This window comes from Urtica dioica, chromosome 6 (genome assembly GCF_054948205.1).
Source record: "Urtica dioica subsp. dioica isolate 48M chromosome 6, U.dioica_male_clone48M_v1_H2, whole genome shotgun sequence".
In the NCBI taxonomy this organism is placed as follows: domain Eukaryota; kingdom Viridiplantae; phylum Streptophyta; class Magnoliopsida; order Rosales; family Urticaceae; genus Urtica; species Urtica dioica.
The window spans coordinates 33,708,399-33,852,577 of record NC_142761.1 but is presented as its reverse complement, the minus strand read 5'-3'; the positions used below and the strand labels follow the sequence as shown (position 1 = coordinate 33,852,577).

Genomic DNA, 144,179 nt, shown 5'->3' with positions numbered 1-144,179 from the left:
TCTCTCTCTCTCTCTCTCCATTTCATCTCATGACTATACGGCTGAATGAATGTCTTGACTAACATAAATGATTACAAGGTATTTAAAAACTCTCTGATGCAGACGTGTAGCGCAAGCCAATCCTTTTGGCAGTTATAACAGACTTCTGACGTGGATGCTTTAACGTGTTTCTGCTGATGTGCCATACCACCAATCTTCACACACACGTATATATATACTAGTTGAATAAACGCATCATGCGCGCGTCAGCAAAATTATTATTGTTTTCTTAAAAAAAAAGTGGGAAATAAAAATAAAGAAAATAAAATAAGTTGAAGACTTTTAATTTTATTAAATTAAATCTAGGAAAATCGTTGTCAATGATGTTTAAAAAATAAAAATAAAAATTAGAAAAAAAAAACTCTTTTATGATTCAAAAGTTTTTAAAATACTGCATGTTTTCCTATCTGTCAGATTTCTTAGAAGCATTATGGGCAAAAAAAATTTAGGTAGGTAAAAGTTGAAGTTAAATTTTGATAAAAGAAATTAAAATATATATATAAAGAAATAGAAAGAAAACAAATCTTATATTTATATTAATAATAAATATTGTTATGTTAAATTGCAAAAGTGTATTATACATCAAACAATAAAATATAAAATCTACGTGTAATATTAATACCACATAGTTTTTCCAAGAATATATATATATATATATATATATATATATATATAATAATAACATATATTAAAAAATATACTCAAAATAACGTATGTTATTGGTATAGTATAATATAGTATTAGTAATTATGATTATAATATACAAAAAAAAAATTATACAAAATATATTGATAAGAGATGGAGGAAAAAAAATTAACATACATAAAAAAAATTATACAAAATATATTTATGAAAGAGGGGGAAAAATATGACAGCTTAAAAAAAGAAGACGAAGAAGCACAAAATAAAAAAATAAAAGGCCACGTGTCGCTGTCAGGCGGGGCCACGTGACGGCCCTAGAATGCTTGTGGGGGAGGAGTTGCTCCTTATTAAGTATGTTATAGATATATAATAACATATACTCAAAATAACGTATGTAATTGGTATAGTATAATATAGTATTAGTAATTATGATTATAATATACATAAATAAAAACTTATACAAAATATATTAATGAAATAGGGAGAAAAAAATAAATAAAAAAGATATACAAAATATATTGATGAGAGAGTGAAAAAAAAAATTAAAGGTCGTGAAAAAAAAAATAAAGGATAATGTATGTTATTGATATAGTATAATATAACATTAGTAATTATGATTATAATATATGTTGATGTCGATTTTTGGATCGATCAACAATCACAAATATTAAAGTGCTAATATATGATATATATTTTATCGGGGTTTCAGAAGACGTCGTATAAGAAACTATTTAAGGACGAAAGACTATAATAAAAGGAAATTATTAATAAGCTTTATTGATCATGAAAATGAATTACAATAGGACGAAGTGACGAAGTCTCGTAGGCGAACTCGGCACTGAAAGTAATAGTACTGAAATAATAATTCTGGAAGATAAATTATAAGCTCGTGTGTGCAAATTGACATCTGATTCTCTATTTATAGACGAGGTAGGACTCCCTTGTTGAAGACACGTGTTGCTCGATTCGTTTCACATTGTCGGGGTTGAATTCGTCCAAGACCCGATCTTCACGGCACGGTTTCCCTTTGATTGACCGATTCTTCTGGCCAGGATGACGTGGTCGAGCTGGAAGACGTGTTTGGGCTTGGGCCGATCTGGAATGTAGTTGGACTTAGGCAGACCTGTTGAAGTCGAACTGGGCCCAAGACTGATATATGGACCGACCTGCTAAGAGGACAATGGGCTTGGTCTGAATTGAAGCCCAATACAAAATAATATTTTCGAAGGCAGATTTTTAACACCCACAGTTAGCCCCCGAATATTTTGAAAATATTCCGAATTTTTCGAAATATTGGAGCGAAATTGTTTAGGGTTACGGAAAATCAACGATTACTTCGGACGCGTGGCACGCTGTCGTTCGTCCACGCAAGACGCAATCGAAGAGTCGGTAAAGCGGTCTAGAATTTAATCCGCTTTTATATTTAATCATTACTCTTTTCTCGGAGTTAGGTTTAATATAGAAACTTATAAATAAGGGAAATTTGAAAAGACTTCTTTCTTACTTATAACCTTCATCGAACTCGGCATAAAAAGGTAACTTTTCTTTCTCTCTCTTCGCATAAAAGATTATTTTTCTCTCTAAAGTTTTAAACTCTTTTTATGACTTCGGCTTTAAATATCTCAGCTCAACTATCGAACTCTAAAGCCCTCCATATTTTTGTTGACTTCGCTTCGGTTCATTAGACAAACTCAAGGTCTTTTTTTCAGTTCGCTCTGCAATCTTTAACATCTTCCAATTTTTTGAATTTCTTCAAACACCTTTCTCAAAAATTAAAGATGTCATCTTCGGAAATACCTCCATCGGGTTCCAACCCTTCGAACATTGACGATATATGCCTACCATCTTCTGTCAAGAGTTCTGGTCTCGCCCTTTTTCGCCAAAAATATCAGATTTCACCCGAGATAGGGCTTATTCTTCCTCCCCCATATGCGACGGCGAAGACCATTCTTGACGATCGATGTTGTATATATGAAGTTTGGTTGGATCAGTGCGGACTCCGGTTCCCGATCCCCACTCTTCTTTTTTATTACGTCGAGGCCTTGGGACTGACCCTCCCTCAGATGTGTCTGAACTTCGTTCGGATGGTTCTGGGTTTGATGGTCGTGGCCCATGAGCAAGGCGTTGATCTCGACATGATGGACCTAGTCCGTTTATGCGTCGTGAAGACGAACTCGAAGCATGACCCGAAATGTTTCTATCTTCCGAAGGCGGCAGGCAAAGGAGTGATCTCGGCCTTTCCTTCGAAGGACAAGTATTGGGGTCGTCGATATTTTTACTTTACCGTCATTGAGCACTCTCTCGGGGACCGAGCTCCTCGATTCAAGTCGAGATGGGCGAGCTCTTCGAGTAGGCTAATCAATTTCGCAACTGTCTTTATTTGCTTATAGGGGTCGAAGTGGTTAACTTGTTCATAATATTTTATCATAATCGTTTTTCAGGAATAATCATGGCGCCATCGAGTCCTCAGTTCGTCGAAAAGCTCGAGCTTTTGCAAGAAGGACGCGGTGAATGGCTTTCTTTTACTGAAGAGAGATTCACTTCGGCTTGACTTTGGCCGACCTCCTCTGCAACCTTTGAAGGTTGGTGTTCTTAATTTTTGCGCTCATCTTTGTCTTTTATCATCATATTTATTTATCATTATTATTCATATGTATATATCTATATATATATATATATATATATATATATATTTTATTTATTTATATTTTTTTTAAAGTTGTCGGAGACAACATGAACTCCAACGTCTCCGCTCGCGACGCCAGGCGTCAAAAAAAGTATGTTGCCGGGGTCTCTTCCTCGTCCACCACGCCGCCGGTTCCTTCTCAGGAACCCGAAGTCGAGATCATCGGGACTCAAAATCCCAGCAATATACCGGTCGTCGATGTTGAAGACGGCGCGGTCCCGGTGAATGTTGAGGCCGCTAAGGATGATCAAGCCCTTTACTCTACTCCGGCCGCACCGGGTGGAGAGGCGAAGAAATCGGGCGAGCCCTCCAGCGGACCCAGGAAAAGGAAGGACCCGGCTCGTCGAAATGATAGTCGAGAGGAAGAAGGTGAAGGAGAACCTTCTGGAGATGAGGGGAACAAGAAGAAGAGGAAGAAGAAGAAAAAGAACTGTGATGGAGGCGGGGTGTCCGCACCAGCATCCACGGTCGGGGTGACCAAATCAATGCCTCGTCCACAGCAGACAAGGGGAAGTCTTCGTCCACTGCGGCTCGGGCGGCCCAGGAAAGAAGGAGGTCAGTTTTTGGCGAGGGGAGTCTGGTGGAGACTCATTTGAGCGGGGCGACCGCGGTGAAGTCTGTGAACGAGGTGGGTTCCTCTTAGAAACCGAAGAAGAAGTACAACATCCACTTTAGGTATAACCGCGACACCTTGCTCTGCGACAATTTGTACTCGTCCGCTGGGCTCCTTAGGCAGCTTACTGTCGACGTTTTGCCGCTGCCCAAGGTGCCTCTGCTCATCGAGGCGGATTGGTATCATCTCATGGCCTAACAGATCACCTCGGTAAGTCTTAGAATTTTGGTAGGCGGATTGAGAAGCTTAGGGATTTTATTCAGGTTTTGACTTTGTGTCTGTGTTCGCTCACCCACCAGCTCAACCGGGGTGTGTTCCGATATGAGGAACATATCAAGAGAGCTCGGACCGCGGCGGCCAGCTCCAAAGAGGCGAAGAAGAAAACTGATTCCCTCTCAGCCGAGCTCAAAGGGATGGGCGAGAAGGTAACCTTTTTGGCCAAGGACGCCCTTTTGGCGAGGTCGAAGACGCTGCAGGCCGCCTCGGAGGCGAGGATCAAGGAGCTTGAGACCCAGGTTGAGAAGGGTAAGAAGGCCATCGACAAGTGGGGCATTCACTCAAGCGCACTTGCCAAGTAGCTTGCAGGGGCCAAGGCTCGGATAAAAAATAATGACAGGGACCTCGCCAGTGCCAGGGAGGAGATCGCCAAGCTGAAGAGATCGGCCAAGGCCGAGAAAGATAGGGCGGTCTTGGCAGCGAGAAAGGCGTCGTCGATGAAGTACCGGGAGCAGATACTAAAGTATCGCGCTCAGTGGGAAAAAACTGATGAGGCGATCCTGATCATGAAGAAGCTGGAGCAGTGTCGAGGCAACAAGGAGTTGATCATCGAAGTCATCAACAATTCAGCCCCCGAGTGGTCGAGCGAACTGGCGGATACCGAGGCAGATATCGCCGACTACGAGAAGGAGCTCGCCGTCGTCGCCATTCCAGAGGTAGAGGATATCCCTTTTACTCCGTATCATGATAGTTTGCCAACCGGAGCTCCAGCCGACTCTGACGTTCCTACCTTTAATGAGCATGGCTCGATGCTTGGCTCGACCGAAGAGGTTCTCACCACCATCCCAGAGTCTCGGGAGGATCAACCCTTTACTCCGACCCCGAAGCGCGCTGGAGGCGAGGTTCCAAGCTCTGAGCGAACTGAGCAAGACGCTCCTGGCCAGTCCTGAGTTCGACCCCGCCTTCTTTTAGCTCAAGAATTTTATGATTTTGTTATTTTTATTTCGTTGTTTCGTTCTTTGGGCCCGCTTGTTTTGGGCGAAACGTTTTTAGTATTTTGAACAATTATAGAGGGCTTCGGTACCTCTATCTTTATTATGCCTTGTTTTATTCCTATTATTTATTTTTATATTATTTGGTCCAAAATTTGTGCATGTGTGATTCTTCACAAAGTTGCCAAGTCATTCAGATCGTCCAACTGTGCGTTTCAGAATACTCTGAATTGACAGTTGATCGCGGTCCGAGCTGACTTAAGATTCCCCTAAATCCGGTTAAGTCTTTTAGATTGTCGGTGTCTAAAATGTTTCCCTTACAAATTTAGGGCGAGGTCCGATGATCTTGTCGTATCTTTATGATTCACTAAGTCTTTTAGATTGTTCAAATCTAAAATGTTTCCCTTAGTCAGAGCGTTGTGATATTTGCTAAGTCTTTTAGGTCGATTGACGTTTAAAATGTTTCACTTAGGCTTGAGTAGTCACCCTTTCGTAGTCAAGTCTCTTAGATGGCCGAGATCTATAGATGTTTCCCTTGGGACGAAATGGGCGAGGTCGACTATATCAAGGGGGCGACCTCGCGATATGGTGTTACGTGGAATATCGAGGGGAATTTTTTGGACCTTACTAGAGTCGAGATGGAATACACTGCGAGTTCGATCCGGAGTCCGAGGTCTTTGGAGAAGTGCATGTTTTCGTTGTAAGGAGACTGTGCCTTTTCAAGGACTGCCTACGTACCCTTATACAGGGATCAAGTCGGTCGTAGTTCGATTCTTATTGCTTTTAGCAATAGTATTTCTTTAGGTTCGAGACGTTCCATGATCTCAAAGTCGGGACGCCGTCCAGAGTTTCGAGTTCATAGACTCCAGGACGCACAACCTTGGTAACCCTGTATGGACCTTCCCAGTTAGCACCTAATTTCCCGGCGTTAGCCTCAGCGGTGTTTTGGAAGGTCTTTCGGAGTACCAAATCTCCTTCATCAAATCTTCTTTCGTTAACACCTTTATTATAGAATCTAGCAATGGATTGCCTATAGTGAGATAGTCGTATCAGGGCTAAGTCCCGCTTTTTCTTCTACGAGGTCCAAGGCATCGCATAGCGATTCGTTATTTTTGAATTCATCCTCCGGCGCATGCACTACCCTAAGGGTCTGCACTTGGTGCTCGATTGGGATGACTGATTCGACTCCATGGACCAGGGAAAATGGAGTTTCCCCTGTCGGCCTTCGCGGACTAGTTCGGTAAGCCCAGAGCACGCCTGGTAGCTCTTCTGCCCACCGTCCTTTTTTCGTATCGAGCCCTTTCCTTACGGAATCTACTATGGTTTTATTTGTAGCTTCCACGTGTCCATTCCCTTGAGGATATCGTGGTGTTGACATCCTCAATTCGATGTTATTGTGGAAGCAAAAGTTTCTGAATTTTTTTTATATGAACTGTGACCCGTCGTCCGTTATGATCTCGTGGGGAGTTCCGTGTCGACAGATTATATTTTTCCAGATGAATGCTGTGACATCAACGTCTTTTATTAGGATGAAGGCGCCTGCTTCCACCCATTTTGAATAATAATCTGTTAAGATTAGTAGAAATCTTAGTCCGCCAGGGGCGACCGGCATTGGTCCCACGATATCCATTGATCATTTCATAAATGGGTATGGTGCTGAGATAGAAGACAACTCTTCCGCGGGTCTTTTTATGTTAGGGGCATGGCGTTGGCATTGGTTGCAGTGGCGCGAGTGCGCCTCGCAATCTGCCAACATGGTCGGCCAAAAGTAGCCTTGCCTTTTTATTTTTATGGCGAGCGCTCGTCTGCCTGCGTGATTTCCGCATTCTCCTTCGTGCACGTCTTCCAGGATTCGTTTAGACTCCTCCATCCCAACGTACTTGAGGTAGGGTCATGCGAAGCTTCTTTTAAACAGGCTTTCATCTATGATGCAAAATCTCGCACTTCTCAGCACGAGTTTGCGTTTTGCCATCTTATCGGATGGGACCGTATCAGACGTGATGTAATGCAGTATTTCATCCCTCCAATCCCCCCTTCTATTGTTATGACTACGGCGACGGTCGTGGCAATAGAAGGTTGTTTGATTGTTTCGACTGGTATGACCCTTTTGATGCCCGGATCCGAGGTAGATGCCAAGGCAGCCAATGCGTCGGCCGGAGTATTCTCGCCTCGAGGGATCCTTATCAGGGAGAATTCTTCGAAGTGTTTCGTTAGTTCTTTTACGACTTTTAGGTAAGCTTCCATTCGCTCATCCCTAGTCTCGTATTCTCCGGAGTATTGGTTTGCTACGAGTTGAGAGTCGCAGAAAGCTTCCACTTTCTTTGATCCGAATGCAGTGGCCAACCTAAGTCCGCCGATTAGTGCTTCATATTCGGCTTCGTTGTTTGATGCGTCGAAGTCGAGCCTGAATGATTGTTCTATAGTCTCACCGTGAGGGGAGGTCAGGTGAATCCCTACTCCTGCCCCTTGCTTTGACGATGCCCCGTCCACTTTAAGTGTCCAGGTGCCTTCAATTTCGGCTACGGCGGGGCTTTCTTGTGGGAGTTCGATGATGAAATCCGCCAAAACTTGCGATTTTGCGGATGTCTTCATTTGGTACTCAATATCGTATTCGCTCAGTTCAACGGCCCACTTAGTTAACCTTCCCGATTGATTTGGGCTGTGTAGGAAACTTCTGAGCGGGTGCGATGTCATTACTATTATGGTGTGAGATTGGAAGTATGGCCGAAGTTTTCGTGCGGCAGAAACGACGGTCAAGGCCAACTTTTCCATAACAGGATACCGAGTTTCAGCGTCGACCAACGACTTGCTTGTATAGAAGATCGGTCGTTGGTCTCTTTGCTCTTCTCTGACGAGTACTCCACTAACGCCCGCTTGGGATACTACGACGTATAGGTAGAGCGGTTCCCCCGCAACAGGTTTTGCCAAGATCGGGGGCGTCTATAGATATTCTTTCAATCTTTTGAACGCCTCTTTGCACTTATCATCCCATTCGAGCTTTTTGTTTCCTTTGAGTAGCCGGTAGAAGGGGAGACATTTGTCCGTGGACCGAGAGATGAAGCGGTTAAGGGCAGCGATGCGTCCCGTCAACCTCTGAACTTCACGCCTATTACGGGGTGAAGGAATTTCTCGCAAGGCGTGTAATTGATCCGAGTTAGCCTCAATTTCTCGTTGGGTAACTAAATATCCAAGGAATTTACCGGATGAGACTCCGGATGAACATTTGGTGGGATTGAGTTTCATTTGATATTTGTTCAATACCTCGAAACATTCCTCTAAGTATTCTGGTCGATGTGCCTGGGGTTCAGGCTCTTCTTGACCCCGTGGAGGCTGCTGCTCGTTCATTCGCGCAATAAGTTGCGTGATCATCCTGTTCTGCTCTTCTATTTGAGCATCCCTTCGACGTGCATCTTCTGCTTGACGCTCTAGAGCTCTGTTAATCTCAGCCATTTCTTGCGAAAGATCCGTCTGCGTTTGCTTCTTAGGTCCCATTCTTAATCTCTACTTCGCCTATGAGTAGGAATGGGTAAGCATTTGATTATCCTAATATAACCGCTATCTTTCACAAAGACTCAACAAGATATTATAGATAAGGCTATCTTAAACATCAGATGACTTATAAGTAAGTAAGTTAGTGTATGTACGACCACAAGTCTACAGAAACGGCTCAACCTGGGCTCTGATACCAAAAATTCTGTCACGACCCGCGAGCCTTAGCTCGCCCGCGAGCCGCGGCAGAGGACTTCCGTATCTTACTTGACATAAATAAAATTCATAAAAACTTTGGTGGAAGCGCTTCCGGAAAACATTTTCTAGAAAAACTTTTAAAATATTTACTTAAACGTCTCAAAAATATGGGCGAATTTTTCGTTTTTCTTAAAACATACTATTTAAAACTTCACAAACAAAAGACTCGTCTTTTAAAAACAAAACAGACTTATTCGCCCTTGACTTAGCCACAGGTCGGCAGCCGTACATACACACGCCTACTTACTTACCGGCTTTTGCTGATGCTCTGCTTAATCTTCTTTAGCTTTGCCTTTATCTACAATATCAAGATAATAACTGTGAGTCGAAAGACTCAGTAAGCGGATATCTATATAACTAATGCATCGTGCACATAACACATAAGCAATACATAACATGCAATTCATATCTTATCATAACTTGCGGAAGTATCGGCTTAGGTCCCGATAAATCCACATTTCTTAAGAATCAATCGGCCTAGGTCCCGATAGATTCATCTTACTTAGGAATAACTCAGCTTAGGTCCCGAGATATTCCCCTTACTTAAGAATTCACCAGCTTAGGTCCCGGTGATTCACATCATAACATACTTTCATCATAATCTATGGAATTACCAGCTTAGGTCCCGGTAACTCCTCTTACTTGAGAATATGCCAGCTTAGGTCCCGGCAATTCCCATCATACAATACATTTTCTGCTCGGGATCCCTTAATGATATCCGCACGACACATGTCTTATTGGCGCCAGACAGGAGGGTGCACAATCTCCTGCCTAATCCCCGTCTATGGGGTATATGTCGGAGGCGGTACCATTCCATGTTTTCTCTTTAATTAACCTAACATGAGAGACTGTTTAGTTCGGGTTCAATCCCGATCTTACATATATTCTTTTCGCTTATTAATTCGTGACTTATAAGATCTCAGGATGTGACTCCCAAAGATCCTATCATAATATCCTCGCTTTTGAATACGAGTCTTAATAACAGTCTCTCATAACCCAGTTTACTAGGACTGGATCTCTTAGGGGGGGAACTAACTAAACACATAACAAAGGCTCGGGTTCCTAGTTATCTCTAGCCATTTTTGTTAGCCGGACTAATTCCGTTTTCCAATTCGTTAGTGGCTTAAAGCCCTTAATCTTGATAGTGACTTATCTTTTGGCTTATCTTAATCTTGCTTACTAGAAGCACATAAAAATAAATAATGCACGTACAATATATGTATATATATATAGATATATATAATATTTCTTGATATTGTAGGTGCCTAAAATCCACTTACCTGGATAACGATTCTCTCGAATCCTGAAATCTTCTCTTCCAAACAAAAGGGTTCTTCTTAACTTCACGTATAACCCAGTCCACGTAAGCTCTTTCTGCTCGTTGCTAATCCTTATAGCAATCTGGACTTATCTATGGAAGAGAAAGATCGAACGTCGAGCGTACTTAGTATCTCATCCCTCGATACACTAACGTACATACTTCTACTGGAAAGAAAGCTCACAAGGAATGTATTCAAAACGTCCTCCTATTCACGCTACTCAGAGTGTCTCAAACACGAGCAATCAAGAACACACAGGACAAAACAGAGATGCAGAAAAGAATCGACACCTATAAATAAGGCCTTCACATCGCTTTTCTAATCTAAGCTAAGGAACGTTCTACACTATTCGACCACCTATTCTTCTGAGTGGGTAAAGTCCACTGCTTAGAATAGGTTCCCGAGGGTCGAAACTAAGAGAAAAGAACGTATATAGAAGTTAATACTAACAATCTATAGGATATGTAAGTTATATGAAAATAACTCAAAACGATACTTTTCAAATATGTTCTAGAAAATATCTTTGACTTGTCTCTTTTATTGACAAGTTATAACCATTTGAGAAATGAAATACATAACGTAAAAACCTTTCATTTAAAATAAACCAAGTCGTTTATTTTAAATGTCTAACCATATTGCAAATAATTTTGGGTTCGATTTAATAAAATGTTTATGAAATAACCGAACCCTCGATTCATAGTCAAACCTTTCTTTTATTTCTATTTTCTTACGTAAATAAAATATTTCTCGTTGTTATTCATTTTCAAAATTAAAAGAGTCGAGCTTATAGTCGAACTCGATTTTTAATACATAACTTAAATAAGGATATTAAGTAGTTACTTAAATAATCAACGAGTTTATAACGATAACATAATAATTTATTTTCCTTTACGACTTATATTGAAACGAACTTTACCATAAACATAATAACATATTAATTAAATATTCGTAACTAGCACGAGTAACCAGCACGAGTCGAGACTCGGGACAAACCCCGACTCGCCCTAAATAATCGGAGACGTCTCAAGTCCCCGAGCCGAGGCCCGAACCTTCCAAGTCCGCGCTGCCTCGCCATCTAGTGCCGCTGCCCCGAGCCCTGTTCCGCCCACTTAAAACCGAGCCTAACTCTCGACAACAACTCGCACACAAAATAAAGCTTACCGGCCAAATTAACGAATCCAAACAACAATATCAAAACAGCCTTACACGCACACGGCCAACAACAAAATTCAAACCCAACCTTCTCAGATTCTTGGTTTCAATATCACAGCCATATCAACCAAGGAATCATGTCACAAAAATCAATAACAACCCACACCAAGCTCAAACACACGGCTGAAACAATTCCAAATCCAAACTCATCCAAAGAAATCCAAGACAAACAATCTCATAAATCCCGAAATCAAGCAATTATCCTTCAATCCAACACTCAACCAAGAATAATCGGGCATAACACAAGAGATTCAAGCTAATTTCCACAAAAGCCCCAAATCTCCAAACCCTAACTCTATGATTTTCCTCAAATCTGAACCATAAAGGAAGAGAAGTTCAAAATCGAGCTTACCTTCTCCGTCGCCGTCCCTCTCTCCTTCTTCTCCGGTGAGTTTCTCCGCTCCGGTGTCCTCGGCTTGCTCGCGGCGGCACTGGTTCCTTCTCGGCCGCGCGTGGGTGGCGCTCGGGCTCGGTGGCTGTCGGCCGAGCGTCCCCTTCGCGAGCTCACCCTCGTCTCGCTCTCTCGCTCTCTTCCTCTCTCTCACTCTCTCGGCTCTCTCTCTCTCCCGTGCTCTCTTCTTCTTCTTTCTCTTTTCTTTCTCTTTCTTTCTTTTTTTTTCCCGTGTCTTTTCTCTTCCTTGGGCAGGTGGGTTTGATTTTATTCGGCTAAGCGATAAACATCACTTGATATTATCCAAATCTTTGATTGATGACATGGCAATGCTCATCCTTATCCCATTAATTATAAACCAACCTATTTTCTTTGTTTTCTTTCAAATGGGTCCCTTAAAAATTGTTACAACCACGTCCTTTCATTTAATTAAATCCATAACCTAACGGATTATAATTATATGATTCGAACTCGAGAATTTTCTCGTTTGTTCTCGATTAATTAAAATATATTTAAGGTTTCTCGGAATTAATTCTCGTTCTTGAGAATTTATTTCTTAAATTAATTTCCGTAATGTCTCCTCGGAAATAATTTATTAATCGAGTTAAACTCGATAATTCCTTTATTTATTCCGAGATTTCTCCTTACCTTAATATATTTTAAATCAATCCGATAAATCTATTGAAGTATAATTCACTCGGGAATTTAGTTGTAATAACGGAAACTCGTTAATAAATTCCAAATCTCCAAATACGAATGACGCAAAAGCTCGTCCTTACAAAAGGGCATGACCTTGTAGCAATACGTGCCTCGGTCGGTGATGAAAGCTGTCTTTTCTTGGTCGTCTGGATGCATCAGGATTTGGTTGTATCCTGAGAAAGCGTCCATGAATGATAGGATCTTATGTCCCGCGGTTGCTTCGACTAGCTGGTCGATATGAGGCAACGGGAAGCTGTCCTTGGGGCATGCTTTATTCAGATCGGTGAAATCAACGCATACCCGCCATTTCCCATTCTTTTTCTTTACGACGACAGTGTTTGCCAGCCAATCCGAGTATTTTACTTCGCGAATTGAATCTGCACTGAGTAGTCTTTCGACTTCGTCGTTGACAACTCGTGCCCTGTCGGGACCGAGCTTTCGTCTTTTTTGTTTTATAGGTTTAAAACTAGGATCAACGTTAAGCTGGTGAGACGTAACGTCGATGCTAATTCCTGGCATATCTTCGGTCGTCCAGGCGAAGGTGGACTTGTTTTGTTTTAAGAAACAGATCAATTCTCACCTAATACCACCTTTAAGCTTGGTTCCGATTCCGACACACTTGGAAGGATCGGAGCCATCGAGCTGTACTTGGACCGTTATCTTGGTACTCGGCGCATCAAGGGAGTCGGGTTCTTCTAGTGCAGAAACGCTCTCGGCCCACTCCACTTTCATTAATTGCTATTGCTCCTCTTTAATCGCTTTAGCACAATGCTTGTGGCTAGTGAGATAATAACTGCGGGAGGTCGCCTGATTTCCTCGAATATCTTTTATCCCCTCAGGCGTAGGGAAGCGGATACATTGGTGAAAGGTTGAAGGTACAGCCCTCATCCTATGTATCCATGGTCTTCTCAAGATAATATTGTAGGGGGAGAGACGGTGTAAAACTTGGAATTCCACTATTTTATTGATTCCACTTGTTTTTATGGGCAACCTGATCGTTCCTAAGGATGGTGTAGTTGACCCATTGAAACTCGTCAATTGGGTTTGTTCTCTTTCGATCTCATCTTTGCTGACTCCCATCCTAGCCAGGGTATCTTTGAAGATAAGATCTACGGAGCTGCCTCCATCGATTAAGACCCTCGCGACCTCACAGTTAGACACGTCAATCGTGATTACGAGTACGTCGTCGTGCGGATCGGTTGTCCCTATGGCTTCTTTTTCGGAGAACGAGATTTGAATGTCTTATTCTAGTCTGATTCTGGGGGTCTGGTTGTTTAACTTACGTTGATGTGCTTTAATTGAGTTGACCGTTCCGTTGCAAAACTTCGAGCTGCCCATTATGAAGTCAACTCTATGTTCTGCGACGGTCGGTGGGGAACTTGGTTCCCCTTCCTCAACAGGTCTCGATCTCTTAGGGGAGGGGTTGCCCCTTCCTCTGTTGTTGTTGTTGAAGACCTTCTTTTTTGGCGGGGGTCCTAGATCAACGTCTTTTAGTTCCCTTTTTGCGTATTTTTCTGCTAAAGCCTTGCGCATGGTCTCACAATTAACCATGTCGTGGCCGTTAGCTTTATGGAAACTGTAATACGCATTGGGGTCCCGCGTCCATTTTTTTGCCGGGGGACCTCCCTCCTTAATATGTTCATCGACGTTGAAGGCGTAGTTAGGAGGGATGTGTAGCTTTCTATCATGAGATGTAGCGTCTTGGGGGTTGACCCTGTGAGGGTTGCCCCCAGCATTTACAGGTCTTACCCAAGTGTTGGAGGACGGTTTCTTCTCAGCTGCGCGTTGCCTCTCATAGGAAGCGAATTCCTCTTCGGCTTTCGCATAATTTACGGCTTTGTGAATCGCATCTTCCAATGTGAGGGGACGGTTAACAGTCATCTCTAGTTTCAGCTTCGAGTCGTGCCTTAACCCGTTTCTCAAAGAGGTTATGGCAGATTCGTGACATACGTTAGAAATTTTTTAGAGCACGTCCTTGTAACGGATCATGAAATCCTTCAAGGATTCGTTCTCTTTCTGTTGAATTCTCCATAAATCTGCTATGGTCAGATCGTCCTCCACGAACATCGAATAGTGTTTCAGGAATGCAGCCGATAGTTTGTCAAAACTATTGATAGAGTTCAGCTCGAGTTTGGAGAACCACTCTAAAGCGGACCCGGACAAGCTTTCTGCGAATAACTGGCAATAACCTGCCTCTAATTCTCTCTTTGTGAGCATAACCCGTCCCATTGTTACTCTGAAGGACAAGATAAAAGCTTTTGGACTCGAAATGCCACTATACCGCGGAAGGCGAACCTTTCTGGTATCTCCCAGTTGCGCTTCGGTAATATTTCTGGCAAAATGAGCCTTCCTCATTTCCTCAACGAGGCGATCTATTTCGGGGGCCGAGCTAGTTGCAGAATGAAATTCTGAGCGAACAGCTCTCAGCTCGATCGTTATTGACTCCTTAAATTGGTCTAGTTCGGTCATGCTGGGTTCGCCCTCGTGAAAGAGGCGAGGTCCTGTACGTGTAGGTGTGACCGCGGTAGCCTCGACCGGGCTATGACAGGTCCGATTCATCCCACCAAAACGTTGGGGGGTGAACATTTGATAGGTCGCCGAAGGGCGAGATCCCGCATTAGTCGGAAAAGACCCGGATGGCGCTCCCCCCAGAGGAGGCGGAGGGAGACCAGAAGGGTCGATCGTGACTTCTGTCGCGACTTCGCTAGCAGTCCCCCCAAGCTGGAAGCTTGTGCCGGGAGACTGTATGTTCCTTGGGTAACCTAGATCCCAGAGAAATCAAGACGGACTCCGGGAGGAGAGCCCGGCTTGTCTGCGCAGCCGAGGCTGCTTGACGAGCAGATTCCGTGGCGGTCGTATCTCCGGATCCCGCCTGAGGGTCCGGAGTGTGTTGAGGAGTCGAGAGAGCATTCAACCGGTCATTAAGAACCCGGTTGCTCTCTGCTTGCTCATCTATTTTTTTGGTCAACATATCCAGGATTGCCCTGATCCCCGGAGGGATCTCCTGTCCAGATTCGTAGTGAGTCGGAGTGTAAGACATGACAAAAAAAAAATTTTGAACCGTTTCTTTCGAGGTTGGTCTTTCTGAATTTCCCACAGACGGCGCCAAACTGTTGATGTCGATTTTTGGATCGATCAACAATCACAAATATTAAAGTGCTAATATATGATATATATATATATATATATATATATATATATATATTATCGGGGTTTCAGAAGACGTCGTATAAGAAATTATTTAAGGACGAAAGGATATAATAAAAGGAAATTATTAATAAGCTTTATTGATCATGAAAATGAATTACAATAGGATGAAGTGACGAAGTCTCGTAGGCAAACTCGGCACCGAAAGCAATAGTACTGAAATAATAATTATGGAAGATAAATTCTAAGCTCGTGTGTGCAAATCGACATCTAATTCTCTATTTATAGACGATGTAGGACTCTTTTGTTGAAGACACGTGTTGCTCGATCCGTTTCACATTGTCGGGTTGAATTCGTCCTGGACCCGGTCTTCGCGGCGCGGTTTCGCTTTGACTGACCGATTCTTCTGGCCAGGATGACGTGGTCGAGCTGGAAGACGTGTTTGGGCTTGGGCCGATCTGGAATGTAGTTGGACTTGGGCAGACCTGTTGAAGTCGAACTGGGCCCAAGCCTGATATACGGACCAACCTGCTAAGAGGACAATGGGCTTGGTCTGAATTGAAGCCCAATACAAAATAATATTTTCGAAGGTAGATTTTTAACACCCACAATATACATAAAAAAATTATATAAAACATATTGATGAAAGAGGGCGAAAAAAATATAAATAAAAAATATACAAAATATATTGATGAGAGAGGGGACAAAAAAAAAAATTTAAAGTCGCCGCCTGACAGCGCCACGTGATGGAACCAGAATGAAAGTTGAAGAGACATTGTCTCTTATTACTATGTTATGGGTAAATAAAAAGATATAAAAATATATTGATGAGAGAGGGAAAAAAAATTAAAGGCGGAGGGAAAAAAATAAAGGATTATGTATGTTATCGATATAATATAATATTAGCAATTATGATTATAATATACATAAAAAAAATTATACAAAATATATTTATGAAAGAGATAGAAAAAAAAATATAAATAAAAAAAAATACAAAATATATTGATGAGAGGGGAAAAAAAATTTAAAAGCCGAGAAAAAAAATAATAAAGGTCAGGGGAAAGAGAAGAAAAAAAATATATAAAAAAGTTAAAAAAAAAAAAAAAAAAAAAAAAAAAAAAAGTTAAAAGCCGGAAGGCAAAGGAAAAGGCAAAAAAAAAAAAGTTAAAACCCGAAAGGCAAAAAAAGAAAAAAAAACAATGGAAGATGTAAAAAATGGCCGCCGCGTGTCGCATACTGGAGGCGCCACGTGGCGGTCATAGGATAAAAATGGAAGAGGTTTTGTCTCTTCTATCTATGTTAATGGATATAATATATACACGTGTGTATATATATGTATGTACTGCATGAGTTACGGTTATTAGTGTATATATTATATCGGTGTGTACTCTGGTAATTTAAATGTGTGTGTAATATTTTACTTCAATGCTAAGAAATATGTATATATAGTACGTCAGCTATGGTCATTAATGTATGCATATATTATTTATTTCCTTTTCCATTTGATATCGTAAAGCAATTGTTCCTTAATAAGCAAATGAAGAAATTAGGCATTTATTACGATGAGATCGAATGAATACGGTTTTGGAAACGTATTTGGAAAGTTTTTAAATAAAGATAGTTGATCGAATATGTAAGATCATGGAGAACTAGTTTTAGGCAAGTAGATTTATTAGTGTATATAATTAATATATGAAAAGAAAAGAGTCATAATCTCTTGTGCTTTCTTTTGTAGCTGATATCTCCCCACATCTGTCCCTCCATGTCCCTCTCGCGTTCGTAATATTATTCTCCTCCTCCTTATTAGCGTGTATATATATATATATATATATATATATATATATATATATATAGTCATTATTATTATTATTATTATTATTATTGTATGTAGGATTATTTTTCTTTTTTTTCTCTTTTTGTTATATTATAATTATATATACTCAGACTATTCTATTTATTTGCTATGCAATTTATTATTCAGACTTCCTCTTTTTCTCTGAATCCCTAAATCTTCATGGTATCAGAGTTATCTTCTCCATTCATGGCTTTTGTTAATTGATTGAAGAAAGTTAATATACCAAGCACGGTGTTCACGGATGTTCGAGTTACGTTTTTCGTCCGTATCGTTTGTATTTTCGCCTCATTTTTCTTGATTTGTGGATGTCGTAATTTATTGAGTAATTGTCTTGTTCGTCGGTTTAGCGCTGTTTGGATGCGTTGTTGATTTCGTTTTCGGATTTCGATTTGGGGATTTCTCTCTGTTTGTTTGGATTTCGTTTTTTTGAGTGTTTGGATTTGTGTTTTTCGATATGGCGGGTCGTAGAGATGACTCCCTTCAGGCAATTGGTGTTCAACTGGATGGCAAAAATTACTCATATTGGAGTTATATTATGAGGAATTTTTTGCGTGGAAAATCAATGTGGAGTTATGTGACGGCTGTGCGTCGTAAGCCTTCCGATGAGAAGGCTGAATATTTTACAACTTCGATTGATGTTTGGGAGGCTGACAACGCAAAAATTATCACGTGGATTGAAAATTCTATTACCCACTCGATCAGTGCTCAGTTGCCAAACAGTATCAGTTGGAGATGGATATTCGTGCACTTCGGCAAAACGGTTTGAGTATTCAAGAGTTCTATTCTACCATTCCTCATTGTGGGATCAGTTGACATTGACTGAGTCGGCTGAATTGAGGGCAGTGGCGGCTTACATCTCTCGGCGTGAAGAGCAGCGATTGGTTCAGTTCCTGATGACCCTTCGTGACGACTTTGAGGGATTGCATTGTGAGATTCTTCACCGCAGTCCTCTTCCTTCTATTGATTCTGTGGTCAATGAGCTGCTGGCCGAAGAGGTTCGTCTCAAGTCCAAGATTGACAAGGAGACTCCATCACCCGCGGTGCCTGCTGTCCTTGCTGCCCCGTACCGTTCTCCTATCGGTAGTACGCCCAGGTCATCACTCCTTCTGGATAAATGTGCCTTATGTAAAGAGAATGGACATTGGAAGGCTCAGTGTCCGAAGTTAGGTAGGGACAGAGCACAGCAACAGCAACAATGCCCAACCCAGCCTTAGTCTCACTCGACGGCTCCGTGGGCACCCCATCCGACGGCTCCATGGGCACCTCGTGCACCAGCTCCATGGGCACCTCGTCCGACACGTCCGTGGACACCTCCGCCCACCAACGATGTTGCTGCCCCATCTGTGGACCCGTACATGTTTGAGCAGTTCCAGCAGTTCCTTGCCTCTCAGCCTCATGTCATGTCATGTCAACCTCTTCCTCTAAAGGTTTGTCCTCATCGTCAGTCCTAGGTATACTATCATCCATTTGGATACTTGATTTGGGTGCCTCCAACCATATGTCCCCTCATTTTTTGTTTCGTCTTCTCTTGCTCTGGTTGATCTTGTGCATTCTGATGTGTGGGGACCTACTCTCGTGTCTACTAAGGGTGGTTCTAGATACTACGTTTCATTTGTTGATGATTTTACTCGTTACACTTGGGTTTATTTAATGAAGTGTAGATCTAATTTTTTTTAGCATTTATCGTGATTTTAGAGCCCTAGTGAAAACACAACATTCTGCTGTCATTAAATGTTTTCGTTGTGATTTAGGGGGTTAATATACTTCTAACGACTTTTGCCAGTTACTTGCTTCCGATGGGACTATTCGTCAAACCTCATGTACTAACACACCTCAACGAAACGGTGCAGCTGAAAGGAAACACCGTCACCTTGTTGAGACTGCTCGCTCTGTTGGGGAATCAAGCGCGTATCAGACACGAACAATCGCTCTGATACCACTCGTTGAAGATGATTCTCCCATATAACCATATTAATGCGGAAAAATAATTAATTACACTGATCATAAGCTAATTAAATTATGGTTATAATTAACAAGATCTAGTTATGTTTAATTAATTTAATTCACGAGAGCATATTTATCAAGCAACCGATTTGAGCAAAAAAACGAATACTTACATTGATTTTCAGTTCAGTTACAGAACGCTCCTAAACCAATCGCGTACTTCTTGCATCGTCTTGATGAAGGACTCGAGGATGACACCTTAGTCTTCAGAAACGTAATCTCCGAGACGAATAATAAAGATGAGTGGACACAGTCTTTATCTCACTAGATGAGAAACGTGGTGTTTCAAATCTCGCTCTTATTTTACTAAGAATGGAAACGAATTTCCGAGGGGGAGAGGCAGAAAATTTCGCACGGCCAAGAGGGAGAGCCACGAAATTATTAGGTCAAAATCCTTCTCATGAACCCCTATTTATAGTAGTAAAATGAGATATTCATGGAACCTTCCAGAATATATTATTTCCTTTTATTGTGTTCACACTAGAGGATTTAATCTAGGCTCTTGGATCTCAACAAGTGAATCATACTTTTTCTCTCATCCATCAGATCAATATCTATGGGATATTATTCTCTATTTAAATAGAGAATATTTTATTTAGTGAGATAATAAAGGAGAATATATTATTTCCCTTTAAATATATTCTCATATATTCTCCTAAATACTTTCATTTAAATAAGGAGAGAATAAATTATATTATTCTCACTCATTTATTTAAACAACTAAAGAGAAAATATTGGTAAATACCAATATCATAAAAGTCGGATTTTAGGCACACGGCCAAGGCAAATTTGCGCAACTCCCATGCCAAAATTCCCAAATCCGATTTTCATATTTTGTGCAAGGTCCAATTGCTTAAAACCCAATTAATTATTTATTTACTTGGTCCAACAACAAACAAATAATTAATAATTGATTGTTTACTTGATCCAATAATAAATAAACAATTCTACCATAAATATTTATTTAATTCTGCGAATACCCGTTTTCCAGAATTAATGTTGTCAATCACAATTACAACAAGTGAGATTAATAATGATAAACATTATTATACGAAAGTTCTTATCCGCCTTTATCAGAACCGAATCGGGGACTATGGACCTAGTAATATAAGCTTAACAAATCAGATGAAAAAGACGAAATAGTCATTTCCCTTTTTCCATCGATTCGTCTAATCTTGGTCAAATACTCCACTTTGTAAGCCAAGAATGAACTCTCCTTTAATACTAGAATTATATTTACTCATCGTGATGAGTGTCCACTGATATAATCAGTTCGTGATAAAGATTCTCCAGGTTCAACCCGTGTCAAGAGAAGTCAATTTTTCCGTTATACTTCTCTTGATACATATCAGCCTTAAGCATTGTTGTTTCCCCAGCGAAAGATTCTTTCGAACGTTACTTACTTCGAAAGTGCTAGCAATCTATCGGTTCTGGAATCAACCCTTAGGTGAGTGAACATTAACCTTCTTTCAGGAAGGCTGGATTCCGTATCTGTAAATCACTTCACACTCGAATCATGCTCTGAGAGACTCCCAAGACATAAGCTGTGATTAGCATGGATAGCCTTTTAGCGAATGAGTCAAAGAGCTCAGTAACATGACCCAGTGTCCATGATCGCTTCAGGATTCAGATCAAGTCTCACTGTGACCATCATAGCGGCCTCGGTTAGTGTGTCGTAACGGTCCTTAAACGACACATCTACAACCAAGACCTGTCCAAGTCGTACACTTACCACAAGTGTAGAATGCTCCCACATAGTGATCAGCCTTCACCTATGTGTTCCACATATATGCCGTTTAAGGACAGTTACGACACACTAACCGAGGCCACTATGATGGTCACAGTGAGACTTGATCTAAATCCTGAAGTGATCATGGACACTGGGTTATGTTACTGAGCTCTTTGACTCATTCGCTAAAAGGCTATTCATGCTAATCACAGCTTATGTCTTGGGAGGTTTCTCAGAGCATGATTCGAGTGGGAAGTGATTTACAGATACGGAATCCAGCCTTCCTGAAAGAAGGTTAATGTTCACTCACCTAAGGGTTGATTCCAGAACCGATAGATTGCTAGCACTTTCGAAGTAAGTAACGTTCGAAAGAATCTTTCGCTGGGGAAGCAACAATGCTTAGGGCTGATATGTATCAAGAGAAGTATAACGGAAAAATTGACTTCTCTTGACACGGGTTGAACCTGGAGGATCTTGATCACGAACTGACTATATTAGTGGACACTCGTCACGATGAGTAAATATAATTCTAGTATAAAGGAGAGTTGTGTCTTGGCTTACAAGGTGGAGTACTTGACCAAGATTAGACGAATCGATGGAAAAAGAGAAAGGACTATTTCGTCTTTTTCATCGGATTTGTTAAGCTTCTATTACTAGGTCCATAGTCCCCGATTCGGCTATGATAAAGGCGGATAAGAACTTTCTTATAATAATGTTTATCATTATTGATCTCACTTGCTGTAATTGTGATTGACAGCATTAATTCTAGAAAACGGGTATTCGCAGAATTAAATAAATATTTATAGTAGAATTGTTTATTTATTGTTTGATCAAGTAAATAAACAATTATTAATTATTTGTTTATTGTTGGACCAAGTAAATAAATGATTAATTGGGTTTTAAGCAATCGGGCCTTGCACACATGGAAAATTCGAAGTTGGTTATTTGGCACTAGGGTTTGCGCAAATCTCCTTGGCTGTGTGCCATCAAGTTCGAAATTTCAATATTGGTATGTACCAATATTTTCTCTTTAGTTGTTTAAATAAAGGAGAGAGAAAAATATAAGATATTGTCCTATATTTTCTCCTTATTTAAATGAAAGTATTTAGGAGAATATTTAGGAGAATAATATATTCTCCTTTATTATCTCACTAAATAAATTATTCTCTATTTAAATAAAAGAATAATATCCCATAGATATTGATCTGATGGATGAGAGAAAAAGTATGATTCACTTGTTGAGATCCAAGGGCCTAGATTAAATCCTCTAGTGTGAACACAATAAAAGGAAATAAAATATTCTGGAAGATTCCATGAATATCTCCTTTTACTACTATAAATAGGGGTTCATGAGAAGGCAAAAATAAACAATTATTTTGAAACAATTTTTGGTGAAAATTTCGTGCTCCCTAGCCTACCTTGGCCGAGCACTTCTGCCTCTCCCTCCCCCTCGAAAATTCGTTTCCATTCTTAGTAAAATAAGAGAGAGATCTCGAAACACCTAGTTTCGTGATCTAGTGAGATAAAGACTGTGCCCACTCATCTTTCTTATTTGTCTCGGAGATTACGTCTCGGAAGACTAAGGTGTCATCACATCGAGTCCTTGAAGGAGGAATTCCTTATTTGATCGTGTGGAAGCTTGTACGTTCAAGACGAAGACGGATTGTGAAAGCTTTCAGTTCGTGAACCGAAAATCAATGTAAGTACTGGTTTACTCTTATATCGGTTGCTTGACTTATATGCTCTCGTGAATTAAATTAATTAAACATAACTAGATCTTGTTAATTATAACCATAATTTAATTAGCTTATGATCAGCGTAATTAATTATTTTTTCCGCATTAATATGGTTATATGGTGGAGTCATCTCAAAACGAGTCGCATCGGAGCGATCGTTCGTGTCCGATGCGAGCTCGATCCACCGACAAGTGGTATCAGAGCGATTGTTCGTGTCTGATACCCACTTGATTCCCCAACAATGGTGTTGGTCAAAAGGGATATCGTTGTTTCGATCCGGTTAGTCAGAAATTATATGTCTCTCGTCATGTTGTGTTTTTAGAGTATATTATTTTCTTCTCTGTTCCCGCTAGTTCTCATAACATGACTCACAATGATCTTATTCACATTGATCATTTTGATATTGATACCGATGAGGTTGCACACACTGATACTTTGGTTCTTGAGACACACACACCTCCGACCCCTCCTGCTAAGACTGCTCAGCTATCACTTGAGATAGCGGATCACCCTCCTCTGTGTCAGTCCACTGTCCTCGTAAGTCCACTAAACTTCTCGATTTTACCTATTCTTCATACTCTACCTTTTTGTTTCCTTTCTCGTGTCTCTTCACTCTTTGTCAGAGCCTTTGTCCTATAGAGAGGCCGTTGTTGACCCCCTTTGGTAGACTGCTATGGCTGAGGAACTTAGTGCTCTACATCAGACTCACACTTGAGACTTCGTACCGTTGCCGTCAAGGAAGCAGGCCATCGGTTCTCGTTGGGTCTATAAGATCAAGACCAAATCATATGGGTCCGTGGAGCGGTACAAGGTTTGAGAAGTTCTCCACTGTGATCACCTCCCTTGGTTTCATTATTAGTCAGCACGATTCCACTTTGTTCGTCAAGCATACAAGTACAGGTCATATCCTCTTGTCTTTGTATGTTGATGACATGATTATTATCGGTGATGATTATGATGTGATTGAATCGTTGAAGTGTGACTTGGCTCGGTGCTTTGTTATGAAAGATCTGGGTTCGTTGCATTACTTTCTTGGTATAGAGGTGGCTTTTTCTTCGGAGGGCTACCTTTTATCTCAGTCAAAGTATATATCAGATCTCTTTGAGCGCGCTCGTCTCACTAACAACAGGATCATTGATACTCCTCTTGAAACCAATGCACGCTAGTCTCCATCTGACAGGTCTCATCTGCCCGATCCCAGTCTATACCGCACGATGGTTGGAAGCTTGGTTTATCTCACGGTTACTCGTCCTGATATTGCGCATGCTGTTCATATTGTCAGTCAGTTTGTCACTGCTCCTACCACAGTTCATTAGGCTTCCGTTCTACGCATTCTCAAGTATCTTCGTGGCACTCAGTTTCAGAGTCTATTGTTTCCCTCCTCGTCTTCATTAGAGTTACGCGCTTACTATGATGTCGGTTGGGTTGGTGATCTTACGGATCGCAAGTCCACCACTGGATTATGTATTTTCCTTGGAGATTCACTCATCTCTTGGAAAAGCAAGAAGTAAGATGTTATTTCTCGCTCTTCCACTAAAGTTGAGTGTCACGCTATGGCTACGACTACATGTGAGATTGTTTGGTTATGTTGGTTACTTGCTGATCTGGGTGTCACTCTTCATCATCCTACGCTGTTATACTGTGATAATCAGAGTTCCATTCAGATTTCTCGTAACTCGGTTTTTCATGAGCGAACCAAACATATTGAGATTGATTGTCATTACACCCGCCATCATCTATAGCTCGGTACATTCACATTGCCATATGTTTCATTTTCTCTTTAGATTGCCGATTTATTCACGAAGGCTCATTCCATTTCGTGTTTCCGCTTCTTAGTTGACAAACTCTCAATGCTTATTGCTGTAGCATCGTGAGTTTGAGGGGAGATATTAGCGTGTATATATATATATATATATATAATATATATATATATATATATATATTAGCCATTATTATTATTATTATTATTATTATTGTATTTAGGATTATTTCCCTTTTTGTTGTATTAGGGTTATATATACCCAGACTATTCTATTTCTTTGCTATGCAATTCATTATTCAGACTTACTCTTTTTCTCTGAATCCCTAAATCTTCACTTCTCTACTTCATAAAAAATAAAATAATAGTATGGCCATAAAATAGTTCTTTCTTCTAGTTCATGGAGTCTTGAAGAGCATTTATCATCCAAAATTGCACTATTATTAAGGTTTCGAATCGATTGAGCCTTTAAGCCGATCAAATATCGTAATTCCAATTCCAAGTGAGTACAATCTCATTGTAGCACATATTAATTGTAAATAAAATTATAATGAGTTTTGTAATTCTTGATGTGATTTGTTTTATAGCATTGTATGTGATTTTGATGAAAGTTATAAGTTACGTAAAATATGATATGATATGTTTAAGTATAATTATATGCTTTATGTGTTGTTATATATAATGTGATGATATGCTTTATTCATAAACATGTCTACGTTTATGAATCTTAAGTTATGTTATGTTATGATATGATAAGTGATGATGAATGAAGTATTGACGTCTTTTCTTTTTAATTTATATGACATTATGTATGTTGATGTTTGAATGAATTTATATGACATTATGTATGTTGATGTTTGAATGTGTCTTTATGCTAAGTAAATCTACGTATGATGGGGATGTTAGTTAATGTTTTCCATTGAGTTATGTTATGTTTCATATACATTGATAAGCTATGTCATGTTTCAGTTTTGTTTATAACCATGTCACGTATGATGTTATGTATGATGTTTTTTTATGTCACATGTCATATTTGCATCTCACCTAAATAATCAAGTGAAAAGATAATTAAGGGAGTCGTATCGCCTCGAGCTTAGGAAGTCTTATGGAGAAATCTCTCGAGTCGACTTACGGTCCCAAATGGAGAATTTTTTTCATGTGTTATAAGTTTAATACGATGGGGCGGAGTATGAGACCTTGCAAACCCATATCTCATATCTTCGTTTACAAAGTGTACATTGAAGTATGTACGACTACTCTAGGGGAGCCCCGATATGAAATATGATAAGATTATGTAAAGAAAGAAAATGACACTTTGTATAACGAAAATACTAATAATCGGTTCATGCATTGCATTACTCATCTTGTTTTGTGAGTTTTATATTGTTTTCATTGAGCGGTAGCTCATTTCCACGAAAACGTACGTGTTGTAGGTAAATAACTTACTGCTAAGAGTTTAGTATGGGCCAATGGCGTCGATAGCAAGGGGGTTGGGTTATGGTTACCACTACGTAAGAAAGACTTCGCTACGCATAATATAAATTATATTTATTATAATTTATAAATAAAGTTTGTATGTAGATTAAATAGTATGTTATAGTATTGTATTGTTTTATCCATGGCTTGATTAACAAAATTATTATAACTTGTTTTCTATTAAGTTGGTACTAAAGTACAAGTTTTCAAGTAAAGGTCAAAAAGTTTTCATGTCAAATCTTTATCATGATCAAATTTTAAAGGTTTAGTTTTTATTTACTTAATTGTTATATTTTCGATGAAACTTATTTTGATAAGGACTAGTATGATTTAGTTTTACTATGGTATTTAAGAGTATATGTTTTTTTTAATTACATTGCAAATTTATATATTGCGATTTTCTAAGAGTATTATATGATTAAAAATCACTCATCGACCTGGGCTCTATGTTTTTATAAAATTATCGATGGATAATTTTGGTAATGTTAATGTTAAAACAATGGAATGGTCCATTCTTCTATTATGAGACGGAATGAAAATGAAGTATAAATATTATGTGGTATTGTGATTCTTGTCTAAGAAAATGAACCGAACAAAATAATGAGCCTTTTTAGATTCTATTCCATTCCAGTTTATTCCTTCTAACCAAACATTCCCTTAAAGTATATGTGTTAGGAATATTGTCCAGTGAAGATAGCTACTGAATATAATATTAAATTGACCTTATTAGTATAATTGATTAGTGAGTTGTTTTCTAGTTAGAATCAATAACAACTATCATACATAGCCTCCTTATTAAATTGAATTACATGCTAGACATCTAAGATCAGGAAGTACGCTAAAACATGGTCGTGATTGATCTATTCCTAGATAGATGGATCTAAAATCACATATGTGAAACATAAGTGAAAAGTTGATCACTTGGGGGGAGAATTCTACACATTTGGTATGTGTACGACGTGGACAAACTTTGCTTATTGATTTATCGTTTAAGTACCGTTATGACACACTAACCGGAGTTGCTATCATGGTCACATTGAGACTTGGTCTGAATCATGAAGTGATCACGGACTTCTAGGTTGTATTATCGGCTTCTTTGAGTCATTCGTCAATGGCTACTTGAAGATGCCTAAATACTTATGTCTTGGGAATTCGGGATATGATCTGAGTGGAAAGTAATTCACAGATACAGAATCCAACCTTTCTAAAAGAAGTTCAATGTTCACTCACCTAAGTGTTGATTCCAGAACTGATTGATTGCGTGGACTTTCGTAGTGAGTACGTATGAAAGAATCTTTCGTTGGAGAAGTAACGATGCTTAGGGCTCATATGTATCAAGGAATGTATAACAGAATAATTGAGTTTTCTCGATACGATTTGAAACTGGATGAGTGATCTCAATGGACGCTCATAAACATCAAGTAAAATATAATTCCAGTAACAAGATGAATGCAGTCTCGGCTCATCTTGTGGTGTAACGCCAAGATTGACGAATCGAATTAATAAGATAAAATAGAGGTTTCGTCTAATTATTCGAATTCGTTGAAGCTTCAATTACTAGGTACATAGCCACCATGGTGGCTCTGATAAAGATGGATAGAGATACTCGTAATAATTAGATAATTGATTACACACTCACTACTACAACTTGGTTGCAATATCTTTCGCACTTGTAATAAAGTATTTTACGAATAAGTTATTAGTTGTTTAAGTAACTTCGGAATATCACTTAGATTTAAATAGACTTGTAAAAGAGCAATTTAAATCAGCCGACAAAGCCAAATAGGGCTTGTGATATGCATGTACAATATGGTACATGGGCCTTGGAGTTGTTTGATCAAAGCCTAATAGGATTCGGGCTTTTCTCAAATAGGAAATAAATATTATATATTAAATATGATCCGATTTGGTGAGTATATAATATAATAATTATTTATGAGAGTATCATGAAGATATTCTCTACTGTTCTATTTATTTAATAGTATATCTTATTGTGAGCAAGAGATAATATATTAATTGTGTTATTTATTGAGAGTATCATAGAGATATTCTCTACTATCTTATTTATACAATAGTATCTCTTATTGTGAGAAATAAATAATATATTAATGTTGTTGTTTATTAAGAATATCACGAAGGTAATCTATATTAATCAATTACACGAATAATATATTCTAATGGGTGAAGTAAATAAATATCAGATATGATATGAATATTCTATTTATTAAAGTATCTAGAAGATATTTGATTTGTTCCATTCATAGAATAAATATCTCATCTTAATTAGAACAAGATCAAAATAAATCAAGAAAGTGCATATTCTATTTCGGATAAGCTAGAAAGCTATAAATAGGGGGCTTGATGTAGCGGAAAAATCGTCCAATAGCCTTGTTCCTCACTTAGAATTTTCAGTAGCCCCTCCCTTAGTGTTGTTGATGTTTTTCCTCTCTCTTGTAGTTGAAAAATTCATTCATACCACTTCCCAAAGAAACAAAGAACTATTCCGACACCTTGTTGGAGTAATTAGTGAGAAAAAAGCTGGCCCACATCTTGGTCTCTGTCTTTACGGAGATTACATCTTAGAAGACTCTGGTATCGATCAACCGACAGGCAATCGAGGAATCCGAGAGCTTGGTGATCCGAAGATCTAAAGAACTAGGAGCCACCGAAGAATCTGAGAGCTTGGAGATCCAAAGATCCGAGGAGCGAGAAGCCGCCGAGGAATTCTAGAAGCAAGGAGATCCAAAAGTTAGGAGAGTGGAAAATCTGTAACTGAGCTGAAAAGTATGTATAATTAAATCTTCTTATGGTTTGTGTTGATTATACTTGTCTTAAATATTAGATCTGTTGTTTAATGATTTTTGAGTATTCTGGTATCATTGTTTACGTTAAAGATTAGAGATTGTTCATGTTTTCTTATATTTCGCATTTGTAAACATATTGTAGGGTTAAGAGACAATATAAGAAGTATTGGAACGATTGTTTGTGTTAAATATATGGGAACCGTAATTAATCATGGAGAAGTAATTTACCCATCGAAATTGAGTATCAGAGCGATCGTTCGTGTCCGATATCCACCACCTTATTTCCCATCAATATGATCAAAAGAAGAAGAAGAAGAAGAAGAAGAAGAAGAAGAAGAAGAAGAAACATATGTTCTGATTTATTGATTTTTTTTATGACACAATGCACAACGTGTGAAAAGTCAAATTCAAATTTGCATAATATTTTTCTAATGGTTGTTTGAAAGTAATATTTTACAATCTTAGGAACAAATGGACAATTGATTCAAATAGACGATTATAGGAGAATTCATGAAGTTTGATTATGAAACATAAAGAGTTGTGGACTATAGTTCTTCCTAGATATCTTATGAAGATGTTGAATATGACCAGTGCATTTTTTATGACTTAAAGCCAAAACCATTTAACTCTAAAAGTCTTAAATTCACTATGTATGAATACACTCATGCTTATTTATATCCTGAAATGATATGTAGTAACTTATGGCTAGTAATATTCATTTGATGAGCCAATGATCAAGGTTCTTCATTAAAGAATTCTGATGAGGAAGTTGGTGAAATGGCTTAGTCATATTGGGGTCATGAGTTCATAGATATGGAACTCATGAACAACTTTGCCGAAATATAATGTATATCACCTCGTCATGAGTTCATAGTAATTTTGTTATTTTCATCTAGCTAAATCCATTCATGCAGGGTAAACTTGAATATTGTTTAATGGATTCCAATGTATTGTGTAGTAGTGTATGGACTAAAAAAGTAAAACATTTGAGACAAAAATTTTCAGTTTCAATTCTTTAGTGGAGTCAATTGACATTAGGAATGAACATTAGAAGAAAAAAAAGTTTGTGAACTTTTATATGTCCAATGGTTGAATCTTAATTTTTATACATATGGGTTCATAAGGTCTCTACAACTAACCAAAGAAAGTATATTTGTTGGATTAACTAAATATAGTAAGATTCAATTGTTGGATCAAGTACATTTTGATAAATGCACTTAAAAAAAGTCACTTAGTGTAATAACTAGTTTTTCACTTCAACCTGCCAAATTTTCAAAATATGATTTTGATGTTTATCATATGATGCTCAATGAAATAAATACCATTGATTTTAAATTGGTCTATGGTCGTGGCATTTAAAGAGGTTTAAGGAAAAATTAGTCCTTGCTTTTACACATTCATTTTCCTATAAGTGTTATACTAATTGAAAGGAATTAATGAATTGAAAAATTGTGATCAGTTGATGACTAAACCAAGAGGATTTATTTCAGCCGTAGCCCCTTGATAGGCATGTTTTCATTTGGTAAGAAGATGGAAAGAACACATTAAACCAAATGATGTCGTGCATGATTTAGTGAGAGAGGATTGATTAAGTCAATCTGAGGTGTTGGTCTAATTTTCACGTTTGGTGGATCTAAGATGCGCATTCACAGGGTTTTGAAATGCTATAAATAGTCATTACTACCACACAGTCAAATCACACCAACACAAGCATTATTTGCTTCATTCCTTTCCCTCTCTCTCAGGCACTCGTAACTATTCTCATAGAATTTGATCGAGACATTCCAAGTAGCCTTGTGGTTTGAAAATCAATTTCAAGTCTCTAATATTCACTTGTGCCCGCACACAAAGTATATAAAAAAATTTCTTTTAGTATAGTTGAATAATCACTTGTGGTTGCTCTCCCTAGATCAAGAATGAGACATGAGAAGGATGGAGATCCATAATCCCAAGGCTCAAGCTCGAATCCAAAAAGAATATATATATTAACAACCTTGTATGCATCACGTATAAGGTTTCATTCAAATAAGGTTTTCTTTTTTGTGAAATGAAGGATATTTTTTTGAATACCGCCATACTAACCATGTCAAACATTTATCTAGAACTCTATACGCAATTTTTAAACATAAGAGGTTTTAAAGAATTAAAGCTAGAAAAGAGTGTAACCAATGAAATTGTTCAGTGCGGATAAGACAGCATTAAGCATAGCACATAATCGGGTCTAACAAGACTGAACCAAAGATGTAGAAGTCGATAAGCATTTCATAAAGGAAAATCTACAAGCTGTGAGCATTGATATTCCGCTTGTCTTTATAACATAACATACTACGTATATTTTTTTTCAAGGGACTGTTCGACCAATCTTCGGATGACTTATTATCAAGTTAGGCATGTATGATATATATATATATATATATATATATATATATATATATATATATATATGTCAACTTGAGAGAGCGTGTAGAATATAATTTTATTTATCAATTGCACATACGTGTGTGTATATATAGATTGATAGATAATATGTAGTAGTTAGAGAGTTAGTCTATTCCTTTCTCCTCTCTCCTCTAGATACCTTTTGTCTCAACTTTGGGGAAAAGGGGTTGGAGTTTATTTTTTAATAACTTTTTTTTAGCCTTAAAAAAACGTTTTTTATATATATTTTATCTTGTTGCTACAAATGGGTTTCTTCTTTCGTCGTTTTTTCACCGCCATCATCACGAGGCTACAATTATATTCCCAAAATTGTTTTCTTCACCGACCTGAGCCGTCGGCGATCACAAAGCTATCATCTTCAACAAGTAGGATATTTGTTTTTAAAATGTTATTGTGTTTGAATTTTGGTTTTGTGTTTCCAGATTAGAATTGTGGGTTTATGTCATGAAACATGAATTTGTTGTCTTACGGGATTTTTCATCCGAGGTTAAGCCTTGTTGGTACTCATACGTCATTACTCGTGGTGGGTAGCTCTTGAGTGTTTGGATTCATCCACTAACTTTGCAGAATTTATTAAACAAGTTACGAAATTTCTCTAAATATAGCGTGTACGATTTTTTACACACGATGTGTCATCACTTTATTCTAGTTTTGAATTTTAAATTATTTAAGGTTCTATATTTTCTTGTGGAAGTATTTTATTTTATTATTTTAATAAAAAAATATAGTTAGTCTATTCTTATTTCTTCTCCTTGTAATCAATAGTTATTAGTATAATATTGATATGTTTTCTACTCTATAAATAATCATTTATTGGCTTAATGAAACATCATTGAACTTAAAAATTATAAAAACTTACAATATTGATTTGAAAATAAATTTGGAGCGAGTACATGCTTTTCGCTAAAAAAAACCATGTCCAAATTCCAAAAATAAGGCCTTGGGACTTCAAAGAACATATAAAGTGTGGAAGACTGAACTAATGCATAGTATGTTTTGCAAGGATAGAAAGAATGTTAAATAAATATATATATATATATATATATATATATATATATAGTGAAATTATTTAACAAATATATTTAGTGGAATGGGGTGGAAAGAAAATTAAATTGGGAAACAAAGCATAATATGTTTAATCCAAGGATTCGAATACCGTTTAATATGTTTAATTCAAGGATTTGAATACCGTTACCGACGTATCGTGACAAATTTTACTAGGTTACCGGGAGATATCATTGGTTTACTGAGGTATACAATGAGAGTAAAGGTAAACGTACCAGTGAACTTACTGTTATCGATGTGGTTTACCAGAAAATATCGGACTTATCGAAAGGATATCCAGTGACCAAATAAATACAAACATGTTTATATATATAAATATATATAAATTAAAAATAATAATACTTATCCTAATTGAATAAGTTATTCATTAATATTGTTAGTGTTAAATGTTTGATAATATCATAATACTAAGCAAAAGATAGATATATATATATATATATATATATATATATATATATATATATATATATATATGGATATATATATATATATCATATGAATATAAATATATATATATATATATATGTACGTGTGCACGTTCCGGACCGGTCTAAAACCGATCAAAAAATCAAACCAAACCGGTTTAAAAAAAAATTAAATCTGACCGGACCGAACCAAACCGATTAAAATAGTCCGGTCCGGTTTAAACCATATTAAACTTTTTAGATCGGACCGTTTTGAACCGTTAGACCATTCTAAATCGGACCGTTTTATTTTAACCTATTATTTACTTATAATTTTCTTAAATAATAACCGATATGATTCTCTTTTAAACCATTTTGAACCGTTTTAGACTGGAACGTCTTAGATCGGACCGTTTTAGACATATTTTTTTATTAAATTACTAACCGGTCCGGTTTAGTCTAAATCGCGATTTAAAATTTTTAGATCGGACTGGACCGTTCAAAAGTTCAAACCACACCGGTGAAATTTTAAACCGTTTAAAACCGGACCAACGGTCTAAAAACCAACGGTCCGGTCTGATATACAGTCAACAATTTTTTTTTTACAATTTCTTCTCTATTATTTCTCACCGCTTGGAATTCGCTGATTTTTTGGAGGACTAGAATGCTCGAACGCCGGAAACTTCCAGAAATCGGCGAGAATCAGCGGTAAAGCGTGAGAAATCTTCAGTTCGGTGACGGGAAGTGAAGCCATTTTTTTGGCGAACGTGAAAATGACTATTATATTTGTTTAAATACCACGAGTTTTGAGGAAAATAACACCGAATCATGCCAATTTGGTTGAAACGGGAACTTGATTGCTTTCCGTCCGATTTATCCTAGTTCCCAAAAAAAAAAAAAACTCCAATTTTGGTATGAACCGTATCGGGACTCTTCCATTTCCCGGGTTTTCGGATGGGAACGTGTTGATTCTCCCGAAATTCTAATCTGCTGATAAAACGACATGTCGTTTTAAGTTCTTGAAGACGCAGCTTCTCATTTGCGAACCTGACGTAAATGGTGTGACCCGTTATACAAGTGGAATTACGTGGCATCTTTTAACTGGACGAAGCATGTCATATTTCCTCGACTATCCTCTGTAGTACATATAGATAGACTATTGAGCATTTAAAATTGAGACAAAAAAAAAGAGCATTGTAATTAACAAATAATTGTTTTTCCTTACATCTAGTAATAACTCTCACTTCTATAAAAAAAAAAAAATAATTAATAATAATAATCATAATAACTCGCACTTAATTTTTTAAATAAATTTATAATTGTTAAATAGCTTATTAGAGAGATTAAAAAGTTTACTAACCAACATTATAGTTAAAAAAAATCCAACACATTAATTGTATTTAGAATAGCATCTTCAAATTTATTGTACAATTAGCACATTAAAATTATTAATATATTACAAATTAATTATACTGCTAAAAAGTTGTCTAATATTTTTATTATTTTCTACTGTTAAAATATTAGTTTTAGAGGCATAAATATTGATTTTCTAATATTTTTCAAATATCACACAAAAATCATTTCAAGGACTGAAAATAAAATGAAACAAATACGAAATCTACTTTATTGTTCATCGTAGTAGTGATTTTTTTTCTTCCGATTACAGGTCTGTCTCTCTCTCTCTCTATCTCGTTCGCTCGAACAGAGCAAAATTCACTCTCTCTCTCTCTCTCTCTCTCTCTCTGAATCAACACTAATAATTCAAATTCAGAGATTGATATCTTCCTTCCGGATCTTTGTTCTGCGTTTTTCTGTTGTGGAATTTTTTATATTTTATTTTTTATGTATGAAATAGTACCGCAATTCTGATCACATTGTTAGTGTCCGAAAAACGAACGAATCGATTCTCTATCTCTAATTTTGGATTACTCTTTTATGTCGATTGTGTTAGGAGATAAAGTTGACTACTGATCTGGCGCGATTGCAGGCTAATTTAATTGATTTGTGATTTATTGGATTTCGCAATTTGTTTGTTTGTGAATTCGAGATCAGAGCCAATAGCTGAAAATCTTCTTCCTTTGTGTTTGTTGCTGTGATTCTGCGACGAGAAGGAATAAAAAAGAGGGATCTTTGGTGTATTTTTCATCTTCTGCTTGATTTGATCGATCGACAATGGCTGGGAATATGCCTCCTCCTAGGCCCGGAAGCAACTTCCCAATGCCTCCCCCAAATTACAACCCTACCTTCCCGAGAACCACCGATCCTCATTCTCTAGCAGATAATATGCAGAATCTGAACCTAAACAGGCCAATTCTCCCGAATTCCGGTGCCAGACCCTTCGGCCAATCGCCCAGCGGGCCTCCGTCGCAATTCGCTCAACGCGGCCCTCCCCCAAGTGGCTTCGGAAGGCCATCGGGCCCACCGCCGCCCGGGTATCGGCCTCCTTCCGTGGGTGGCGGCGGCGGTTACATGCCGCCCGCTCCGGCGGGTTTTCCAGCGGCTCCGCAGCAGCAGATCCCGGGCTCTTCGCCCATGGCTTCTGGACAGGCTATGCCTCCTCCGATGAGCAACGGTCCTCCTCCCTCCTTCGGTGCCGGAGCTCCCCGTTACATGCCGCCTCCTCCGTCGTCGCAGTTCGGAGCTTCGTTGGCTTCGCCGGAAACTATGGCTCCGCCTCGGCCTCCGCCGATGGGTTCGAGCTTCGGTGGTGGCTCGGGTGTCAGCTCTCCGGCGGGTCCTCCTCCGCGGCAGCCAGGATCACCGTTTTCCTTTTCGGCCCAGGGCACGATGCCGCCGCCGCCGCCTGGAGGTTCTTCTTTTGGCTCACCTACATGGCCAATGCCTCAAGGGCAGGTATAATTTATGCTCTTTTTTTTCCTTATTCAAGAATTTATTATTACAATGGGATCACGGTTCGATCGATTTAGGACCCTTGTTAGCTAAGAATTCGTCTAGAAAATTACTTGGGCTCTGAGGAATCACTTTTATTATTATTCTTGGGTAACAGTTTGCTTTGAGATGCCTATTTGAATGCTTGAATAGGATATATAAAACAACAGAACTAGAGAATGATTACTTGAATTATATAAGTTATGCTCTTGTTTTTACGTTTTAGATTGAAGTATGTTAAGAAGATTTAAGGTTATGATCCCCAGGTTTTACTACTACGTGAATTTGAATACCCGTCTGAAATTCGCCAAAAATATGCATTTGGCAACAAATTGTACTGATTCCTTTTGACATAGCGATATTACTGAGGGAAAGTTTGACGAATGTTATCAACGCATTTCACTTTGCTCTGATTTCTGATCTGAGATTTCTTATTTATTAGATGCCTCCACCTCCAATGGGCCCCGGAGCTCCCCAACCACCAAGGATGTATGGAATGCCACCACCAATGACTTCAATTGGCCAGCATGGCGCTCCAACAACTGGGTCGTCTAAGATTGATCCTAATCAAATTCCAAGACCCTTGCCAAGCTCAACAGCTGCTTTGTATGGAACTCGTTCAAGCAATCAGGCCAACAGTTCTCCGGTGATTATTCATGCGTTACTGATAACATGATTTGAGAGTTTATTACCTGATATTATTATGTTGTAAATTGCTTGTTCTACTACCTTCTGACTCCTTTTACTTCTGCTAAAGCCTGCCACAAATGATTACATGGCTAGAGACACCGGGAATTGCAGTCCACGCTACATGAGGTGCACGATAAATCAGGTTATTTTTTTATTTTTGCAAAAAGCCTCAATTTTTATTTCTTTTTGTTTTAAATTATTTTACTGTAATGTAACTGTTTTCAACTTAATTTTTACTTTTTCCCCAACTTGACAGATCCCTTGTACCAGTGACCTCTTGACAACAGCAGGGATGCCTTTAGCTTTGTTGGTCCAACCGCTTGCCCTCACTCATCCATCTGAGGAGCCTATACAAGTAATCTCACGGAAGGCCTTTTTTGTGCTGCATAAGTATTTGTTTTTTTTATTAAAGGAAACATAATATTAAATTTAAAGAAATAATCTCATATTCATCTTAAGCTAATCATTAGACCATAATATCAAAGCATATTCAACTTATTGATGAATTCTTATGCACAATAGAGATAATATTATGACTTCTTCTGGAGGCACTTTTTTCTTTCAGATTTGGAGACATTCTCTAGAGTTATATTTGGAATTAAGTCTTGAAAGCTATTACACTTGATTTAAGGAAACAGCAGACTCTAATTCTTCATGTTCCCATGTGTTATAGATTGTGGATTTTGGTGAAAGTGGTCCAGTACGGTGTTCCCGTTGCAAAGGATATGTCAATCCTTTCATGAAATTCATCGACCAGGGAAGGCGATTTATATGTAACTTGTGTGGTAAGTGCAAGAATTTGCCAATCTCACCAGTATATTAATACTACGTGGCTTGCTACGACGTGTTAGGTTACTTGGAAACTAACATGCTATCTGTTTTGGATTTCAGGATTTACTGATGAGACTCCCCGGGAGTATGTCTGCAATCTAGGACCGGATGGCAGGCGCCGGGACGCGGATGAACGACCCGAACTCTGCCGAGGAACAGTTGAATTTATTGCTACAAAAGAGTATATGGTTAGTTAGTAGTTTATAAAATTGTGGACAAACAAAACGTGACTTCCATTTTTCCTTCAATCTGAAATGTTGTTTTTACTTATTATATGTTGCATCATACCGCTTATTCGTCGCTCAACATGTTTGCAGTAGATATTGTCTGTTTTTAATCTTACGTCATGACTTGTATCAATTTTCAGGTGCGCGATCCGATGCCAGCTGTATACTTTTTCCTTGTTGATGTCTCCATGAATGCTGTGCAGACTGGTGCAACTGCTGCAGCTTGCAGTGCAATAAGTCAAGTTATTTCCGATCTTCCTGTGAGTTACTTTGGCTTTATGTTTCTCGTTCCTTTGAGACTAAATATTTGCCTTCAGAAAAGAAATGAATTATTTTAGATTAGTTAAGTCTTCTTTTCGTCCTTTGGTAGATATCTAATATCTACAGGCTATTGAATTATGCAGGAAGGCCCTCGGACTATTGTTGGAATGGCAACCTTCGACTCGACAATTCACTTCTACAATTTGAAACGTGCATTACAGCAGGTCAGTTAGATCAAGTTATATTTATATGTTCTCCTCTATCTGTGTGTGTCAGAAGATTGTAAAGTTGACAAGCATCAGAAGATCTCTGTGTGTGTCTGCGGCATCACAGTTTCTTAGAGTAGTTACGACTTACAATTTCCTTACAATTTCTTGTTTTAGTTTACTGTTCTTGACATTTGACATTTGTTTGCTTTGCAGCCGCTGATGCTTATAGTCCCTGATGTACAAGATGTTTATACTCCTCTGCAGACTGATGTTCTCGTTCCACTCTCTGAGGTCCAGACCTTAGCTGTTGTTTCCTCTCATAAAAATAATAATTTCCTTATTATTATAATTACTAATCCCGAAGAGCTCTTCTAGTGGTAAGGATGAATGCTGAGATGTGTGGATAGGCACGGTCTCGGGTTCACTCCCCCATAAATATAGAATTTGGGGCCACTGGGAGGGTCTCCCGGGTCAAAATTCTGGGGCCTTGTGGACTTAGTCATGCGAAGCCTGGATTCCCATCGGTTATCAAAAAATAATAAACAAATAAAGTTATTATAGTTATTTATTTAGGCTAGTAGGGATGTAACTTTTGTTTTTGGTAAATTTGTGTTCTAAAAAACTCTTGTTTAAAAAGTCTGTTTTCTTACATGAAGATTTCAGAAGTTTTTAGCATTATTGTTGGAGTTTTGCTGATTTAGAGAATGCTCAACTGCCAGTGATAAATTGATATCTAGTATCTTTTTTCTTTTTTTTTTTTTTTTGTATATTTATTGTTTAATCTGTTTTTGTTTATCTTTTTTGTTGTCATACAGTGCCGTCAACATCTAGAAGTATTGTTGGAAACCATCCCGACCATGTTTCAGAGCAGTAAAACTGCAGAATCCGCGTTTGGTGCTGCAGCCATGGTTTGTCAATAAATCAATATATTGTGTTATCCCATTCCTTCATTTATGCTGTTATAGTGTAGTACCTCTCCTGGTGATTCTGGATATGACAGTAAATTCATGATAGTGATTGCCAAACTTCTCTATTGCTTGACATCTAGAATTCCGGCTCTGCCCTAAAGAAAAACAATGGAAAATAAGAAAAGTTGAACTTGGTGATTTTAAAAGTATTTTTAGTTGTATAGATAGAGATTTGTTGGAAAGTCTTTGTGGCGGAGAGTGTACTCTAGTAATTAGTTTGAATCTTTGCTAGTAAACAATTTAAATATTTTCGGTAAATAACATATTCACTAACTCTGGTTCCGTTTTTCCTTTTTCTTTTTCCTTTTGAGTGAGAAAGGGACATGATTGCATTTCTAGGGTGTTGTTACATTTGAAATGGTGATGATATATGATAACTATTGTTCTTAAAATTAGGATGGCAATATTCTACTCTACTTTGCATTCTGCTTATCTTCGTTGAGGAGCTTTGATATTTTCATATATTTAATTTGAAGTTGTCCATGTTCTTCCAAATATTAGGCTGCTTTCCTGGCAATGAAGAGCACAGGAGGGAAGCTTATGATATTTCAGTCAGGCAAGTTTAAAAACCTACATTTTTTTCTTTTTATTTATAACACTCCCCTTATGTATGAAATTTGGATTTCCTTTAAGATAAGATGTCACTGGTTTTGCCTTTGTCTTGTTATTACAAAATGAAAGTATGATTCTCTGAAGGCATGTTGTTGTTCTGCGTGAAATTAGGATTTGTGATTCAAATAGGCTTAAATTAAAGAGAAATGTCTACCTTTATATTAATGATATTTTTAATCGTTTATAGGAAGGTCATTTCTGACATTTTAAATTCTATACAGAACTAGGATCCCAGCTTTATGATTCCTGCTTCTGTATGTTCATTGGATGTGTTAACAACATTATATAGAGAAACCAATTGCAAAAAGCGTTTTATTGGATTAGCAACTTAACTTGATGGGATTTTAGTTCCTTGTCTTTGCAAAATGATAACAATTTATGTTATATGCAGTTTTGCCATCAGCTGGAATCGGTGCTCTGTCTGCAAGGGAAGCTGAAGGACGAGCTAATGTATCATCCGGAGAGAAGGTATGACAATCATATTTCTACTACTAGTGCCTTTTCTTTTCCACTGTTTCTCGAGTATACTATTTAGAGAATCAGGTGGCTCCACAAATAAAACATAATGATTTGTTGAAACATATTGTCGTATGATGTGCTTTATTGAGAGGTTTAAAGTAGACATTGACCTCTTTATGAAGACCTCAATCCTAGTAGGGATATCAATATTCAGATAAGGACTAATTTGTTGATAAGTTATTTATGAACTTTTTTCCACAGGAGCCCCATAAATTGCTTCAGCCAGCTGACAAAACATATAAGACGATGGCTATAGAATTTGCCGAGTATCAGGTGAGCTTCCCTGTCAATGCTGGTTGATATGTTCGATACTAAGTTTTGAACTTTAATGGGCTAATTTTTATGTTTCAGGTCTGTGTGGATGTATTTGTCACTACACAATCGTATGTGGATATTGCGTCTATCTCTATCATCCCAAGAACAACCGGAGGACAGGTACGAGAGAATGTTGTTTACATGTGTGTTGATTAATGTGCTAGGAGTAGTCAATATGAACACTTTCTCAATAATATCTGGTATCTATTGGGCGTCCTTTTTTTTTTTTTTTTTTTTCTTTTCTCCTTTTTGCTTATAATCTAATATTGTGCATCTTAATTTGATGATATATACACGCTGATGAGCATGTGATAAAACCACGTTTGTCAATTTTATAGTACTTTTTGTGGATGGCCATGTTTTTGTATTTTATTGGATCTCGGAATTTTGTGTTTTGACATTCGCTTTTCACCTACCATAACATCAATTACTAGTACACCTTCTAGAAAATCACTAACATTTACATCAATCATTATTGTTTGAATGTAAGAAACATCTTTTTTATAACTGAAGTCTAAAACCTAATATTTCTCACCCTGATTTTCTTTAAATCTCCAGGTTTATTATTATTACCCCTTCTCAGTCGTTTCGGATCCCGCGAAGCTGTACAACGACCTCAGATGGAACATTACAAGGCCGCAAGGATTTGAAGCAGTGATGCGTGTTCGATGCAGCCAGGTATTCTGGCATGCCAGTTATATTTTGTTGTTTCCCTCACCATATGACAATAACTTGCTATTAGATAAAAGCTAATTCTCGTCCATATTTTAGGGCATGCAAGTTCAAGAGTATTCTGGAAACTATTGCAAACGCATTCCAACGGATGTTGACCTGCCTGGGGTTAGTACAAATAATTTTTATTTTTATTTCTAATTTAAAGAAGCATTTTCTTTTTCAGTTAATTCCTGCAGATTGTCTGTCCTCCCATTTTGAAGAGAGAATTTTGCTCACCCAATTGATTCTCTTTCGTAATTCAGATTGACTGTGACAAAAGTATATTGGTGACCTTGAAACATGACGATAAATTACAAGATGGCTCGGAATGTTCTTTTCAGGTAATGCATTTATAATGGGGTACTCTATGTTTTTCTGTCTGAATTGTATTCTTCCATGACTAAAATAAAGTCTGAACTGTCTTTTTTATTTTATTTCTCAGTGTGCCCTTCTTTACACCACTCTATTTGGTCAAAGGAGAATTCGAGTCACAACCTTGTCTCTGCCTTGTACAAATATGCTCAGCTCTCTATTCCGCTCAGCTGACTTGGACAGTCAGTTTACATGTTTCTTGAAACAAGGTATGTGAAATTCTACCAAAATTATTGCATCGTTTACTGACGTGGAATAAAGCCATATGCTTCATAGACCTAAAATTGTTAACATAACTTTTTCTCAACTACATTCAACTCTTTTCTGCCTGTTCAGTCTTCGAAAATATTGATGAAATGTCTCGAACCTTTTTCCTACTGAAGCTATACTTACGGATTTTTTTTTACCCTTTTTGGTCTCTGTAGCGGCAAATGAAATTACCATTCATCCACTCTCACAAGTTAAGGAGCAAGTGACAAATCTTTGCATTAATAGCCTGCTTGCATACCGCAAATTCTGTGCTACTCCGTCATCGTCTGGACAACTTATTCTTCCGGAGGCACTTAAGCTCATGCCTCTGTATACTCTCGGTAAAAAAAAATTATGTACCCGCATGTGTATCTTCTACCAGCTGTGATACTCCTACTCTAGCCCCTTACATTAGTATTTTTTTTTTTTTTTCGTTTTGACATGGGAGGGCCTAAAATTCCCATCCGTTCCATATTATTGAATAATTGTTCAGGGATTGATTTTTTTTCATGGAGGAACATAAATATTTATAATAAATCAAATATGTTTTGGGGGAAACCAAAACTACGAGAGTAATTTCTTATTTGTCGTTGTTTGCAGCCTTAATCAAAAGTATCGGGCTCCGTGCTGATGGTAGGATAGATGACCGTTCCTTCTGGATAAATTCTGTCTCCTCCATTTCCACTCAACTGGCGATTCCTCTAGTGTACCCGAGGATGATAGCTATCCACAATCTCGACCCTAAGGTAAAAATTTTGGTAGTTTCAAGCAGGATGTTCTTTTTCTTTTCGGGCACTTCAAAATTTTGTTTATGAATTCATTGTTGATTCGCTGCTGAACAGGAGGACGATGAATCTGTCATTCCTCCGTTTATTGGGCTTTCTAGCGAACATATCAGCGACAATGGTATTTATCTTCTCGAGAATGGTGAAGATTGTTTGATATATGTTGGTAGCTCCGTGGATCCAACTATACTGCAGCAAATTTTCGGTGTTACCTCCGTCGATGCAGTTCCTTCTCAGGTAGACCTTTATTCCTGTTTGTTATAGCAAAAGGATGATCTAATTAAATTTAACCTTTTTTTTTAATTACATGGTTGGGCTTCACTAATAGGAATATTGTAGGATGTCCAACAAGTTGTTATCTAATACTTAGGATTTTGAATGCACTCATTGGAATTATGATTCGTGTAAATAGTGGATCGAGTGAACTGCTGATCAGATAGTTACTATACAAATTCTTTGTTGTAATTCGAGAAAATAAATTTGTGTGTGTTGCGCAGTTTGTGCTGCAGCAATTTGACAATCCGTTGTCGAAGAACCTGAACAACGTGATGAATGAAATTCGGCGGCAAAGATGCTCTTACTTGCGGTACGAAAATCGATAATCAGAGATCATTCATTATCTATCTATTTTTCTAAAAATTTAATGATGTATATTTCTTTCTATGCAGCATAAAATTGTGCAAAAAAGGAGAGCCATCAGGTTAGTAAAACAAAATAAATCTCAAGACAAGCTCAGTTTTCTTTTTTTTCTTTCTTTCTTTTTTTTCTTAGTGCTTTAATCAATTGTACATCTTGGTGTTTCTTTCAGGAATGTTGTTCTATTCATACATTGTCGAAGATCAAAGTCAAGGTGCGCCGTCCTATGTGGACTTCTTGATACATGTACATCGGCAAATTCAAAACAAAATGACATCGTAAATGTCTGTGACCCTCCACAAAGTTTTCGGCTCTCGAAAGAGTTTTGATCTCCGTCTGGATAGAAAGCTCGTTGAATCTCAAAGGGCCAGTTCGTCTCTTGATACATATGTACACTGGCTGAGCAAAAATTTTCCGTTAGAGGCTTGTCACAGTAGTTCAAAGGGTCCACATTGTTATGGTACTAAATCCAGAGTTTTTATTTTATTTTATAAGTTTTCATTTAAGTTTAGTTCTGAGCACAGAGAATACCCAAAAGTATGAAGCAGATTTTTGTGGTTTTGGTCATTTGTGGGGTGTTTGCTGTGAGATAGAAGTTCTCTTTAGACTAACTTTTATGTTGTTCCATGATACATGTAACTTTGGGTAATAAATTATGGTTTTTTGGATTTAGATTCTGTTGTTGGACTTAATCGTGGTTTGATTTGATACAGCACAATTAGGTTCTATTGCCGTACTCTTCAATCTCAGGCTCGCCAGAGCTTTTTAGCATGTATTTATCCAATTCTCTCAATTATTTTGTCCTTTCAATTTCAAACTAAATTCCCGACAATTAGTTCTCCGTTGTCTTTCTTAAAAATTGCAATTAATTTAAGATCAAATTAGGTCACCCTTGTTGTATGAAAATCAAATTATCTCTAAATTTAACCAACGTAACAGGTGGCAGCGTTGTGAAAGAATCGGCTAAGGCTCAGAGTTTCATCCAATATTTTTTTTATGTTCTTTTTTCGCATGACATCTGGTATTAAACTGGCACACAAGGCCTGGAGAGAGGTTTCATCTAAGATCTACAAGTGTTTGTTTCATCTAAGGTTTCATCTAATATGATTAATTTTAGGATAAATTTTTTTCCGTCAATTGTATGCTGTGCATTACTTAGCCCCTTGAAAGAGAAAGAAAGGAAAAAAAAATGAAATTAGTCCTTAAATTATGTATTTTTGACCAAATTTGTCTATTTCATTTTCATCTACGTTTAGCATAACACGAGTTGGTTAACCCGCGCGTTGCTGCGGGCTAGCCGAAAAATATTAATACGCTATAATATATTTTAAAATTTATAAACATGATAATAGTTAGTTACCTAATAATTGACCAATATATAAAATAAAATTCAATATAGACTTTTATATGTAGTTCATAGTACAGACAAACACAGCTGAATATATAGACATATTTTTTTTACACGCATATTCACGTTCTGTTTATATTAAAACATAAATAATATATACATTCACGTTTTATGAGAAGTCTATTTATATTAAATTACTAAATATATTCGTGAACTAATTATTATTACTTTTTATTTGTAATACTTGTGATAAGTTATATTTGCCTTTTATTAGAAATAATGATGTCACAACTCACAATATCAAGTGTCGTATCCGCTAAATTTATTTATTTATAATCAAATGTCATATAAAGAAGAGATACGTGGTTGCATGATTAGAGAAAACTTATGAATTAAAGCAATAACAATAAATTATTATAGATTTTGTGGTATGTGATAGGTGCGTTAATCGCGCGTAAAACTCATATTTCCCGAACCAAAAACCGACGAGTCCTCAAGTATTTTAATGGTTTTTAGTAGGTTTTTGAGTAGTTTCAGGTTCAGAGGAGAAATAGAGCGTCTACAGTCAATTTCATGGAAAAATGGTGGGATTTGGAGACAAAACGGTCGAAATAGAGTCAAAAAGCGATAAGCAAGAAAATTGGCGACTACGCGCGCCGCACGCCTTCCATCGCGCGCCGCGCGAAGACAGACTTCGAGACCGCGCGCCGCGTGCTTCTAGTTGCGCGCCGTGCATACGGGGGCATAAACCGTGAAATCGCACAGAGTCGTATGCGCGGAGCGCGCATAACCTGGAGCTGGGTCCGCGCGCCGCGCGCCTCCGGATTACTGGAATAGGAAATTAACGTTTTCTGAAGATTTTTGACCCTTGGATTGAATTGGAAGGCCCAGATAACTCCGAAAATCATCCCTTGACCTATATATACGACTTTAAGTCTCAAAAACTCTCTTTTATCGTTTGGTTGTTCTGGAGATCTTTTGAAAGACGAAAAAAGGCGTTCTTCAACGGAATTGACAACCCGACGAGAGGATAATAATCCGTCAATTACATAGGTTTGCTAGAACACTCGAGAGATGCTAGTGAATAATTTTGATAGAGTGAGATTAGCATCCATAGGAGTAGATTTTGTTGTTCAAACCCGAAACCCCCGACCTAGTTAGCTCCGGTGAAATCGCGACCCCTACCTTCTCATCTTGCAAAACTCGTATCTTTTTCTCTGCTTTAGTTTTATTATTATTATTGCTACAAACATCTTCTTAATTTTATTTGGAGTTAATTAGCATCAAGTTTTAGTAAATCTTTGTTTCACTAGTCTCTGTGGGTACGATACTCGAATTTACATTCTATATTACTTGAGCGACACACGTACGCTTGCGTGCGCGAGTTATTTCGCAACAGTATGTTTAAAATTAATATGAATGATAATCATAACACACTTAATATAAAGAGATAATGGCGGCATTAATACCTAATGTTTTCGCGTGGATACAATTTGGCACCTAATCTTTTTTTTTTACGGGAAAAATACCTATAGTAGCATTTCAGTGTCACCGTTACATTTTGGCTGTTTAATGCTAACAGTTTTCCACGTGGCCTTCATTAGGTGAGTAAATTAATTCATTCTCTTAAATAAATAAAAACAACAGTAAAAAGAGAAACAACTTAAATTTTGAAATCAATGAGACCTAAAAAGAGCGGTCAAACCAAAAAAAAAAAAGAAATCGACGAAGATGGATGAAGAACGAATCGATGAAGAACAAGAGGGTGGTGGCGAAGAAGATTCTGTGTTTGAAGAGGAAGAGTACAACGAGCATGAAGACCTTGAAGCTGAGCAAACGAGTCATCCTCAGAAGTGGTGGTCGGATGTGAACGCCGTATGTAACGACAACGACAACAACGGGGATGGCGACTCTGATGGATTTGTGTCTGAGAGCGACCTCGAGAGTTTATGTAGCGATGAGGATGAGCAGTCGACGAAGAAGAGCAAGAGAGAGTATAATCCACGGTCAAATCATGCGGATTTCAAATTCAAACTAGGTATGCAATTTCCAACGATGGGTCATCTGAGACATATTCTCAGAGAAGAGTTCATTAAGAATGATAAAGAATTTCAGTACATTTTCAATGAAGGGAGTCGATTGCGAGCAAAATGTAAAGGGAAAGGTTGCAAGTGGGTTCTATATGCTAGGCTTATGAATTCAGACACGAAAACTGTTAGGATAAACACATTGATTAATATCCATGATTGTGGGATTGTGTTTGACAACAAGCATGTTACAAGTACTTGGTTAGCCAAACATTTCCTCGAACAGTTTAGGCTTAACTCTAACTTACATTACCAAGCCTTCAAGGAAATGGCATGTGCTTCAATGTTCAGCAATGTGACCAAGACAATGTTCTATAGAGCTAAGAAAAGAGCTAGAAATGCACTGGAAGGCTCTGTTAGAGATCAATATACAATTCTAGATGATTGTTGTAGACAACTCACAATAACAAATCCTGGTAAACACTGCTAGCTGGACATGGTTTATGGAGCTGCTACGTGAGGATTTGCAGATTCAGAACACAACTGGATTCACTATGATTAGTGACAGGCAAAAGGGGTTAGAGAATGCTTTGGCTGAGGTTTTCCCTGGAGCAGAATTCAGGTTCTGTGTAAGACATCTACACGCAAACTTCAAGAAGGACCATGGTGGATTGTTGCTGAAACAGATGATGTGGTGTTGTGCTCGAGCTACTACACCTGCTGAGTTTACTAGGAGAATGGTTGAGCTGAAAGCAGAAGATGAAAAAGCTTATCAATGGCTTCTCAACAAAGATCCAAAGGCATGGAGTAAATCACATTTCAGAACACATGTCAAATGTGATATGCTCTTGAATAATCTATGTGAAAGTTTCAACTCTGCAATAATGCCTGCAAGAGACAAGCCAATAATCACTCTGTTGGAGAAGCTGAGATTCTGGCTAATGTGCAGGTTTGCTTCAAAAAGGAATGAAGCTGAAAAGTGGTTGCATCCAGTAGGAAAAAGAGTGTTGGCAATAATAGAGAAGCAGAAGCAAGTAGCAAAGTATTGTCAATCTACACTTGCTGGCAATGCTAAGTTTCAAGTAACATTTCTTGGAACCGAGACTTTTGTAGTTGACTTACGGGCTAGGGTATGAACTTGTAGGAGTTTTGAATTATCTGGAATTCCTTGCCTTCATGCATTAGCATGTATATGGTCCACTGGATTGGATGTCATGGATTATGTTGATGACCGGTACAAGAAGCTGGCCTATTCTGCTGCATACAGTGCTATAATAGAGCCCATGACCAGTCCTGATAAATGGCCAGAACCTGGGCTACATCCAATTGTTCCACCACCAGAAATTGCACTACCTGGACGGCCAAAGAAAAAGAGGAACAGAAGCAATGATGAACCTCCAACTTCTGCCAAAAATCAATCCAGAAAAGGCCAAAAAAATCACTGCAGTAAGTGTAGGCAGACAGGGCATTCTATTGTTACTTGTCCTAATGCAGCTACTGTTTAGGTACATTCATCTCGAGTTTTGTATATAGACAGGGCATTCAGTTTAGAACAGGGCATTCAGTTTAGAATTGCATATAACATGTTTTTTTGTGTTGTAGGTGAAACCGGCAAAGAAGAGAGGAAGACCAGTGAAAGCAAATCCTGATCCGGAGACAATCAAGAGGAAAGAAAGGAGGCAGAAACAAATTTCTAAAGAGAAAGGACCTTCAAACTAATTGTGTTTGCTGAATTCAACCTCCAAACTGATGGTGTTTTATGTATTATTTTGTGGATGCTGTTTTAATTTTGTGGTGGTGTTTTATGTATTATTTTGTGGATGCTGTTTTAATTTTGTGGTGGTGTTTTATGTATTATTTTGTGGATGTTGTTTTATGTATCATTTTGTGGTGGTCTGTCAAACTAACAATATGTATCAGAAGTACTTCAATATGTATTTTGAGTATCAGAAGTAATTCTCTATTTTGAATGAAATTGTCACTTTGAACAACATCCTTCATAAAGCCATGACAATTTTCTCACTGCCACTTTGAATGAAATTGTCACCATGACAACATCCTTCAATGTTCTCAATTTTCTCACTGTCACTTTGAAAGAAAAAAAACAGCCTACATAAATATGATCAATATCCAGATTACAAGCACCATGATCAGCCAAAATACACCAATATTCTACAACAACATTACAATAAACACTAAAGCAATGACAATAATCAGCCTTCATAAATATGTTGAATATCCAGATGACAAACCCCCCGTGATCAGTCAAAACATATACATAAGCTACACCAATATTACAATAAAAACTAAAGCCATGACAACAAACATGAAAACAAAATACACAGTACTCCATCTTCCACGTATCTTCATTATTTTTCCCTGATTCTCTTCATCATCATCTGTCATCCTATGGTTCTCAAATTCGAGCTTGTTAATCCTCCTAAGGAGTCCAGGAATGATTTCTTTTGATCGGGCACAAATTTCAGGGTCAATCCACTGAAAGCAATCGCAGCCTCCTTCAGACTAACCGAAAAAAAACCAAACTACTCAGAATCTGAATAATTTCAAGTATAAAATTAAATGAAAACTCATACGGGAACTGACCTTTTTCTTGTAACAACTAATGAATCTCCTACCCGGATTCATATCGGTCCATGAAGTGCGCTCAACCAATGGCACACCACATTTGCACAAATCTTGAAACCTTACCTGAGAAGGCGATCTCTTACTCATCGACGGCGAGCTTGCGCTAGACAATACTCGATGGCACTTCGTACACCTGCTATCGAAGGATAAAGACGAGCTTTCGTCGAACATGGCGTCAGTATTGAGGGTATTGTGAAGAAGCGAAAACCAGAACTAGGGATTTTGATTTGGGATTTTTCTATCGAACGAATGTGTTTCTTATTTCAATATCAGTTGTTTTTATTTATTTAAGAGAATGAATTAATTTACTCACCTAATGAAGGCCACGTGGAAAACTGTTAGCATTAAACAGCCAAAATGTAACGGTGACACTGAAATGCTACTATATGTATTTTTCCCGTAAAAAAAAAGATTAGGTGCCAAATTGTATCCACGCGAAAACATTAGGTATTAATGCCGCCATTATCTCTAATATAAAAGTATATACGAAATAAATGGAACATTAGTGGGCACCCCCGTCATAGTATATTTATTTGTTTATGAAAGATTTTGAGAAAAAAAAGAGCAATTCTATATTTTTCTCCGTATGATATAACATACGCCATCAAACAAATATGAAATGAAAAACCACTTGGTTTAAAATTTCGTTGGTTGCCTAAGTTTCAATAATTTGATCTGAACGATGTATCGAATGCGTGATATTATAATGCTTATATTAATTGAACTTGAATTTGATATGGCATAGTACTTTCAAATATAGTATTGTATTTATAGTGGATCCAAATATAATGTGCTTATGAATCTGATTGCAGTTGAGGTTGATATATATTCTTAGTAAATTAGAAAGAGTTGATATTTTATTCAAATTATATAAAGCATTGTTATGCGTTTGGAGACATTGTATATTAAGCGTAACAAAAATCTAAGCATGTTCGAGACTATGTACCTTTTAATATCACTTAGTTGGAAATGGTAATTAATAGTATTTATTGATTGATATTGGTCTTCAAATATTTGAAAAAAAAAATTGCTCCTATTGAACTTCTTATGCAAGGATAGTCATTGGTATGTTCTATGTTTGTATTTGGCGTGTATAAAAAGAGAGTTCAACATGAAAATAATAATGTAAACAAATGAGACTGAGAGAGAGAGATATCTCAAAAAAGAATTGCGACAAAAACTTAAAATAAAATTAAGAAAACAAAGTTTGTGGAGCCTACATCTCAAAGTGGTGTGCTTGACAGTATACATATACACCTAACACGTATAAATACTTATTGATAAGATAGAAAAAAAATTATAACGAATCATAACCAAGGTTCCCGTGATACTGTACACCGTTTAAGAAGAATATGTTAACACGTAGTGCAATCGCCACGTGGCAGACATTAGTTGGGAGAAAATATTACTATAGAAACTACAGTATATTTGCACCCCCACTTAATTATATAGGATAATGTACATGAGTTGTTGATACTTACGGTGATTTGAAATAATATAATCGCCATTTGAGTTGGGCATGAATGACATTTATGTGCTTTTACTATTGATGGATTGGATTTTTTCCCCCTTATTTAACTTAGGTGTCAATTAAAATTGCTTCAATTAACTATAAAAGATGAACAATTTAGCAAATTCGAACATTCGATATTAAAAGAGATTTGTAAAGAAGTAGCCATTTTACGAGGAGTCTTTTAAAATAATAGCCGACGTTTGTTTTTTATTAAGCAATTAGCCAAAAAAAAATAATGTACCTAAAATGCCCTTTTCCCCAATTCATCAGACAAAACTCCGTGAGCCTCCAACTTTGCGATGTCCTCTTCGCGTTCATCCTCCATCTCCGACAACGATGGATCGCCCGTACAGCCCGCCGTCTTCGCTCGACTGGGCGGCGCCCTTCATCCGCCGCCGCGAGTACTCCCAGATATGCGACGCCCGCATCTGGGCGCCGCCGGACCCTTCTCTGGTTGCCGCGCTCGCGTCTGTCGCCGCCCGCTGCGTCCGCCCACCGGAAAGAATATCCGCGCGGCCTTATCTTCCCTCATCTCCTCTGCCGAGTCCAGGGACCTCTTCTTCGTCCACTACAGCGGCCACAACACCCGCCTCCCCGCCGAGACCGGCGAGGACGACGATACCGGCTTCGACGAGTGCATTGTCCCCTGCAACATGAATCTAATCACTGGTGAGGTGGATCATACGATCAGATTATGGTTTTGCTTCTGTTTTGATCGAGAGGATTAGATTTCGATCTGGATTTGGATTCAATTTTCGTTTTGTTTTTGCGTGGATCAGATGACGATTTCAGGGAATACGTCGATCGGATCCCTGAAGGCTTTCGGATCACCATCGTCTCTGATTCTTGCCACAGCGGTGGTCTGATTGATGAGAGCAAGGAGCAGATCGGCGAGAGCCACAAGCGCAACGCCGAAGAAGAAGAAGAATCTTCTGGCGGATTCCATTTCGGGTTCAGAGACATGCTCCACTGCGATGTCGAAGGCCAAGGACTCGGACTCCGAAATCGTCAGATGGAACACGGCCATCACTTCGCACATGCGCTCCGGCGACTTCGACGCCGCTCTCCGCATCTTCTCCGAAATGCCCCGCCGCAGCATCGTCTTCCACAACACCATGATCTCCTGCTACCTCTCCAACGACAAGTACGGACACGTACGGGAAGTGGTCGACAAAATGCCGCACAGAGACCTCGTCTCCTGGAACGTGATGATCAGCGGGTGCGTGAGGAACCAAGACCTCGGCGCCGCGCGAGCGCTGTTCGACGCCATGCCCGAGTGCGACGTCGTCTCGTGGAACGCGTTGTTATCGGGTTATGCCCAGTTGGGACACGTGGACGAGGCTAGGAGGGTCTTCGAGGCGATGCCGGCGAAGAACGACATCTCGTGGAACGGGCTTCTCTCGGCCTACGTGCAGAATGAGCGGGTCGAGGAGGCCCGCGGGCTGTTCGAGTCGCGGGCGGGCTAGCCCGTGGTGTCGTGGAACTGCCTGATGAGCGGGCTCGTGAGGAAGAAGATGACGAGGGAGGCGAATAGGCTCTTCGACCGGATGCCCGAGAGAGACGCGGTGTCGTGGAACGTCATGATCACGGGCTACGCTCGGAACGGGGATTTACATTAACGAAAAAATACTATTAACTTGCAAATGATTAATATGATTTACTGTCGGATTTACTGTCCTCGATTGTTCACGGAAATAATTAGTAAATCGTATTTACTGCTACATTAACCAGTCTTCATATCTGATGTGAAAATGAAAGACAAGAGCGATATAACAGTAAATCGGATTTACTGTTATATTTACCATAAAAATGAATGATTTACTCAATGATTAATATGATTTACTGTCAGATTTTTAGTCCTCGATTGTTCATGGAAATAATTAGTATATCGTATTTACTGTTAGATTAACTAGTCATATTTACCATAGAAACGAATGATTTACTTAATGGTTAATATGATTTACTGTCGGATTGTTAGTAAATAATTAGTAAATCGTATTTACTGTTAGATTAACTAGCCCTCATCTCTGATACTTTTCCTGTTAGATTAACTACAAAATGTTACGGTAAATAAGATTTACTATTGTTCTTGTTATGGTAAATAAGATTTACTATTATTCTTGTTACAACAAATAAAATTTAATGTAGTTTTTGTTATTGTTAATTAGATTTACTAATTTTTTTGTTATGGATGATATTATTTACTATGATAGTTAATAATATTAACCTAAGGGTATAATTGTAATATTGGAATGTTGTCATGATAAATTGGCTATTTTCCTAAATATGTTAATAGTTTGGCTATAATTTTAAAGTAGGGGTGTCATTTTGGCTAATTCTTTAGCCGGCCCATATTAAAAATAGCTAAATTTTCATCTGTATGAGTTTAAAGGGTAATATTTAGAGACTAATGTTGCCGGTTTTCTTTTAGGGACAATTTATATAGTGAAATTTGTTTTAACTAGCCAAGTTTGCCATTCTTATTGGGAGAATAACTCAAGTTTCATTTTATTAAGCAAATAGCCTATATATTAGCTTAGGTTATGATTTTTTTGTGAGTAAAGTTAATTTACTAAATGATTGAATTAGGAATTAGGTTAATTAATTGAATGTTTTGAATATCAATTGACTTAAGTTCTTATTTTTGTAAATTTTTTGTGAATTTCAAATCCTTCACGAATCAGTTAATTAATTAACTCAACTCACTCTAGTACGTTAATTAAATTAACTTATTCGCGAATTTACAGTGAATCAACAAAATCAGAGATTTTTCTTTCTCTTCTTCTTTTTCTGCGGCGAGGATTCGTTGAGGCCTCCGTCGAACCGGTTCGACTCGAGGCGGAGAGTCAGCAGTCTCAGGAGACAAGCGAGCGAGCTCGCCGGAATCTTGCCGGTGAAACGGTTATGTGAGGAATCCATTCTTTGGACTCGCTGGAGCTTCGAGATCCCGGAGCAGGAGGGCGTGGCGCAGCGGATGTGGTGGAGGAGTCGTCGTCGGAGAGGTTTGGGGCGACAGTGAGAGGGAATGAGTTAGGGTTAAAGGAGGTTGTGGATGATAGGAGTAGTTTAGGTAGTCTATTAAAGTTGAGTTATTTACTTAATAAAATAAAACATGAACTAGTCCCTTAATATTGTTGAGCCAATTTGGCTATTCTTAAAAATAGATGCGTAATTTTCACAGTATGAACTGGTGATTTGTTATTTAAAAAAAAAAAAAAAACCCTGGCATCACAGGGAACGTTGAAAAAAAAACACAAAACACAAGAGAACGAAAAAAATTGTGATCACAACTCTTACTTTAAAAATATTTAAAAATGGACTTTTATCCCTATTTTGGACAATAATACCCTTCTGATCATCGTGACATACAATGACATACGATGCCATATGATGTCATGCGATGCGTACGATGTCATACAATGTCATATGATGTTATATGATCAGGAGGACATTTTTGTACGAAATAAGGACAATAATATATTTTTAAATATTTTTTAAATAAAAGATCTAATCTTGATATTTTGTTAACTTTTAAGTTCATATGAAATTTCTCGAACGAAAAGAAATGCAAGAGAAGAATGGAGAAGAGTAAAAGAATAAAATAAGATATTAATTATATACATACTTCTAATTTTAATTTTGCAATAAGTTGCCATATAAATATGGTTGAAAATTCGTTTATATACATAAACTTATTTGACATGGGAAGATAGCGGTGGCCATCCGTTGAATACGAATTGCAGGTTATTCAGTTAATAACGTAGGAATTAGGATAATGAATCATAAATATTCAGAAGATTATAGACTTTAATATAAAGCTATTTTGTTCATTTTCCGAGTCGACTAATTAGACAAAATGAAATTAAACAAACAAATAGTATATTTCCTTCACAGAAACACTCACAAGACAGTAAAACTTTCCGTAATTTTCTTTTCCAAAAAGAAAAATAATCTAAATATTACACAAAAACCCTAAACCCTAGAGCGTGGTGGTTCTTCTGTTTCTAGAGCCTTCTTTGTCCTCTAGAAAACCCCTCTCATTTCTCTTTTTCTTTCTTTCTCAACTCTCTCTGCAATTCTCTGGTTTCTTTCTTAAGCTTTCACTAATTTCTCTCTCTCTCTCTCTCTCTCTCTCTCTCAATCCAAGTCTCTCTCGCTGTTTCTCAAGATGTACCGCTACGCCATAAACCTCGCTTCCAAGGCTAGGTGTGTTCTGTTTTTTCTCTTCTTCTTCCAATTGACCTGTTCGTTTGATTGTCGATAAAACTTTATGACTACAACGTTCGCAAACCATGGAAAGAAATGATCTTCACCTAGGAGTATATAATGTGTTCGGATCTTTAATTTATATTGAGTGATTAAATGTCGCTGATTTTTGCTTCTCAGTCCACTTGTAATGAAATGAAAAAAAAAATGATAATAACAATACAAGATCTGATGGCTTTATGCTTTGGAATTTGCAGGAATGCCAGGAATGCAACGAATCAAGTGAGTTAACAGAACGGTTATATGTGTTTCTCATGAACACCATATTATTGGACTTTCATTTCTGATGATGAACATTCGTTGATATGTGTTGAAATCAGATTGGAAGTCGATTGAGCTGGACGAGAAACTACGCTGCCAAAGACATCAAATTCGGAGTTGAAGCTCGGGCCTTGATGCTGAAAGGTGTCGAAGAGCTCGCTGATGCTGTCAAAGTCACAATGGGTCCCAAGGTAATCAATGGATTTTCTAGTTCATTTGAGAATATTCTCTTCTTTTTCATTTATCCCTATTCAATTTATTGATACTGTCCCGTTTGGCCATGAAAAAGGGGCGTAATGTGGTCATTGAACAAAGCTATGGTGCCCCGAAAGTGACGAAAGACGGCGTGACCGTTGCCAAGAGCATCGAATTCAAGGACAAGGTCAAGAATGTCGGGGCTAGTTTGGTCAAACAAGTTGCAAACGCCACCAATGATGTAGCCGGTGACGGTAAGCAATCGAAAAAGACCATTTTGACCTTTGAAGCTGGGACATTGTATTCCTATTTGGGGTTTTCAAGTGTTACAAACTTTGCTGATTTTTTTTTTTTTTGGCGTTATTGTCATCGCAGGAACTACATGTGCCACGGTGCTTACTCGTGCGATTTTTTCCGAGGGATGCAAATCCGTCGCAGCAGGAATGAATGCCATGGATCTCAGACGTGGGATTTCCATGGCCGTCGATGCGGTTGTGACTAACTTGAAGAGCAGGGCAAGAATGATCAGCACTTCCGAGGAGATAGCGCAGGTTTGTGCTATGGAACTAAATAGTAAATCTTTTTTCTTTCTTTTTCTTTTCATGGAAATAACATTAATAAAGTTAATTCAATAACAGGTTGGAACTATATCTGCAAATGGAGAGAGAGAAATCGGCGAGTTGATTGCCAAGGCAATGGAGAAGGTTGGCAAGGAAGGAGTCATCACAATCTCGGTATGAGTCTCTCATCAACTATACAAAACTAGCTCTTTAAAAGAGAAGTTGGTCTTTAGGGCTTAATAATGTATTTTATTGATTTCGAACTCTTAATTCTTGAAGTTACATTTTTTAATGATCATATAATTTTTTATGTTGTGTATTAATCATGTTGAACTATTGCAGGATGGTAAAACCTTGTTCAACGAGTTGGAAGTAGTTGAAGGAATGAAGCTAGACAGGGGATATATCTCTCCTTATTTTGTTACAAACCAAAAAAATCAGAAATGTGTAAGTATACCATGTACTGAATTTTCACCATCTTGTCAATACTATGCATAGCCAACATATTTTTCTTGAGAAAAATATGATGTAATAAATTTTTGATTGTTAGATAATATACTTACAAATGTGTAAACTGATAGCACACTGTGTCAACGTGGTGTTGTTATGAGTGAATCGTGTCGTCTAACGGAAGCTCATACTTGATGATTGACAGGAACTGGAAGATCCGTTGATTCTTATTCACGAGAAGAAAATCTCAAGCATCAATTCCATTGTCAAAGTTTTGGAATTGGCTCTAAAGGTGCGAAGTCATATTACTAATAGCTCCCGCTGTAAAATGATTTCAGTTCTCTCTTATGACATGGTTGGCTGAGAAGTGTTTCCGTGTGTTTCTCAGAGGCAACGATCATTGCTTATCATCTCCGAAGATGTTGAAAGTGACGCCCTAGCAACGCTCATTCTTAACAAGATCCGTGCTGGAATTAAGGTTATATACAGCCCACACATTTTTTAAAAAATTTGATGCATGTTCACTTTTGTAAAAGAGTTTAAGAATCGTACGCATTTTGAGCAGGTCTGCGCTGTAAAAGCTCCAGGATTCGGTGAAAACAGGAAATCTGGTCTTCAAGATCTTGCTGTTCTTACCGGAGGCACTGTAAGTTTGTGTCAAAGAATCACTTCATTCTGTGACTCTGTTGTGTAGTTTGATTATTCCTAAAAAAAATCCTTTCTTGTTTTCTGTAAAAGGTTATTACCGAAGAACTTGGTCTTAATTTGGAAAAAATGGATTTCGATATGCTCGGCTCCTGCAAAAAGGTAAATTATATATTGCATGACACTAAACCATGTTAACATTTTTTTATTTTTTTATTTTTTTATATTTCTCATGTAAAGCTATGCTAATGATGGTTCGTCTAAATAGGTCACAATCTCAAAAGATGATTCCGTGATTCTCGATGGCGCTGGTGACAAGAAATCTATCGAGGAAAGATGTGAACAGGTAAGTAAGATCATTCTTTTCTGTGTATCTTCCTCTTTTCTTTCTGGCTTACATACTGAATTCCCACTATATATAATAATGCAACAGATTAGGTCTAGCATTGAGTTGAGCACTTCTGATTACGACAAGGAGAAGCTGCAAGAGAGATTGGCGAAACTCTCTGGCGGCGTTGCCGTGTTGAAGGTTTGCGCTTGCACTTCCATATAGTACCATACCATCTTAGTCTACATAATTTTAAGTCTCTTGTGTAACAGTAATTAATAATTGAGTGCCATTTTTTTCTTACTCTTTTTCTATTGCGTAGATTGGAGGAGCAAGTGAAGCTGAAGTGGGTGAGAAGAAGGATAGAGTGACAGATGCTCTGAATGCCACAAAGGCAGCTGTTGAAGAAGGCATTGTACCTGGTGAGACTCATCTCTCTCCGTTTGGATTAGCTTTCTCTCTTTGGCCACACATGATAGACTATTTCTCACAAAGCTCTTACCTTTTATTTATTTATAGGCGGTGGTGTCGCTCTTCTGTACGCCTCGAAAGAGTTGGACAAGCTCCAAACCGCCAATTTCGACCAGAAGATTGGGGTTCAGATTATTCAGAATGCTCTCAAGGTACAATATAATATCCTATAATACCCATCAGCCACCTTTTAATAAACAAATAATTATACCTTTCGAGAGCTTTGATGTTTTATCCTAATTTGTGATATGCAGACACCAGTGTACACAATTGCACAGAACGCTGGAGTCGAAGGCGCTGTTGTCGTTGGAAAGCTGTTGGAGTCTGATAACCCCGATCTTGGATACGATGCAGCCAAAGGTCAGTTTTCGAAAAGAAAGAAAAAAACCTTCCACGTCTCGCTTCATCACTGTTTTATTTTTATTATAAAGCTTAATTGTTTGCCTTTCACTTTGCTGGAATAGGTGAATATGTTGACATGGTTAAGGCTGGAATCATAGACCCCCTTAAAGTAATCAGGACTGCTTTGACTGATGCCGCAAGGTAACGATGAGAATCTCCTCTCTTTTTCTGTCTCGGGTTTTGCAGACTTGTCGGTATTTTCTTTTTCTAACTTTTATTTATTTATTTATTTTATTTTAGTGTGTCGTCGCTGATGACAACAACGGAGGCAATCGTGGTTGAACTCCCGAAGGAGGACAAGGAGATGCCGGGAATGGGAGGCATGGGAGGAATGGGAGGTATGGGAGGCATGGACTACTGAGAGATCAAATACCCTCATTCCCATCCTTCGATTTGAAATGATATATTGTTATTTAGAAACATTACAAGTTACTTTTTTTTTTGGTTGAGAGGCATATTTTGTAATCATGTTCTGAGAGGTCAGTTCTAGGTAGATCTCATGACTCGGGATAATTTCTGAGCTTGCTGGAGAAAAGAAGAGTTCACTTGTATCTTTGAACTTGTTCATTGAAAATAAGATTTCTTTTATTGGGCTTAGTTTAACTTATTTGAAAAATTGAAAGACAACGAGTACACATCGTTTTCAACCTACCCATGTAATACTTCCTTTGTACATGAACTGAACTTCAAACGCAGAAAGTAAATTTAAGAAAAACGATGAATCTGTGACAAACAAACATCTGGTATTGTTTAAGTCGATGATTATGTTGTTATTTTTTTGTGCAATTCGTTGAACACCTAGTCTGAAAACCGTAGTTTAGTTAATAAAAGCCAGTAAACTACTAATTATTGTAAGAGACGAGGTACGAGTATACAGTGAAGTACCAAACTATGATCATAACTAATGATATGCTAAACAAAATTCAGTACATAATACAAATTCATCAAAGCTGGGAAAAAAAGCTTAATACAGTTTCTAATAATCGGCTGAGATCTTGCCCAAGTCACCTCGCCTTTCTACGATTTTTCAGGCCACCACAGTCGGAACAATACCATTTCCCTTTCGGCTGTTCTTTCAACCCAACGCAGCTGAAGTGGAACCACTCGATCTTGCACTATCAGCAGAGAAAAAGAACGACAAGTCAGAATTGAACAACACCCATTAGAATATCTCAAAAAGAGATGAAGATAACATACATCTGGGTTATCACAAGCAACCATCTCTCCATAGCTGACTTGGTTACAGAAACAGTACGTCGGTTCATTCGGGTCCACTGGTAAATCCAAATCCATTCCCACCGGATTCGTTGCTGATGTCACCGCCTCCGTCGCCGCCGTCACCGCCGCTGCCGCAGCCGTAGCCAGCCTCGTTCTGTCCAAAATCGACATTAAAAAAACAAAATTAATAACATATTTTTTACTTTTTAGAAGGAGAATTTTCCACGGGACTATAAAGTGAAATCGAAATAAAGGGGCGAGGACGTTTTCGTACTTCTTACGCCCTCCTCTCCCAGTTTTGACATTTCCTTCTCCACTTGCTGCGGGAGCCGCGGCCGCATTTTCTTTCTCTGAACCATTATTTATTTCCGAACATAAGTTTTAGGCAAATATTGGAACCTTAAGTGTTTACTTGTTTTGCTGTATCGATGTTGAAATTCAGAATGTACCTCGTCTGATATCCTCATCGAGTTTTTTCAAATATTGATCAAGTTGTTGTACATGTGTATCCACCTGAAACATGATTAGACATCATTCTGTATATCGTTTTCAATTGTGGAAAAAAAAACCTTGTTTGATATCATGGGCTTTAGAAAATCGAAAGCTAGCTTTAACTTTGATATATTGAAAACGTACCAGATCGTAAGCCTGAACAGCCAAAGCGACTTTCTCGTCCGCGATCCTGATACTGTGTTTTTGCTCGTCAAGAGCCTCGTCCGAGTATCTGATACGTGAAACATCGGCCGCAACATTTCCGGGTCTAATCTCTCGCTTAATATCTTCTATCTCCTTTTCACAGCGCCGTTCATTTTGTCTTTGGATCTCTGCTCACAGACATATCACGGTAACTACTTGATTTATTGTTGCATGGCCAAAGGAAAAAAAAAGGGATCTGTAACTGAATCACTGAATCTAATGAATTTAGGATATAAAATAGGAAGCTTTATAACTCATTACCAAGGCATGAAATTATCGCACTCTAATGAAAATACACCGAAAGCATACCTTGTAAACTTTTATCTAGATCCCGCAATAAAGCATACTTCCTTTGCAGAATATTTGGCAGCGATTCAAGGTCTGTGTTAAAATATTTTAGAATTGAATAAGACAACTAAAAACAAATTCAATTAATTAACATAGCCCATAATTACAAGATATAGACGGACGGAAATTATAGCAATTGGGTGTAGTCTAACCATGAATTCTAAAGCAAAATTTACGCGACTTTAATTGAAGATTCTATTAATTTTAATAACCTAAAAAGGTTATTGCACAAAAGTTCAACGTGAAACAAGAAACTCAAATAAGAATGTAAATTCAATTGATAAACTACGGCAAGATTTGATAAATTACACATACAATATCAAATATTTGATATATACATGTTATGGCGTTCCCAAAAAAAAAAAAAAAATTACGAATTAGTTCAAGACACCAACTTTACGATTTGATATCTTCGAAGTTTGATTCTACCCAAATTCACCAAAAGAAAAAATAAAAACAAGTGTTTCAAATCTTGTTTATAGTGATATGACACACACACACACACACACAAACACACACTGGGTAGAAGAACTATTCAAGAAACACTCAATAGCATCGAAATCGTATTAAAAGAATCCAATTTCTCAACAAATCCTCGGATGAAATTGAGCTAGGGCTTGAAAGAAACGACATGAATGGAAGAGAATAGCTTACTTACTGGACTGAAATTCTTCAAGAAAGGACATTTCGTGGTGGTTATGAAGATCTTCTTCTGAGATTTCCCGCCATAGATTCAACGACCGACCTCGGAGCCCTAATACAGAGGATTCACAATATAATTGAAATAAAGAAAATGAAAAGGAAAAGACAAAGGTAACCTTTCATGTCTGTAAATGCGTGCTAAACATGTCGTTTTCATAGTTTATTAGTCCTCTTTTATAGAAAAAAAAAAAAAAAAATGGGCACCCCAGTCCATTCCCTCCTCCGTAAATTTCAGTTTCCACCGCACAAATATTTCTATTACATATTATTAGTAATGGCGGCATAAATCTCTTAAATTTTACGCTTGATACCGTTTTTGTTTTTTTTTTTTTTGTTTTTTTTTTTTTTTTTCCGACGGATAAAATATCTAATGTTTGTTTTGAGTGTCACCGTTACTCTCTACACCATTATCTTTGACCGAATGCCACATGAAAAGCTGAGATATAAAAATAATTGTAGAAGACGACGACACTTTAAAAAAAATCCATAAATTAAGATATATTATTTACTCCTCTATTGCATAAAATACGATAAATTATTTGTTGGAAACAATATACATAAATTAAAGCATTATATTTTATAATAATAAAATAAATACACGCCACAATATATATAAAAACTAATGAGTATTCGTAATTATTTTTTTAGAATGCATTAATTAAAAAAAACAATATTATAACATTGTAACACAAATCAAAACGTATACAAATTAAAAGAATATACATACAATACACATTAAGTATAAAATTATAGCTATAGATATATTTAGGGTAGAATTATAATTTGTAAAAACTTTAGGTTTTAAGAAAAGAACTATGCATCACTGGATAATGTATTTCCAAATTTAAGGAACCACTATCTATTTATTAGTGATATAAATATAAAGCATGCATCAATTTTAATCCGTAGTCTAGATATTTTGTTAACTTTCAGGTCCATCTAATGAAATTTCTCTTTCGTTTCTTAATCTGTAGTCTATGTACCGATTTATAATAATTATAATAATTAATTATATGACCGTTTGTTTTAGGAAAAATAACATCTTTGTCCTTTTAATTATGGCCAGTGTGTCACCTCGGTCCACAAACTTTAAAATTTGTTTTAATGATATTCAAACTTTTTTTTTATCAGTTTTCATCCTTCCGTCAAGTTTTTGTTCAATTAATTTTATTATTCTTTTTACTATGTTTACAACATCCTCGCAAAACCAACCATAGTCGCACCACTAATTACTATAAATCTTAACAACTACGGATTAAAATTGCATGTATGACAATGAACGATAATATTTCTATCTGGGAGATCAATCGAAACGGAATTAAAACACTTCAAGAATAATTAACAAATAAAAAAGAGATAACAATTTTAATACGATAAGCAAAAGAAAACTCTACACCAAGATCTTTCGATTCAAGTTTTGGGATTGAAACTCCACTTAATCGTTCAAAATCTAACTACACATAAATAAATAAAAACAATAAAAGCAATAGAAAAGAAAAAGAAGACAAAAGTGTGTGAGAGTCAGGACGGTGTCCACGGAGAAACCGTCCGTACTCCGTTTGTCGCCGAAAGTCCTCTTCTCTCTTCATGTGCGACTCTTCTTAGCTCTGAAAATCGTTGTCACTATATTTTTGGTCGAAATTCCGAAGTTCTCTTTTAATTAGAATTCAAATGTGTTTTATTTGAGTCGTAATAGGTTTTTAACAGACCTGTACCGTACCGCGCTACAGGCTTGTTTGTGTTTTATTTGAGTCGTAATAGGTTTTTAACGGACCTGTACCGTACCGCGCTACAGGCTTGTTGTACCGCATACACCTACTGTATTGTTCGTCCTCAGGTGGCTGATCCGTTTTCTTCCAAAAGTTGATATTTAAGCTTCGAACTCGCCCTAAATCACATAAACACATATAAACACTCAAATCATAAGATGCTCGATTACAAACGTTATTTTAAGTTATTACAATGAATAATGTGATAAAGTTTTATCACAAAATGAATAAAAATTATGCCCTTATCAATTTCTCCAATAGTATTTTTTCGGTGGCATACATTTTGACTACTGCTCCTTATATATATATATATAAGTGTGTGTATTTAGAAAATGCTCTTTGTTATTGTTGAGTTCATGTTATCTCCAATCTATTAATACTGTTCTTTTTTATTCATATTTGTTCTACAGTCTTTACGATAAATATGTATACTTTATTTTTTTTTCTATTTTATTTTATACAATTTTTTTATCATTTGAAGAACTTATTTAGAGGTTACGATCTACCAGACCATTCTCAGGTTCTTAAAGACAAAACAAATTGTCCTTAGTGTGATGCTTTAAAATTTCAATTTGAGCCATCCAAGTTTTGTTGCTCTTCCGGTTAAATTTGTTTGGCAATAGAAAAACCACCGGCTACTCTTCAGGATTTATTCTATAGAAGTGGATAAAAAAAAAAAAAACAAAAAACTTTCGTCGTTATGTTAGAATATATAATTCAAGCTCGCGTTCGCTTCTCTATTTTTTTTTTGTTGTGCTTGGTAATATGAGATTACAAATTTATGTTCAATTTTTTTTTTTCTCTTTTTCATTTTTTGTCCTGCTTGGTAATATGAATTACAGATTCATGTACACTTTTTTTTTTCATTCTCTTTTCATCATTTTTTTTGCCTGAGATAATTTAATAATAAAAAAAACTAATGGTTATTCACATTATCATACAGGGTGCACAAAAAAGTTCCTTGAAAACACTATTTAAGGCACAAGAACTTATTACAAAAACATTTATGTTCAATACAGAAAGACTCTAACTTCAACATCCATGCAACAACAATTCACAATGAATCAAGGTTACAAGCTCAACGAGCTGAATTATATCCGACAAGAAATGGAAAACAAAGCATGGCACAGTTGGGATTCAACACACAAATCCAACCTAAAATAAAAAAAAAACAAAATAATCACAAAGAACAAAATAGCACACACAGAATTACAACTCTCTTATAGGGAAGAACATTGACGTATATGGTATTTATAGAGAAGACACTAGGGCTAACATACAGACCTAAAATCATCTTCGTAAGGTCTTCAATCGTCAATTTCGTCACATCAGCGATGATTAAGCTTCACACCTCTAACAGACACACTATTGGATAGAAAAATAAATCTCCACAACTCTACGATCAAGATCTACAAGATAAACAAAAAAAATATAGATGCTGATCAATCCCTTCAACATCCACCTCCAACAAAAAAAAAAAATTAAGGGTTGAGTAAACTTATCTTCAAAAGGAAAACTTTTGAATTTTTTGGATTGTAAATATATGCCCGTTCTTTTGATCTATTTAGGCAATAAACTTTAGGTTTTTTGTTTACTATAAATACGCTATACAATTTTCTATATATATAGGCAAAGCTTAACTAGAATTTTCAATGACTGAAAATATTTTGAATGTTAGAATCCTTTTAATGTAATTTTCTTTTTGGTAAAAATATATCATCGTTTATATTTTTCCATAATTTTTTCTAATCACGTACTGATTTACAGTTTCATCCGTCCCGTGTGTAACACGTGTTTCTACCTGGTGTATATATTAATCAATTATGTAAAATCATGAATCAACATTCTACAAAAACAAAGACTTTTTAATAAAATTAAATTTTTTGAAAAACGTGAACAAGAATTGATACGAATTAGGAAAACAATAAGATAATTGTATCAAATTTACGCAATTTAAACCATTGTAGACGAGGAATTCGGCATCCTCTTTGACTATACATAAGAAGAAAAAAAAACATATACTCCTGAGTATGAATAAAAAAAGTCAAAATATATATGTAAAGGAAAAAAATGATTGAATTTCAATATTGTTTTAAAAAGACGCCAAATATATCAATAAAAACTTATCATAATAATTCAAATATAGAAGAGTCTCCAAACTCCTTTGTGTTTGCCCATCTTGTTATCTGTCAGCCAAAGCCGGTTCACAATAGGAGTCTTTTTTCGTTTTTTCCCACTTATGTCATTACGAACCTCTTGCCGACTTCCTCACCAAGAAATCCTCTCTGTCAACTTTGACTATAAAACTCAAAACTTTGACGGACCAAGCTCTCTCGACGACTCCCCGACACTCTGGATCGTCCGTCGGAGCATTAAAGAACCGAGGGTCACGACCTTTGTCGTATATAAAAAAAGTAATCTAAAACACTAGGAGCATGATTCGACCCTAGAATCAAATAAATCTTGACCCCCGTCTTGCCAAACCTCAAAAATTAATTTTGACTCACCATTGCATGATCCTTTAGCCATTCTCGAATTCGATGACCTTCCGGCTGCCAATTAGACCCAGTGAAAAGGGTAACTCACTTTGCCAAGGTCCACTCTATTGGTCTCCCCAAGAAAAGACCGTAATGTTTTGCATATAGCCCATGAAACCGAACGACCTCCTGTGGGGGTTAAAAAATCATTTTCCCTAAATAAAAATCACTTAAGCTGGGCTTCGGATCGGCCAAAGCCCAACAAAGGAAGCAACCTGGTTTTCAAGGAACCATCTGGGCCAGTTCGACTCCGGAAGGACGGCCCAAGCCCAATAGGAAGCCCAGTTCGCCGAGGAAGAAACGTACTACCCGCACGAACTCAGTCAAAGGAATTGGTCACAGGTGGATAGAAGACTTCGCTGCGAAGACCGGATCTGGGACGACTTCAACCAGCAACGTGGCGGAGCTGAACTGACGAACACGTGTCCACTTCAACGAACCAGCCTCGACTATAAATAGAAGCCGATATGTCAAATTTCGCACACGCAAGCTGATAACCTTACTTTCGATTTCTTACTTCTCTATTTCCCCGAGTTCGTCCTTGTTCAGTTCGACATTCCGCCATCTTCTAGTTTGTAATTTCTTCGATTATTAATAAATAACTTCGAGCATTTATATTCGTTTCTGTCCATTTCTTTTGAATTTCCTTTGCTTCTTATACGACGTCTTCTGAAACCCATATTTATATAAATAAAATATATATATCATATTATAATTTGAGATTGTTGAAATCGACATCAACACCTCCCCATTTCTCCTCTGCTGCCAGGATCAAGTTAAGATCCATTATAAGCACCCAAGGACATCAGCACGTACCCACCACTCTCGACATATTATCCCAAAAATCCCATCTCTCCTTGAGGCATGGGGGACCATGCACACCAAAAAGATCTGAATCTGACAACATTTTAGAATCCCCTCAAACAATTGCCCAAATAAATTATTTGATTTATTCCAAATGTCCAACTTTATCCCTTAAAAATACCAAATACACATCCAAACCTACCGCGGAAACTGCCGCTCTTCCCCAAAACCTGAACACTCACCTCAAATGTTGAATCCTCTAATAATTTATCTTCAATTCCGTAAAAATCATGATATTTGGTCTTCTTGAGACTTTGAAGAGCTTCATTGTCAGATTTCGATTGAGACCTTATAAATTATATGAGAGACCTTACATGGAGCATGTAGGGAGTTGTGAAGGCCCGTAACAACTCTTATGCTGTTATTTTTCACAAGTGAAAAACGACACTCATAATAAAAAAACGACAAGCAAACGGCTCTGAAAGTGAGCCCCAAACGGCTTAAGGTTGAGTCACAGAAATGGCTCTGAAGGTTGAGCCCCAAACTGTTATGAAGGCTAAGCCCAAAACGGCTCTTAAAACTGAGCCGCAAAACAACTCTGAAGGGTGTGCACCAAACGGCTCTGAAGGCTCCGCCACACAACGGCTCTGAGGGCCGAGCCACGAAACGGCTTTCAAGGCTGAGCCAGTCTGAGGCCTGAGCCGCTCTGAGAGTTGAGCCACAAAACGGCTCTCAAGGCTGAGCCCAAGAAACTTGGAGCCCAAGAATCAAACTTCCTATAAATACTACATACATTTTGGAAGAAAGGAACAACCATTCTAAGAGAAGCAAAATACTACAACTTTTCTCTCTCTCTCTCTCTCTCTCTCTCTCTCTCTCTCTCCCTCTAAAAATTCACTCAACACATACCCGCAAAGTAATGCTAGAGTTACTCCACATCTCTCATATTTGATTTAGAAAAACACAAAAGAGGAATGATCTACTTCCTTTATCTCTAGAATTGAAAAATAATTATTCTCTCTCTCTCTCTCTCTCATATTTCTTTTCACAGACAAAAGCTGAAATTATGTCACATTACATTTCCTCTAAAAAGGTATCTAAGACCTTGAAAAATCCAATTATCATGTTCTTCACTTAGTAAGGGAAACATTTCATTATATATCGCCACTTGTATCTATTTCAGCTAAGGAAAATGAAGATCACGACGAACCACACCACCAACGTCGAGTTCCCAAAAGTTTAACGCCACGTGATATTTCTGACCTGTTACGACTCATACGGAATCATATGAGATTCGATGTCCGTAACTCAAAATCGATACACGTCACAAGCTCGCACTCTGACACGTATCTTGTGAATGTTGATAAAAAAAAAACTCATTAACAACAACTATGCTTTACAAAAATTACCTTCGGGTCTTGACGCAGTAATTTACTTGATGAGATTCCGAGTTCGAATGCGCTCTTGAAATTGAGAGCACGACTCACAATCTCATCACGAGTCGTTGCTAGACTCGCCCCAGACTCATCGCATTGATTGGTTGGTTTAGCTCAATTTTTCACAAATTTTTTTTTTTTGGTAAAATGTTATACCATATTCGACAATTACATGATCCTAGTCAATTTCAAATTTTGATTTTTGTTAACTTTAGTAATTCTGCTAATAATTTAGTGGTACACGAACAGAGAAGAAATCCACTCGAAGTCCACGTGGCAAACTATTATTGGGCGAATAGAAAAAGATACTATAGGCACAACCGTAGAATTTGATACCCTCTTCGCGGTGCTCTTTCTCCTCCCTCGGAGCACAATTTCTTCGCCATCTTCTTCTTTCTTCAAAATTCCCAATCACAACAAATAACTAACCTAAGAGAAAAACCCTAACCCTAAATCCCCAAATCGAAGATGACGGAGGCGATAATCAGGAAGAAGCCGGGAATGGCGAGCGTGAAGGACATGCCCATACTCCAGGACGGTCCGCCGCCGGGAGGATTCGCTCCGGTCCGCTACGCTCGCCGAATCCCAAACAAAGGTCCCAGCGCCGTAGCGATCTTCCTCACCACTTTCGGAGCTTTTTCATGGGGAATGTACCAGGTCGGCCAGGGAAACAAGATCCGAAGGTTCGATGTTTCTTCATTCGTTCGTTCTATCATTCCATGTTTATCTTTTGATCCTAGGGTTTTCGATTTTAGATGATAGAAAATGGTGGTTTCTGGTTTGAGTTGATTTTGTTTCGGTTGGTTAGGGTTCTCTGTGTTGTTGGTTCGGATTCGGGACTCTTTTGGTGCTCGATGTATTCTAGAATTGTTTGTGGCATTTGACGATTTATGCTTGACGTGATTCTTAGGCTAAATTTCGTATGTAACGATTGATGAATCGAGCTTCCGTGAACATCAGTGGATGATGGAACTCAAGAGTTGAAGAGTGGAAACTATTGGACAGGTTTCTATTTGTATTCATCCACGAATAGTGTAAAATAGACCCGGCAGTTGTGATCAGAAACTGGAATGGTTAAGAATGACCGTAACAGCGATGATCCAAGTCGAGAAGGGTTAAAAAAATATCCCAGTGTAGTGATTTTTTATCAGAGATGAGGACTGTAAAAATTTCCTTGTTTATCGATGATCTTCTGAAGAATAGCCTTAGGTGAGATGATTGAACTGAGTTATTGTTTCGTTAGGTCAAGTTTCTATGAGTGTGCGTCTAAGGGCGTGAAGAGCTTGAATTACCTGTGTTTACATTAAGTTCTGATGACGGACTTACTATATTAGGTTTCATCTTTAGCTGTTCGGATTAGTTTACACAAGCAAGTTTTACTCAATGAATGTTTCCCGATTGCTTTTTGTTTGGTGTGGTTACACGTTTCTTTATCTAAGGGGTTTGAGGCTTTCACAATATCTTCGTTAGCAAAAAAGGGCTTATGGCCGAGTCTTATATAATAAGTAAAGTGCGAAGCATGAACTGTAAAAATATTTTCCCCTCCACTTTTAATTGATCAATTTGTTGCGTTGCTACCTTTTTAAACTGTATCAGTGAGTATCCCTTAGAATCCTTTTCTCTAGACAGTTAAACCTTTGCATGGATTCATTAAAAGCTGTCTCTGTGTTGTAATTATTATAAATCAGGCGTGAGGACATTTTGGATTTACATAAACCAGTCCACAAAAGTTCCACTATCAGGGAACGAGCACCGGGGAAGTGCTTTAAGAATTGACAAACACTTGAACAATTTTCGTACCATGAATGATTTATTATACGTGATATAATGCTTGTATGCGGTCTAAATAAAAAATTAATCATATTTATGCTCTCAATGATCATGCTTTCATGAAATTTCAAAACTCGTCTCGTATGATTTTTGTAGGGGACTCAAGGATGAAAAATACGCAGCCCGTTCGGCTATACTTCCGGTTCTGCAAGCCGAAGAGGACGAAAGGTTAAACAACTCTACCCTATTCTTTCATAACTTTCTTTCTTTTAGACAATTGGGGTCGTTGTTCTAACCTTTTACGTTCCTGTTCGGATGCATATAAACTCTTTTTTTAGATTTGTGGGAGAGTGGAAGAAGTATCTCGAATACGAGGCGGAAGTAATGAAGGACGTGCCAGGCTGGAAAGTGGGGGAGAGTGTATACAACTCCGGGAGATGGATGCCTCCGGCGACAGGAACACTCCGTCCCGATGGCTGGTGATTTCTCCATTTTCGATGCAGCGTCTTCTTTTCGCTTTTTGCGTCCCGTGTTTGATATTGTTTTTCTCTTTCAAGCATTTTTTTTCTTCTCTTTTTATTTTTAATTCCATGCCATGTCTGCCGGCACGTAACCGATAAATAAAAATGTGTACTAAAAAGACCCTTTTTATGTGTCACAAATATTTGGAACATTTATCGTCTTGTTTCTATACTGGATAATATCTCTCATTTGTCATGTTTTTCCATAAGAAATGGAAAGCGTTGGTTAATCTCAAGTCTCAAAAGCATCGGAAAAAAAAAGACCAAAACTGCTTTGAAACACAGGGGAGGAAACGATTAATTCCGATCAACCATTTTATCGGAATAGAAGTTGGCTTAATCACTTTATTTTCTTGTCATCAAAAGTCTTGAATTGATTTCCATTCTAATTTAATTTAAAGTTGGTTGTTCATTACAAAACAATTAAAACATAAATCATTTTTTTAATCCGTACTTCATCTTTTCAAACAAGAGTCTCTTGATTCTTCTCTCTATAATTTACAAAAGAGCCCAACCTCAAAACTTTCCAGCTTTTTTTTTCCTCCTCATATCCTTGCACTTCCCAAATATTAAACTTGTCACACCAGTGTTTGCACTTGCATTGCATCATACACAAATTGCGAGTAATCCAGCATATATAAATAATAATTAAAAAAAATACATTAATCTTTCTTTTTTTTTTTTTTCTTTTTTTTCAAATATAAAAACTTGTCACACCAGTGTTTGCACTTGCATCATACACAATTTGCAAGTAATCCAGCATATATAAATAATAATAAAAAATTCATTAATCTGTTTTTTTTTTCAAATCTAATACACACATATCTAGCTACTCCATCTTAGAATGTGTTGAGTTCATGTAATAGGCGGCGGGGAGTAGGGGGCCGGTGCCGCCGGGTTTGTGGGGGTCGGGAACGGTGGAGTAGCAGCATAGATTGTTGGCCATGTTCCAACTCCAGTCGCGGTTTCTGCGGACGGACATGGGGGGCCAGCGGTTGATGCGGACGTAGTGGTCCCTGATTGTGCCGTCCCCAACGAAGCTGGTGACGATGCAGTAGGAGCTCTCGTGGCCCCCCCACGTCATGTCTCCCGCCTCCGCACCCACGCTCCCGTCCGCCTCAAACCTCCGCACCAGCGCAGGGCCCTCACCTCTCCACTGCGGGTCCAGATCCCGCCAGTACTGCGGAGCCCCCTGCACACAAACCACACCTCCAATTCTTGAAAATCTACCCACTTCTAGCAATCACTGGTTTAGTTAAATTTATTTAAAAAATATACATAAGAAATTTTCGAAAGATCAATAAAGACAAATGGTAGATAAAATATTCCAGTTTTGGAGGGGTCAATATCAGCCCCTAGATTTATTAGAATTAGTTCTTATTCAGTGTTTTAGTTTTATATATATAGTTGTCGTTTGTATGTTTTAGTCTTTGAGTAAACGGTGTGTCGTTTTGCTCTTGTCTTTTGTTTTATATATAAACGTTGATGTGATGTAATTGATTCATTAATTCAGAATAACATTTGTGCAATCATTTCTGATTGACACGATTAATTCCTTCTTTCTCTTTCCTCATACAATTCAAACTCTAGAATTGTAATATGGTATCAGAGCACTCCGAATTTTTTCTTCATCCTTTCTAGGGTTTCTCTTCCTCTCTCCTTTTCTCGATCGCACTCTCTGGTTCTTTTCCCATTCATCCATGGCGGTTCCTGAAGAAACATCGATGGAGAGCTCAATTTCAAGATCTGGCAAAGGAACACGACGGCGCTCAAATCTTGAAGATCAAATGGATCCTTACTATTTCGGGAATTCAGACACTCCAGGAACATCACTGGTCTCTCAGCTCCTCAACGACGACAACTACCTCTCTTGGTCACGATCCATGAAGATCGCTCTGTCTGTGAAGAACAAATGGGGATTTATTGATGGATCGATTGAAAAACCATCCACAGATGATCTACCACAGCTGAATCTCTGGAAGTGAGGCAACAACATTGTGATTTTTTGGCTCCTCAACTCCGTCACCAAAGAAATCTCGGCGAGCGTAATTTTTGCTGATTCAGCGAAGGAGATTTGGGATGGCCTTGAAGAATGGTTCCAACAGAGAAATGGACCTCGGATCTTTCAGCTTCGGAGATAATTTGTCAACCTCACTCAAGACAACAAGTTGATCTGAGTTTACTTCACCAAATTGAAGTCGTTGTATGAAGAATTGAGCAATTTTCGACCAGAATGCTCTTGTAAGTGTTCGTGCAGCAAGAAGAAAGATCTCAATCAGTTCATCTAGTCTGAATACATCATGCAATTCCTGATGGGACTGAATGAAGCCTATACTCATGCTCGTGGACAAGTCCTTCTTATGGATCATTTTCCCCCGATAAACAAGGTTTATGCCTTGGTCTCTCAAGAGGAAAAGCAGCATCAGTTGGCGTGGATGTTCTTGGCAACACTGATCAGAACAACTCTCTTGCAATGGCTGTGCGAGATGATCAAAAGAAGAATCTCATCAAGAATTCGAACAAGAATTCCAAAGATCGCCCTGTTTTCACTCATTGCAAGATGATCGGCCACACTGTGGACAAATGCTACAAGATTCATGGATATCCACCAGGTTACAACACATCAAAAATCAAGAGTCAGGCAACCATCATGGAAGGAGGATCATCATCCAACAATCCAATCAATGACCATGGCAGTGGAGTCAACACCACAACTTCCTTCACACCTGATCAGATCCATCAACTGATACACATGCTCAGCAACCAGCTCACCAGGACCACTTCTCTCACTGCTCCAACAGGCTCCAATGATGTCAACCTGACCACCTACAACACAGGTTTTATTGGTTTGGCAAATTTTACTGTTGACTCTAATTGTGCAAGTGATTTTTGGCTTTTAGACTCAGGAGCATCAAAACATATTTGTGCTAACAAGAATATTTTCCTTAGTCTAAAACCTTTGCACAATTCATCAGTTACTTTGCCAAACCATACTGTTATCCCTGTTTTCTTTTGTGGTGACATTAGAATAAGTGCTGACTGGTTGCTTACTGATGTGTTATTTGTTCCTGGTTTTAAATTCAACTTAATCTCTGTCAGTGCACTCACCAAAGAGCCACATATAAAGGTCTCTTTCTTTGGTGACTCTTTCTTTATACATGACACAACGAGTTTGAAGACGATTGGCAGGGGTGTCAACGAGAAGGGTTATATGTGCTGACTCAGAACACTTCAGCATATATTAATCCTGTCTCAGCACATCTCTGTCATCAACGTTTAGGACATCTATCATCTAGCAGATTAACTCTTTTGAAGACAAGACTTTCATATCAATCATCACATGACACATATAAGCCTTGTTGTATTTGTCCTTTAGCAGAACAACGATGGTTACCTTTTCCTTCAAATAGTCATAGGTCTTTAAAGAATTTTGAATTGATACATTGTGATATTTGGGGGCCTCATTCTGTTCCTTCGCGCAATGGTCATCGTTTCTTTTTTACCTTGGTTGATGATTGTAGTAGGTTTTGTTGGATTTTTTTGATGAATAATAAATATGATGTCCATTCCTTGATTCCCAAGTTTTGTACTTATGTTACTAATCAGTTTTCTTGCAGCATTAAAAGCTTTCGTTCTGATAATGCTAAGGAACTCACCTTTGCTGATTATTTCTCAAAACATGGTATCTTACACCAATATTCTTGTGTTGAGACTTCACAACAAAATTCAGTTGTGGAGCGTAAACATCAACACATTCTCAATGTTGCCAGATCTTTATATTTCCAGTCTCATGTTCCCATTACTTTTTGGTCAGACTGTGTTTTAACTGCAATTTTTCTTATCAATAGAACACCTTCTCCCATTTTATCTAACTCTTCTCCCTATGAGGTTCTATATGAAAAACAGGTTGACTATGAAGCACTGAGGACTTTTGGTTGTCTTTGCTTTGCGTCAACCCTCAAGTCTTACAGAACAAAGTTTCAGCCAAGAGCTAGAAAATGTGTTTTCATTGGCTATCCACCAGGCATCAAAGGATATAAGCTGTTTGATTTAAAATCTCATGACATTTATATTTCCAGAGATGTCATTTTTCATGAATTTTTTTTCCCTTCATGGATATGTATAAGTGTAATCTCTATCGTGATCCCTTTCATGACATTGTGCTTCCAAAATGTGTTTCCTGATTATAGCTCAGGTGTTGAAAATCAGCAACCAGAAGTGCCAATACCTTCTACTGACCCTCAACAACCTGATGTACTACCTCAAATGGAAACATACATTGGAATCACTGTCCAACCCTCACCAAGGAAGTCATCAAGACGTGTCACCAAACCCTCATATCTACATGATTATGAGTGCTACACAATTGGTAAATCAGGTGATATCCACACAACTAAACATGCTCTTTCTAATGTAGTATCTAATGACCATCTATCTAGTTCTTTTAGACATTTTGCCTTATCAGTGGGAAATTTATCCACTCCACAATTTTATCACCAAGCTGTCAAAGAAGCACATTGGCGGGATGCAATGGCAGAAGAGATTGATGCCATGCATCAAACACATACTTGGTCCATTGTACCTCTACCTTTTGATAAGAAACCTATAGGTTGTAGATGGATTTTCACTAACAAATTGCATTCAGATGGTTCATTAGCTAGAAGAAAAGCTCGTTTGGTTGCAAAAGGATATAATCAAAAAGAGGGATTTGACTTTCTCGACACCTTTTCACCTGTGGCCAAATTAGTTACTGTGAAGTTTTTATTGAGTCTTGCATCTTCTCAGGGATGGATTTTAGCTCAGCTTGATATTAGCAATGCATTCTTGAATGGTGACCTATATGAAGAGGTGTACATGGAATTGCCACCAGGATATGTGCCTCAGGGGGAGTCTAATGACCATTCTAGGAAATTAGTATGCAAACTTCACAAGTCAATTTATGGCTTGAAACAAGCATCAAGACAGTGGAATATCAAGTTCATAGAGTCTATATTGAAGGCTGGGTTTCTACAATCAAAAGCAGACTATTCACTCTACACTCGAGGATCAGGGAGTACTTTTGTTGCCTTATTGCTTTATGTTGATGATATCATTGTGTGTGGCCCTAACCAGGATGTTATTGATGATGTCAAAAGATTCTTACATACTTGTTTCAGGTTAAAAGACTTGGGCAGGTTGAAATATTTTCTAGGTTTGGAAATTGCTCGTTCTTCTGCAGGGATTGTGCTTAATCAAAAGCAATATACGATTCAGATCTTAGAAGATTATGGTTTTGCTGGATCTAAACCAGTCCATACACCAATGAATCCTCGTCATACTTTGGCACAAAATGAGGGAGATCTTCTCCCTGATCTAACTCATTATAGGAGTCTGATAGGCAGACTTTTATACTTGACTATTACTAGACCTGATATTTCTTATTGTGTTAATTCTCTTAGTCACTTTATGAAAGCACAGCTCATTTACAGGATGTTCATCATCTTTTCAGGTATTTGAAGAAGAATCCAGGTCTAGGCTTGTTCTATCCTTCCTCTTCTTCAACACAGCTGCGAGGCTTTTCAGATGCTGATTGGGCGACATGTCTTGATACAAGGCGATCAGTCACGGGATATTGCGTTTTCCTTGGGGATTCTTTGATTGCCTGGAAGTCGAAGAAGCAGTCTACTGTCTCAAGATCATCTGCAGAAGCTGAGTACAGATCGTTGGCTGCAGTGATGAGTGAATATGGCTTAGACAGCTCTTATCTGATTTCAAGATAGATAACTCTCTTCCCACAGTTATCTATTGTGATAATCAGGCCGCCATTCACGTCGTCTCGAATCCAACCTTTCACGAGAGGACGAAACATATTGAGATTGACCTACACTTATTTGTACGGGATCATCTCAAGTCCGGATCTGTTAAGTTGTTGCCGATTCGAACTCATCACCAGCTAGCTGATATTCTCACCAAGTCATTGCCCTCTCCGGCGTTGCGTGACATACAATCCAAGATGAACCTCAAAAATATTTACCGTCCATCTTGAGGGAGAGTATTAGAATTAGTTCTTATCCAGTGTTTTAGTTTTATATATATAGCTGTCGTTTGTATGTTTTAGTCTTTGAGTAAACGGTGTGTCGTTTTGCTCTTATCTTTTGTTTTATATATAAACGTTGATGTGATGTAATTGATTCATTAATTCAGAATAACATTCAGTTGTGCAATCATTTCTGATTGACACGATTAATTCCTTCTTTCTCTTTCCTCAGTTGTAATAAGATTCAGAATAACATTCAGTTGTAATAAGATTAAATAAGGCTCTGTACTCTAAACCCAAACTAATTCCACTCTTGAATAATTATTTTATTTCATCTTTTTTCATTTCCTGGTATTGAACTTAGAAGAGAACCTTGTATAAGAGTTACTAGGATGGAGAAAATCACAGGGTAATTGAATTGAGCATAGATGTTACCTTGTTGAAGCGGAACTCCCAAACGTGGTCGCAGAGGTCGTACTTGGTGATGCGAGTCTAATAAACAAAATGATCTCTTAACAAACTCTGGCAAACACAAGGGTATGTACAGGACCGGCCAAAACTCACCGGATGCTCTAGGCGATTCAATATTTTGGGGCCCTATAATACTAATAAAATTTAAATTTTCAATTTGAAAAATGTAAATTTTTTAGAAAATGGGTCAAAAGTGTAAATTTTTAAGATAAAAAATGTAAATTTTCTTAATAATAGGTAAAAAGTGTAAAATATATATATATTTTTTTGCTCAACCCAATTGGGGGTCCAAGGTACAAGCCTTGCCCGCCTTAGGTTAGGGCCGGCCCTCTGGGTATGTATATGCATTATATGATACATATGGATGGATGTATGTGAATATATATGTTCGAGAGAGAGAGAGAGAGTGTATTTACGCGCTTGCCGTCCATGATTGACAAGGAATAGGCGGCGAGCTTGGTGAGTCCCTTGACCTGCGACGAGCGAGGTATGTGGGCTTTGAGGAGCTTTAGTCCCTCGTACTAATTAAACCGAAAAGGGTCATTAATCCTCTGTCAATCCATTCATAAAATATCGTAAGCAAATACCATGCATACAATACAATACAACAGTCAGATTCAAATCAATTTTCATTTAGTAATGAGCTTTTACTCATGTGATGTTTATCTGTTTCATTGCTCTTTCATTCTTGTCTCTTCTGTTCTAAGTTTTGTCACGTGATTTTTCAGAAATCCCATGTCCCAAGCCCAACCTTTACTTCACCGACTACGAAGCCCAGGAGGAAAAACATCACAGATCACACAAAAGAACAAAACCTTAAATCCAAGTTGAGAGTGTATATATAACTTTTGCGACGTGTTTGTGTATGCATGCTCTAATGCTTAACAGCCGACAAACAGGTCATATAGATATAGATATTTTTTTTAGCATTCTGACAAAAATGCCACGTATCTGTATACATTAATAAAATATCGTAAGCAAATGCCATGCATACAATACAATACAGTCAGATTCAAATCAATTTTCATTTAGTAATGAGCTTTTACTCATGTGATGTTTATCTGTTTCATTGCTCTTTCAGTCTCCTCTGTTCTAAGTTTTGTCACGTGAATTTTCAGAAATCCCATGTCCCAAGCCCAACCCTACTTCACCGACTACGAAACCCAGGAGGAAAAACATCACAGATCACACAAAAGAACAAAACCTTAAATCCAAGTTGAGAGTATATAAATAACTTTTGCGACGTGTTTGTATATGCATGCTCTAATGCTTAATAGCCGACAAACAGGTCGTATAGATATAGATATTTTTTTTTAGCATTCTTACAAAAAGTGCCACGTATCTGTATACATTGAATATGAAGCGAACAAAGCGAAATGAAACCTTTGAAGCCCATAGAGAATCGCTCGAAACGACGAAGTTCCATCGGCGAGAGACGAGGAGAGAAAGACCCAAGCTTTGAGCGTCGAGGTTTCTCAGTACGACCAGCATTATTTCCACGTCGAAAACCTCCATCGGATCTCTAATCGTCGCTTCACCTGGTTCGTTAGTCTGAGCTCTCTCTCTCTTCCTCTGTTGCGTCATGGAAGAAGTAGAACTGTCTAGTACACGGACAGAGGATATAATTGTCTTTTCAGGTCTTCGATAGAATGCGCGAGGGAGACGACACTAAATTGTCTTTTTATAGAGCGCATATTCGGGTCGGGTTAATGGGCTGAAAAAGTTTGGGCTTCTAATAGATGACAGAGTGATGACGTGGATGAGTATGTAGATAGACAGTCGGTGTATCATAATCCATATAGTTATGCACACCGTCATATAATCCATAGATTGACAATCGGTGTATTATGTTTGTTAAAGATAATAAGACATTGCGAAAATTTGTCTTTATTTAACCGTCTTTTAAGGATAACTGGCTTTTGCATTTTGCAATTTGCAATATTAGTTTCGATTAGGCGAAACCCTATACAGCAAGAGATCGATTGTGATTGGTCTCTCACACTGCTCGGAGTGCTAGGGACAGAGACTCCTCTTCATGGTTTTAAATTGGTCTAGTCATACAAATCCCAAGTGAGATTGGTGTAGACACCAACGTAGGAACGAGATAGAACAGGAATTGGAAAGCTATAAACTGACCAACACAAGCATACAGCTTGATTTTCTTAACTCATTCAGCAAGGTCCCTTCATATTGTTATCTCTCTCATATATATAGAAAACAAACAGACACTAAAGGAAATAAATCCTCAAAATAAAAGCTAAATAAAGGCAATAAATATTCAGAATAAAAGCTACATGAAGGCAGTAAATATTGAAAATAAAGAGACCATGTCGAGTTGTCCGTTTCCAGAGTTAGCGGGATTTGTTGGTCTTGCGGTCCCACGCGTTCATGAAGGTAAGACCAATAATATCGGCATCATTCTCACCCGGGTCGAAAGAATTCGTCCCCAAATTCGGCTGTGCGTCCTCGTCGGAGTTGTCGAAGTTGTCGCCGGTGTATGGACGGAGGTGCTTGACGTTGAAGACGTCATGTGTGCGGCTGGCTGTGGCTAGGGAGACGGAGACGGTAAGCATTGAGATTGACCTTGGCGATGATCTCGAGGGGGCCGATGGTCTTCGGCTTGAGCTTGTTGTACTCGTGAGAGCGGGAACGCGGTCTTTAGTCAATACCGCCCACACGTAGTCGCCAACGGAGAATTCCAAAGCGCGACGCTTCTTATCCGCGGCTTCCTTGTAACGAGCAGTGGCGGCTTGCAGGTTGGCGGCTGTTTTGCGATGAGTCTCTTGCAGCAACTCGATGAAGGCAGTGGCGTCACCATGTAGTCGAGTGGGATCCGGAACGGGTTCGAGATCGAGTGGGCATCGAGGAAGAATGCCGGAACGGGTGCGAGGTCGTGATAGAAGACTTGTCGACGAGCGTTTAGGGGTCGGTTTGGTCGGGTTCGAAGGGAGGAGAACTATCTTTTTTCCACCGAAAAGGAAGCTATACGTGTTAACTCGGCCATCGTGTGTGGTGCTCCTATCAAATTGCCACGGGCGACCGAGAAGTAAATGGCATGCGTCCATGGCGACAACGTCGTATAAAACATCGTCTTTGTAAGTGGGGCCGATAGACAATTTTACCCGGGCTCGTTTGGAGACGGCGATGTCGGTACCGGATCGGAGCCATGCGAGTTTGTACGGGTGTGGGTGTTTCTCCGTAGCAAGGCCAAGTTTGGTGACGACTTCTTCGGCGATGACGTTCTCGCAACTCCCGGAGTCGATGACAAAGCGGCAAATTTTGTCGTTGATTGTGCAAGAATATTGAAAGATGTTTGTACGAAGCCATTCCGCATCGCGACTCGGTGGAGTGAGAAAATTGCGGCGAATCACTAGTGCTTGCCCAACGTCACCACCTACTTCTTCAATGTCGTCGCTGTCACATAGTTCCTCATAAAAAATGGGGCCAACTTCGAAGTCGTTTTGGGCCTCATCATTGAAGAGACCGTTGCGTTGATTTTGCGGGCAATTAGCACGGCGATGACCCGGTTCTCCACATCCAAAACAACGAAGACCGGCTGGAGGGACATGACGTGCATGAACTGTAGCAGGAGCATGTGGCGGAACTGGAACGTTGGCTGGCCCGCGCGTGGTGGGGACTGTTGGGGCAGTGGCCGTGGACGAGGATGAGGCCTTGGGGCTGAAGCGGCGGCGATTGTTTTGTGTCTCAATGGCGATGGCGCGTTGATGTGCTTCGGAGAGAGTGGTTGGATCGAATAACATGAGCGTGTCTTGGATAGACGAGCGCAGTCCTCCGATATAGCGCGAAGTAATTTGCTCTTCCGTCTCGGTCAAATCATTACGTGTAATAAGTAAATTAAACGCAGTGATGTAGTCGGACACGGATTTTGTACCTTGGCGAAGGTTTTGGAGAGTGGTGTAGAGGGTGCGAGTGTAATTATACGGAAGAAACGCTTCACACATGTGCTTCTTCAATTTAATCCATGATGTAATCTTCGCTTTCCCGATGCGAGCGCGCCGGCTACGAAGTTGGGACCACCACGCGGCGGCTCGACCTCGAAAGCGGGTAGCGACAAGAGACGCGCGCCTCTCAACCGGTACCTCCTTGAAATCGAGGATCTCCTTCGTCGCAATAAGCCAGTCCAAGAATTCCTCGGCTTGAACACCACCGTGAAATTCCGGGATCTCGACCTTGAACGCCATCTCCCATCGGTTGTTCTCCGGGACTGTTTCGCGCCCATCCCATGCACGACCACAGTCACCAACATCACGACCAAAAGGGTTCGACTGATCGTCCTCGGTTTCGGCTTCGGACTCGCCTCGGTACTGTTGTTGTTCTTCGTGGTGTTGTAGCAGCGCTGCCACTTGCCTCGTTAACAACTCAACTTGAGCGCGTAATCCTACGTCCTCTTCACGCCTATGAACATCGTCTAAGGAAGCATCCCGAATCACTCGCTTCTTCGGTGCCATTGCACAGAAGCGATTGGCTCTGATACCAACTGGTGTAGACACGAACGTAGGAACGAGATGAACAGGAATTGGAAAGCTATAAACTGACCAACACAAGCATACAGCTTGATTTTCTTAACTCATTCAGCAAGGTCCCTTCATATTGTTATCTCTCCCATATATATAGAAAACAAACAGACACTAAAGGAAATAAATCCTCAAAATAAAAGCTAAATAAAGGCAATAAATATTCAAAATAAAAGCCTACATGAAGGCAGTAAATATTGAAAATAAAGAGACCATGTCGAGTTGTCCGTTTCCAGAGTTAGCGGGATTTGTTGGTCTTGCGATCCCACGCGTTCATGAAGGTAAGACCAATAATATCGGCATCAGAGATCTTAGGCATCAAGAAATCGATTGTGATTGGTCTCTCACAGTGCTCAAAATTGTATGACCGTTCGATCAGCGTTAGAGACGACTTTGGCCGCACTTAAGCGTCGACGATGCGGTGTATATATCTCGTATAAAACCGACGAGGCTTAACCAGTCTCCACGGAATCCGTCGCTTATGGACTTGGATAGCAAAAGTCTCATCAACAATGTTCACTAACAAGGTAGTCTTGGATTGATTATTAATGAAATAATTTACGTCGGTAAGAGTTTTATTAGTGTAGTTTCTAACTACTACCTTAGAAACACTGATGGTGTAACTCGTGCTCTTGTTAAACAATGCACCCAAAAGGATTAATGAAGCAATTAAAAAACACGACTCGTTACACTATTTTGGCGTCAATTTACATCAAAATACAATATTTTTACATCAAACGGTGATTTCATCTTCAATAAAGTAATTTATTTCTACGAGTATCTCCAACTCACGTGGGATTAAACAAAATGGAATTATATATTTACTCCAACCCAAGTTTATTTTTCACTTCACGTGAGGAGGCTTCGTCCCTACTAGTTGCGAGGAGGAATGAGAGGTAGTCTATAATCATAACGGCAATCTTGGGCGATGGTATTTGCAGAGAAAGGTGAGGACACCTCTTCGGACATCCTATGGCTCGTTTGATTGCCGGCTCCCAAGACTTTGGATCATGATCAAGATCACCACATCCAAGTTGTTGGCCGGCGTGATCTCGTTTGCCTTCTTTTGGTGGATGTTTGGCCACAAAGTTGCATTTTCCACGCGCGAGGGTTCCCATTTGTCAGAGCGTGAGGGTTTCGGGACGGTTCGCATAAGAGCTTAGTAGTTGCCTTGAGTCTCCGTTGCGGGACCCCCTCTCGGCGTTCAACCGTTCTGTCAAGTTGTGGATCGTCATCATTCTCATCTTCTCCTCGCCCTAGCCGAACGCCCTCCACATCATCAACTAGTAGGGACGAAGCCTCCTCTCACTCTCATGTGGCTTCGTGCCTGTCAACTGGTGCTTAGTGACCCACGTGATACTAAGACGATAACCTTAGGAGTCGCGGTATTGGAACCCCCGATTTTATGGGTTCTCTATATTGATTTCATGGCTTCCTTTTATACAAAATCTATTATTAGTTGGTGTATTAAGAGGGACAAGGTTTTAGTGATTTCCATAAAACCGTCGAGTCCCATTACCGATACATACAAAACAATTTTTTTTCTTCAAAAAATCCGGTATTAAAAACTTAAAAGATTTTAAGAGGATTCGATGTTGGGTCTTTTTTATTTTATTTTTATATTAGTAATACAATATTCTCACGTTATTTCAATATTAAAAAAAATCTTGGCTTTTCTTTTCTTCGACTCGTGCATTATTAATTAGCTCTATCCCCCTCAATTACTAAATTATATGTCTCTCTATTCAAACACGCAACTAAGCTTGCCTATCCCAAGCTGCTTTATTATATACAAGTTTGACCATCACATTATAATATTCTGTAAAAAAAAAAACATGAAAGTAACGGTAATAAATGTTAATAAAAGACTTTCCAAACTTTATTTCAAAATAAAACGGAAGCTTCCATGTAACTTACTAAACACACAGAGAAATCAATACAGCTTTAAATGTCACTATAAGTACAATTTCTAAGCCTTGGAAGTGTATGCGTAAATTGATCAATATAATTCCCTTAATTAGGCATGGCTAATCATGATGTGAAATTACATAGCTCATGGCCTAGCCCTTTCTGTTGCAGGGTCAAATGGGCTCTTGATCTGAAGGGCATACCGTACGAGACCATAGAAGAAGACCTCAACAAAAAGACCGAGTTATTGTTACAATACAACCCGGTTTACAAGAAAGTCCCTGTGCTCATTCACGAGGGAAAACCGATCTGCGAGTCCATGATCATCGTTGAGTATCTTGATGAGAAGTGGCCACAGAAACACTCTTTGGTTCCTCAAGATCCTCTTCAGAGAGCCCTCGCTCGTTTTTGGGTTAAATTTGTTGAAGAAAAGGTAATTATATTTTTGAGTTTGTCATTAGTTATGCAACACATAAATATAGAGGCAAAATGGTAAGCGTTGTTCCTGAATTACATGGATAGTTGCGCTTACACCCTTAAACTTTAATTTTGGTTCATTTCTTCCCAAACTTAATTTTTTGTGCAATATTTGTATAGTTGTAAAATAGATTAATTTTGAAATAAGCATTAACATGTGATAAGCACATGAGCAGCCAATGGAATTCATTTTTATCTTAAACTCAGCCGTGTAGGGTGAGGTGAGTCTACTACCAATAATTTTTTTATTTATTTTTTTTTTTATTATTTTTTTTTAACTTCCATAAGTATAACGAAGTTTGAGGTTCTAGTTTCGAGTCAGAATTGATACAAAATTCCTTTAAATTTTTTTTTTTTACGAAATTGATCGTAAAAATAATAATTTTATGAAAGATATGAACGTAAAAAAAGAGAGATAATAATCTACTACGTGCGTACGCGTACAGGGATCATCTATATGGATGGTATTTCGAACTACCGGGGAAGAGCAAGAGAAGGCGATAGAAGAGTGCTTGGAGATGCTACAAACCATGGAAGAGCATGCGATTATAACGGACGACAAGAAGTTCTTCGGAGGAGATGAGGTCGGAATAGTGGACATAGCATTTGGAGGGATTGTTTGTCATTGGTTTGGAGTGATTGAAGAGATAGTCGGAGTGAAGATATTTGAAGCGCGCGAATTCCCGCGCTTGCATGCTTGGCTTAGGAATTTTGAAGAAGTGTCGGTGATCAAGCAAAACCTTCCGCTCCGTGACGCTTTATTGGGGGTTTTCAAGGGAATAAGGGAAAATTTAGTAGGGTCTTCTTGATATTTTGATCAATGATTGTGTGGAGATGATTTTTACGCACTTCATTTAGCTCCTACATAAATTGGTTTGATTGTCACTTTGACTTTTTTTTTTTGTTCATTCTGTCTCTAAACTTAGGTGGGAAAAGACTTGTACTTCTCTTATCTGATTTTATTTACCAGGGTGAACTGGTCAACTTATCATTTTTTTGTATGCTAAATGTGTTTTGGGAAAATAACACATTTATACCATGTGTTTTAGTGAAATGTCGAGTTTAACCCTCAGTTTTCAAAAATGTCGAGTTCATACCCTCTGTTTAACTAAAATGACGAAATTATACCCTGAAATGAATAACAGCGTCACAAATCTCCCTTTCATTGATATTAACTCTTATATAAAAAAAATCGAATCAAATCTAAATCAGTACCCTAATTTCCAAATTCTCAATTTTGAAATAAAAATAGCCTTAAATTGAAATTAAATAATAAAACTCATACCGCCTAAGAAATGACTTCATTCCGTGTTCGAATTGTAACTCTAAATCTTGGATTCTCTGTTCGAATATGCGATTTTGATGACTATCAACTATCGATGTTTACCCATTTGCCTCTTTCTGTGTTCTTCACGATTAAGAAACTGTTGTTTATTTTTTAGTTTTTAAATAAATTACATATATGACGCGAATGAATAAAGATAATTTGTGTTTATATTATAAATATTATAGTCAACGTCAATGAAAAGTCAATAAAAAGAATATTTGTGACACTGTTGTCTATTTCAGGGTATAATTTCGTCATTTTAGTTAAACAGATGGTATAATTTCGTCATTTTAGTTAAACAGAGGGTATGAACTCGACATTTTTGAAAATCGAGGGTTAAACTCGACATTTTACTAAAACACAGGGTATAAATGTGTTATTTTCCCATGTGTTTTAGATTGAGGGTTAAACTTTTTTTTTTTTTTTTTTGGCAAAAACTAAAAGGATGAATGTACACGTACGGATGATAAAGTCATCACGCCAAGTTTGTTATGGTTTAGCTATCACCAAAAAAGAAAAGAAATAAATATGAAAGTCAAATTGTAAAGAGCAAGACAACCTATTTAGTAATTTATAATCATGGACAATGACAGTAATCTTTGCTGAAAGTCGAAATATATAAGGGTAGATTACATGCCAAGGATGTTCTTTGTAATAGTGGGTGTTTGGTACACATGGGAAACATACTTATTTTGTGGTGTAAATTCTTTTTTATATCGGTGTTAACAAAAAAGTATATTTTATTTAAAACAAGATCAAAGAATTAATAAAAAGACGACTTTGATATTTCATTTGACTGATCTGTGGAATAGGCCTAACATGCTAATATTCAAAGGCAGGACATAGTTTTTATGAACCATAACGGCACATAAATCAAAGAAATATCTTAAGAATTTGGAAATTAATTCTTTTTTTTTTTTTGAAAAATGGTCAGGACCAGACTTCATTCCACATCAGTGCAAAACAAAGGTTTGTCTGCCGTAATTGCAGAGATTACATGAGGTGGGGCTTTGTTGTCCCAAGTAGCAATATTATTAAAATTTAAAACAAATTGAGCAAGAATGTGAGCCGGGACATTCGTTGAACGAGGGAAGAAAAGAAAGTTGCAAGCTGCAAAGGTAGATGAGAGATCGAGAATGTCGTTGATGACTAGACCAAGTTCAATGCACGACGAAGTCGTAGACGACAGGAGCTGAACGATAGCAAGACAATCAGAGATGATAGTGACCTGGTGGAGATCGCGTTCTTTTGCAAGATGGAAGCCTTAGAGGATTGCCTTGGCTTCTGCTATGTCCGGAGCAAGGAGCGCGTGGATAGGCGATATATGGTAATAAATAATTAAAATATTATATCTATTGAATTAGATTCCGTAGTTATCCGGACCACTACAGAATTTCATTCAATAGATATAAATTATTTATTACCACATTTTTTTACAATAACTTTCTTAAGACTATCTCTAAACTTCACGATGCATAATACATCATGTTTTGGATATTTTGCTCCAATCGTGATGCAAATATAAGGATGCACATTTGCATCACCGTTGAATAGTGGTGATCTAAATATGGATCACCATTATTTACCGATGCATATTTTTAATCTTTACGTTTTAATAATTGTTCAATTAACCCAAGTTTTAATATTGCTTAAATTACTACTTTAATATAGAAATTAAATATTTATTCTAAATTACCACCGTCATGAATTTTTTATCTTTATCTTTAAATTATTATTTAGTGGTTACAATACCAAATAGTGATCAATTAATAAAAATTAGACAAATGAATTTTGGTGGTTTGGTTTGATTTTATTATCCTCAACTACTACCATCGGATTTAATTTATTCATCTTTGTCTTTAAATTATTGTCTGATTTTCTTGTCTAAAATATTACTATAAAACTAGGTAATTACATCTCATAAACATATCTTTTTTTTTTTTTTTTTTGAAATCTCATAAACATAATTATTTTTCACTTCATTCTCCTATATTCAAATTTTCCTTATCGTTAAACTCGTACCCTTTTCTTCTCTACAAAAATGAATGAGATTATTCCTAAACTATAACCTCCGCACTAGTTTAGGACTAAAATCAAATATGTCTAATTTAATCCAAAATTATGATCACACCTTTTGTGCAATTATGGTTTTACCCTTTATCATTTTCCTTTGCTTTTTTTTTTTCTTTTTTTTTTTTCTCTTCTATCTCTTTGAAAAACTGACCCACCTCTTCTACGCCACTAAAGCCTCTCTCTCCTCTCCACGCTCTTCAATGCCCCTCCGTTCCAGTCCTTCACCGTTTTTGTCCTCGAGTCTCCAAAAACCCACTCTCTCTCATCTCCAACCCCCATTACTTGCCCCAGACTCTTATCGTCAACCTTGACCTTCCGATCAACGATCCCGAGCAAAAGGTTTATCGATCTAGCAATTTCGATTATGATTATGGCGTCGTCATCGCGGGATTCGTGCTCTTCTTCCCCAAATACTCGACGTTCTTGTCCAAATCCGGGTTCTACGTCGAGGAAAGGGTTTGGTCGAACTCTGCTCAGCGCCATTGTGAACCAAGCTATCAAAATGGGCCTGGGACAGGTTGAGTGGGTGGTTCTTGATTGGAATGTCAACGTGATTCAATTCTATAAGGACATGGGAGCTAAAATTTTGTCAGAAATTCGCCGTCGACGAGCTCCTCCGTGATCTCCTCTGTTCAATAAACTGAAAAAAACTCAAAATCCAAACTCAAACCTTAGGTGTTATGATTTCTTGCTTGACATTGCTTTGGAAATTTTTCTTAGGTGTTATGATTTTAGGTGATTTCAAGGCTATTTGTTTGGTTTATTGAAACTGTTGACAATCTGTTTAGTTTATTGATATTGTTGTGAATAAATTATTTAGTTATTTACATGGTCGTCAATATTCTATATGATTTATTGACATTGTCAACATTACGATTTGTTTCTTGGGGTTTTTTTTGGAAAAAACGTGAAAAAGAAAAATATGAGAATTCGTTTGAAGATTTATTGACATCATTGTCTTTTATTGACATCGATGTCAATAAAAAGACAACATTAATGCCAATAAATATTCAACAATTTCCAAAATTTTCAATTTTTTTTTTACAGTTTACTGACTTTCCAGAATTCTAAGAATCGTTCTTGAGCATGAAGTCACTGAAAAATCTAAAATCCTTCTTAGCTAAGGACGAGGGAGAGAGAAAGAGAGAGATGGAGAGAGAGAGAGAGAGAGGAATACGAGTGAGAGAAGAACACGAGAGAGAAGAGAGAGTGGGGATAAATAAAACAATAAAAAGTAAATACAAAAGTAAAGATAAAAGTCAAATGTTAAAATAAAACAAAAATAAAAAAGAAAAGAAAATAATAATTTATTGAGGGTATTTTTATACAAAAAAAATACAAAGTAGTAATAGTTTTGTATTAAATTAGGTATATTAGATTTTTGTCCTAAATTAGTGTGAAAGTCATAGTTTAAAAATAATCCCAAAATGAATTACAGTTCATTTGATCATGATGATTACACCCAGGCCCAACCCACCTATTAGTGGTCACAAAAAGATATACGGTTATGTGAATATTTAATAAATTCTCGAATAGCTATAAACTGTAAATAAATGGATCAAGTGGAGTAGCTCCACCTACACTAATTTGGGACAAATTTCCCCTTAAAAAAATTTGTAATAATTTACAATAGTTTTAAAAAAAATGAACAATAAATTAGGATACTAGACTTTAACAGCTTGACCATCATTTGCTTGAGCAAGTTGAGAGGAGTGGGTGAAAAAGATCTCCTTGGGCGTGACATAAAAAAACTATCTACTACCTCATTTTATAACTATTTTAAATGTAGCAAAATTCAAACATCGATGCAAAATATCAAAGCCTCAAAAAGTCAATAATCAATAAACAATATGGCTCAAATACCTAACCATTGTTATAAAACCAAAGGAATAACTTGAATCTAAAAACTCTTTAAACACTAATGAGATGAAAATTTAGAGGAGAAGATTATGGAGAGTAAATGAGAGAATGAAATTATGTGGGAACTTAGGGATGATTTTCCCTTCATGCTACTCATGTATTTATAGTGAAAATTTGTGTACATTAGTCAATAAATTAGTTGTAGGGTAATTAATTATTTACCCATATTTTTGACTTATGAGCATAACAACTATTTATAACACTCCCCCTTTGGGATGCTTATGGATACATTTACGTGTTCATATTGCCTCGTTAAAAACCTTACTAGGAAAAACCCAGTGGGATAAAAACCTCAGTAAGGAAAAAAGAGTACAGCTATGCAAAGCTCCCCCTGATGCAGACGTTGGTGCGGTCTTTCTACAAATCTTGCAATTTACGCATTCCAATGTCATGAACATGTTTTCTGAAAGTTGAAGTGGGGAGCGCCTTTGTGAGGAGATCAGATGAGTTATCACAAGAACGAATATACTGGATGTTGATAACATTGTTCTTCTCTAGCTCTTGAGTGAACGAAAAGAACTTCGGAGGGATGTGTTTTGTTCTGTCGCTCTTGATGAATCCTTCCTTCATTTGAGCAACACATGCGGCATTATCTTCATAAAGTGTGATGGGGTCTTCGTCTGTTGGAAGACCACTGGTGGCTCTGATATGTTGCGTCATTGATCTCAGCCATACACATTCACGACTTGCTTCATGTAGTGCTATAATTTCCGCATGATTTGATGATGTTGCAACGAGCGTTTGCTTTTGAGAACGCCAAGAAATTGCAGTCCCTCCATACGTAAACACATATCCAGTCTGAGATCTCCCTTTATGTGGATCTGATAAGTAACCTGCATCTGCATAACCAATCAAAACTGGTTTTGTCTTGTTAGGATAAAATAATCCTAAATCAATCGTTCCTTGAAGATAACGAAGCACATGTTTGACCCCATTCCAGTGTCTCTTTATAGGAGCTGAGCTGAATCTTGCTAGTAGATTAACTGCAAAAGCTATATCTGGTCGGGTGCAATTAGTAAGGTACATAAGGGCTCCAATTGCACTGAAATATGGTACTTCAGGACCAAGAATCTGTTCAGATTCCTCACATGGACGAAATGGGTCTTTTACCACATCTAGGGATCTGACAACCATTGGAGTACTTAAAGGATTTGACTTATCCATATGGAAGCGTTTTATCACTTTTTTCGTGTAATTTGACTGATACACAAATATTCCATTTTTCACGTGCTCAATCTGTAAGCCAAGACAATATTTTGTCTTCCCAAGATCTTTCATTTCAAATTCTTGCTTTAAGTAAGAGATTACTTCTTTGATCTCTTCATCAGTCCCAATGATGTTTCGACATAAACAGCGATGATTACACATCCGGATGTTGTTTTCTTAATGAATACACATGGACAAAGAGAGTTATTGACATAACCTTTTTGTATTAAATATTCACTTAAGCGATTAAACCACATTCGTCCGGATTGCTTTAACCCATATAAAGATCTTTGTAATTTGATGGAATATTTTTCTCTAGGCTTTGAACTAGATGCTCCAGGCATCTTGAATCCTTCAGGGATCTTCATATATATTTGAGTATCTAGCGATCCGTATAAATAAGTTGTGACAACATCCATGAGATGCATATTTAGTTTCGCATGCACTGCTAGGCTGATCAAGTATCTGAATGTAATTCCATCCATTACAGGGGAATATGTTTCTTCAAAATCAATTCCGGGCCTTTGAGAAAAACCTTGGGCAACAAGTCGAGCTTTGTATCTCACAATCTCGTTTTTCTCATTTCTCTTTCGTACAAATACCCATTTGTATCCAACAGGTCTCACATCTACAGGTGTGAGTACTATAGGTCCAAAGACCTTGCGCTTGTTAAGCGAGTCAAGTTCGGCTTGAATTGCATTTTTCCATTCCCCCCAATCGTGTCTATTTTTACATTCAGTAACAGACCTTGGTTCATGGTCTCCATCATTTTCATCCATGACATCGCATGCCAGACTATATGAGAATGCATTATTGATTTCATCATTTCGGTTCCATTGTATACCTGTATTGGCATAATTGATTGAAATTTCTCGATTTTCCTCATTTTGTATTTCTGGAATACATTCCTCCATTTTGGGGTCATTTTGTATCTCTGCTCCTTTTCTTTTCCGAGGATTTTTATCTTTGGAACCGAATGGTCTTCCACGCTTCAGGCGTGTTGTGACTTCATGAGTGACTTTATTTTCAATTTGTCCTTTTGGGACATCAATTTGCGCAGGAGCATTTGCAGCAAGAATGTATGATTTAGTCACTCTTTTAGTGTCTGTAAACGCATCAGGAAGTTGATTTGCAATACCTTGCAAATGTACAATCATTTCCACTTCTCCTTCACAATCTTTGTGTAAGGATCAAGATGCAATAATGTTGGTACAGACCAAGTAATTTCCCTTTTCAGCTGGTTTCTTTCTCCCCCTAATACTGGGAAATTTTCTTCATCAAAATGGCAATCAGCAAACCGTGCTGTAAAAACATCACCAGTTTGAGGTTCTAGATACCTAACAATAGATGGACTTTCATAACCTACATAAATTCCAAGCCTCCTTTGAGGTCCCATCTTTGTTCTTTGAGGTGGTGCTATAGGCACATAAACAACACATCCAAAAATTCTCAGATGAGATATATTTGGTACTTGGCCAAATGCAAGTTGCATAGGGGAGTATTTATGATATGCACTCGGTCGGATGCGAATTAATGCAGCAACATGTAATATTGCATGACCCCATATTGAAGTAGGGAGCTTTGTTCTCATTATCAATGGTCTAGCAATAAGCTGGAGGCGCTTGATTAGCGATTCAGCTAGACCATTTTGTGTATGTACATGAGCAACAGGTTGCTCAACATCAATCCCAACTGACATACAATAATCATTGAATGTTTGGGACGTAAATTCACCAGCATTATCGAGCCTGATTTTCTTAATTGTATGATCAGGAAATTGAGCTCGTAATTTAATTATTTGAGCAAGTAATTTTGCAAATGCCATATTGCGAGTTGATAACAAACAAACATGTGACCATTTGCTAGAAGCATCTATCAATACCATGAAGTATCGAAATGGACCAGATGGTGGGTGAATAGGCCCACATATGTCATCTTGAATATGTTCAAGGAACGTAGGTGATTCTGTTTCAACCTTTCCCGATGAAGGCCTTATGATAAGCTTTCCAAGAGAACAAGCTTTACATGGGAAAGTATTACCTTGAGGGATCTTCTGGCCCTTCAATGGATGCCCATGTGTATTTTCAATAATTCTTCGCATCATAATAGAACCAGGATGACCTAAACGATTATGCCATGTCGCTAAAATTGAAGACTCAATGACTACCGAATTTGATTCTATCGTATTTATATATGTGTAGTGCAATCCAGTAGGGAGCATAGGTAGTTTTTCTAAAATTTGCTTCTCTCCGAATTTGGATGTCGTAAGACACATATATTTCATGGTGCCTTCAGTTATAGACTGAGTATTAAATCCATGAGAATATATGTCATTAAAACTCAACAAGTTTCGTTTGGATCTCGGTGAAAATAAAGCATTATTTATATTGAATTCCGTTCCATTTGGCAGTATAAAATTTGTCTTACCAATACCTTCAATCAGATCTACAGGACCTGATATTGTATTCACAAAATTTTTCGTTGGCTTTATTATTGAGAAAAACTTTTTATCATTCAAAATAGTATGTGTTGTTCCACTATCCGGTATGCAGATTTCTCCAGTACCAACCATTTGGTTCGCCACACAATTTGCTTTTTCCATATGATAACTTCATATTAAAACAAAAATAAAGTTAATGAGAAAAACGTACTTATATTATATAATGCATAGTCTTGAAAAATATTACACATATTATACATATTTATATTTAAGTAACTAGGCAAAATATTGGACTTTGCTTCATTCCCAAGCATGGGAAAATTAAACATACATGCATCATTAATCTAGAAGTCTTCTGTGAAAGCAGCAGAATCAACAACAGTGTGCGCAAGATCACCATCGAAGTCGGAAGCATTAAGATGAGTGGAGTCATCTAAAGGTTCTTGGTCAATAAAGTTGACCTCTCTTTCTTTCCCCTTCAAGGATGCTTTATATAGATTGCACAAATGTTGAGGAACACGACAAAGTCTAGACCAGTGCCTTTTTGAGCCACATCTATGACAAACATCATCACTACCCTTGGAAGTACTTGAGTATTTTCCCTTTTTGTGGGGATAATCATGATTCTTTTCATCTTGCTGCTTCTTAAGATAATCTTTCGTGGTATTGTAAGAATGGTTATGATTATAACCACTTCGACCACGTCCGTATCCACGTCCGCGACCATGACCACGACCACGACCATGACCTCGACCTCGTCCTCGACCCGAAATATAGTTTCGTTGTTCAGGTTCTTCGGAGTTGACAGCGTTTACTTCAGGTAACGCTTTTGAACCTGTCGGACGGGATTGGTGATTCTTTATCAGCAATTCATTATTCTTCTCTGCGATTAGAAGACAAGTGATTAGTTCAGAATATTTCGTAAATCCTCGAACACGATATTGTTGTTGCAAGGTTACGTTCGATGCATGGAAAGTGGTGAATGTCTTTTCCAGCATGTCATGATCTGTCACTTGGTCTCCACAAAATCTCCGATGAGATACTATTCGGAACATCGCAGAGTAATATTCGCTGACTTTTTTGAAATCTTGGAATCGTAAAGCGTTCCATTGATCACGATATACTGGAAGCATGATCTCCCTTTGGTGAAAATATCTATCCCTCAACTCCTTCCAGAGTAAACTTGGATCTCTGGTGGTGAGGTATTCACTTTTAAGTCCCTCGTCAAGATGTCGACGAAGGAAAATTAAAGATTTTGCCTTGTCTATATTTGATGAGGTGTTTTCCTCAGAAATTGTTTCCAGTAAACCCAAAGATTCCAGATGCATTTCTACATCCACCTTCCAAGGCATGTAGTTTTGGCCTGCGATGTCTAGAGGACTGAAATCGAGCTTGACGAGATTTGCCATGATGATAACTATTATGAAATACAAAATTTCTTTGATTTATAATTAAATACATATAAGTCTACAAGAATTGTAAGGATTAAAAATAAATACATGAATCCAAACATTACTACAACGAAATAAAATTCATTCGGTGGAATTTCTATGGTAAAAATATAAGCATTAAACATAACAATAAATATGGCAATAAAGACTAGTAGTAAACGAGACATTTTTAGCTTGTACCGAAAAATAGTAGGAGAAGAGAAAAAATATGTAAGAGGTAGAAAATTTGAGATTTTTGTGTGGTTAAGAATGAGTTGAATAGATATGTATTTATAAGGTAAAATATAGCCTTTTATAGCCGTTATATTACCGTTGGGTATATATTAATTTTGTGGTAAAAATTATTGTATTTAAGCATAACAATGTGTGATAAACAATATGTATATGTACGAGTATTGAAATGATATAGCCAATCAAAGTAAAATATTAAGTAGAGCAGTTAAAATAAATTTGCAATTAATAGCATTTTTCTATAAGGTGGCAGAGCCTCCTGTATATAGAAAATTGATATTAATTACAAGTAAGATGTAGTTCACATCACTTTACTATAAGGAGGCAGAGCCTTCCATGTGTATAGTACTATGATGTTATACATTAACGAAGTTAAAATATTGTAAATCACATCATATTACCATAAGGTGGCAGAGCCTCCTCTGTATAGTAATCTGGTGTTATACAATAAATAATAGTTATACGAGATTTAGTGTTTAGAGTATTATGCCTCCGAATTGATCTTGACGAGAGTGATCGTGCTGATAACGTGTTATAAAACCAAAGGAATAACTTGAATCTAAAAACTCTTTAAATACTAATGAGATGAAAATTTAGAGGAGAAGATTATGGAGAGTAAATGAGAGAATGAAATTATGTGGGAACTTAGGGATGATTTTCCCTTCATGCTACTCATGTATTTATAGTGAAAATGTGTGTACATTAGTCAATAAATTAGTTGTAGGGTAATTAATTATTTACCCATATTTTTGACTTATGAGCATCTGTTCAATAAACTGAAAAAAACTCAAAATCCAAACTCAAACCTTAGGTGTTATGATTTCTTGCTTGACATTGCTTTGGAAATTTTTCTTAGGTGTTATGATTTTAGGTGATTTCAAGGCTATTTGTTTGGTTTATTGAAACTGTTGACAATCTGTTTAGTTTATTGATATTGTTGTGAATAAATTATTTAGTTATTTACATGGTCGTCAATATTCTATATGATTTATTGACATTGTCAACATTACGATTTGTTTCTTGGGGTTTTTTTTTTGGACAAAACTGTGAAAAAGAAAAATATGAGAATTCGTTTGAAGATTTATTGACATCATTGTCTTTTATTGACATCGATGTCAATAAAAAGACAACAATGCCAATAAATATTCAACAATTTCCAAAATTTTCAATTTTTTTTTTTTACAGTTTACTGACTTTCCAGAATTCTAAGAATCGTTCTTGAGCATGAAGTCACTGAAAAATCTAAAATCCTTCTTGGCTAAGGACGAGGGAGAGAGAAAGAGAGAGATGGAGAGAGAGAGAGAGAGGAATACGAGTGAGAGAAGAACACGAGAGAGAAGAGAGAGTGGGGATAAATAAAACAATAAAAAGTAAATACAAAAGTAAAGATAAAAGTCAAATGTTAAAATAAAACAAAAATAAAAAAGAAAAGAAAATAATAATTTATTGAGGGTATTTTTATACAAAAAAAATACAAAGTAGTAATAGTTTTGTATTAAATTAGGTATATTAGATTTTTGTCCTAAATTAATGTGAAAGTCATAGTTTAAGAATAATCCCAAAATGAATTACAGTTCATCTGATCATGATGATTACAAACAGGCCCAACCCACCTATTAGTGGTCACAAAAAGATATACGGTTATGTGAATATTTAATAAATTCTCGAATAGCTATAAACTGTAAATAAATGGATCAAGTGGAGTAGCTCCACTAGGGATGGCAACGGGTACGGGTAAGGCCGGGTACACCTATTCCGTTATCCGTACCCGCTATAATTTTTTACCCGTTACCCGGACCCGTTTACCCGGATTTTGAGACGGGCCGGGTAACGGGGATACCCGCCGGGTAAACGGGTTTAAAATGTCGGACCCGTTACCCGTTTACCCGGTTTAAAAAAAGAGTAGCGGGTCGGGTAGACCCGCTTACCCGTTTATAAAATAAAAATCCATCAACAATATAAAGTTTAAAAATAATATATCTTCTTTAGGTAAACATATGATTTATTATATTTTTAAAAACAATGTTTAAAATATATCATCTAATTAGGTAAACATATGATTTATTATATTTTTAAATATTTAAAAGTTAACGGGTCGGGTCCCGGGTAACCGGGTACGGGATGGCTATTCCGTTACCCGTACCCGGACCCGTTAAAACCTTAACGGGTATTACCCGTTTACCCAAAAAGAACGGGTATTACCCGACCCGAATAAATCGGGTAACGGGCCGGAACGCGGGTAACGGGCCGGAACGCGTGTAACGGGTCAAATTGCCATCCCTAAGCTCCACCTACACTAATTTGGGACAAATTTCCCCTTAAAAAAAATTTGTAATAATTTACAATAGTTTTAAAAAAAATGAACAATAAATTAGGATACTAGACTTTAACAGCTTGACCATCATTTGCTTGAGCAAGTTGAGAGGAGTGGGTGAAAAAGATCTCCTTGGGCGTGACATAAAAAAACTATCTACTACCTCATTTTATAACTATTTTAAATGTAGCAAAATTCAAACATCGATGCAAAATATCAAAGCCTCAAAAAGTCAATAATCAATAAACAATTTGGCTCAAATACCTAACCATAGATATATTGCATATAATTGAACACCATTGAGAGATACACAGCTCAAACTAGAAGATAGGGTACTAAACTTGCAAGGGTTCTCAAGAACATGAGCGAGGTAATAACTTTACATGGACTATGGGATAGTCCCTTCAGTTGTAGGGTTGTATGGGCTCTAAAGCTCAAGGGCATACGCTATAACTATGTAGAGGAAGACATGAAGACTAAGAAGAGCGAGTTGTTGCTACTCTACAACCCGGTCCACAAGAAGGTCCCTGTGCTTGTCCATGATGGAAAGCCAATCTGCGAGTCCATGATCATCGTCCAATACCTTGACGACACGTGGCCGGACAAGCCCTTGCTTCCAACCGACCCCTATGAGAGAGCTTTGGCTCGTTTTTGGGTCAAATACGCCGATGAAAAGGTACGTGGCTCTATTCAACTGAACCACTATATGTAATATTGTTTATATATTATAAGACCCTTTTATTCCCTAAAAAAAAAAAAAAATCCTTTATTTCTCTCTATTCATATGTTCCTAACATGACATGAGTTTATTAGGTAAATATTTAGATTTCTGAACTCAAGATACAGATTTGTGTAAATATCATGCATGATCCATATTGTGAAATTTGCTAAACCTCTAAGAATATGATTTGTGGGAGCGAAAGATATAACATGGCGGATAAATTAAGAATCAAGTATTTAAAATTAGAATATAATAAAATAGAAAAAATAAAGTGGATTTTTTATTTTCTAATAATCATTTGTTTATTGATTGGTGCAAATTAACATATGAGGGAAATGTTCGTTTTCTACAACAAATTACTATGATATCTATGAATTTAGTATAATATGTATGGAATTATTAATATCTTTGTGTATTTGAATATATGAGGGGGGAAAATGTTTACTTTAACAAAATCCCTTTCAAATTGGACAAAAAATCATACTTGGTAGGTCCCTTCATCTTATCATAACAAACACCACTTTGTACTATTATTGACAACTAATTAATCAAGTGTTTACGCATGGACTAGGATTTTAATTAATCGTATAACACTAGGAGTTAGTTGAACAAACTGCAATGATAATTATCCATCATCGCTAAGTAACCAAGTATTTACACTATATATAAGCACAAAAGCCCTAGGATACATCATTTTATTTTATTTAAGCATAATCATAAACTATTTGCTCGACGGAAAGTACACAGGGTCCGGTTGTTTGGGAAGTCTTCATGAAGGTGGGAGAGGAACAAGAGAAGGCGAAAGAAGAGTGTCCGAAAATGCTAAGAATCGTAGAAGAAGAAGCACTTGGTGACAAGAAGTTTTTCGGAGGAGACGAGATTGGGATTGTGGACATAGCCTTTGGATGGATGGCTCATTGGCTTGGAGTGATTGAAGAGGTGTTAGAGGTGAAACTACTTCAACCCCACCAATTCCCTCGCTTGCACGCTTGGATTCACAACTTCAAACAAGTCCCTTTGATCAAACAAAACTTGCCTAATAGGGATAACATGCTTGCCCATTTCAAGGCTTTGAGGCCAAAGTAGTTATTGGGGTTTGGAAAAATTTAAGTTTGTGTATCATGTTCCAGAGAATCATAACTCTATTATCAAGTTGGTTGAATTGTATTTCAAAAGTTTGCTCTATGGCACTATCTTTTATTACACTTAATTTTTTTTTTGGCAGTAAAAAAAGAATTAATGGTGTATATTTATCTTCTTTTACTCATTTTTTAGTTGTTGTATTAAAATTATAGTATAGTTTTTGCTTTGAAAATACCTGTTTGCCATATATTGACTTAATATAGTATGATCACACTTTTATTCAAACAAAAGTATGATGCTTGATTGTTAAATACACATGTTTTTTTTTAATTTTTTTTTTAATTTAAAGAGTATATTGGTGTAATCAAAACCGAATGTAAAATATATTATCATAAAGCCATAGTGCATTTAGCAAAAATTAACTACTACAAAACTTCCTATTTATATTAGATGCTGTTTCTTATAAATCTCACATAAACCAATAATTAACCATTTTCGCTAGGGTCTATTTATTAGCAAGTTTGTAACTACTAAAAATATAAACACTTCAGTTTGGATTTGTTGGGGCTTCAACAAAAATCCCCATTGAAAAAATTGGCGTACGCCATTAAATGCGACGAGCACACGGTATTCTTTAGTAAAAGGCGAAAGAATAGTTCGCTTTGTGCTCAACGCATGGCTTCGTGATTTTTGAAAGATGTTAACTCGTTACTTTATAGAAGTTCTGTCGCTTCTTCCATATATTTCTTCGATGTGGGAGTTTTTTTTATTTTGGTATCAGTAACTATGACGGTACACGCAATGCAAAGCAAACACATAATCAGGACACCAATACACGTTGCTGACCAGGCTTAGTTCTTGAGTAAATTACTGGCAAATTAAAACTTGGATGGACTATTGTTTAGGGTGTTATATTCAAATAACCAATTATAATGAATAGATTCATAAAATAGCTGAAATCTGATTTTACCTTTTTTTAACTTAAATAATAATTTCCGAGCAAAAAAAAAAAATTTCACCTCAAAACAAAAATTACAATAAAGGTCAATTTTCGTACCATTTCACACACTAATTCATTGGTTTTTAAATATTTTTTAACATTTCTATTTTCTCGATTTCTAAATACAACAAATATTCCAATTACATCTCTTAGTCTTAGGTTTCTAGCTATTCTTAATTTTTCAATATACAAAGACGAATTGGAGATTTTCCGGTGATGGTATTATAGTACTTAAGTGATGAGGACATGCCCCAAAAGGAGCCGCAAGCAAAATACCAAGTGCCGGAAGGACCCGTGACAAGAGCTCGAGCGAGGAGATTCAAGGAGGAGCTTAACAATCTGATCATCAAGCTCCAAGATGAAGAAGGGGACAAGCTCGCAAAGGAGAGGATTCAAGGAAGCCAAGAAACAACAATGAAGAACGTTATTTGGGCTGAATTGAATTAGTCAGACTATTCCTATTTTTCTATTTTCAGTTTATGTTATTTGGGCCAAGACATGTTATTTAAAACGCCCATAATGGTTTGTATTGGGCTGGTCCTTTGTTTTATGCTTATTAGTACTTAAATAAGGCTAAATGGGCTTATTAGGTTATGGGGCCCATGGAGCTGCGAATTTGACCTTTGTAAACTCTATAAATTAAGCCTTTAGGCTGAATGGAAGACACAATTCTGATTTTCGAGTTAAACACTTTTCTGTGAGGATTTTCATTCTCTCTTTGGTTCGTTTAGAACTATTCGAGTCTCTTACAAAGCGGTGCGTGTAGGAGTTCGAGCCCGACTCATCAGACGGCCATTCGCATCCGTCCGTGGCGTCATTCGATCCACCTTCGTTCCTAAAACGTAGACGATCCGTCGCTGTGCTATTGGGGTATCGGGTCTCGGGTCTCGGAGCTTAGTCGGCCGAGGTTCGTATCATTAAGTAAGATGGAAGCTCTCATTTTATTTTCTTCTTGACTTGAGTGAAAATGAGACATGATGATTTGGTGGAGAGAGAGAGAGAGAGATGAAAAATTAGTCCTGAGGTGTAAATTGGTCAAAATATTTATGAGATTTGGAGGTGAAATCCAAAATTTGGTGGCTTTCGAATTCATTGGGTTCGAACCTTGATTCTCTCCTCGCATGGGTTGTATTACCCCACCATTTATTTAGATGTCAAAGGGAGGTCCTCAACCCTCCAGGCTCAAGACCTTGTCGTTGTGGCGAGTCTCATGCAGTTTTAATAGTTAAAGGCATCTTCGCAATTTCTCATATTTGTTAATTCGTCATATTTTACTTTTAATGGTTCATGATGTGCTGATATGTTGTGTGTAGCCCCTTTGTTTATGAGTCTTCGAGCTGATGTGAGATGGTCGATGATGGTTTGCGTGGAATTGACTCGTGAGACATTCTTGGACTTGTACAATTATATACTCGGGTCGCTCGACATCTTCGTCATTATGTTCGGGATGAGGTTGTTGCACTTGATTCCATGTTTATATTGTCCTCGTGTGCTTCAAGCAATTTCTCCTATAGGAGAATTTTCACCGCGATGCACTTGACTTCACGTAGTTGCTAATGTAAATAAATCTAATTTTTTAGGCTTAAGATATAAAAAAAAGTGCTAACTTACTAGAGTAAGGGGAAGCCGTGCGATCGATAGCGAAGGGGGGCGTAGGTTCGTTGCTCTGATACCAACTGTGACAACCCGACTTTTCGGACCGTCTTACTTATCTTACTTTTTAAAACTTTAGAAAATTTGAGGTAATTTTTTTAAAAACATAACATAAAATATAAAGTTTGAAAACTCATGAAGTAAAAATAAATTTTCATTTAAAAACTTGGTGAACGAAAAAACTAAAAGATCGAAGTTGCATAATCGAAAATTAAAACAAAAAATATGATTGAAAATAATATCATAAATAAAATCATAACCTTTAACGGAATTGAAATGCATAACTTGCACCGTGAAAAATAAAACCTCGAGTTTTGATTATTTAAAACTGAAAGCAAAGCGGAAGTTTTTTATTTTCGTAAACGACAACTATAGACCAACCCCCTCGCTATCGCCGCCGCTGATCCACCCTCCTCATGTGTTCATATGTTGTTTACCTACAACAATGACGTATATACATAGAGTGAGCTGACACTCAGCGAGAATAACTATGACTCACAAAACATAAGTAATAAAAAAAATGCATGAACCTGTTATTAGTATTTTAAATTAAACCGTGACATGAGAAACCCTATTAAAAGTCTATCGTATTTTACTTCGGAGGTCCCCTAGAGTAGCCGTACCGATTTCAGTGTACACTTTAGAAACGAACCATGGGGCTGCGATCTCCCATAGAACGCTCCGTCACATACATAAACAAATGACGAACTCTCTATGTGAGCCTGTAATTCGACTCGAGAAATTTATCTAATTACCTCCGTAGTTCGAGGCGGTACGACTCTCTTGCTTACTTATCTTATAATTCATATTCATTACGTTAAATGCATGAACGACATACAATATAAGCATACATGATAACATACATAGAAGTAAAAGACGTGCTAACCGCAAGAGAACCGCCATCATAGATAGCATACTTAAAAAGTCACATATCGTCATATCATATCATATCAATACATTCCAAACAATCACACAGCAAAATCAGATAACACGCAAATAATTCAAATCAACATAACATTCAATTTATTTTTGAACTAATCCGTGTTGCAATGAAATTATTCTCACCTTTGTTTCGGAAAGTACGACCGTTGGTTGTGGACGGCTCGAGAAAGCTAAGCGGCTCGGAAGCTAATCGATGGAAAAGATTATCAAGCTTCTGTCGAAAAAGTTCTAAAGACAACTCAGGTTCTGGAAATATTGAATCTTTTTAAAAACAAAAACTGTTTTGGAATGATTCTGCGCACTATTTGGAATTTCTTCCAAATATATTCTACGTGCATCTGAAAATTGTAAATATATAGAACTAGGCCGTGTACAAAAATTAGGTCAAAAAGAATTTTTTAGGTACATAAACAAGACGTTTTGTTGTAAAAAGAATCAGGGCAAAAATAAGTCTGTGCACTGATCGTAATAAATTCATAAAATAAGATGGAAAACTCTAAAATCTCTAAATTTTTAACACACTTAAATAACATATGAAAGTATATTCTGTAAAAAAAATTAGATTAAAAAACCGTTTGTAGCTATTTTAAAACGTACGATTTTGACACTGCTTTAAACTGATTTATGAACAGGAAATATTAAACCTAAAACTTATGAATAACGAATTAAAAAGCATCTAAAAAATTATTAAGGGAGATTATGAACTGACCACGAAAATTCTTGACGAAGATGAAGAAAAAAAGAGCTATCACCTCCTTAGAATAAGTAGAAAAATAAAAAGAAAGGATGTATGTGGTGTTTAGGATTTCTCTTTTTTTTTGGTTGGAGGAAAAAAATGATAGAGATGAATGGGGGGAGAAAACTGAGAGGAAAACAATGTTAAAAAAAAAGAACAAAAATAATGAGGCCTAAAAGTATTTATAAGGCTTTTGGAAAAAGAAAACCCTAACAAAACCTAGGTATGCCTAGTCCTACTCTACATTAACAACAATTCGAATACAACCACAAAACACTCGGAAGAACCATTCAAAGAAAGATATATTACATTATATCTAATATATATAATATTTACATACACGCATATGTACAATTATATATTAATATGTATGTGAGAAAACCCTTTATTTGTTGATGTGTGTCACTATAGTATATAGCATGTATAATATATATTATAGCTAAGCTAAATCATATCTTCTACATTATGATATATATATATATATATATATATATATATGTTTATATATAGTCACGCATTTATATCACACGTACAAGTTATTCAAGGTACATATATATATTTATTTTCTTATACATATATTTATTTACATAACGTACAAACATATATATATATATATATATATATATATATATATATATATATATACACACACATTCATTTTAAAATAAGACTCATAATCTTAATATAATTTATGGTTTATAATATATATATATATATATATATATATATATCTTAATATTTTGAATTTAAAAACCCAAAGAAAAATAAAAAAGAACTTCTAATAACTAATAATTATTTTGGGGTTTGACAATCTCTCCTACTTATTGGAATTTTCGTCCCGAAAATTAACAAGAAGTCGAGAAAGAAAAATATAAACTCTTACTTTGACATACTAAAATTCTCTTAAAAGATCGGGATATCGTGTTTTCATGTCTTCTTCCAGCTCCCAAGTAGCTTCTTCTATCTTGTGATTCTGCCATAGCACTTTTACCAAAGGAATGATATTGTTCCTCAAAACTTTCTCTTCGCGATTGAGAATTTGGACAGGTTTCTCTTCATACGTCAAGTCTTCGTGAACTTCGATGGGCTATTGGATTAAGTCGTGCGTTGGGTCGGGTAGATACGTTTTGAGCATCGAGACATGAAACACATTATGCACCGATACTAAATCGGGATTGAGAGCTAGACGGGTAGGCTACCTTTCCGATTCTTTCTATGATCTCGAAAGGACCAATGTACCTCGGGCTCAATTTTCCCTTCTTGTCGAATCTCAACACACTCTTGAGAGTACTACCTTCAAGAACACAAAATCTTCTACTTGAAATTCCAGTGGTCGTCTTCTCTTATCGGCGTAGCTTTTCTGTCGGCTTTGTGCAGTTCCCATTCGATCATGAATTTTCTTCATAGCTTCTGTTGTGTCTCGGATAAACTCTGTCTTCTCAAGATTAATTTCTCCAGCTTTAAACCAGTAAATTGGAGATCGACACTTTCTTCCATAGAGAGCTTCATACGGTGTAACGCCGATTGAAGCTTGGTAGCTGTTGTTGTATAGGAATTCAATAAGTGGCAGCCTCTTACTCCAACTCCCACCAAAATCAATGACACATGCCCTTAGCACATCCTCTAGGGTCTGAATTGTCCTTTCGGATTGGCCATTTGTTTGAGGGTGAAAAGCGGTGCTAAACTTTAGTTGCGATCGCGTCGACTTTTGCACGCACCTCTAGAAATTAGAAGTGAAACGACCGTCATGATCTGAAATGATGGACAAAGGAACGCCATGCAATCTCACCATGTTATTAACGTATAACTCAGCCAACTTCTCCACGGAGTACGTGACTTCATCGGGATGAACCTAGCATACTTGGTCAAACGGTCCACCACTACCTAGATAGCATCATAACCCTCAACCGTCTTAGGTAATCCAACCACAAAATCCATTGTGAGTTGTTCCCACTTCCATTCAGGAACTTCGATTGGCTGTAATTCTCCAGCTGGTCGTTGATGTTCGATCTTCACTTTATGGCAGGTAAGATATTTACTGACAAATTTTGCAACGTCGCCCTTCATTCCATTCCACAAGAAATGTTCTCCGAGGCCTTGATACATCTTCGTGAACTTGGATGGACTGAATATGGTGTCTCATGTGCTTCGGTAAGAATTTGCCTTCGTAACTCATCTTCGTTGGGTACACAAATCCTTCAATCGAAAAAGAGTACATCATTCTCCGAAATGGAAAATTTTGATTCTTGGCTTTCCAAAACATCATCTTTCAACTTTGACATCTCCGGATCATGCGTTTGCGCTTCTTTGATCTTCTCGAAAAGATTTGACTGCAAGGTCATATTGGCTAATCCTCGTGTGACAATATCAACTCCTAAATTGTTGATTTCATGAGCGAGTTGAGGAGATAATGTTCGCATCATCGATAGCCTAGCCTCATCCTTCCTACTTAAGGCATCTGCTACCACGTTTGCCTTTCCGGGGTGGTAATTGTATACCACAGTCGTAGTCCTTAACCAATTCTAGCCACCTTCTTTGCCTCATGTTCAACTCGTTTTGAGTGAAAATATACTTTAATCTCTTATGATCGGTAAATATCTCACACCGAACACCATACAAGTAGTGTCTCCAAATCTTGAGGGCAAAAACCACTGCGGCTAACTCCAAATCATGAGTAGGATAATTCATCTTGTGATTTTTAAGTTGTCGTGACGCATAAGCCACTACTTTGCCATTTTGTATTAACACAGCACCAATTCCTGTCTTTGATGCATCGCTGTAGTTAGACAAAAGTTCTCCACTTTCATGAACGATAAGTATTGGCGCGCCGGTGAGTCTCCTCTTCAACTCGTGAAAACTCTCTTCACACTTCTCGGTCAACTCATACTTCTTATCTTTCTTCATGAGGGCGGTGAGTGGAGCAGCTGATGTAGAAAACCCTTCAACAAATCTTCTATAGTAGCCTGCTAAATCGAGAAAACTCATGATCTCTGTCACACTTCGAGGCGGTTTCCAATCATTAACAGATTGTGTCTTGGAAGGGTCAACAAAGATCCCATCCTTAGAAACCACGTGACCAAGAAAATGTACCTTATCCAGCCAAAACTCATACTTTGAGAACTTGGCATATAACTGATGTCTTCTTAATGTCTGTACTGCAACTCGCTGGTGCTCTTCGTGATATTTGACACTCTTAGAGTAAATCAGTATGTCATCAATGAAGAAAGTTACAAATTTATCCAAGACGTCGCTAAAGATCCTATTCATCATATCCATGAATGCTGCTGGGGCATTAGTGAGTCCAAAAGGCATGACCTTGAACTCGTAATGACCGTAGCGGGTGTGAAAAGCAGTCTTTGGAATGTTGTCCTCTTTGACTCGTAATTGATGATAGCTGGATCGCAAGTCAATCTTCGAGAATATCTTTGCTCTCTTGAGTTGGTCAAACAAGTCATCGATCCTAGGAAGCGGATACTTGTTCTTGACGGTAACCTTGTTAAGCTCTCTGTAGTCGATGCACATGCGGAAATATCCATCATTCTTCTTCACGAATAAACAGATGCTCCTCATGGTGAATGACTTGGGCAAACGAATCCTTTATCCAACAACTATTGAAGTTGTGTTTGTAGTTCCTTGAGTTTGGTTGGTGCCATTCGGTAGGGGGCCTTAGAGATCTGTCACGTATCAGGTAGTAGTTCAATCCCAAAAGAAATCTCACACTCTAGAGCTAAGCCTGGTAATTCTTTAGGAAAAACATCTACATAATCCATCACCACTGGCACGTCGTTAGGAGTTGCTTCTACATCCTTAGTCTTGTCCACTACCGACGCTAGGAATCCATAACACCCTTTACTCATCAATCTTCTAGCTTGTAACGCTGACACCAACATCTTTGATTTCTTGAGTGGCCTTCCTTCAAAGGTGAACCCTCTTCCCTTCCGGCACTCTCCAGGATGCATCTTCCCACAAGTCTTGCATATTGGAAAGGTCGTTCCCTCTACCTTGACCTTGTTGTTGGCGTTACCACTACTTCCAGGATGGTTTCTCTTCTTTCTATTCCCATTCCATTGGGGTTGTACCTTGAAGCCTTGAATGTTATGATTAGGCTGGTGATTTCTTGATTGGTTTGGCTTTCTGTTGCCGGGTCCTCTGTTTTGACCTTTCTCCTCTTTTCGAGCCTTGTAATATTGGGCTCGTTCCTCTTTCACTTGGATCAAGTGGTACTCAGCTCGCATGGCACGTTCGAGGCAGTCGGCCACTGTGGTAGGTGGCTGACTTCCACTATCAAAGGCTAAGGTCAATTCCGGTCGGAACACTCCCATCATCCTCCTAACTCTTTTGGTCTCTATTGGAACCAAGTGAGGACACAGTCTGGCCAATTGGTTGAACTTACTAACAGCTTCAGTTACAATCATCGTCCCTTGCTTCAGCCCGCAAACTCTTTTGCTAAGTATTCATCGCTCGCATGTTGAAATACTTACTGTTGAAATCCTCAATGAAGTTCTCCCAAGACATAACGTGTGTGTCTCTTCTAGCTGCTACTATCTCCCACTAGTATTGTGCATCTTTCTTCAGAAAAAAGATGCGCATATGACCTTCTCAAATTCTAAGATATTCATGAAGTTGAAGATCTTCTTCATCTCTGACATCAACTCATCAGCCACTAAAGGATCAGCCGATCATTCAAAATCTGGAGCTCTCATCCTCTTGAACCTTTCGAAAAGATCATCAGTCACAATAACTTGGCTCATCTAAGGTACATTCTGGGGAGGTGTTGATGGTGCTTATTGATCCTCTTCCACATTTCCATTCACTTGGGGAAGATGCTCATCAACTCTTGTATCTCCACTTCTTGGGCTTCGATACGTTGCAGCAATGTAGTAACAAGTACCGCAAGATCTGGCTGGGCTGCTGGCTGAGGTCCGGGGGCTGGACCGTTGGGATTCTCTGCTGCTCCCTGTTGTTCAGGAAACGGAGCGGCATGATGAACATCTTGCATTGGGACATCAGTGGCAACACTGCCTCTTCCGCTACCTCGGCCTCGTGGCCTTCCTCTACCTCACCCACGAGAAGCTTGAACGTACGTTTACCATATAAGAAAAAAAAAACGATTAAGATATAAAAAAAAGTGATAACTTACTAGAGTAGGTGGAAGCCGTGCGATCGATAGCGAAGAGGGGCGTAGATTCGTTGCTCTGATACCAACTGTGACAACCCGATTTTTCGGACCGTCTTACTTATCTTACTTTTTATAACTTTAGAAAATTTGCGGTAATTTTTTTTAAAACATAAATTAAAATATAAAGTTTGAAAACTCATGAACTAAAAATAAATTTTCATTTAAAAACTTGGTGAACGAAAAAACAAAAAAATCGAAGTTGCATAATCGAAAATTAAAACAAAAAATATGATTGAAAACAATATCATAAATAAAATCATAACCTTTAACAGAATTGAAATGCATAACTTACACCATGAAAAATAAAACATTGGGTTTGGATTATTTAAAAACTGAAAGCAAAGCGGAAGTCTTTTATTTTCGTAAACGACAACCATAACTCAATCATCTCGCTATCGCCGCTGCTGATCCACCCTCCTCATGTGTTCATATGTTGTTTACCTACAACAAGGACGTATATACATAGAGTGAGCTGGCACTCAACGAGAATAAATATGACTCGAAACATAAGTAATAAAAAATGCATGAACTGGTTATTAGTATTTTAAATTAAACCTTGACATGAGAAACCCTAATAAAGTCTATCATATTTTACTTCGGAGGTCCCCTAGAGTAGCCGTACCGATTTCAGTGTACACTTTGGAAACGAACCATGGGGCTGCGATCTCCCATAAAATGCTCCGTTACATACATAAACAAATGACGAACTCTCTATGTAAGCCTGTAATTCGACTCGAGAAATTTCTCTAATTACCTCCGTAGTTCGAGGCGGTACGACTCTCTTGCTTACTTATCTTATAATTCATATTCATTACATTAAATGCATGAACGGATACAATATAAGCATACATGATAACATACATAGATGTAAAAGACGTGCTAACCACAAGAGAACCGCCTTCATAGATAGCATACTTAAAAAGTCACATATCGTCATATCATATCATATCAACACATTCCAAATAATCACACAGTAAAATCACATAACACGCAAATAATTCAGATCACATAACATTCAATTTATTTTTGAACTAATCCGTGTTACAGTGAGATTATTCTCACCTTTGTTTCGGAAAGTACGACCGTTGGTCGTGGACGGCTCGAGAAAGCTAAGCGGCTCGGAACCTAATCGATGGAAAAGATTATCAAGCTTCTGTCGAAGAAGTTCTAAAGACAACTCATGTTCTGAAAAGTTCTGAATTTCGGCTAAAGGTGTAAAATTACGAAAATACCCTTAGGGTTGATCAAATAAATTTTTGAAAAATAAATCTATAAAAATTACTGAAAAAGAAAAATAATATTTGGAAAACTTCTTACTTCAGATGCACACACAAAATATTCTCAGATTATTTAATAAAAAATAAAAGTAAAAGGAAGCAATATTGAATCTTTTTAAAAACAAAAACTGTTTTGGCACGATTCTGCGCACTGTTTGGAATTTTTTCCAAAATATATTTTGCGTGCATCCAAAAATTCTAAATATATAGAACTAGGTCGTGTACAAAAATTAGGTCAAAAAGAATTTTTTAGGTATATAAACAAGACGTGTTGTTGTAAAAAGAATCAGAGCGAAAACAAGTCTGTGCACTGATCGTAATAAATTCATAAAATAATATTGAACACTCTAAAAATTCTTAATTTTGAACACAATTAAATAACATATGAAAGTATACTCTGTAAAAAAATTAGATTAAAAAACCATTTGTAGCTATTTTAAAACGTACGATTTTGACAGGAAATATTAAACTTAAAACTTATGGAAACAAATTAAAACGCATCTAAAAAAATTATTAAGGGAGAGTATGAACTGACTACGAAAATTCTTGATGAAGATGAAGAAAAAGGGAGCTATCATCTCCTTAAAATAAGTAGAAAAATAAAAAGAAAGGATGTATGTGGTATTCAGGGTTTCTCTTTTGTTTGGTTGGAGGAAAAAAATGGTAGAGATGAATGGGGAGAGAAAACTGAGAGGAAAACAACGTGAAAAGAAAAGAGAACAAAAATAATGAGGTCTAAAAGTATTTCTAAGGCTTTTGAAAAAAAGAAAACCCTAACAAAACTTAGGTATGCCTAGTCCTACTCTACAGTAACAACAATTCGAATACAGCCATAAAACACTCAGAAGAACCATTCAAAGAAATATATATTACGTTATATCTAATATATATATATATATATATAATATTTACATACACGCATATGTACAATTATATATCAATATGTATGTGAGAAAACCCTTTATTTGTTGACGTGTGTCACTATAACATATAGCATGTATAATATGTATTATAGCTAGGCTAAATAATATCTTCTACAGTATGATATATATATATATATATATATATATATATATATATAGTCACGCATTTATATCACACATACAAGTTATTCAAGGCATATATATATTTATTTACTTATATATATATATATCTATTTCGGTAATGATTTATGACACGAACTCACGACTCTCACGATTACCCAACAAAGCAATAAAGCCTAAAAATTGCTTAAAATTGTTCCACTTGTCACGAATTGTGTGGATCGTTCAAATTCGGACTCGTGACAAATAGCAGTGCTCTATCTATTTACATAACGTACAAACATATATATATATATATATATATATATATATACACACACAGAGACATTTATTTTAAAATAAGACTATAATTTATTGTTTAAAATATATATATATATATATATATATCTTAATATTTTGAATTTAAAAACCCAAAGAAAAATAAAAAAGAACTAAAAACCCAAAGAAAAATAAAAAAGAACTTCTAATAACTAATAATTATTTTGGGGTTTGACACGACCCTCGACCCCAAAGGCCAAAATGAGTGAACTCCAACTCTAAGATTTCACAAACGTGTAAAAAAAAAAAATTTGAAATGCGAAAAACGAAAAATAATAATGATTAAAGAGAATTCCTCAATAGACAAAGGAGAAGGGTTATGCCAGGGGTCAAGATGTTCTTCACCTGCAATCTTCTTCGCCTCCATCATTCTCTTCTCTTTTTCCACAGACCATTGCAAACAACAATTTCTCGACCTCGAATATGCTATAGAGGCATCTCCGATAATCCTTTCACCTCCTAATGTTTTATATATATTCTTTCTTTTATTTTGTTTTATTCTTTGTTTTTTTATTTGTTTTATGTTTTTTTATTATTTGTTTTATTATTTTTTTTCTTTTATTTAATCACATAAAAAATAGAAATAAGGAATTATATTACCGTTAAATCTGCATCGTCGATTTTAGACGGCATGGGTTCACTAGTAAAAAGTAAAGCATCAGGTGCGACATTTTTCGCACCTGAAAGTGCAAAAGTCGCACCTGATGATACTTTCCGGTGCGATTTTAGATGCGACAAAGTCGCATCTGAAAGTCCGCACCTGATGATATTAGGTGCGACTTTCCGCACCTGAAAGTCATCACTATGAGGTGCGACATTTTAGGTGCGACTAGTCGCATCTGATGCTCTTTATGTTTTAAAAAAAAATTAATATGCTGATTTTATTAATTTTTATTCTAAATTTAATTATATAATAATTATTTCACCTTTTTCAGTTACAAAGACATAACTTTATAGTCGAACTCAATTTTTAATACATAACTAGGATAAGAATACTAAATAATTACGTGAATAATCAACGAGTTTAATAATGATAACATATATAATAATAATAATGTGTTAATTTGAAACACTCGTACATAATAATAATAATTTTAAACGACTCATATATACAACTTGATGAACGCTTGTAATTAGTTCGAGTCGAAACCCGAAACAAAACCCGACTCGCTCTAACTTAATCGAAGACTCCTCAAGTCCCCGAATCGAGGCCAGAACCTTCAAGGTTTGTGCCGTCCCGCTGCCGAAACAGCAGCGTCCTCGTAGCCCCCACAGCGCATACTGGCACCTCCTTCTCGACGAACTAAAGCTTACCAAAGCCACTCCTATAATTTCAACATCACAAACAGTCAAAATGAATCTCATATCCAAAACAATTCTCACGGCCAAGTAAACACCCGACCAAAACAGGTCACACAGACATAAACAACCACACGGCCAAACATCAGCAACATCACAAACTCATTTCAGCCAAGACCAAACCAAAGCAATCAGCCAAAAATCATCATAAAATCCCTAACGAACACAAACCACCAAGCAACTCAAGATTATTTCAGATTCAACATAAACACATCCAAACACACGCACAACCAGAACCATTTCACACGGCCAAGACAAATTCAAACTCAAGCTAGCTCAAAATCATAAACCAATAATCTCAACTATCAGAATCATCACTGAATCAACCTCAGAATCATTAAATTCGGAAATCCCAATTCCAGCATAATTTCAATCCGAGAATCATCAAAGCACGTCCAAAAACCAAAACCCCCAATTCATGAACCCTAATACCTAATTTTCGGCCAAACAAATCAAGAGAAAAATCTAACCAATGATTTCAATCTACAAACTCAAGTACTAATCATCACAAACAAGCTCAAGCAATCATCCACAACCAACAATTTCACGAAATCAAACAAGAAAATCAAAAATACCAAATTTGAATTCCAATCCCTAGATCTCAAAATCCATTTCGGGTAAGAGAAATTCTCACCTTTATGGCTGTGAAATCAACCCACTGGTGCTCTCAGCCTCGTTTTCCGGCGTCTCCTCTCGGTCCGGCATCCTCCGCGGCTCACGACGTCCTCGTCTTCTCGGCGGAGACGCGCGCGCAAGGTGGCTTCGGGTCTCGGTGGCTGTTGGCCGAGCTTCTCTTCGCGAGCCCAACTTCGTCTCACTCTCTCGTTCTCTTCCTCCCTCTCGCTTCTCTCGATTCTCTCTATCTCATTTCCCTCTTCCTTCTTTTCTTTCTTTCCTTTCCTTTCTTTCGTTTCCTTTTTTATTCTTTCTTTTCTTCTTCTCCAGGTTGTCGGCCAAGGGATATACATCACTTAAATTCACTCATTTTAAAACTGAATGAAAAAATGAGGGGGAGAATTGGCCCGCTTAAAATTTTAAACAATCAGGTGCGACTTTATCGCACCTGAAAGTTTTTTTAACTATCTGGTGCGAAAAGTCGCACCTGATACTCAAAAGAAAAAACAATTTTAGCGAAATTTTTTGGACTTCTGGTTGACAATCTGATGCAACTAGTCGCACCCGAAAGTCATTTAGATGCGACTTTTAGGTATGACTAGTCGCATCTGATAGTCATGCGCATCAGAAAACCAAATTTGTAGTAGTTGTTTAATCCCTCGAAATAGTGATTTATAAAGTATGTTACACCATTATTTTCACAAGGTATAATTAAACCCCGAGAGAAAAAAAACGACACATTAAACCCATGCACAAGACCCAAGCCCACAAGCAAAGTGCTGAAGTCAAACTCTAAAAATAATGTTCACGAAACGACTTAAGACCATGTCAACGAGACAATCCACGATTAATGTCTCGAGATCACTGTGGCAAGTCCTCTTTCTAGTTCACGAGACAACTCGAGAGTCAACGCGATGACTCGAGATCAAGTCTAATAAGATGTCTCTGAAGATCACAAATCGAATTCACAAGTCCTTACGATGACTCAAAATCAAGTTCACAAACTCACGCGCCAAGCTTCAAATCAACACTCATAAGCTGTCTCTCAAACGAGCTCTCAAAAGAGACTCTCAAAGCATGTTTTCAAGCTAGATTCCTTAACAAATCTTCAAGACAAAGACACAAACATGATCACCCGGTCCACCAAAGATAATGACCACTCGGCCGACCAAAAAAAAAAAGACAACCCGGCTGGCCAAAGAAAATGACCACCCGACCAGCCAAAGAAAATGACCACCCGGCCAACCAAAGAAAATGGCCACCTGACTAGCCAAAAAATGAAGACCACCACGCCGACCACCCAACCGTCTTCACTCGGACAAGACCACCTGGCCAATTCCACATCTCAGCAAAGACCACTCGGTTGTTTCCACAACCCGACCAAGGACCTCCTATTAAACCCCTTGGTTCCTATAGATACCCTATCAGCTCACCACAAGGTAAGCTCTCCCAACTTGTGAAAACTCTACCAAAATCACACCAAGACTCTTTCTCTCTCTCTCTCTCTCTCTCTAGAAAACATAGAGACGAGCATAAATCGATCACCAAAACCACAATACAACACAACTAATAGTGAGCGTCGGAGCGCAAATCGAGGAAAAATCCTTCGTGTCCCTCTAGATTCACGTTTTCTTGTGCTTAGGTGAAGGTGCGAGGATTTGAAGACCCGACAAGAAACACGAAGGACTTGAAGATCCAAGAATGACGATGAACACGAAGAACACGATGACCTGAAGACTGAAGATGAGATCAAAGGGTTGAAGGCGAATATTTAATAGAGATTAAGGGTTGAAGACGATGATTCGGAAGCGGTTTCATGGGTTGAGGCAAGGTTTTGGATAGATATTCAAAGGGTTGAAGACTCAAAGAAGCAAAGACTCAAGAATTCGACGAAGAACGCGAAGAATATGAAGAATGCGAAAGATCCCAAGACCCAGAAAATCTAAGATTCGAAGAACACAACGAACGTGACGAGAATGGCGAGCATGACAAAAGCGAGAAGCATTAAGGGGAATCATTAACGAGGCGACAAGAATCGACGAGAAGAGAAGAAGGTTTCACGGGTTAGAGGCAAGGTCTCGGAAAAGGTTTCATGGGTTGAAGGCAAGGTCTTGGAGAGAAATCCCAAGGGTCGAAGACTCGAAGAAGCAAAAATCTCATAAGTCGATGAAGAACGCAAAGATCCGAAGACTTATCCGAAAGAAAAAAAAGAAACACAAATACTCGAAGATCCAAATAACGAGACAAGTATGAGAAATACCAGAGGCACAAAGGAGACTCATTGATGAGACAAACACGATGAGAAGAGAAGAAATTCATGATATTTAACTTATGTGCGGTCATAGGATCCGACCCTAGATCGAGCCACAGACGGTTCTAAATGCTAATCCAAAAACGAGATTAACAAAGTATACACTTTATTAAATGTATGGATCGAAAATAGTAATAAAAAGTGTTTAAATCTCTTATTATGTGTTTTGTTTAATTATACATATTGGTTTAAGGTACAACATAACATGAAAAATCTCATAGATTCATGTCATGAAAAAATACTAGTCCAAGATAAATAAAATGATACCGGTCTAGAAAAAAAAAAGAAAAAAAAAAAAAGAGGTGCCAATTGAAAGCAAACAAATATCAAATGCAAAAACAAATTTTCAATGTAAGTTTACTTGCTCTCTCTATTATTTTTCATGTTAAATTGAGTGTATTAGGCTTCAATTTTCAATTATATGATATAAAAAGGGAAAATATCATATAACTCCCCTAAGTTTACTCTAAATATGCCGTTTATTCCATGAATTTCTAAAAATATCATAACCAGCCCCTAACATCACTACTAATATCAATCTTACACCCTTAAATTATTTACTGCTTCAAGTACGACCTTTTTTCTAAATTTTTGTTGAGTTTCTAGGAATTAAAAAAAAAAGCAAATATACCCCTACACTTCAATATAATCTGATGACAACATAGTTGTCCAACACATCTCAGACTCTTTGTGTTCTCTCTATTTTTTATAAGAGACTCTTTGTGTTCTCGTTTCATCTTCAACACGTTTGGACCAATAAAAAAACTCAAGTGAGTGTGGTTTGTATCAGATGGCAATCAGATTCAGGATATTAGATGAAGTGCTCCATGGGTAAAGTTTTCCGTTTATCTTTTGAATCGATTTTACATTTCCTTTGTTCTAGTTCGTTTTGCTGCACTAGTTTATGTCTTTTTTTAGTTCGATTCGTTTTTAGTTGCTTTGGTTTGTTTTGTTTTGTTTCTCTTTTGTATTGGTTCTGTTCGTTCTCTTGGTGCTGCAATGAGTTGTCATTTGAGTTTGTTCTCTTTGTCTAATGTTTTCTGGTTTGAGATGTTCACAACGTGCAAATCGTTTGTAACAAGACTCATTTCCTCCCTTTCAAGGTTGATAGTGATACCACGAATTTGAAAATATTCCGGGATACCACAACATGGATAATAGACAAATAGCCCCAGAGAGATCCAACAATAGGCTACACCATAAGAGCCTTGATTAGGCGCGGGGAGTGTGTCATATATATTGTAGATGATCAGTCGTTGATGAAGATGTTCAAGCTTAATACGAGTCGAGATGATACATTTTCTTGTCATCTTAAGATTACCACGTGTGAGATGTTGAATATTGTGTATCTCGAAGATGAAGGAATGATAGAGATGAAAACCATGAAGGAGTTGAAGGGATTGAGATTGAAGCCGACAACAAAAGTGATACACTAGTTTGACATTTGAACACTAATATTATAATGCACAATTTATGTTATCATATTATATTTTCCTTTTTCTTATTATATTTTCTTTTAATAAATTTTAAGTGTAGGGGTATTTTTGCCTTTTCAAAATAATAAGTTATAGAAAGTAAAAAAAAAATTAGAAAAATGGTTATATTTGAATCAGTAAATCATTTTAGAGTATAATATCGATATTGATAGGGCTGGTTGTGATATTTCTTGAAATCAAAAGAATAAACGGCGCATTTCAATTAAACTCATGGGAACCATATGATATTTTCCCAAAAAAAGTTAGTTAACCATTTTTTTAGTTAAGTAATCAGAACAATGAATAGGAGAAGCTACCCCTGCATTTTGGGTCAAGCGGCTAAATGGCCAAATAGAACTTAAGGATTTGCAAAATAGCCAAAGTTTATCAAGTATAAGCAAAATAGCCAAGCTGCGATTATTAATCCAGGCAGGATTAAATTTAATCCAGACAAGATATCGGGATTAAATTTAATCCAGGCAGGATTAATTTAGTCCAGAGATTTTATTCAGCCTTAAAATTTAATCCTCGACCTTCTCCGATCTTCTTCTTCTCAGACCTCCTTCCAGTCACTGCAATCGCACAGATCTTACCTCCCGTCGGACTCTCCGTCACGGCGGCGAAGGCGAGGAGATCGACGGAGATTCGTGACTCTCCGTCACGCTACGGCGACGAGGCGGGCTTCCTCACTGGAAAGGTTCGTCGCCGGAGCTCCTGCCCTCCCTCGCCGGCGAGATAGTCGCCGCCGCCCGCCACATGGCCGACCACCGCCCGCGGCCGGGCCCCGCGGTGCTGCGCATGGAAGTCGAGATGGTCCTCCCGGTCGACAGAATCCCCGGCGGCGAGGCGATCGAGAGTCTGCAGAGAGTGGTGGCTATTTTGGCTAACCTAATGAAACTATGGCTATTTTGCAAAAGCCATAGTTTGAATTGGCTAGTTCATGCCATTTTTCCTTAAAAATATAGATTAATTATCTAATAATTAAGAAAATAGGATAAATTAAGACAAAGTGCACCATGCTATGAGATACTTTGGCATAAGTTGAGCTATTTTCTTAACTATTAGATAATTAGACTAGAATTCTAATTGAGTTTAGTCATTTGGCTGTTTCATATAATTTCGTTCTACATAATTTTAACAATATTATGTACTCATAGTGCGTTTATATGAATAATTAATAATTTTAAATATTTTTGGCGTTCAATAGGTAGTAATTTTTAAACTAATAATTCAAATATATCAAATCCACAACATTATAAATATACCAAGCGGCTAATTCTAACCGGTTATTTCATAGTTAACCGTGTTTAACCAACTACCAAGAAAAGAAAATATTGAAACTAACGGTTAGTTGGTTAGCCGCTTTAAAAAACACGGTTAACCGGTTAAATTTTAAACCGTTTTGAACGGTTAATGATTAACCTTTAACCGTTTAAAATGGTTAAAGATAACTAGTTAACCGTTTTGCTCATCTTTAACTAAGAATATCAAAGGACGACAATTTATGTTACCGAATCATGAATTTCAAGGTTTCTATTATGAGAAACGGTTATGACATGTTACAAAGTTCGTTTCTCATATATGTTGGGTGAGCTTCAGATAATTAATTCTCGGGAGAGTGAGCATACTAGCCCAATTAACCCACCAATATAAGGAAAACAACCCAAGTTTGAATAAATTAAGTGAATAGCTCAATTAATATTTCACTACCTAAATTACCCTCATATATAAGAGCAAAACTCAATTTTTCCAAAACCTAAACCTAAACTCGTTCTCGTCTACGTCCATTTCACGCCACCGAGCCACTTCACGCCGCCGATCTCCGCCGATCCATTTCACGCCGCCGCGTCGTCGCCGATCGTTGTCCATCCTCGCTGCTGATCCCTAACACGTCGCCGGCGAGATCCGCCATAGACGCCGTCAAGATCCGCCATAGACGGCGTCGATTCCGTCGATCTCCGGCGGCGGCGATGCTCGACCTCACCGGAACGAACCAGATTGACTCGGAAATCGGTGGGGGGAGAGGAATCGGCGGCGGAGAGGAAATCGGCGGCGATTGAGGGGATTGAGGAGAGGCACTTTGTAAATTCGCGAATCGGTTAATTTAATTAACTTACTGGAATGAATTAGGTTAATTAGTTAACTGATTCGTGAAGGATTTGAAATTCACAAAAAATTTACAAAAATCATAACTTAAGTCAACTGATATTCAAAGCATTCAATTAATTAACGTAATTTCGAATTCAATTATTTAGTATATTAACTTTACTCACAAAAAAATCAGAATCTAAACTAATATTCAATCAATAAGTTAATTAATTAACCTAACTCACTCCAGTAGGTTAATTAAATTAACCAATTCGCGAATTTACCAAGGGCATTATGGTCTGAGCCGAAAATATGGGCTATTTGCTTAATAAAATAAAACTTGGTCTATTCCTCCAATAAGAATGACAAACTTGGCTAGTTACAACAAATTTCACTTAATTCTCGTGTGAAATTTTTTGTAAATCTGTTTTTTTTTTTTTGGATTTTAGATGTAAATGATCTCAGGAGACTAAATTTTACAGTAATTTACTTTGCTTGGGTTTTGTGGGGGTTAAAAATCATTTTCCCAAATAAAAAATCACTTAAGCTGAGCTTCGGATCGGCCAAAGCCCAACAGAAGAAGCGACCTGGTTTTCAAGGAACCATCTGGGCCAGTTCGACTCCGGAAGGCTGGCCCAAGCCCAATAAGAAGCCCAGTTCGCCGAAGAAGAGACGTATTACCTACGCGGACTCAGTCAAAGGAATGGGTCACAGGCGGACAGAGGACCTCGCCGCGAAGACCGGATCTGGGACGACTTCAACCAGCAACGTGGCGGAGCCGAACTGACGAACACGTGTCCACTTCAACGAACCAGCCTCGACTATAAATAGAAGCCGATATGTCAAATTTCGCACACGCAAGCTGATAACCTGACTTTCGATTTCTTACTTCCATATTTCCCTGAGTTCATCCTTGTTGAGTTCGGCATTCCGCCATCTTATAGTTTGTAATTTCTTCGATTATTAATAAATAACTTTGAGCATTTATATTCGTTTCTGTCCATTTCTTTTGAATTTCCTTTGCTTCTTATACGACGTCTTCTGAAACCCATATTTATATAAATCAAATATATATATCATATTATAATTTGAGATTGTTGAAATCGACATCAATAATTTGGCGCCGTCTGTGCGAAAACTCAGAAAGGCGAACCTCGAAAGAAGCAAATTCGCCAGAAGTAATATCATGTCTTCCACCCCAACTCACTATGAATCGGGAGAGGAAATCCCTCCGGAGATCAGGGCAATCCTGGATATGCTGAACCAAAAAACAGTAAGTCAAGAAGAAACCAACTTGAGCCTCAGTGCCCGGTTGGATTCCCTCTTGACCCCTCAAAATACTCCAGGTCAACAGCCGGAACCCGACGAAGTGACCGCCTTAGAGTCTGCTCGCAACGCGGCGTCAGTCGCGCAGACGAGCCGGGTTCTTCCCCCTGGAGTCCGTCTGGACTTCACCGGGATCCAGGTCTCTCAGGGCATGGACCAGCCCCCAGGTTCGAGCTCACAGCTCGGTAGGGGTACGAAAGAGGTCGCTACAGAAGCCATGATCGATCCGGACGGACTGCCCCCGCCCCCTCCAGCGGGAGCACCTCCGGGATCCTTCCCAGCGGACTTCGGACCTCGCCCTGCGACGACTTTCCAAGTGTTCACCCCCCAATATTTTGGCGGGCAGTTTCAGACGCAAACTAATCGGGGCGAAGTCACTACGGTCACGCCAGTGCGCACAGAACTTTGCCGCTTTCAAGAGGGCGAACCCAGCACGACCGAGTTCGAAAGGTTCAAGGAGTTAGTAACAGCCGAACTAACAGCTGTCCGTTCAAAATTCCACAGCGCGACCAGTTCGGCCCCCGAGATAGACCGACTTGTCGCCGAAACAGGAAAGACTCCTTTCGCAAAAAACATCACCGATGTCTTTATTGGAGACGCGGGGAAAGTTCGACTCCCGCGGTATAATGGGACCTCGAACCCGAAAGCCTATATCCTGTCTTTCAGGATCGCGATGGGACGAGCTATGCTGACAGAGAGAGAACAAGAGGCAGTATACTGCAAACTGTTCGCTGAAAGCTTGTTTGGAGCCGCTTTAGAGTGGTTCTCCAGACTCGAGCCTAACTCTATCGATAGTTTGGCCAAACTGTCGGTAGCTTTTCTAAAACATTATTCGATGTTCGTCGAAGACGAACTCACGATAGCGGACCTATGGGGGGTTCAGCAGAAGGAAAATGAGTCCTTGAAAGATTATATGATCCGCTATAAGGACGTCCTCTCGAAAATCTCCAATGTCGACCCCGAATCCACCATAACCTCTCTAAGGAATGGTCTGTGGCACGAATCGAGGTTCAAATTAGAGATGACTGTGAACCGACCCTTGTCACTGGAAGACGCGATCCACAAAGCCGTAAACTACACTAAGGCCGAGGAGGAATTCGCCTCCTTAGCAAAACAGCGCGCGGCGGAAAAGAAACCCCACGCTAACACATGGGTGCGACCTGTAAGCGCTGGGAACAGTCCTCGGAGGCCCAACCCCCAAGAGGTCGGACCCAGGCTAGGAAGCAGCACGCCCCTCCAGGAATTAGTGAGTGGGCACTTTTAAACACTACGACTTAAGAACGAGTCTTGAAGTCGCAGAGCTAAACACTAGGTCGAATGAGGACCTAGGTGCCAAAACAAAAAAAAATCAAAAATAAACTAGAGAGAGAGAGGAAGGGGCGGCAACCACAAGTTCTAGAGAGAGAGGCTCTCAATCTCTAACTTATGTGGAATGAATGAAATGAGAAGAATAAGGCTCCTATTTATAGGAGAGGCTTTACCTTCAATAAGGTAGTTTCCTCTTCTTTAGAATATCACATATTCATGAGGAAATAATCCTTATTTCCTTTTCTCATTTTGGGCGTGTAAGCCTTGCCATCTAGAAGCAAATTTGTTTCCTATTTTGCTTGCCTTGGCCGCCCATGGCATACTCTCCTAGAGGAAATTTGTTTCCTCTTTTTCTTTTGGCAAGTATCTTCATACATTAATGCACAAAATAAATGCTCTTTCACACTAAGGGCTGCACGAAATTTGGTCTCCCATTCACTTGGGTTGGACGGCCAAAAGCCTTCTAGAAAGGCTTTCTAGGTTTTCTTTCAATTGTTCATGACAACATAAGAAAAGCCCATTAAGAATTTTCTAGTAAAATTCTATGAAATGAAATTAATTCACAAGGCCCAATAAACATGTTATGGCCGTGTGATATAATATGTCATCATATGACATTGTCAAAAAATTTATTGACATTCATTTCATGCCATGTCCAAAAAGACAAAATTACCCTTTCGATAATTTTCGTTATTGTTTTGACTTAGCTTCCAGTTTAACTATTCCTAATCGATGTGATTCGTGACAGTGACCTCATGGACCCAAATGAACAAAGCTTGAGCTAAACACTTGGACTCAAAAGTTCACAAACCTTTTCCAAGTTTAGCTTAATGCCAACTGACTCCACTAAAGAGTTGACACTGAAAATCTCTCGGTTCAAATGAATTTATTTTCTACTCAAGAATTCAACCTAATTATGATGAGCGGATCCACTGAATATTATCTATGTTTACCCTTCATGAATGTCATCAGCTAGTCGGGATTTACTAAATTACCATTTTACCCTTCTAGCTGTTATTTCCTCAACTCTTTTGTCGCTTGTGAATAAGTTAGAAATAATGTATTGACGAGGAGCTAACAAGTCACATTGTTTCATCCAAAAGAGTCAGGACTCAATTTGGACACTGGCCAGTTCATTTATTCACACTCCAAGAAACAAAGCATGAGGTGACATACATTGCATTTCAGCAATCTTGTACATGAATTCCATATCTATGAGAACTTCACAAAGTTACTCATGACATTCTCACAACTTAGAACTTCACCAATAGGCCCTGTTCGAAATCACATAGTGAGTCCGAACTCTGACTTTCTCAAATGAGAATACGTAAGCTGTGTAATGGCATGTCTCATTTCAGGATTAAGGTAAGCATGATGCAATTCATACATAGTGACTTCGAGACATAAGAGGTTAAATGGTTTGTTCTTATCTTGTCTCTAGAAGTGCACTGGTCAATTCAGTACCTTCGGAAGATACCTAGAAGAACTATAGAGTCTCCAACTCTCAATGCCTCATAACCAGACATCATAGATTCTTCTAACAATCATACTGAGCTCAATAGTCCTTTGACCCTTAGATTGCGAATATATCGTTTTAAGCAAACTACGAAGAGTTTGTTCATGCAAATCTACATTTGTCTCTTCGTAAGTTGTTAAGTTTGTTTATGGACTAAAAGACTAAGGTTTTATCATAAAGCTTCAGACAAGGAAGATTGAATGAACGTTTCAACTTTTTATTAATGAATAAGCAATTACAAGCAAGAGTCTTCATGAGACTTTATAACATCAAATGTAGAATATAAAGATTACAACTCTTCTTGTGGGCACCATTGACAATATGCCACAATAATTTGCGAAACCATGCGCAAAGTGCTGGTCGAAAAATACGCAAAAGGAGAATTAAAGAACGTCGACCTGGGTCCCCCGCCCAAAAAGAAGGTCTTTAACAACCGCGGCAGAGGCAATCCTTCACCGTAAAGATCCAGGCCCATTGAAGAAGGGGAACCGGAGTCCCCGCCGACCGCGGTAAAACAACGAGTCGACTTCATAATGGGCGGGTTGAAGTTTTGCAAAAGCTCACTCAACTCGATAAAAGCTCACCAGCGTCAGCTGATGAATAAGACCGTCAAGATCGGAGAGGAACAGGATGTTCAAATCTCATTCTCCGAAAGATAAGCCACCGGAGCAGTAGACCAGCATGACGACGCGCTCGTGATAACAATCGACGTATCCAACTGCGAAGTCGCTCGAGTCCTAATCGACGGAGGAAGCTCCGTAGATCTTATTTTTAAAGATACCCCCAGGAGAATGGGAATCGAAGAATTTGAGATCGAGAAGGAGCAGACCCAATTAACAGGCTTCAATGGGTCGACCACTCAATCAATAAGAATAATTAAGCTGCCCGTAAAGACCAACAGGATAAATAAAATGGTTGAATTCCAGGTTCTGGAGTGCCTCTCCCCCTATAACATCATCCTGGGATGACCATGGATACATCGGATGAGGGCCGTCCCCTCGACTTTCCACCAATGTATTCGGTTCCTCACGCCTGAAGGAATAGGTGAGATAAGAGAAAACCAAGCAACCTCCCGTAGTTGCTACCTCACTAACCACAAGCAAAATGTTGAAGAGGCTAGTAAAAAGTAATAGCAATTAACGAACGTAGAGCCAACAGAAAATGAAAGCTCTAAACTAGAAGAATCGGACTACCCAAGTACTGAAACGACATTACAAATATAGCTCGACGGTCTCGACCCCTCTAAATGCGTGGGAATCGGAGCCTAGCTTAAGGGAGCCATACGACGAGAGCTGATTTGTTTCATGAAACGAAAAAAATCTACCTTCGCCTGGACGACGGAAGATATGCCAGGGATTAGTATCGATGTTACGTCCCATCAGCTTAACTAAGACCCAAGTTTCAAACCGATAAAACAAAAGAGACGTAAATTTGGTCACGACAGGGCATCAATAGTCAACGACGAAGTTGAAAGAATCCTCAAGGCTGATTCAATCCGTAAAGTCAAATACCCTGACTGGTTAGCAAACACCGTCGTCGTAAAAAAAAGAAAAATGGAAAATGGAGGTATGCATCGACTTCACAGACCTGAACAAGGCATGCCCCAAAGACAGCTTCCCTTTGCCACATATCGACCAACTGGTCGAGGCAACCGCATGACATAAGATACTCTCGTTCATGGGCGCATTTTCAGGATACAACCAGATCCTAATGCATCTTGACGATCAGGAAAAAACGGCATTCATAACAGACCGAGGCACTTATTGCTACAAAGTCATGCCATTTGGACTAAAGAACGCTGACGCCACCTATCAAAGGTTAGTCAACGAAATGTTCAAAGAAAAAATAGGAAAAACAATGGAGGTGTATATTGATGATATGCTCGTCAAGTCCCTAAGAGATTGTAACCATGGATGGCACTTGCAGGAGTGCTTCGAGGTATTGAATAAGTATCAAATGAAGCCGAACCCTGCTTAATGCTCATTCGGGGTTTCCTCTGGAAAATTCCTTGAGTACTTAGTCACCCAACACGGAATTGAAGCAAACCCAGACCAACTAAATGCCCTAAGAGAAATTCCATCGCCCCGTAATAGACGAGAAGTGCAGCTACCGACAGGCCGCATCGCCGCCCTCAATCGCTTCATCTCTCGATCCACAGACAAATGCCTCCCATTCTATCGACTCCTAAAATGAAACAGGAAACTCGAATGGGACGAAAACTGCAAAAAATCATTTAAACAACTAAAGGAATACTTGTCGACACCCCCGATTTTAGCAAAACCCTTGACAGGGGAACCACTCTACCTATATGTTGTCGTCTCCCAAGCAGCGGTTAGTGGAGTGCTCGTCAGGGAAGAGCAAGGGGACCAACGACCTATATTTTATGTGAGCAAGTCGTTAGTCGACACCAAAACTCGATATCCTATCATGGAAAAATTGACATTAGCCGTAGTTTCCGCAGCACGAAAACTCTGGCCATATTTCCAATCTCACTCCATAATAGTGATGACGACCCAACCACTAAGAAGTTTCCTACACAGCCCTAACCAGTCAGGAAGACTGACCAAATGGGCAGTAGAACTAAGCGAATATGACATCGAGTATCGAATTAGGACTTGCGCTAAATCTCAGGTTTTAGTAGATTTCCTCATCGAACTCCTAAGAGAAGACCCAGCCGTGACTGAGGACAAAGGCACTTGGACACTAAAAGTGGACGGCGCATCGTCGAAACAAGGGGCATGGGTAGGAATACATCTGACATCACCCCACGGCGAGGTCATCAAAAAGTCATTCAGGCTCGACTTCGTTGCATCCAACAACGAAGCCGAATATGAAGCACTAATAGCCGGACTAAGATTGGTTACAGCCGTGGGAGCAAAGCAAGTACACGCTTTTTGCGATTCTCAGCTTGTAGCAAATCAATACTCCGACGAATACGAAACGAGGGATGAGCGAATGGAAGCCTATTCAAAAGTCGTAAAAGACCTTGCGGCGCAATTTAAACAATTTTCTCTAACGCGAATCCCTAGGGGTGAAAACACATCTGTAGACGCACTGGCCACACTAGCATCTACCTCGGACCCGGACCTCAAAAGGGTAATACCAGTTGAGACAATCAAACAACCTTCCATATACATCACTGTCACGGCAGTAATAGCTATAGAAGGGGGATTGGAGGGATGAAATCATACATTACATCACAACTAGTACGGTCCCGTCCGACAAGATGGCAAAACGAAGGCTTGTACTAAGAAGCGCAAGATTCTCCATAATAGACGGCAACCTGTTCAAAAGAAGCTTCGCAGGACCATACCTCAAGTGCGTCGGCACGGACGAATGTAAAAAAATCCTAGAAGACGTACACGAGGGAGAGCGCAGAAGCCACACAGGAGGCAGGGCACTCGCCATCAAAATAAAAAGGCAAGGCTACTTTTGGCCGACCATGCTGGCAGATTGCGAGGCACACTCGCACCGCTACGGCCGATGCCAACGCCACACACCTAACATAAAAAGACCTGCGGAAGAGTTTTCCTCCATCTCGTCCCATACCCATTCATGAAATGGTCTATGGACATCGTGGGACCAATGCCATCCGCCCCTGGCGGACTAAGGTTTTTATTAATCTTAACTAATTATTTCTCCAAATGGATCGAAGCAGGCACCTTCGTCTTGATAAAATATGTCGACGTCACCGCATTCATCTGGAAGAATATAATCTGTCGGCATGGAACCCCCCACGAGATCGTAACGGACAACGAATCACAGTTCATATAAAAAAAGTTCAGAACTTTTTGCTTCCGCAATAACATTGAGTTGAGGATGTCGACACCACGGTATACTCAAGGAAATAGACACGCAGAAGCAACAACCAAAACTATAGTAGACTCAATAAGGAAAAGGCTCGATGCCAAGAAAGGACGATGGGCAGAAGAATTGCACGGTGTGCTCTGGGCATACCGAATTAGTCCTCGAAGGCCGACAGGAGAAACCTCATTCTCCCTGGTTCACGGAGTCGAGTCAGTCATCCCGATCGAACACTAGGTGCAAACCATTAGGGTGACACATGCGCCTGAGGATGAGTAAAAAAATAACGAATCACTATGCGACTCCTTGGATTTTGTGAAAGAAAGGCGAGATGCGGCCCTGGCACGGCTATCCCTCTATAGGCAATCCATTGCCAGATTCTACAATAAGGGCGTCAACACAAGAAGATTTGACATAGGAGACTTGGTTCTCCGAAAAATCTTCCAAAACACTACCGAAGCAAAAGCGGGAAAACTTGGTGCAAATTGGGAAGGGCCCTACAGGGTCACGAAAATAGCACATCCCGGGGTCTATGAACTCGAAACACTCAGTGGTGTTCACGTTTTAAGATCATGGAATGTGATCAATCTAAAAAAATATTACTGCTAAAAAGGCAAGAATCGAACTACGACCAACTTGATCCCTGCATAAGGGTACGTAGGCAGCCTTTCTCTGCAAAGGCACAGTCCCAAAACTAAAATAACCTAAGTCGCTCGTTGGGTGACAATTGCAAAAGCATAACAACAAGGCTCCGAAGCCCGCACCTCGTCTTGAAGGCCTAAGTCCCGGACTAGGACCACGGTGTAAATACCTCACGACCTAGGTGAGACCCAAAATCTCACACCGCCATTTCACGTGACATCTGAATCAGAGGACGAACCTCGTCAGAGAGGACCTCGCCCGGGAAATACATAGTGAAGATTTTTGGATCTCGACGATCTAAAAGACTAGACAATGCCCGGGTAAAATTCATTTGTTTACTCCAGCCTAAGGGAATCATTTTAGATCTTGATGATCTGAAAGACTTAGCAGACGTAAAAGACATGCGTCAACGTAACTCCAGCCTAAGAGAAACATTTTAGATACTTCGACGATCTAAAAGACTTGGCCAATATATCGCCGTATGACCTCGGCCTAAAATCTTAAGGGAAGCATTCTAGATCCCGGCGATCTAAAAGACTTGACAGATTTTAGAAAATCCAAAGCGATTAAGACTTCGACCAAGTAACGTGTCATGGAAACTCTCAGAACGAAAGGGCGACCTGAATAACTTGGACAAAACACACACATTCATGCACTCTTAAAAATCATTTGGCGAGTTAAAAGACTTAACAAATATTTAAAGAACTGAAAATCGCATTGAATAAAACAAGCAATCCAAAATAGATAGGGGTACCGAAGCCCCCTATAATTGTTTCAAAACAAATAAAAGTTTCACCCAAAACAAACGGGCCCAAAATTTAAAAATAATACTGAGAAACAAAAAATAAATGATAGGCGAGATCACGGGGATTACAGCTCTGAGCTCAGACTTCGGGTCGCTCCGGGGACCGGGGTGAACGGTTGCGCCTCCTCCTCGACCTCGGGAATCGGGTTCAGGGCTTCATCCGTCATGCCCATCATCGATCCATGCTCGTTGAAGGGAGGAACCTCTGGCTCGGGAACCTCGGCAGAAGCGTTAGGGGCAGAGTCGGGCTAGACGTCAGGAGGAGAATGGTCGGAATAAGGAGTGAAAGGGATGTCCTCGACCTCGGAAACGGCAACGGCGGCAAACTCCGCCTCGTACTGAGCGATGTCATCCTCAGTGTCCTTGAGCTCACCTACCCAATCGGAAATATCCCCCTTTAGTGCCTCGAAATCAATTCTCTGTTTCCCCGACACTGCTCGAGCTTTCTCAGGACGATGATGGCCTTGTCCATCTTTACCTTCTGAGCACGATACTTCAGTATCTGCTCCCGATACCGCAACGAAGTCGCTTTCCTTGCCAACAGGACCGCTCGAGCCTTCTCGACATTTGCCGACCTCTTGAGCCTCGCCAGTTCGCTCAAAGCGGCCGCCAGATCTCGATCCCGGTTCCTCACCTTGGCCTCGGACACGTCTAGCTTTTTCTTCAGCTCAGCCGAGTGAACGCCCCATTACCCGATCGTGGCCTCCTTCTTCTAGACCTTGGATTCCAAACCCTTGGTCTTCACCACCAGGTCGGCCTGAGCGGCTTTGTATTTCCCCAAGAGTGCGTCCTTGGTAGCGACGTCCTCCTCCAGGGAAGTCACTTTCCCCCTCACCTCCTTAAGCTCGGCCTGAAGGGACTCCGTCCCCTTCTTCACCGAGGCAAGTTCGGCGAGAGCAGCACTCGCCTTTCGAAGGCGCTTCTCGTACCGGAACACCCCCCGGTTGAACTGAGTCGACATCTGCAAAGAAAGAAAGAAAAATGTATAAGACATGTTCACTAGAGTGTTTCAGTTCGACCCCTCTATAAAAACCATAACAAGAATACTTACCCCAGTGATGGTCGATGCCATGCATCGGTACCAGTCCGACTCCGTCAGCTCGGGAACTTTGGGCAGCTCGTGACCATCTATGGTCAACTGCCTGAGGAGCCCTGCGGACGAGTAAAAATCGTCGCAGAGAAGGTGATCCTGGTTGAAGTGGAAATTGATGTAGTGCGCCTTCTTCGGTTTCGAAGAAGAGGCACCCGGGTCACCTCCTCGCGCCCTCGCAAGGCCGCCTCGAGTCCTCGCCGTGCCGCTCCCGCCGGCCGGGGTGCTCTCCCCTTAAGCCGCTCCGACCTCGGGAGCATTCTCTGGTCCGCCTGGGGCGACCACGGGTTCCGGGTCCCTGCCCCCGTTATCCTTACTCTTCTTCTTCTTCTTCTTTTTCAGTTCGCCCTCAAGAGGGGCGTCCTCCTCTTCATCTCGGCCCTCACTTCGGCCCGCTGGCGTTTTCCTCTTCTTAGGTCCCGCCGTGGCCCCGGCCGAGTCATCAGCCCGCCCAGCCGGCGTGGCAGAAATGGACCCGGGCGCTTGATTGCCATGAGCCTCGCTGGCCCCCGCAGGGGCGGCCTCAGTCTCGACATCCACGACTGGGATATCGGCTTGAGAGCGCTCTCCCGTAACCTCGACCTCGGGATCCTGAGAAGGACCCGAGGGCGCAGTTGCTGAAGAGGAAGCCACCGCAGTTTTCTTGCTACGCCTCGCGTCATGAGCACTAAGAGGCACATTCATAGCTTCCTCGGTGGCTAAAAAAAATTTAGAAACTTCTCGAACAAAATCATGAAGAAGAAAAAGTGCCGAACTTACCGTCTCTAGGAGGAGGAGGCCAAAGCCCGGCTGAGGTAAATCGCTCCGGAGTGAAGCTCGGCCAATCGCCAACGCCTTCATGAAGCTGGTCAAGTTTAACCGTAAACTCCGCGATCGAGTGAGCCTTGATCTTTCCTATAATGACAAAGATAATAATATATAAAAGGCACCCATGAAAAAAAGATAAAAAAAAATAATAAAAAGAGGAAGTATCTAAAAACAGATCCGCATATTCGGTGAGCTCGCCCACTTCGCCGAAAAGTTACGAGCTCGGCTCCCGGGGGATTGCTCATTAACGGAAAAATAAAAATAACGCCGCCCCCAATTCTTGTCTTTCGAAGGGAGACCAGAGATCACTCCCCGGCTCGCAGCCTTCGAAAGGTAGAAACACTTGGGGTCGTGTTTCGAGTTCGCCTTGACCACGCAAAGACGGACTAAGTCCGTCAAAGCGAGATTAACCTTCTGTTCGTGAGCCACAACCAAGAGGCCCATGACCATCAGAACAAAGTTGGGACACATCTGGGGCAAAGTCAACCCCAGGGCCTCAACGAAGTCGAAAAGAAGGGGGTGGATCGGGAACCGAAGTCCGCACGACTCCAACCAAACCTTGTACATACAACAATACCCCTCGACTAAGATCTGTAGCGAGAGGTGGAGGCAGAAGAAGCCCGATCTCGGGGGCTACTTGATATTTACGACGGATGCTCGAAAGATCCGAGCTCCTGACAGCCGAAGGCATGGGGATGTCCTCATTACCCAAAGGATTGGGTCCTGGCTGTGGAATCTCAGACCCGAACATCTAAATTTTAGAAGGTTTAGAATGAGAACAAAAGGGAGATATCACGACGAAGTGTTTGAAGATGGGAACTTCGTCTGAGTTCGCAATCTAAACTGAGGACGAAGTGCTTAGATAATAAAATATATCTTGAGTTCGCCGGACGAAATGAAGAAATTTAAAGCCGAAGTCACGAAAAAGAAAAACGTTTTAGAGAGAGAGAGAAGAGAGGAAAACGTTTCGGAAAAAGTGAAAGGAATGAGAAGTTACCTTTTCGCCAAAGCCGCCCGAGATATAAATGAAATGAGGAAACTCTTCGAATGGCTCTTATTTATAACCATTTTTTTTAAAACCGAATTCCGATAATATCTAATTATTGCAAATCAAAATCAAATATTCAGTCGCGGAGCCGGATCTGGGACGACTTCAACCAGCAACGTCGCGGAGCCGAACTGACGAACACGTGTCCACTTAAACGAACCAGCCTCGACTATAAATAGAAGCCGATATGTCAAATTTCGCACACGTAAGCTGATAACCCGACTTTCGATTTCTTACTTCCATATTTCCCTGAATTCATCCTTGTTGAGTTCGGCATTCCGCCATCTTCTAGTTTGTAATTTCTTCGATTATTAATAAATAACTTTGAGCATTTATATTCGTTTCTGTCCATTTCTTTTAAATTTCCTTTACTTCTTATACGATGTCCTCTGAAACCCATATTTATATAAATCAAATATATATATCATATTATAATTTGAGATTGTTGAAATCGACATCAACAGGTTTTTCAATAGTTTTTAATCGAATTAATCAGGTTTTATTTGGAGGTGATATCAGTAGAATGTGGCTGAATGTCATTGATTACTGCAACATTTCTTATCCTTTTTGAGGTTGTTAAAGTCAGATTAAAAACTAAATTCAAATTCAATATGGAGAGATGGGTTATAGGTACTTACGTAATAATTACATTTTGATTTCACTTCTTGTTTCATTGTGCCAAATGTTCCTCTTTGTCCTCGAAGATGTGGTATTAATTTATTCTTTATCCTCTTTGTGCCTAATGAACCTGACATATGGATATTTTTTTAAGGCGAAGTTCTATGCAGCCTTAAACTCTTTGGTAGTAGTTCTTTTGAAAAAAAAAAAAAAACGCTAGTATAGTATTATTTGCATGTATCTTATTTGCTCTTGGTGTAGAATTCGCTCAACGTGAACTTTTTCAAGTTATTATTTTTGTTTTGTACAGTTTCTTTAAGAAAAAAAAAAATGGGATTGTATTGGTGCTAGAAAAAAAAATTAAAAATTGATTAATATATTTTATGTCAAGTACATTTGCTTGCCAGTTACATTTTGTGCGCAACATTCAGTGATTGTGTTTAGGTTGGAATTTGGGTTGTCTAATTGATTTGAGTGGGTATCATCAGCGTAATTATACATTGTGAAAAGAGTCATAAATCGCAGTTTCGGAAATTTCAATTACTGCAGATTAAGAGCAATAGTCGGTTTACTTTACGGTTTCATTTGTTTTATAATTTTAAATCGACTATATAATTTGTTTTTTTTTTTATCAGATTTACTCAATCGCCAATCGTTTAGGATAAACTTTAGCAATGGGCCTGGCCTCGAGGCACGTTAAATGAATGGCGTGGCGGGAAAAGGGAAAAATGAGACTCTAAATTCCTTATTCCAGTAAAAAAAAACATTCAATCTCTCTATCTCTTCTTGCATTTTGCACTTTGAAGCTCTACATCATGGCAGCGATTCACTCTCGGAACCGGCAATCAATACCTTGCTGGAGGCGGAGGAGCAGGAAAATTACCTGAGGGTAAGGAAAAGGAGGAAAAGAAAAGCAACAACAAGAGGTTAAATGAATTTCAATCGATCTAATTAGAATGGATAGTCTCTAATTCACAAATGTAGTAGTGATAACCTCTAACTCCAACTTCCAGCATGTATCGATGTGATTGTGATTTTGATTCTTCTTATTCCTAAATCGCGAATGGATAGTCTCTAATTCACGAAAGTAGTAATGATAAATCGCTCACTATTGTAAGTGTGATGTGAAAAGGAAAGCAAGATTGAATTTGAATTGAAATCGTATTAGAATTTAGATGCTCTATGAATGTGATTCTATGATTACTTCTAAGGAGAAAAATATGTACACATGTTTGTGTTGTAAAATCGCGTCCCATGGCACAATAAATAACCAAGAGACTCACTGTGGAAGGTCACGAGTTGTATGCGTTTGGGGTGGTGTTCAACGTTGATGAGACTTTGAGGTATGATATCCTCGAGCTCGGAGATTATGAAGTCTCCCTCACTTACAGAACTTGCTCTGCTATCATCGGGATCGAACACGTAATCCTTGATCGGAATTGTTAAAGGTGTATTTTGCTCCAAGTGATTGTATGCTCTGTATCTCCGAGTTAGTGAGTATCTTATTGCGCATATCTTTTGCCATAACTATTGTTGGATTTTTAAAGTTAGGTAGTCATTTTTAAGTGTTTGGAGTTCCTTGTCTAAGTATCATGGGATTCAATCTTAAAATTAATTGGATATGAGAGGAGTAGCTCATGACCTTTATTAGGAGCACAAATGATAAATCTCTCATTCGAATTGATGTGGGACTTCCATACTCTATGTATTTTTTAAAAAAGTGAACACCCCATAAAAAGTGGTAGTGTCAATATTGGCGTTTACAATTTAGATGAATGTTTTTGAATAAATCATACACGCAAGTGCACGTATCGCCCAAGTAATATAGTGTACGTGAAGTACGAGTATCGATCCCACGAGAACTAACAATTCTTACGATTTCTTTAGTTTGATGCGAATTGATTCCAAAGTAATGACAAAGATGGTTTTAAGAGACTAACGAAACTAAATAAAATAAAGAAAACAATAAACCTGAGTTTAAATCAAAGAGAAAAAGCGTGGCTACGAATTCACCACGAACAGACTATGTTGACTATCCTATATTGTCTATTATTGTCTCTCTCCTATGTTACCAATCTCACTCTTTTTAACATATTCACTTGCATCTCTCGAGTGCTCTAGCAAACCTATGTAATTGACGAATTGTTATCCTCTCGGCCTCTAATCCTATTAAAACAATAACACGCATAAAAAACAAGAATTCAAACAATCACACTCTCGCCTAGAGTTTTCTACTAACCTAGGTCGATCATGAAGATTATAGCAAAATCATGATAAATTTACTCTCTCTCTCTCTCTCTCTCGAGTAGCAAACAAATAGAATAATTCAAAGGTAGCTAATCAATGAACTAACAACAAGCATGGCTAATAATCAAGCAAACAAAATTGAAACAAGAAATAGACAAATATTAGAGAATCATCAACGCGTTAACATCGGCACGGGCTACATCGTAGTCTCCATTAAAATCTAGCCGCTAAACGAATGCATAATCAAAGCTAATCATAAAATAATAATAAAAAACAATAAAATAAACACTGACACTAAAAACGAATTCATATTAAATCAAAAGAAAAGTTTAACAATAATCTAGAGCAATAAAATAAATAAAAGAAGAGAAGAAAGTAGAATGGTTGAAGTGGAGTTCAAGAGATTCGTGGAGGCGTCGATTCCAACAAAGAACACTTTTTCTCTATCAAATAGCTCTCAAAATAGCCAAACAATAACATAAAAACTAAAACAAAGGGAAATATGTGTTTTAGTGGTTGTAAAGTCAAATATATAAGTCAATATGTATTTTTTGAAGCAATATGGGCCTTTGGATTGGATCCAAAGGCTCAAAGACATCAAAATTCGGGTAACAAAAAGTTCATGAAATTGGACTGGCCCGACGAGCTTTGCAATTTTTTACAAGGTGCAGCGTGCCAACGCGTAACTTTTTGGAAAATGCTCCTCGCAACGCGGTGGTGGTCGTTTTTCTTTGCAATCTATTTCTGGCCTTCAACACAGCGCACCTAGGGTCAGCGGGGCGCGTCGGAATGTTGACTAACTCCAATTTTTGTTGACTTTGATAAATAAAAAAAAGTCGCCGTTTTGACGCATTTCGATTCTGTTTACTTCTAAATGACTCCCATGATGTCCTGAAGTTCAATTAAGCTCCCAAAACCTTAAATTCAATTTGTAAACACTAAATAACCTCAAATAAACTTGAGAACTCGCTAAATTCGAGCTCGAACACTTTAGATTTGTACGTATACAACACACTAATCAACTAATTAAAAACATTCACTCTCTCTATCTCTCTCTACAGTTTGTAGAAGCTCTGCATCATGGCGGCGATTTACTTTCTCGGAGTCGGTGATCAACACTTGCTAGAGGCGAAGGAGCAGGAAAACCTGAGGGGAAGGAAAAAGAGGAAAATGAAAGCAACATCAACATGTTAGATTAATTTCGATCGATCATATTAGAATGGATATCTCTAATTCACAAAAGTAGTAATGATAGTCTCTAATTCCATGTTCCAACATGTATCGATGTGATTTAAATATTGATTCTAAATTTACAATCGTATTATAACTGCTATTATCTTAGATTATTATTCTAGATTTTGATTTAAAAATTGTTGTGATTTTGATTCTTCTGATTCAATCGCGAATGGATAATCTCTAATTCACAAAAGTAGTAATGATAAATCGCTCACTGGTGTAAGTGTGATGTGAAAATGAAAGCAAGATTGAGTTTTAGTTAAAATCGTATTTAGATTTAGATGATAAATCTCTGAATGTGATTCTATGATTATTTCTAGAGAGAACAATATGTACACATTTTCATGTTGGGAATCGCGTCCCATGGCACAAGAAGTAATCGAGAGACTCACCATGAAAGTTCACGAGTTGTATGCATTTGGGGTGGTGTTTAACATCGATGAGACTTTGAGGTATGATATCCTCGATCTCAGAGATTATGAAGTCTCCCTCGCTTGCGGAACCCGCCTTGCTATCATTAGGATCGGACGGGTAATCCTTAATTGAAATTATTCAAAGTGTATTTTGCTCTAAGTGATTGTATGCTCTGTGTAGTGGAGCTAGAGAGTATCTTGTTGCGCAATACTTTTGTCCATCCCTAGTGTTGGATTTTTAAGGTTAGGTAGTCATTTGTAAGTGTTTGGAGTTCCTTGTTGTTAAAGTATCATGGGACACATTGATAAGCACAAACTTGTCTACTTGTTAAAGTATCATGGGATTCCATCTTAAAACCAATTAGCTATGAGAGAAATAACCCATGACTTTTATAAGGAGCTCGAATGTTACATCCCCCATTCGAGTTGATGTGGGACTTCCACACTACTGTATGTGTTTTTAACAAAAGTGAACACCCCATATTAAGGTCATCTTTAACAAAAGGTGGAGTAATCTAACCACCACTGCGTTATGCTCATAAAGACCAAAGTATCTTCTTGAATTAAGTGTTCTATATGGCATAATGATAAAGATAATGTTTGTCTCTTAATAAAGCAATATACAAAAAGTATGTCATCTCTCGTGACGCTTTGGCAAGCTCCTTTATCAAGCTCATTTCAAGGGTTTAGAAGTGTATTTAGAAGCGACAAGTCGCTTGTAAATTTAAAAAAAAAAAAAAAAAAAAAAAAAAAAAAAACTTCGTCGTTTTGATTAAAATCTGAAATTTTTTTGGCGGAAACAACAAGAAAATGAAAATTTTGACAGTAGTCGCTTCTAATCAGCGGAAAATATTTAGAAGCAACTTGTCGCTTCTAATCTCAAACATGATGACTTTTTCATGGCAAAATTTTTGTGTATCCATGGAATATGTCAGAAGCGACTTGCCGCTTCGAAAGGTAAAATATCGCTTCTAATTAGAAGCGACTTTTCGCTTCTAAAACTGTGCGTCGCTTCTATAAGTCATTTTTGTAGTAGTGTTCTCATCCATAAAGCTTATCGGAATAAGAGGTGTGCGTGGTCATATCATGGGTATGAGGGATATTGCGGTTCAATTGAAGACCTTAGAAGTTGATATATCATAAAAAATTTGTGTTCACTTAATTTTATGCACTCTTCCCTAGCAATATGACTCATTTTAGATTTCTTATAACATCCATAAGAATAAATGGTCAGTTAATGAACTTCTAACCATGCGTTCAAGAAGAGGGGATAATTATTATGGAAGAGGATGAAAAAGTGAATATGATCTTCTCCGAAATGAAGAAAAAATATCGTGTCACTGACAAAAGCAAGATCCCTGCCAAAACAGACATCAAAGCGTTTCTATGCAAGAAGAAATGACACATGAATAAAAAATTATCTAAGTTAAAAATTGGCTAGGAAAAATGTTTCGTTAATATGTTATGAATCAAATCTAACTAATGTTGGTCATAATACTCAGTGCATTGTTTTTGGTTCTACAATCCATGTCTTTTACCTTGCAGTGTATGTAAAACCTTTGGAAGCCAATGAGAAGTGAGCAATACATCGTTCATGAGGGAGGAGATGATTGCATGTGGATGCTACGATTCTTGCAGCTCGGTGTTAATTAGTGTTTTATTTGGCATTTAGAAAGAAATTTTAATGTTCCTAGTTTTTTTAGGAATTTATTTTTTGTTTCAAGACTTATGCCTTATGGTTTTGGATTTAACTTTTTGGATAATGGTTTTACATTATTATATATTTCCAAAGTTGTTGGTTATGATACATTGTCTTATGTACTTTATTCAAGTACATTGCACAATAACTTTAATTATAACTCCATGTTTGTTACTGCTGGGCTGAAACAATGTAATATTATTAATGAAAACTCTTATCTATAGCGGCATAGGAGATTGAGACGTATCTCCATTTCGAGAATTAAAAGAATAGCGAATGAAAGAGTACTTAGTGCTCTTGAATTTAGTGACTTTGAGACTTGCGTGGATTGTATTAATGAAAAGAATTATGAATGAATGAGTACTCATTGCTCTTGAAGTAGTCCAAAATGCTTTAGTGTTATTGTTCGTGACCCAGTTGATATTACACTTCTGTCAATGATAAAAACATGTCGTTGGCTCTAAGTTCTAACCAACATACGTATGCATTTCATTAAGCACTATTTCCCTTAGTTTACGAAATTAAACATTCGAAGCATTGCAATTTGGAAGCGTAACACCCATGGTTCCCTGTACAAAAACTTTGATCGTTTATGGGTATCGCCTAAAGATTACCTTGTGTCATTATGATGAATGCAAATCACAAAAGAAGTATTGTTACAAGCTGCTAATCCATCCAATAAATTTGATTGCTTTTCCTCTTTATTGAATGCTCAGGTTTTGCTCGGGTGACTAGTCTGACTTTACTTTTGTTCTTCCATATTATTAGTGCAAAATCAAAGTCGTTTTTAGGTCAGGTAGATTGATATAAACGAAAATTACTTTACAATGGAGCTGGATATATATATATATATATATATAGAGAGAGAGAGAGAGAGAGAGAGAGATCAACGAATTGAGAGTGCTAGTAGTGTTATTAGCTGTAAATCCATCTAGTACGTTAGATTGCTTTTTCATCTTTGTTGAATGACCAAGTTTTATTCGGGTGACTGATTTGATTCTACTTTTATTCAAGATTGTTTTGCAATAGGCAGGATCGGGGTCCATTAAGGTCAGGTCGATTGATATGAAATGAAATTACTTGAAATGGAATTGAGAGAGAGAGAGAGAGCGATCCACCTTTGCGTCTCATCGGTAACAAATTCATGTTAGAAAATGTGTACTCGAAGCACGCCAAGCTGTTTACTCTTCGATAAAGCTGGCATTGCAAACTTATGACCAAACCATGTTAGTTCCGCAAATTTCAACTATCTCCACTTGTTTCTTTGTATCATCTTGTGAAATCCCAAAAACTAGCTTATAAAGAGATTTAGATATTTCATAATAATATATGAAATTTAAAGTTCAAAGTTTATGTCAGTATAGTATGTGTGAATTTTTGTTTGGGTCAATTATTAGTTTATACTATAAGTTGTGTGCTTTATTGATTTTATTGATTTGTTTGTGTAAGCATGTTAGATGTTACATTTTGTGTGATGTTTGTGTAAATATGTGTACAAATATATATATATATATATATATATATATATATATATATATATATATATATATAATCTATTAAGAAGAAAAAAAATTGAATATATACATAAGTTCCAAAGTTATATATATAATAAATATATATTATAAATATTAAATAACGTAAGAGATTTTTATTCTACTGATAGTACCGTGTATATATAAACATATATAAGGGTACGTACTAAGTTAGCTAGTTACTAAAGGAATTTATACATTAATGATATACATATATATCAAATTAAGCGTGCACATATATACATACGTGTGTGGTTATGTATATATATTTGGTTACTTTTATTTGTCCTGATATATTGCCGATTCTCAAGAGAATATATTATATAAATTCTTTGATTTTTGTTTAGCATTGGAATAAAAGAAAAAAAAAATCACGTTTAAATTTTACTCTTATAAATAGCCTTAGCAAATTAGGGTTAGAAAAGAAAAAAAAAAGTCTTCGCTCTCAGCCCCTCTTCCTATTCATCTTTTTCCCTATCTCTTATTCCAAAAACCCTAACCACCAAATAGATAAATATTTTATCTCTTTGTTCTCGAGTTTAAAGTGCATAAACACTAATTTTTTACAACCGTCCGAGAAATTAAGTATTTACTTCGTATTCCTTATCAAATTAATTTCTATTTTGCTTGTGGTTTTATTTTTAAAAGAGTTTATAGATTAAAAGAAGGTTTTTGGTTCAGATTCAATCAAAATCAATTTTAATGCGCTTATCGTGGCTTCAAAAATAATTCTTTTTCGTCGATTCTTTTTGGAAACGTTAGATTTTTAAAGGTTTTCTGTTTAAATTTTATATCGAATAATACTTTTATCAGATAAAAAATATTTTCCAATTATTCTCTAATCAGTGCAGAAACCTGATTTGCTGGTGTGGCCTAATTTCGATTTTCAGACCTTATAACGTTTATATTGGCTACAATAATTATTATTTTATGTTGATTCTTTTGAAAAAGCTAGTTTTACATGTCTTCTATTTAAAAGTTTAATCGAAAAATATTTTTATAATATATATAATATTTTATGACTATATTACGATTAGTGTGAGCTTCACCGGAGTCCACACACTCTTTTCCGGTGACTTTCGTCGGTCCGGTGTCCTCGTCTAGCTCGCGGCGCTTCTTCTTCTCAGCCGGAGCGCGTGCAAGGGACGGTTCTCGGGTTGAGGACGCGCAAGGAAGAAGAAGATGGAGATGGGCGATGATGGTGATGGTGTTGTTGAGCGGTTGTTGTTGTTGTTGTGTTGTTTTTTTCTTGTTGTTTCTTTGCAGGTCGCGCGTGGAGAAGGAGCAGAAGAAAAAAGAAGATCGAAGAAGAAGAGGAAAGTAAGGAGGAGAAAGAAGCGTGTGATTTTATATGAGCAAGACTTGTCTATTTGCTCATTTAAGTCCTCAGTTTTTAGCCTAAGTCTCACTTCTGGCCCCAAATTTTAATTTTTGTTGCAACAGGATCCTTAATTTTTGTTGCAAATGGGTCCCATCCATTTAAATCCTTATACAAGTCCACAATTAAATGGATATCGATTTTATAATTTAAACCGAGAATTTTCTCGTGTGTTCTCGATTAATTTAAATATATTTAAGGTTTCTCGTAAATAATTCTCTTTCTTGATAATTTATTTCTTAAATTAATTTTCGGAATATTTCCTCGGAAAATAATTTATTATTCGAAACGAACTCGATAAATCCTTTATTTATTCCGAGATTTTTCATTACCTTAAATATTTTAAATTAATTTGATAAACTCTTGGGACCATAATTCACTCAAGAGTTTAATTGTAACAACGGAAGCTCGTTTATTAAACTTGAATTTACAAGTCGAGTGATTCAAAAGTTTATCATTTATAATCTCTACCCCTTTAAAAGAGTTTGTCCTCGAAACTTAAAATAGAGCAAGGTACTTCTTTTGCATCTCACTCTCGAGCTCCCAGGTGGCTTCTTCTTCAGCGTGCCTCTTCCACAACACCTTGACCAAAGGGATGGTCTTGTTCCTCAAAACTTTCTCCTCGCAATCAAGAATCGCAACGGCTGGCTCTTCAAATCTGATTTCAGGAGATATATCAACCTCTTGCTCTTGCAGAACATGCGAAGGGTCAGACACGTATTTTCGTAACATGGATACGTGGAACACATCGTGGAGGTTAGACATGGACGTCGGTAACGCCAAGCGATAAGTTGCCTTGCCTACACGCTCAAGGATCTCAAAAGGTCCAACATACCTCGGACTGAGCTTTCCTTTATTTCCAAACCTCATCACACCTCACATTAGTGAGACTTTCAAAAAGACTTTCTCTCATGCCTCAAACTCTAACGGCCTCCTACGCTTGTCTACGTATCTCTTCTGACGACTCTGGGACGTCTACATTCGAGCTTAGATTCTCTTAATCGCTTCTGTGGTCTGCTCTAACATTTCAGGTCCAACGAACTTTCTCTCACCAGCTTCATCCCAATGAACTTGAGAGCGACACTTCCGCCCATACAAAGCTTCGTACGGTGCCATACCAATGGTCGCTTGGTAGCTGTTGTTGTACGAGAACTCAACTAGCAGAAGTAACGACTCCACGAGCCTTGGAAGTCTAACACACAAGCTCGGAGCATATCTTCCAACACTTGAATCGTTCGTTCACTTTGGCCATCAAGTTTGTCGGTGGAAAGCAGTACTAAACTTCAGATGAGTCCCCAAATTCTCTTGTAGTCTCTTCCAGAACTTAGATGTGAAGCGAGCATCACGGTCAGAGACAATTGAGCTAGGAACCCCATGGAGACGTACAATCTCCTAAATATAGAGTTTAGCGAGCTTATCCACGGTGTGAATGGTCTTGATGGGCAGAAAATGAGCTGATTTGGTCAATCTATCGACAATGACCCAGACTGAGTCGTGACCTGCTGTGGTTTTTGGCAAACCTAACACGAAATCCATCGTTATCTGCTCCCACTTCCACTACGGAATCTCGAGTGGTTGTAGCATTCCAGCTGGTTTCTGATGTTCTGCCTTAACTTGTTGACAAGTTAGGCACTTTTGGACGAACTCAGCTACGTCTTTCTTCATTCCTGGCCACCAATACACCTTTTACAAGTTCTGATACATCTTTGTCACACCTGGATGTACTGAATATGGTGTCCCGTGAGCTTCTTCCATCAACTGCTTTCTGACTTCCTCATTGGATGGCACACAAACTCTACCATTGCACCTTAGAATCTCATTCTCATCCAATTTGAAGTCACCCTCTTTACCGTTCTGAACATCAAACATCTTCCCAAGAAGATATTCATCTGCATACTAACCATCTTTGATCTACTCGAGCAATACTGGACGTACACTAAGAGCGGCTAACCTGCTTGTGATTAGCTGAAACTCTAGCTGCTGCATATCATCTTTCAGATGGAGAGACGTTTCCAACAAATTGCTAAGGATGCTACAGACTTACGATTAAGAGCATTTGCTACCTTATTGGCCTTACCAGGGTGATAATGCAAATCGAAGTCGTAGTCGTTTAGGAGTTCCATCCAACGTCCTTGCGCATATTCAACTCCTTCTAAGTAAAGAGATACTTAAGCGTCTTATGGTCTGCAAAAATATCGCAATGAACTCCATACATATAGTGTCTCCATATTTTCAGAGCAAACACGACAGCTGCAAGCTCTAGATCGTGCGTAGGGTACCGAATTTCATAATCTTTCAACTGTCGAGAGGCGTACGCGATGAATTTCTCACGTTGCATCAGTTCTGCGCCTAAACCTTGCTTATACGCATCACAATAGATGGTGAATCCATCATCTCCCTGTGGAATTATGAGCAGTGGCACCGTTGTCAGCCGGCTTTTCAGCTCTTGGAAACTTTTCTTACACGTTTCAGACAAGGTAAACTTCTGTCCTTTGCGAGTTAATTGGGTCAACGTCATGGCTATTTTATAAAATCCTTCCACGAACTTTCGATAATAGCCCGCTAGGCCCAAAAACTTCTCACCTCAGTGACAGTCTTTGGTTGACTCAATTGCTTCACAGCTTACACTTTTGTAGGATCTACCATAATACCAGCGCTACTGACGACATGACCGAGGAATACAACTTGTTCCAGCCAAAATTCACACTTCGAACACTTAGCGTACAATCGCTTTTCCCTAAGCCTGCTTAGCGCTAGCTCCAGATGCTGTTCATGCTCTTTGTTAGTCTTCGGGTATATTAGAATGTCGTCGATGAACACGATCACAAACTTATCCAGAAAGTCATCAAACACTCGGTTCATCAAGTTCATGAACGATGCTGGCGCGTTAGTCAATCCAAACGACATCACTAAAAACTCGTAATGACCATAACGAGTAGGAAAAGCAGTTTTCGGGATGTCTTTGTCTCGAATTTTTAGCTAATGGTACCCAGAACGCAAGTCGATCTTAAAGAATACAGTTGCTCCAGTGAGCTGATCGAAGAGGTCATCAATGCGCGGAAATGGATATTTGTTCTTGATCGTCACTTGGTTCAGACCACGGTAATCAATACAGAGCCGTAGTGAACCATCTGTCTTCCTGACGAACAAGACTGGCGCTACCCACGGAGAACGGCTCGGTCGAATGAACCCTTTATCAAGCAAATCCTAAAGCTGTGTCTTGAGTTCTTTCAATTCTGCTGGAACCATACGGTATGTGGTTTTAGATATTGGAGCTGTGCCTGAGATGAGTTCAATATTGAACTCCACCTCGCGACCAGGAGGTAGGCCGGGAAGATCTTCTGGAAAAACGTCAAGAAAATCTCTAACGATTGGAATGTCTTGCGGTTGTGGCTTAACCGTCTTTGTGACGTCTACCACACTTGCAAGATATCCAATGCATCCTTGATGCATCATCTTCACAGCCTTTAGCGCCGATATAACCGGAAAACTTGATTTTTGTGAAGAACCCTGGAACTGGAACAGTTCAAGTCCGGGGTTTTTGAACAAAACTGACTTTTTCCGGCAATCGACGAGTGCATGATAGGTACTCAGCCAATCCATCCCAAGGATCACATTATAATCTACCATTTTCGGTTTGATCAAGTTGGCTTTCAGTATTCAATCCTAGACCTGAATCGGCACATTCTCATACCAGTACATCGACTGATATCTATCTCCGGAAGGTGTAACCGTCACGAACGGATACGAAAACTACTCCCATCTAGTTGATCATACTTCCTAGATGTAACAAATGAATGTGTAGCTCCTGAGTCTATCAATGCATAAGCTGGGATAGAGTTTATATGAATCTGACCTGCGACGGCGGTGGACGATCCAGCTCGGACCTCCTCCTCGCGGATAGAGAGGACACGTGCATTGGCTTTCAGTTGTTCTTTTGATGCTGGAGGATTCTCAACAGGACTCCGGCATACTTTCGACAAGTGACCCTGCTTACCACAACGGTAACACACCAATGTGCGAGTATAACAGTCGCCCTCATGAGTTCCGCCACACCTTCGGTATTGGGCTGACTGATTGTTCCCAAAGGTTATATGCTTCTTATTGGATTGCCCAGATGGTCGGTTGTCTCCACGATTCTTGTTCTGGCTTACCGTCTGCGATCGGTTTCCAGAACTAGCCTGGGGGCGGTTACTCGATCCTTGCTGGGACCTATTCCCACTTCCCTGTGACGACTTGTTCCACCTCGATTGGAAGTTTGTTCTCTTTCGTCACTCGCCTTGAATCACCTCAGCGGTATTGGAAGGTACTATAGCCATCGATTTCGGAGCAAGAGCTTGCTCACTGTCATGCCAACTAGCAACGCGCAAAGATCTT

General features: G+C 38.1%; 11 protein-coding genes and 1 non-coding gene across 14 annotated transcripts; 7 read left to right on the top strand and 5 right to left on the bottom strand.

Annotated features, from left to right (window-relative positions):
• The first annotated feature begins 18,012 nt into the window (after positions 1-18,012).
• Positions 18,013-18,772, top strand: LOC149393745 (uncharacterized). Its single transcript, XM_089618140.1, has 2 exons — positions 18,013-18,318; positions 18,368-18,772. Exons 1-2 carry the CDS (start codon positions 18,013-18,015, stop codon positions 18,770-18,772), a joined length of 711 nt encoding a protein of 236 aa, XP_089474266.1.
• A 15,773-nt stretch (positions 18,773-34,545) lies between these two features.
• On the top strand, positions 34,546-43,923 carry LOC149393744 (protein transport protein SEC24 C-like). 3 transcript variants are annotated; one of them, XM_089616624.1, is made up of 25 exons: positions 34,546-34,640; positions 35,086-35,827; positions 36,306-36,509; positions 36,621-36,695; positions 36,810-36,908; positions 37,227-37,338; positions 37,445-37,572; positions 37,752-37,871; positions 38,016-38,096; positions 38,295-38,372; positions 38,897-38,989; positions 39,551-39,605; positions 40,053-40,129; positions 40,382-40,453; positions 40,532-40,615; positions 41,054-41,173; positions 41,267-41,335; positions 41,473-41,550; positions 41,652-41,790; positions 42,007-42,171; positions 42,431-42,576; positions 42,673-42,852; positions 43,113-43,201; positions 43,284-43,315; positions 43,424-43,923. In XM_089616624.1, the coding sequence occupies exons 2-25, from the start codon at positions 35,147-35,149 to the stop codon at positions 43,531-43,533; spliced, it is 3,087 nt and encodes a 1,028-aa protein (XP_089472750.1). In that variant the 5' UTR covers positions 34,546-34,640; positions 35,086-35,146; the 3' UTR covers positions 43,534-43,923. The 3 variants fall into 3 exon arrangements, with proteins under 3 accessions (XP_089472750.1, XP_089472752.1, XP_089472751.1); XM_089616626.1 differs by having other exon boundaries at positions 35,027-35,827; XM_089616625.1 differs by lacking the exon at positions 34,546-34,640 and having other exon boundaries at positions 34,705-35,827.
• Positions 43,924-54,754: 10,831 nt separating this feature from the next.
• On the top strand, positions 54,755-58,960 carry LOC149393743 (chaperonin CPN60-2, mitochondrial). The gene is made up of 18 exons (XM_089616618.1): positions 54,755-54,991; positions 55,249-55,273; positions 55,372-55,503; positions 55,602-55,761; positions 55,883-56,058; positions 56,146-56,241; positions 56,410-56,514; positions 56,723-56,809; positions 56,906-56,995; positions 57,083-57,163; positions 57,256-57,324; positions 57,431-57,508; positions 57,596-57,691; positions 57,813-57,912; positions 58,010-58,113; positions 58,216-58,321; positions 58,426-58,504; positions 58,604-58,960. Exons 1-18 carry the CDS (start codon positions 54,954-54,956, stop codon positions 58,722-58,724), a joined length of 1,743 nt encoding a protein of 580 aa, XP_089472744.1. The 5' UTR covers positions 54,755-54,953; the 3' UTR covers positions 58,725-58,960.
• Positions 58,961-59,167: 207 nt separating this feature from the next.
• ING1 (RING/FYVE/PHD zinc finger superfamily protein) lies at positions 59,168-61,429 on the bottom strand. Its single transcript, XM_089616619.1, has 7 exons — positions 61,284-61,429; positions 60,587-60,658; positions 60,218-60,405; positions 60,031-60,094; positions 59,856-59,931; positions 59,561-59,735; positions 59,168-59,478 (listed from the first exon to the last, which is right to left on the bottom strand). Exons 1-7 carry the CDS (start codon positions 61,309-61,311, stop codon positions 59,368-59,370), a joined length of 714 nt encoding a protein of 237 aa, XP_089472745.1. The 5' UTR covers positions 61,312-61,429; the 3' UTR covers positions 59,168-59,367.
• A 6,789-nt stretch (positions 61,430-68,218) lies between these two features.
• LOC149393741 (GRIM-19 protein) lies at positions 68,219-70,336 on the top strand. Its single transcript, XM_089617813.1, has 3 exons — positions 68,219-68,556; positions 69,800-69,871; positions 69,982-70,336. The coding sequence occupies exons 1-3, from the start codon at positions 68,342-68,344 to the stop codon at positions 70,124-70,126; spliced, it is 432 nt and encodes a 143-aa protein (XP_089473939.1). The 5' UTR covers positions 68,219-68,341; the 3' UTR covers positions 70,127-70,336.
• Positions 70,337-70,930: 594 nt separating this feature from the next.
• On the bottom strand, positions 70,931-78,387 carry LOC149393740 (uncharacterized). The gene is made up of 4 exons (XM_089617533.1): positions 78,035-78,387; positions 77,068-77,172; positions 76,616-76,672; positions 70,931-71,356 (listed from the first exon to the last, which is right to left on the bottom strand). Exons 1-4 carry the CDS (start codon positions 78,233-78,235, stop codon positions 70,994-70,996), a joined length of 726 nt encoding a protein of 241 aa, XP_089473659.1. The 5' UTR covers positions 78,236-78,387; the 3' UTR covers positions 70,931-70,993.
• A 4,780-nt stretch (positions 78,388-83,167) lies between these two features.
• On the top strand, positions 83,168-84,915 carry LOC149393739 (glutathione transferase GST 23-like). Its single transcript, XM_089617123.1, has 2 exons — positions 83,168-83,527; positions 84,018-84,915. Exons 1-2 carry the CDS (start codon positions 83,210-83,212, stop codon positions 84,378-84,380), a joined length of 681 nt encoding a protein of 226 aa, XP_089473249.1. The 5' UTR covers positions 83,168-83,209; the 3' UTR covers positions 84,381-84,915.
• A 7,966-nt stretch (positions 84,916-92,881) lies between these two features.
• Positions 92,882-93,946, bottom strand: LOC149393738 (uncharacterized). Its single transcript, XM_089618139.1, has one exon. The coding sequence runs from the start codon at positions 93,944-93,946 to the stop codon at positions 92,882-92,884; it is 1,065 nt and encodes a 354-aa protein (XP_089474265.1).
• A 2,805-nt stretch (positions 93,947-96,751) lies between these two features.
• Positions 96,752-98,538, top strand: LOC149393737 (putative glutathione S-transferase). Its single transcript, XM_089617088.1, has 2 exons — positions 96,752-97,209; positions 98,002-98,538. The coding sequence occupies exons 1-2, from the start codon at positions 96,895-96,897 to the stop codon at positions 98,338-98,340; spliced, it is 654 nt and encodes a 217-aa protein (XP_089473214.1). The 5' UTR covers positions 96,752-96,894; the 3' UTR covers positions 98,341-98,538.
• Positions 98,539-98,901: 363 nt separating this feature from the next.
• LOC149393736 (U5 spliceosomal RNA) lies at positions 98,902-99,018 on the bottom strand. Its single transcript, XR_016299959.1, has one exon. It is a non-coding gene; the product is annotated as a U5 spliceosomal RNA (small nuclear RNA).
• A 23,809-nt stretch (positions 99,019-122,827) lies between these two features.
• On the top strand, positions 122,828-125,666 carry LOC149393735 (uncharacterized). The gene is made up of 4 exons (XM_089618138.1): positions 122,828-122,940; positions 123,928-124,049; positions 124,177-124,300; positions 124,682-125,666. Exons 1-4 carry the CDS (start codon positions 122,828-122,830, stop codon positions 125,664-125,666), a joined length of 1,344 nt encoding a protein of 447 aa, XP_089474264.1.
• A 14,634-nt stretch (positions 125,667-140,300) lies between these two features.
• Positions 140,301-140,672, bottom strand: LOC149393734 (uncharacterized). Its single transcript, XM_089618136.1, has one exon. It carries the CDS (start codon positions 140,670-140,672, stop codon positions 140,301-140,303), a length of 372 nt encoding a protein of 123 aa, XP_089474262.1.
• Positions 140,673-144,179: the final 3,507 nt, after the last annotated feature.

Coding starts and splice junctions, on each gene's coding strand:
- LOC149393740 (XM_089617533.1), bottom strand. CDS start 78,235: ATGACGCAACAGAGGAAGAGAGAGAGAGCTCAGACTAACGAACCAGGT. Junction 77,173..78,034: donor ATTCTCTATGGGCTTCAAAG/GTTTCATTTCGC, acceptor CGGTTTAATTAG/TACGAGGGACTAAAGCTCCT. Junction 71,357..76,615: donor GGGAGTTCCGCTTCAACAAG/GTAACATCTATG, acceptor GTTTGTGTGCAG/GGGGCTCCGCAGTACTGGCG.
- LOC149393741 (XM_089617813.1), top strand. CDS start 68,342: ATGACGGAGGCGATAATCAGGAAGAAGCCGGGAATGGCGAGCGTGAAG. Junction 68,557..69,799: donor CAGGGAAACAAGATCCGAAG/GTTCGATGTTTC, acceptor TGATTTTTGTAG/GGGACTCAAGGATGAAAAAT. Junction 69,872..69,981: donor CAAGCCGAAGAGGACGAAAG/GTTAAACAACTC, acceptor CTCTTTTTTTAG/ATTTGTGGGAGAGTGGAAGA.
- LOC149393739 (XM_089617123.1), top strand. CDS start 83,210: ATGGCTAATCATGATGTGAAATTACATAGCTCATGGCCTAGCCCTTTC. Junction 83,528..84,017: donor TTAAATTTGTTGAAGAAAAG/GTAATTATATTT, acceptor GTACGCGTACAG/GGATCATCTATATGGATGGT.
- LOC149393744 (XM_089616624.1), top strand. CDS start 35,147: ATGGCTGGGAATATGCCTCCTCCTAGGCCCGGAAGCAACTTCCCAATG. Junction 42,577..42,672: donor TCCACAATCTCGACCCTAAG/GTAAAAATTTTG, acceptor GCTGCTGAACAG/GAGGACGATGAATCTGTCAT. Junction 42,853..43,112: donor TCGATGCAGTTCCTTCTCAG/GTAGACCTTTAT, acceptor TGTGTTGCGCAG/TTTGTGCTGCAGCAATTTGA.
- ING1 (XM_089616619.1), bottom strand. CDS start 61,311: ATGTCCTTTCTTGAAGAATTTCAGTCCA. Junction 60,095..60,217: donor CTGTTCAGGCTTACGATCTG/GTACGTTTTCAA, acceptor ATCATGTTTCAG/GTGGATACACATGTACAACA. Junction 59,479..59,560: donor TTGCTTGTGATAACCCAGAT/GTATGTTATCTT, acceptor CTCTGCTGATAG/TGCAAGATCGAGTGGTTCCA.
- LOC149393735 (XM_089618138.1), top strand. CDS start 122,828: ATGCGCAAAGTGCTGGTCGAAAAATACGCAAAAGGAGAATTAAAGAAC. Junction 122,941..123,927: donor GGCAGAGGCAATCCTTCACC/GTAAAGATCCAG, acceptor TGGTCACGACAG/GGCATCAATAGTCAACGACG. Junction 124,301..124,681: donor GCTGACGCCACCTATCAAAG/GTTAGTCAACGA, acceptor AAAATGAAACAG/GAAACTCGAATGGGACGAAA.
- LOC149393743 (XM_089616618.1), top strand. CDS start 54,954: ATGTACCGCTACGCCATAAACCTCGCTTCCAAGGCTAG. Junction 57,325..57,430: donor TGCTCGGCTCCTGCAAAAAG/GTAAATTATATA, acceptor TCGTCTAAATAG/GTCACAATCTCAAAAGATGA. Junction 58,322..58,425: donor TGGATACGATGCAGCCAAAG/GTCAGTTTTCGA, acceptor TTGCTGGAATAG/GTGAATATGTTGACATGGTT.
- LOC149393737 (XM_089617088.1), top strand. CDS start 96,895: ATGAGCGAGGTAATAACTTTACATGGACTATGGGATAGTCCCTTCAGT. Junction 97,210..98,001: donor TCAAATACGCCGATGAAAAG/GTACGTGGCTCT, acceptor GAAAGTACACAG/GGTCCGGTTGTTTGGGAAGT.
- LOC149393738 (XM_089618139.1), bottom strand. CDS start 93,946: ATGGCAAATCTCGTCAAGCTCGATTTCAGTCCTCTAGACATCGCAGGC.
- LOC149393734 (XM_089618136.1), bottom strand. CDS start 140,672: ATGAGGTTTGGAAATAAAGGAAAGCTCAGTCCGAGGTATGTTGGACCT.
- LOC149393745 (XM_089618140.1), top strand. CDS start 18,013: ATGGCGGGTCGTAGAGATGACTCCCTTCAGGCAATTGGTGTTCAACTG. Junction 18,319..18,367: donor TCGTGCACTTCGGCAAAACG/GTTTGAGTATTC, acceptor TTGTGGGATCAG/TTGACATTGACTGAGTCGGC.